Below are 144179 nucleotides of genomic sequence, written 5' to 3' on the forward strand. Positions count from 1 at the left end.
CCAGGCCTTGAACTGCCAACCTGCCAATCTTGCAATCCACAGAGTCAGTGTCTTAACCACTTGAGCCACTGCATCCCTGTACAGAGTGGCACTATTACTTCCTTCAATATAGACACTAGACTTCTGTTGATGCATCCTAGAATCGCATTGGCCTTTTTAGCTGCCATGTCACACTGAGGAAAAAAAATCCATGCATAATCAAAGACGGAAAAATCACAGCCGCAGATGTGGAGGAACGAGCCTTTTCCTTGGCCCCTCCCAAATTATGGAATAGCCTGCCAGAGAAGATCTAATATATCACCAGTCTTGAAATCTTGAAAAAGGCAATCAAGACGTATCTCTTTCCACCTTAAAATTCCAACAACCCCGTCAATTGAACTAATTATTTAGTAGCTGCCCACTGCCTCTGCCCTGCTTTTATTAATAGTTTTAACAATTCTTAATAGTTTAATTGCCTTTTATTGTGGGTGGGAAAGTTGGGAGAGTTTGGGGATACAATGAATAATGAGACATTTATCGTATGCTCATTGTATTTTATTGATGTTTTATTGTTAGTTGCTTCGATCTTTTTGGAGAAGCAGGATACAAATAAATCATTATTATTATTATTAGAAGAGAATTATAACAATGCCACAGCCTATTTCTAGTAAAAAACACATGTTTGGGGAGCAGTGATGTGCTGTCAAGCTCCTTGAGGGTGTCACCCCTGCAGCACCCCTCACTTTGGGCCCAAGCTCGTGCCCTTCCGCCTGTGGCCACTAGGGGCAGGGCAGAGCCAGTCTGGACCATTTAGCAGCAGCAGTAGCAGCAGGCTGTCTCTCTGGGCGCCTCCCTCCTTCCTCCATAGGGATGCCTTGAGCTGGTGGCTGCAGGAGCATCCTTGGCTCTATCCAAGAAGGGGAAGCAAGGAGGGGGAAGAAGCCCCCCTGAAGAGAGATCGGAGGGTCCCCCCCCCCACCTCAAGATGTGACCCAGAGGAGCCCCTGGTGTGGGGAGATGCTGCAGCCTTGAATGGGGAGCCTCTCTCCTCCTCCCCAGCCCCAGCAAGGTATGCCAGGCTGAAAGCTCCCCCCATCCCCTCCATTGCCCACCTCCAACCTTTCTTCCCCTGCAAGGCCAGGCAATGGCTGTGTGGGTGGGGAAGGAAGGAAGGGGTTTTCCTTTTGTCTATAGGGCCCTTTGAGGAGGGGGAAGGGAGATGGAGCTGCTGCAGCTGATGATGCAAAAATGACAGGTTGAAAAGAAAGGGGGGAGGGAAACCCAGAGGGGGAAAGATGGGGACCAGTGCAGTCCCTCTTTTTGCAAATGCGGAGAGGGAAGGAGGAGGATTGGGGGAGGCACGGAGGAAGCGGGGGGGCTCTGTTAGAATTTGGACTAAGATGGAGGAGGAGAAAGGCCTTGGTCCAAACCCAGCCTTTCCAAATGGAAGCATCCTCCCCCCCCCCCCATGCTGTTTTTTTCTAGCAATTGGCCTTGTGTGCCTTCAAGTCGTTTCTCACTTGGGGCAACCCTATGATAAGGTTTACTTGGCAAGATTTGTTTAGAAGGGTGGGGGAAGGAAGGGGGTGCCTTGGCCTCTTCTGAGGCTGAGAGAGTGCGACTTGTCCAAGGTCAGCCAGTGGGGTTCAAAAGAGCTCCCCTCCTCCTCTCCTTTTCCCAGCCTTCACAGGAGAGCAAAGAGTAATGCCTCCTCCTCCTCAACTCTATGACAGGGTTTCCTTGGCAAGATTTGTTCAGAGGGGGTTGCCTTGGCCCTCCTCTGAGGCTGAGAGAGTGTGACTTGCTCAAGGTCACTCAGTGGGGTTCAATACTTCCAGGAATAAAAAAAATGAGTTAGCCTCCTCTCTACTCTGAGGCCTTCTTGACAGGGGAGCAAAGGGTTCATGCCTTCTCTTCCTCCTCCTCTTCCTCTTTTTCCTGCCTTCCCATCCCTTGTCAGGGCTCAGTGGTTCAAGGGGCTCTCCCAGGAGCCAAGCTTTTCTTTAAGAGAAATAGCTGCATCTTCCTCCTCCTCCTCCTACCCCCCCCCCCCAACAATAGCAGTAATTGTTATTTTTCCATCATGTCTGAGACTGAACCCAGATTTCCAAGTGAATGAAATCAGCAGCCCAGGGTTACCAGTAGGTGCTGGAGGGCCCAAGGTGCAGCAGCCATGTCCTCATCTAAACCATTCCTGCCAGCCCTCAGTCTAATCACCTCTGTATAAATAATGCAGTTTGACACCACTTTAACTGTCATGTCTCCATCCTATGGGATTTGCCACTTGTCATGGCACTAAAGGCTAAATGTCTGACAAACTTGCCAGCCCCATCATTCCATTGGATGGAGCCATGGCAGTCAAAGCAGTGTCAAACTGCATGATTTCTGTAGTACAGCTTAGACCCTGGTCTGGAGTCAGTTTCCAGATCAGGAACATAACAGCAGTGGGAGGTGGAAAACCTGCTGCGGGAAATGTGGGCAGCCATTGCCTTCCATGTTCATCCCTGCAGTGGAGGCTGCTTTTAACACTCCTTTAACAGCCATGGCTCCATGCTATGGTATTCTGGGATTTGTGGTTTTGTGAAAAATTTACTTCTCTTTTCAGAGAGCTCTGGTACCACAACAATTGACAAATCCCAGGATTCTGTAGGATGGAGCCATGGCAGTTGAAGTGGTGTCAAACTGGATTATGCTCTTTTCAGTTTAGGGGCATGACAAATGGAGAGTGTGTAAAGGCTTGGCCTGAATGGTACAGAGATGGAATCTCGAGTGATGTTCCATCAGCGCTAGGACATTTTGGAAGGATTTTACAGCTGCTTATATATATGTTTAAGATGGTTTACATAAAATTACATTACTGCCTGAAATAAGAAATGGCTGAGATTTCAGTGCTAGGTTTGCTTCTGTTGCATTTTATTGTACTTGTGGGTATATGTGGGGTTGTGGGGTTTGTGTTTTGTTTTCTTAAAAATCTGATGCCTCCTCATGAGATAAGCGAGTCTGACTTGAAACTACTGCACAGTGGGTTCATGCTACACAATGGTAGTCCTTTGATGAATCCATTGTTCAGAGAATAGGATCCGGAGCAATGGATTCAAAGTACAGGAAACGTGATTCTATGGTCCAGAATACACTGCAGAAATAATCCAGTTTGAGACCGCTTCAACTGCCTTGGCTCAATAGTAGGGAATCCTGGAAACAGTAGTTTTGTGAGCCATTTAGCCTTCTCTTTCAGAGAGCTCTGGTACCATAATAAGTTACAATTCCCAGAATTCCCTAGCACTGAGCCAGGACAGTTAAAGGGGTCTGAAACTGGATCATTTCTGCAGTGTGGTTTGGACCCCTGGTTCTATGCCACTTTAATGGCCCTGGTTCCATCCTATGGAAGCTTAGTGTTTGTAGTTTAGAGAGAATTTACTATTAGAGAGCTCCAGTGCTTCATGAAACTATAAATTCCAGGATTATGTTGGATACAATCATGCAAGGGTGTCATTGTGGGGTGGGACTGCACCAGGTGACACCTTAAGGGGGGATGAAAATACTGTTCCCCAAACATCTACCTTGCTTTAAAATGGGGTGTCTGAAGAGATGGTGAAAGTGGGGCAAGGCTCAGTGGAAGGAGAAAGGAGACACTCCAGGTTTGCTTTTAAAATAAATTTTAAATTTTAAAACAATGAAAAAAAATTAAATTTACTTTTTTAAAAAAATATTTTTAATTTTTCTCAATAAACATCACATCTTACCCAATTTTCACTTTAACCGCCTGAAACTATTTGTTTCTTTCATTTTTATGCCACTTTTCTCCCATTATATTGTAATTTAAAGGTTTCATTTTAAAATTGCTAGTTGTTTATGTCATGACTGTTACTGTTACATTCAGTGATATATGAGAATCATGATTTACGAGTAATATTAGCCTAAAAAACTTTACTAAGGATCCTTAGTGTCATATGGGAGGAGGTCAGAAGGGAGGATGGCACCATGAGTTACTGCCCCAGGTGATGCCAACCCTAGTGATGCCGCTGATGGCAGTTAAAGTGGTATCAAAATGCTATAGCTGTGTAGTGTGAAAGAGCCTCTAGTCTTGGCCTGATGTGTGTGAAATCGCTGTCTGGCCTAACATGATTCAGTGCATGCTTGATAAGAAGGAGGTCCCATTGAGGTGAGTCCTATAAACCTTCCTTCAAAATAGAAAGGATTCTATTTTATTTATTGAAGTCCAAAACACACTGCAGAAATTATCTAGTTTGAGACTGCTTTAACTGCACTGGCTCAATGCTAGGGAATCGTGAGAACTGCATTTATTGTGGCACCAGAGCTTTCTGACAGAGAAGGAGAATGCCTCACAAAACTGCAGTTTCCAGAATTCCCTAGCATTGAGCTAGAGCAGTTAAAGCGGTCTCATACTGGATTATTTCTGCAGTGTGTTTTGGACCTCAGTCTATTTTTCTATCCCAGTCAGCGTAGGAGAACAGGGCGGGATTTGATGGCAAGGATCTTTTCCACCTTGTCAGTTCTTGTTTATGGGTGAAGCAGGTTTAATTCCAGTGTCAGGTACATTATCCCTTGTCTTTGTCGTTTGGAGAGGCTTCATGGCTTGCCAGGTCTATTTTGTTTCTGTATTTCTTTGCAACTTTAAAAAGACAGAGAGAGAAAGAGACCTAGGGAGATTACCGCACTACACTCTTGTAGTGCTGCTATGCCACTTTGACTGCTTTGGTTGCCTCCTGTTGCATTTTGGGATTTGCAGTTTAGGGAAAGGTATTTAGAATTCTCAGCCAGAGAGCTCTTATGCCTCACTGAACTACAAATCCCAGAATGCAATAGGAGGCAGCCAGAGCAGTCAAAGAGGAATAGCAGCACTATAAGAGTGTAGTGCGGTAATGGTCTCGGATGGCATTCACCCACCCAGAGCTTGGCATGAAAGATACACACTCAGAATGAGAGAACTCTTACTGCAGGGATGTGTTTTCAGTCCCTGAACTGAACAGAGGTCACAGTCCTTTCAACAGAAGAGGTTTTTATGTTGGCAGGATAACAAAGTGTGTGTAAGGGGTGGGTGGATTTATTGCCCCACTTTATACTCTGATAATCTATTTTACTGATTATACTGTATCTATTGCCCTGTTTCCCTTCCTGTTTCCTTAGAAGCTGGGTGTTCAGGGCCACAAAGTGCATGTGTTTGTATTGTCAGGTGTGTAGTATTTTGGAAAACACAAAGCTTATGTTGCCTATGAGTCCTCAAAAATGTGTGCTGTGTGTGTGCAGTTGCTTCAAACATGTACTGTTCCCTGGGAGACAGGGCATACCATGCAGCTGCCATCTCTGCAGACGTCAGCGGGAGAGCCAGATGTTCCCACTGATGTTCCTCTGCCTATCCACCCACTCACATTATTGCAACCTTTGGCTTCTTCATGCAATGAGTCCTCAGTTTTTTAGCCAAAACGTTTAATCAATGCTTGGATGGTTAAAGTACTGTAGCGGGTGACCCCAAACCCACGAACCCGAAGGCCCGTGGCCTGCCAGAGGACAAGCAGAGTCAAGGAGACCGAACTGGCTAGAATAAAAACGCTTTATTCTCTGCGCAGGGCAGCAGCACACCAAAGTAGGTGTCACCAAGGCTGCAGCACCGATGGCTTCTTGTCACCCCCCTTTTATGCCCTTCGCAGAGGGCTGTTTTCTAAACAACAAGCGATTGGTTGCGTTCACTGTTCACTCAATGGTCCTGTATTTTCTTCTTGGCATTACATCTGCTTAGAGCCTGGAATGTACAGATATAGCTAGCTACTGCAAAAGAGATACTTAGCCGAGCTAGCTAAACTCCTCAAGGCCACTTGCTAAACACAGGCCATTGTATTCAGAGCCCTCCAGAGAAAGGAGGGGGTGATTATGTGAGTGTGTTTTACGGCCACACACAGAAAGAAAGAGTGGGGGCCAGCACAGCCCATTTGCACTTTACTCTGTAGGCTCAATCTATGGGCCTTCTGTAACTATTGATTCTTTTGCAAAGCAAAGTACAGAAGCAAGAAAGCATTATTATTATTATTGTGTCTCTATCAGTACAATCTGTACCTCAGAGTGTAATTTACTTAACAAAGGGCTCTGTAGGCACAGTCTGCTTGGACTGCAAAATGCAAAAGGACCAACGCTGGGCACACAGCTTTGAATTATAGGAACAGGCCTGTCTCTGTGCCACTGGGAATACTTGTTTGGGAGCTTGCTTGTGTGCACTTTATGCCTATACGTGAACTGTGTGTGAGATTTTATATACAGTATATATATATATACACACACACACATTTGTTGTTATTGCTGTTGTGCGCCTTCAGGCCATTTCTGTTTATGGTGACCCTAAGACAAACCTGTCATGGGGGTTTTCATCGCAAGTTGTGTTCAGAGGAGGTTTGCATTGCCTTCCCCTGAGGCTGAGAGGATGTGACTTGCCAAGGTCACCCAGTGGGTTTCTATGGGTGAGCGGGGAATCAAACCCTGGTCTCCAGAGTTGTAGTCCAACACTCAAACCACAACGCCATGCTCTCTTTCTCTCTCACACACACATATTTGTTGTGTGCCTTCAAGTCATTTCCAACTTATGTCGACCCAAAGGCAGCCCTATCACAGAGTTTACTTGGCAATATTTATTCAGATTGCCATTGCCATCTTCTGCGGCTGAGAGAGTATGACTTGCTCAAGGTCACCCAGTTGGTTTCAGTGGGCCAGCTGGGATTCGAACCCTAGTCTCCAGAGTCACATTCCAATGCTCAAGCCTCTACACTATGCTGGCTCTCTCATATATAGAGGGGGCAGGGGGGGTGCTAAAAGAGTTGAACTTTTATTAGGAGCAAATGTATCTCCATCCTGAGGTGGTGGCACAGTGGTTAATGGCGATACTGCAGCCGTACACAGCCACAGGGTTGTGAGTTCAATCCCAGGCAGGGCACCAAGGTCCACTTAGCCTTCCATCCTTTTGTAGGTGGGTAAAATGTGTACCCAGCTTGTTGAGGGCAATTGACTTACACATTGTAAACTGCTTAGGGAGTATTAGTTCACTAATAAGTGGTATAGAAATGTACTTGCTATTGCTATTGAGGTGTATATTCATTTAGTTAATTTAACCTCTGAAATGTTACAAATTTATTTGTTAGTTCTATTTAAATCTCACATTTCCATCAGCAAGAGCAAGGAGGCATAAATGGGTCTTTTCCTCTACACTTTACCTCCCCAGCATCCCTGTCAAGTCAGTGAGATTGTGAATGACTGGCTTAAGATCAACCAGTGGTTTTCGTGGCTGAGGGAGGACTTGAACTCGTTACGACCCAAATCCCAATCCAGTACTCTAATCGCTAAACCACGCTGATTCAATTTACACTTAAATAGAACTTTAAAACTACAGAGGAAGTGTACGACTGATATAATAAAAGCAGCTTTATGGTGGGTTTTTTTTTACTAATTTTAGAAAAAGGCACACTGCATATTTGCAAATATTTAACTTTGCTCATTACACATCTTGAGAATACACAGTGGTAGTTGTTGGTCAAGCAGTGTGAGCAGTGTGTCTGGAACATTGTTGTGTACTGTAAGTCGTTTTGGGAACTGTGCAAACGAAAAGTTATTTAGAAACATTTGTAATATAACAACAAAATATAGCTATTCACTATTCGTATTCCATAGTGAAAACTGGAGCCAGTTGCAGCACTTGCGCCTGATGTAGTTAAAATTCCTAACCTAATCTAAGTATGTACGACAGGTTGTTCCCACTACCAAGCCAGTATAACAATGATGTATATGGCTCATTGTGCTAAACGTATAACGTTTAATTGCAAGATGTGATTTCCAACCCATGACTTTTAATCTAGATTAAAAAATCAATGTTTCATTAAAATTAATCAGTTTTAAGAGATCAATACAATGCAGTATCTTGCATGTTTACTCAGAAATAAGTGTCATTGGGTCCAATGCAATTTACTCCTAAGTTGCAGTACTCTATATACTTAAACATCCAGGGGGAGCTGTGTTGGCCATTTAGCAAATTCAAACAAAAATCCACCAAGCAGTGATACCTTTATGGGGCCCACCAAAATGCACAATATACATGTTGCAAGCTTTCGAAGCTCCAATGGCTTCTTCATCAAAGTGTTAAAAAACATACAGGAGGAAAAAATTGAAGATGTTAGTCATAGGCCTGCATTCTGCTGTTTCTGTTCTTAGTTCAGATGGTATGGGGGGGGGATCTCTTGAAGGCTGGTACTGGCCAGATTTTCAAAGTCCAGGAAATTTAACACTCATTTGCATCTCAACAAAGACTCTTCCTTTGAAATCCAATGTGTCTCCATCCTTGCAAGGCCACAGGCCTCTTTGCAGTGGATTTCTCAAGAAGTCTCCATGTTTTCCCATCAGGAATATTTTAGGTCTTTTCTTTATACTTACATTCAGGTAAACATGCCTCTCCATGCAGGTGAAATTTTATGTGAGCCGTCAAAAAGATAAACTTTCTAAGTTTGGGTGGTTCTTGCTTTTTTAAAATCCCACTTTAAATTTTGAGACTACTTCACTTTTAATTCCCATGCCTAATAGCCAGAAAAATCTGAGCCAGATGTTTCATGTTCCTACCAAGCGAATCCATGCAAATGATCACAATATCTAATAATGCACCCAGTTTTGTTTTGTCAAGACTTTGGAGCAGAGCATAAAGTCAGATGCTGGATAGCTCATATCCAGTGCTCATAGTCCAGTGATGGATGGTCAAGGGATCACGGACATGCACCTAAATCTAATTATAAGTCCCAGCCAGAGCAGACTCAATGAATCCATTGCTGAATGGTACATCAACATTTATGTACATCCTGTTGCTTCATTAGATCTACTCTGAACTAAAAAGTGGAAATTGACCAGAGTTAGGGGTTGTGCAGCTCTCCAGATGTTGATGGATGCAACTCCCACTAGCTTAAGCCAGCACAGACAGTGGTGGAAGTTCTAAGGTCAACAATATCTGGAAGAGACCACACAGTTCCCACTTTTGATTCTGTACTGCTTGGCCTAAATATCTTAAAGATACCAGATCCCATCTGATCTTGGAAACAAAGCAGGGCCAGACTTGGTGAGTATTTGGATGGGAGGCTGCCAATAAATATCAGGTGCTGTAGGCTATATTTCAAAGTAAGGAACTAGCAAAACCACCTCTGAGGATTCCTAGATGAACCATAGTGCCCTTTGAACCAGTGATCCTCAACCTTTGGTCCTCCAGAGGTTTAGGATTTCAGAGGTTTAGGACTGAATCCCTGACCATTGGCTGTGTAGGCTGGGGGATTCTAAGGCTGCGTCTAGACTGCAGAATTAATGCAGTTTGATACTGCTTTTAACTGCCATGGCTCAATGTTATAGAAATCTGAGATTTTTAATTTTGTTAGAAGTTTATTCTTCTCTGCCAGAGAGCTCTGGTGTCACAACAAACTACAAATCCCAAAATTCCATGCCGTGGAGCCATGGCAGTTAAAGCAGTGTCAAACTGCATTAATTCTGCAGTGTGGCAGCAGCCTAGAAAGTCCCATACCAAAGGCTGAGAACCACAGTCTGGAAAAGGGCTGATGGCTGCCAAATAGCCTCAGGACTGTACTTTGCCCATCTCAGCCTACATTAACAGGGAGCACTTCCCAGGTTTCTGGACGAGAATCTTTTCTATTCCCATCTGGAAATGCTGGCAGCTGAGTGCAGGAGCTGAGATGCTTGCTAGGTAAGCTCTCAGATTCCTTCTGGGAGGGCTGATTCATCATCTGTCAAAATGAACATGTCAGCTTCAACTTTCCAGTAATACAGATGCAAGAGTTACTAAGAGCAGCAGTTACAAATATAGCCAAAGAACAATTAATAACCAATCCTTTTTTAAATCCACTTTTCATCCTTGTGTTTACACGCCGATATAAAAATCTGTCCATGGAGGATGGGGAGGGGTGAATATAAATTTAGGAGTGAAGTGAAATTATAATTTATATAGCACAGTCAATATATATCAGACTTCCAGAGTGGCAACAGCACTGTCCCAAAATAAACCCAGCACTTGGGCCAAAGGAATTTGAGGAATTAACAAGGATGAAATGTGAGCAAAGTGCATTGAGAGTTATTCAAACACCTGTGCACAATGCTATTGATTTTACCATCAGCATGTCACAGGTAATGATGAATAAAGGAGGGGCAGAAATTTCTAGGATTGGCATTTTAAGATATGCCTGGGGGAGGGGGACTCACTTTAATTTTCTCTTTCTTGTTGATAGAAGTAAGGTGAATGAAACATCAGCTGGATATTTTTGGAGCATTGTTACTGAGGCTGCTGCCACAATGCAAAATTAATGCAGTTCGACACTGTTTTAACTGCCAGGGATCCATGCTATGGTATCCTAGGATTTGTAGTTTGTGATACCAGAGCTCTCTGACAGAGAAGGTTAAATCACAAAACTACAAACCGCAGAATTTCCTAGCATGGAGCCATGACAGTTAAGGCAGTGTCAAACTGCATTAATTATGTAGTGTACATGCAGCCTAAGAGATCCACAAATAGGCTGCATCCACACTGCATAAATAATCCAGTCTGATACCGCTTTAACTGCCATGACTCAATGCTGGAAATTGTAGTTAACTGTGGAACCAAAGCTCTCTGACAGAGAAGGCTAAATGTCTCACAGAACTACAATTCACAGAATTCCATAGCATAGAGCCATTAAAATGGTGTCAAGCTGAATTATTTCTGCAGTGCAGATGTAGCCATAGGCACTGCCAGTTGAAACTCCTTAATTCTAGAAAGCAACTGGAGGATAACACTAGTGCACTTTGCCACTGTTTTTCAAATACAAGCTTTGGATTATTTATTTTTAAAAAAGCTACCACCAGTATATGGAGACAAAGTGCCTGTGTCAAAATGGCATGAAGCTGAAACATCTGCTGGAATGCAGCATCAGTGTCATGAGATGGAAAAGAGGCATTGCTGTAAACAGAGGTCACTTGCAAACTAGCCCTTTTCTTAGAAAATCCTTCAGACTGAATTCATTTTCTCTCTCACTCTCTTAAAAAAAGATATGCTTGTTAGCTAAGTGTTTTATGTGCTATCTTCCATATTTTTTCAGACTTTGGTTATGACCATTTTTCTTGTACCAGTGTGCACAGGGATAATACTATTCAGGCTGGTAAGGTTTCCTGGGCATTTCATTTCTTCCTGTTTGCAGGTCCACATCTACAGACTTAATACTCCTAGCTGGGAGTGGCGTAGTAATATGTGGCTCATAAAAACCTATTAATTGACCTTCCGAACCATACTTTCTAAACTGGCTCTATAACAGTTTTGATCCTACGAGGGCAAAGGGTTTTTTAAATGGCTGTTTTCTGCTCATTATCATTCTTTCTTCCCCACCCTTTTAGCAGCAAAGCAGAGCTTTCTTGTTGTGTGCCTCCAAGTCATGTTTAACTTATGGCAACCCTAAGGCAAACCTATCATGGGGTTTTCTTGGCAGGTTTCTTCAGAGGAGGTTTGTCATTGCCATCCTCTGAGGCTGAGAGCATGTGCCGGAGGTCACCCAGTGGGTTGCATGGCTGAGCTGGGAATTGAACCCTGGCCTCCAGAGGCATAGTCCAACAAACCACTATGCCAGCACTATTTTGTATTCAATTAGAGAGAGTGAATTCTTGATTATCTTCAGCCACGGGATTAGGTTCCATCCATTTTCACCACTTTCCCTTATTCCATACCCTTCAGCGTGTGGCCAAGATGGCAAAAGGTAGTATAGTAATGAGAAACCCACACAAGATCTAAGAGGGGGTGTAGAAGTTTGCTTTTGCCTGAGCCCCTGGGAAGGGCAAGACTCTCCCTTCTCTTCTCCTCCCTTCCCTGCCAGGTTCATTGAGTGCAAATAACTTTTTGCACTTTAAGCTTAGTTTGTAGCAACTGCAGTAAACTGAATAAAAGGGGGGAAGTGGGAGGAGGAGAGAAACTGGGACATTTTTACAAGCTGCTGAAAAGGTGGGATGATAGGATCAACCAGGGCTGTCTCTGCTAAATTAGAAAAGCTGGAGGGTGTGTTATTATAGCCCTGCTTGGATGTCCAGATGAGCTGCACCGGCTCTTAACTCCCCTTTGGCTCTGTGTATGTGTAGTAACTACAGAACATACGCCAAAGCTTACACTGGGATTGAGAACCATTGCCAGCTAGGGGCTGCACTCCCTTGTTGCTAACTATGTGGGGACCTATTGACTGCAGTGGATGAGGGCAGAGCAAAACATCAGCATCCCTTCCTCTCTCACATTTCTTGCTCCCAGTAGTTCCTGTTGTCTGCTAGAGCAGAGCCGGGGAATGGATCTGGACTTTTTCTTGATAGTATTGGACTGCAACTTCCATTAGACCTAACCAGCATGGCTCATGGGGAAAGGTGATGGGAGTTGTAATTTGACAATGTCTGGAGGGTCACCCATTCCCCATCCTTGTGTGAGAGCTTTATTTGCATGGCTGCAGACCCTTTCTCTCTTCCCGCACTTCATCCCAGGTCAGATTATGGTCTTGTAGATGGCACAACTTCATCAGCAAGCCAGATTTTTATCCTTCCTTTGCCTCAATGTGGCTTTTTGCAACATCTTGACTGATGAAGAGATCTGCGGTGACTGAGAGCATGCACATTTGGGGTGTGTGAGTGAAATCTTTTACTTGCAATCAAAGTATTCTTTTGCCATCAGCTTTAGATTATTTTTTACAGCTGTTACCAACACACTTAATTTGGTCTTTTGACCAAAATAGTGAATCTGCTCTCTGAGTCATCCTGGTTCTAAAAATCCCTTGCTTTGTTTACCAGCCAAGTTTCCCCTAATGATTTGAGTAAACTCCAAAACACACTGCAGAAAGAATTCATTTAAACGCTTTAACTATCCTGGCTCAATGCTATTAAATTCTTGGAACTGTAGTTTTGTGAAGCATTGAGCCTTCTTTGTCAGATAGCTCTGGTGCCACAACAAACTACAATTCCCAGGATTCCCTAGTACTGAGCCAGGGCAGTTAAAGCAGTCTCAAACTGGGTTATTTCTGCAGTGTATTTTGGACTTAAATTAGAGGTCCACGAGCATAAATTACAATTTTTCTGCTTTTGCTGATTTTTGGCCTTTGACAGAGCTTTGGAATTGTATCTCAAAAAGTGATTATTTGTGGTTAGTTACAGAGATACAGGAATAGTTACTGGTGTAGTTGTAGAATTTTTATTTTAAAAAATCCACCTCTACTTCCTTTTTCTCAAACGTAATTAAATATACTTACTCAGAGGTATAGATGGGATGGGATGGGAAGGATGAAAACATTGCTTTCCCATATAAGAATTCTGCCTCTCAAATTAAATTTTCCATCATGTCCCAAATTTGTTGTGTTGCAGAGAAAGAAACATTGAAATTTTTTCACACCCAGAACTCTTCTGCTTGCGGTGTTTTGCATTCCCTTGATCATTTCCCCAGTTCCTTGTCTTTGGATGCCTTTGGATGCCTAAACTGTATTTCTAAATGCCTAGCATTGGAGCAAAGCAAAAGAGCAAAAAATAGGTACAGCAAGCCCTTGGTATCTGCTGGGGTTTGGTTCCAATACCTCGTGGATACCAAAATCCATGGATGCTCAAATCTCATTAAATGCAGTGGCATAGTAAAAGGGTGTTCCTTATATAAAATGGCAAAGTCAAGGTTTGTATTTTTTTTTAACATTTTAAAACTGTGGATTGTTGAATCTGTGGATAAAGAATCAATGGATATGGAGGGTTGACTGTAATACATATGGGCCAGAATCATGGTCCACTACACTAGGATGAAGGCTGTCCAGTGCAACAATCCTACCATAGGCAATGGCAACAGGTTCAAAAAGGCTGCGGATGCCAAGTCATGAAGGCAGTAAAACACAGGAGAAACAGTTTGCACAGAGTTGTCAGATTTTGTCTGCCTTCTCTTACCATGTCTGCAGAACTGTGGGAAGTGTGCAGCAACTGCTAGCAGAGGACACTTGCAGGATTCTGACCTTCATCTGGAGGGGTCTGGAAAGGGGACAACTGTACAACATTTTTTTCTGTTGCACTTCATATCTGTCTCTACTAATCATTTTGCTATCTCTGGAGAGGTCCACCAGTTCAGCTTTCTCAAGACATGGGGATTTATTCAAAGGTGGTGCTCCTGGCTGCATCAAATCATTGATTTTCTGGGATAAGGTTAATTGTAATTGATTTTTTGCATGCTTCTCCTGTTTTTATGTGTATTCTGTTATGTTCTGATCATACCAGTGGGGTGGGATATTGCTGTGTGAAATGTGGACCATTTTTCTTCCGTCCTCCTCTTTTTTCCTCTAATGCAATGGTTCTGAAACTTTGGTTCTCCAGGTGTTTTGGACTTCAATTCCTAGAAGCCCTAGCCACTTTAGCCAACATACAGGAATTCTGGGAACTGAAGTCGAGAACATCTGGAAGACCAAAGTTTGGGAACCACTGTGTTTTGCAGTTTCCCAAGAAAGGCTTTTACTGGCTTTTGAAATAAAATAAAATAAAATATTGACCTTATAACAAAGATGGGGACTGGCGTCTCTCTCTTCTTTGGTTGGTGCTCTCAGCTGCCCAGATATGGTAACAGCCACTTTACCTCCCCTTCTTTTAATACATACATGAGGCTTGCTGCTCCTACCTCACGCTTTTGTTGCCACGTGCCTCCTAGTCATTTTTGACTTAAGGTGACCCTAAGGTGAACCTATCATAGGGTTTTCTTGGCAGGTTTCTTCAGAGGAGGTTTGTCATTGCCTTCCTCTGAGGCTGAGAGAGTGTGACTTGCCCAAGGTGACCAGTGCTTATTTACCCTTCTAATATGGCTCAAAAATAATAAATTGCACAGCAGCTCTGCTTCCACAGTGCTTCCCCGGGGAACATTGATTTCTCTCTCTCATCCCAGCTTTAAAAACAAAAACCAGATTTTCTTTGTTAAAGGAAACTATGGGACAAAACCAACTTATTTTTCCGCCTGTGAATAATTAAATTACAACATCATGTGAAGGCTTTCAGAAAACCAGCCAACTCTGCAAAACAATAGCAGTTCATGTTGAATTAGCCTTAATTCTTGGCTGGCTTTGCTCCTGGGGTCCTTTCCAGCGATTTCTCTGGTCACAATATCTACTTCCTTGACACATCCTGCAAGGAAGATGAACTACATAAGCTGGTTAGAGCAGTGCTTCCCAAATTTTGGTCCTCCAGTTGTTTTGGACACCAGATCTCAGAATTCCTGACTGTTGGCCAAGCTGGCTGTCGCTTCTGGGAGGTGAAATCCAAAACACCTGGAGGACCAAAGTTTGGGAATCACTGGCCTAGAGAGATGGTGCTTCTGGTGGGACAGAAAGAGTAGCTGTTGCTTTTCAATTTTCTGGAGGCATATTCTTCAGCTCTACAAAGGGCAAATTGAACATAAGTAAAGCATAGAGATTAATCACAAAAACGTTGAGCCTTGGGCAAGGAGCCACACTCTCTCATCCCACTGAAAGGGTTGAGCAATAAAAAGTATAACTACTGGAACTCAAATGGTGGCGGGGCTAATAATGACAGAGAGGGACTGATCATTACAAGCAGATATATAATCAATATATTGGTTGTTTTTATATAAGCACCAGTCCACATAAAAGGGAAGGAGAAGCAAGGCTGGCTCTACTGTTAGGCAAATTAAGGAGTTAAGACTATAATGACAGTGTATGCCTGAGATTGTTGAGGTGTGTGTTGAGGTAATAAATAACTGCCAGAGTCTTGGAGGTACATTAACAAAAATAGCTTTACTCAGCAGAATCATAAAATACCTGAAGCAAAAACATAGTAGAATGGCTCAGGACAAAAGAGCAAACATAAACATAGCATAGCTTCCAGTATATTAGCATACTAACTCAGTATGGACAGCATTACCAATCTCAGCAGCATGTATCATCATGGAGAGCAAAGTCAGCCAGCATGGAGAGCACTACAGATCCCTGTATGCTTTAGCAGCATGGAGAGCACACAATACCAATATGCTGCCGAACTCCCAGCAGACTTCCAAAGCAGTTATAGTCTGCAGACTGGCTATCATAGCCAGTTGGCCAAATTGGTTAATTGCTCTTAACTACTAATTGCAGGCTTACCTTATCCTGCCATTAGCTACACCTTCATCCAGTCACAATTTACTATGCTGACCTGCATATCCTGACAAAGATGTAACAAGCCCACTAGCTTTTTTTAACAGTAACTTCCTGAGCTCTGATTGTGGGAGTCAATGGGCAAAGGGAGCTCTACAAATCTCCTTTAACACTACCTTTAGGAGTACAGGCTTTATTTCTTAATTACATTTAGAGAGCACCTAACATGCAAATACCCCTCTGGTGGAGAGGGATGATGATGATGATGATGATGATGATGATGATGATGATGATGATGAGTGCCTTCATTGCTGACATATGGTATTTCACAGTGTTTGTTTTCCAATCCTTCCGTAGTGAGAACTAAGCTGCTTTGTGTGTCTTATGAGGATTGAATGTGTGTGTGTGGAGTTTATCAGACAAGGGAAATTGGAAGTATAATCCAATGGCAATCTGAACACAATCATGGGGTTTAATGTTATTGCGTGATAACCCACTATATACAAATTCGGGCAGTGGGAAGTCATGTGGTTTCATGTTATTGCATGATAGACCGCCACATGCAAATTCGGGCAATGGCACACTATTTTTGGGTACTATTTTTGGGAAATGGGAAGCCAGTTCGAATGCAATGCGCATTCATGTAATTGCGCTAAACTAGCGACTTTAAGTGAATGCATTCTGGCCCCACTTTCTTTTCATTCGAATTTAAGAGAAATTCTTCTCGTTTGATAAACTCCTATGTGTGCACCTTCAAGTTATTCTGAAGAAACCTGTCCAGAAAGCCCCAGGATAGGTTTGCCTTGAACCTTGGGCAGGGAGCCACACTCTCTCAGCCTCAGAGGATGGCAATGGCCAGCCCCCTCTGAAGAAACCTGAACAGAAAGTAGCAAAATTAAAGTTATGAAGTAGCAACAAAGATAATTTTATGGTTGGGGGTCACCACAACATGAGGAACTGTATTAAAGGGTTGCGGCATTAGGAAGGTTGGGAACCACTGATCTAGACACTATAGTTTTATTGATGCAACCTAAAATTGCATTGACCTTTCTAGCTGCCGCATCACACTGTTGACTCATGTTCAACTTGTGGTCTTCTTGGACTCCTAGATCCCTTTCACACGTAGTTTCATTCAGCCAGGTGTCCCCCATCCAATATCTGTGCTTATCCCTCACCTGCTCCAGATGCTTTGGTACATTATCCAGGCAAAGGACTCTTGTAAAATAGCCAAGGATTATATTACAGTACTTCTCATATTATTTGTATTCTGCCTTGTCCTGCCCCCACAAAAGCTGACAGCAATTAAAACAAATACAGTCGGCCCTCGGTTCCACAGATCCTGCACTCATGTGTTCGACCAGCCACAGCTTGAAAATATATTTTTAAAAACAATCTAAAAGGCAAATCTTGATTTTACCATTTTATGCAAGAGACATCATTTACTGACCCGTTGTATATTGACTTGATTTGAATATCCATGGATTTTGATAGTCACTGGGGTGGTGGTGGTTCTGGAACCACACCCCAGTGGATACCAATGCCCCACTGTATTAATAAAAAGTAAGAATAGCAAAACATTATAATTGTAGTACAATTAAATTATCTGTGGAATTTAAATTATTTAAAATATACACATTCAATGGCAAGAATAAAAAATGTGGTGGTGGTGGTGGTTTCAGGATTGCAACTTAGCTGGAAAAGCGTCAAAAGCAAGATTAAAAAGACCTAGCCATGTTACTCTGGAAAATCAGTATGCAAAGGGATCTTGTAGCACCTTTGAGACTAAATGAAAGATAGATATGAAAACATGAGCTTTTATGGTTTTGAGTCTACTTCCTCAGATGTACAGTATGCAGACACATGAGAATCATACTGAAAAATGAGACTGAACCTCTCCCATCACCAGTTGCTGACCCCTAGGACTAGGGTTGCCATAATTCTCTACTAAAAACCAGCACAAAATGTAGGACAAAATTTAGATCAAAATATAGGACAATTGTAGGATAAAATTTAGACCAAAATGTAGGACATTTAAGGTCCTTCATTTTTCTTAAATGTCCTACATTCTGGGCTACATTTTAGCCAGCTAGCATGATTTGGGGGGAGCTTGGCTCCATCTAATTATTTTGAAATGGCTCTTTCTGATGCAGTAGGGCTGAAGCTGAAGATTCATGAAACAGAATGAGAGAAGTTGGTGTCCGTGTGTGGTTTATTTAGCCGAAATACCAAAGTCACACCACTTCCCCCACTTTCTCTGTAACACCACTTCTGGGAGAGGGCTTTTCTGGAAATAATCTTTCCCCCTCTCAGTTTGAGTAATGCTCTTAAGTGGCTTGAATCTTGGAGTCAGATTTGTAAAATTTCTCATGTGTGGTTTTGCAAAACAGTGAGCGAGCGTATCTGGCCAAAGAGCTCTGAAACTAAGGCTGAATCTACATAGGCAAAATAATATGTCCTAATAATATGCCTCAGCTTTGTTGGAGTGCATGACGTTCCTCTCTTGTTCCTAATGTGAAAAGATTTCTTTTGATTCACGAGTGCTTTAAGGCCGTTAAAAAAACACACACACAAATCCAGTTTACTCTCCTTGGGGAAGTGAACTGAGAAAGTATATGGTGGTTCTGGGGCGGGGGAAGAGCCATTTTTTAAAAAAAAAACATGTGGTTTGAGCCTTGAATTGGGATCAGGTGGAACTGAGAGGGAGGGGGGTTTGAGGTTGGTGGATGAGTGTCATGGAGTCACCTGGACTTTTGTTCACCTATGAAGAGCTGGGAATTTCAGCACCATAACATTTTTTATCCTCTTTGCTCTCCAGACATGTATGAACCGTTGAATTGTTGCTTGCTTTTAGATGTCCTTTTGAGTACGTTGACGGGGCTGGGAGGGTCTCATAAGGCAAGCACTATAAGGTCGACCTCCACAACTTTCACTTTTGCAAATTTGATTATTCATGGATTTGATTAATAGGTTCACTCTAAAAAATCGCTAGGGCCTCGATCGTGACTCTGCCAGAAGTTGACCACACTGGAGGACCTAGAGATTCCTAGAGAAAATACTTCTGTAGGCATTTGTAAAAATCTCTCCTGGGATTAAGCACTATTGAATTCAATAGGGCCTACATCTGAGTAGACCTGTATAGGTTTCCACCTATGCTGTCAATCTGACACCCATTTTCCTGGAATGAAATTTATTAAACCAGGCAGCAAATTTGATGCGGTGGAGGCAACACATGTAAGGGCTGATTTAACTGCCCAGGCATACGTCCAATCCAGTGAGTGATCAGAATGATGGAAAACAGAGAAAGGCTGTTTGATTGTGCAAGTCTGGACATGCATATCAGGAACAACAGCAACAATACCCCTGCAGTTGTGTGACTGGACATAAACCAATACAAGGAATACATGCAACAGTAGAAACACCTCTGTTGTATTGACTACATGATGGTGGTGTCCTGTGTGGCTTTCCTCAATGTGGCTGATTTCAATTTGGGTTAAAATGGGTACATGTGACAGTAAAAGGGTCAAACTGAGGCAGGATGCGACATAGTGGAGCTGGGATACAACCCTTATGGAGATTCAGCTTAAGTCTAGGTCTGGAGTCCAACAATAGCTGGAGGATCACATGCTTCCATGCAATTTCAGAATTCTCCTTCTTGGGGGTGGTTGTGGTGGGATCAAAACTACCAAAAGTTGGATGTAAAACTTCTCAGGAAAGAAATGGTTTGGATTTTAAAACTTAGTTTTACTCAAGAGGGGCATAATGCAGATCTTGAATATACAGTCAGCCCTCAATATACACAGATTTGTTTATCCATTGGTTCAATTATCCACAGCTTGAAAATCAATATATGTATTATAATATAATATATAATATGAATTTTCAAAAGCAAACAATGATTTTGCCATTTGATATAAGGAACACCATTTTACTTTGCTGTTGCAGTTAATCAATGGGACTTGAACATCCATGGATTCTGGTCTCCACAGAGGCTGGGGTGTCCTGGAACCAAACCCCAGTGGATAGCAAATTGAAGCGCAAATTTATAGCACAAGGAAAAAGCAGCGCCTTGTTCATTATTGGTTTGTTACAGTGTTTTCACCACCAGAAGTGTGGGAAGAGGGAATGGTTTGGGTTTTCTTCCTCGAGTGCCAAAATAATATCATTGTGTAACTATTATAGCTTATTTTGGATAATAAAAAATTAAATCATTCTTTTTTTTGGGGATCAAACTATAATGATAGGTAACTACTTTGGGAGTGTACGCCTGAGATGTAGCTGGAGCGCACTAGTTTTTTTAACAGTAACTTCCTGAGCTGTGCTTGTGGGGATCAGTGGGCAAAGGGAACTCTGCAAATCTCCTTTACAGCGTTGCCAATTTCTGGAGAATTCCCCCGAATCCGAGGAATTTAATTTCTTTTCGGGGATTTTGACTGAATATTCCGGTAAATATTGGGGAATTCCAGGGATTTTGAATTTTGGTGAAACATTCCGGGGAATATCTTTGAGGCTTGTTAGCAACACTGCTCCTTTACCACTACCTGTAGGGGTCCAGGCTTTATTTCTTAATTACATTTAGAGAGCACCTAACATGCAAATACCCCTCTGGTGGAGAGGAATAATAATAATAATAATAATGATAATAATAATAATGTGTGCTGATATATGGCATTTCACAGTGCTTGTTTCTGTGGTGAGGACTAAACTGTTTTGTGTGTGCTAATGGGGATTGAATGTGTGCATGTTTGTGTGTGTGCACACCTTCAAGTCACCTGTTGGCTTATGGCCACCCTATGAATTTCACAGGGTTTTCTTAAGCAAGGAATCCTCTGAAGTGGTTTTGCCAGTTCCTTCTTCTGAAACATAACCTGAAGCATCTGGTATTCCTTAGTGGTCTCCCATCCAAGTACTAAGCAGAGCTGACCCTGCTTAGCTTCCAAGATCAGACAAGTTCTAGTACCTTTAGGGTACTTATATGTAATTATTTATTTTGAGTATTTATACCCCACTCCTCAGCCATAAAGGCTCTCAGGCAGATTTTTAATCTGATAGTTAATTATTAATTTGAGGGTTCCCTGCCCTCTGGCTTGCAATCTAATTAAGTGAGTGGACAAAAAGTTTAGGGGGGATAAAAATGGTAAGTATGCAGCAATTTTATTAAAACAATATGTTGCAATAGAATGCTAAAAAGATGATGAAAAAATTACAAAGCTATCCTAAGCACAAAAAGGCTTGTTCTGGCATGTGAGCCACGCCCTAACAGACACAAGGCAAATATTGCCAATCAGTACTAGGCTTGGGAACTGCAAATCCCATTAAAAGGTCAAGCACACAAAGTATGGGCATACTGTGCTATCTCTTTTTATGTCATTTATCTGCCATTTAGGGCGTGGCTCACAGGCCAGAACAAGCCTTTTTGTGCTTAGGATAGCTTTGTAATTTTTTCATCATCTTTTTAGCATTCTATTGCAACATATTGTTTTAATAAAATTGCTGTGTACTTACCATTGTTATCCCCCCTAAACTTTTTGTCCACTCACCTGCGTGTTTCAGTTTAGGGTATCACCTCCCAGTTTTTCCTTGCAATCTAAATAAGACACGACACACAAGGAAAAGGGAATGACAATGGAAGAAGGAATGAAGTCCAGGAGAAACTGCCTCTTTTGCTCTCTCTCTCTCGGAGGGTAGGGCAGTGCCAGCTGAGTTATTTTTGCATGCCATTTATATTTTCATGCGCACCAGCAGACATTTAAGACCAATGAAGGTAGGCCAGGTCACCCGTATTCCCAAGGCAGGAGTGGAGCAATAAGGATTCAACTTGACAAGCTGCTGAAGTATGTAGTAGGTAAGTAATAGTTCTTTACTGTTTTTTGTTGTGGAATTGAGTCTGTGATTTCAGGGAATGTACTGTTTACTATGAATTCGGTTTATATGAGAATGGGCTTTTATTTAATGGGGAGTTTTATTTATTTTTTGGGGGGAAAATCTAATGGGTTAATTTTCTAAGTGAACAAGTATGGTCTACCGGAGACAACATTTTAGTTGGTCCTCTAAGAAACAGGTTTGTTAATTTAAAAAAAATGAGAGGAGGATTTGGAAATCTCTCAAAGTCAATTTGATCGCTGTTAACAAGAAGTGTTGTTTCTAAAATAGGATAGATATGTGTTTATTTTCTTAGATGCTAGCAAAGAAGGAAACTTGTCTGGAAACAAGCTGGGTGCAAAGAAATAACGTAGACACCCTTGGGAAGCCATTTTTCTAGAATTGTGGTTTCCATCGGCCACACTTATTTTATTTAAATAAAATAATAAATACTGCCTGAGGTTGCCATAAGTCAGAAACAATTTGAAGGCATGCAGTAACAACAACAGCAAATAGTTTTTAACCAATACGAGTTGTATAAATTAACATTCACACATGTAATATGATGGGGAGGCATAGAGACTGATCCACACATGTAGAATAATAATTCTACGGTGAGCTTACTCACTTGACCTTATGTAAGAAATACTCTCTGACCATTGTATAGTTTTGTTGCATTGCCACTTGATGAAAAGTTAGTTTTTAAGATTAATTGCTATTACTTTTATTGATGTGTTTTTATATGTATTTTAATTATTGATGTATTTATTTTAGCGGACTGTAATCCCACCTCGATCCATCTGGGAGAGATGGGAAAATATAAATAAACTATAATAATAATAATTTCTTACTCACCTCTCCCTATGGATCAGGAAGGGGAACAACAACCTGTATGATGGGGGAGGTTCCTTTTCAGGCAATAGGAAATAGAATTGAGCCTCTTGAATTCTGGGGGGAGCAGGGTAGTACAGTCAGCCCTCTTTATCCATGGATTGAAGCATCCACAGATTGAAAATATTCCAAAAAAGTATAAATTCCAAATAGCAAACCTGGATTTTGCCATTTTATATAAGGGACACCATTTTGCTATGCCATTGTATTTAATGGGACTTGAGCATCCACGGATTTTGTTATCCACGGGAGATCTTGGAACCAAACCCCAGCGTATAACAAGTCCCCACAGTACTCTGTTGTTCACAGCCATCAAGTTGACTTTGACTTATGGTGACCCAGGGACGTAGCCAGAATTTTGGGAAGGGGGGGTCAAGACTAAGTGCCACCATTTTGAGAGGCTAAGAGCCCCCCCCCAAGACATAAAAAGAGGGTCGAGCGTTTACCCTCGACACCTCAATGGCACCACTTTAACTTCCGTTATGGCTTCGTGCTATGGAATCTTGGGATCTGTAGTTTTGAGGACCTGTTGAGTCATCTGTCAGGTGCCACAACAAACTACAAATCCCAGCATTTCACAACACGGAGCCAAGGGCAGTTAAAGTGGCATCACACTGGATTATTTTTTCAGTGCAGATGCAAACTGAGTCCTTCCTCTGAAGGTGTTTACATCAGATAAATTCAGCTCGATAAAGCAAAGTGCAGCTTCTCAAGCAATAAGTGGCAGCCACTCTGTTCATGCTCAGAGACACTCTGCTCATGCTTTGAGACACTGTATTCCAACTTCTGAGCTGAGCTAAGAACCCAGGCTGCATCCACACAACATTTCATTCCCACTTCCAAGAGGGATTTTTAATTTTAAGACACACACACACACACACACACACACACTTTTTAATTCCAAGACTTATCTATCTATCTATCTATCTATCTATCTATCTATCTATCTATCATAATTTTTAATTCCAAGCCATTATACGTTCCTTTCTTTTTATGATAAACAAACCCCTTTAAGAGAATCCTATTTTGGGAGAAATCAATAAAAAAATTATAGTGCAATAGTCCATCAGTGCATGGCTTGCATTATAAGACTTTATACCTTTATACATTTAAAAACAATTAAAATCACAGTAGGCTCAGAGTGCTATAGAATCATGAAATCATAGAGTTGGAAGACACTCCAAGGGCCATCCAGTCCAACCCCATTCTGCCATGCAGGAACTCCCAGTCAAAGCATCCTCAACAAATTATGTAATGGAGGTGTCCATCTACATTGTAGAAAGATATACTATAGATTAATGCTATGGAAAATCACCACCTTGAGTCCGTATATTGGGAGAAAGGCGGGATATAAGAAAATAACAACAACAACAATATCTGGGTATTGTAGTTTTGTGAGACATTTAGCATTCTCTGTCAGAGAGCTCTGGTGGCACAACATACTACAAATCCCAGGATTTTCCATAGCATTAAAGTAGTGTCGAACTGGATTATTTCTGCAGTGTGCAGCCTTATTAGACTGCAGTTCCCAGCAGTCTGTGGTGCTGCTGGATGATGGGGCCTGCAGTCTAGCATTGCCTGGAGCAGGGCCATAGGACTCCACAGCCCCGATTCATCATCTTAGATTGATTCCATATATTAATTAATTAATCATAAAATCATAGAGTCAGAAGAGACCCCAAGAAGGGCCATCCAATGCAACCCCATTCTGCCATGCAGGAACTCTCCATCAAAGCATTCCCATTGACATGCTGAAAAAGGGCCAGCTAACTGTAGTTTATTCTATTTGTCTTTTAAAAAAGAGAAGAAACAAGGCTGGAAGGAAGCCTCTTGATTTTTTGCATCACAGACCCTCCTCTTTTTTGTTGTTGCAAAAATCCAGAAATGACTGTTTTTGAAAACATGACTCCATTCTCAGGAGAAATGTCCAGAGTAGAGTCTGAGTCTCCTTTCTCTGGACTTCCAAAACCCCAAACTGACCCTGAGAGCATCTGGTCTGACCCCAAGAAAAGGAAATCTGGGAATCCTGAAGGTTTAGATCAATGACTGAATTATTGAATTATACAAGGAATAGTGGTCTCAGGGTTTTGCTGAAGCTCAGTGTGCAGATGCACAACATTATTTTGAAAATATTGTTTATTAAATTACTTTCAGTCTATGTCTATGAGATGCATATGAGACATACATGGATCCCATCTCCCATTATATCCCATTAGACATACTGTATATAAATATACCAAACTCTGAAAAACTCCAAAATCCAAAATATATCTAGTCCTCAGCATTTTGGGTAAGGGATATTATTATTATTATTATTATTATTATTATTATTTTACTATATTGTATATGGATATAACTGCTGAAAGGAAAGTTAAAAGTCACCTTTTCTTTCTTTTATATTTCCTTTTAGAAGCTTCCTTCCTTCCCTTTTCTTTCTTCCTTTCTCCCCTTCCTCTTCCTCCCTTTCTTTTCCTTCTTTTCTTCAGTTCTCACTCCCTCCCTATTTTTCCCTTCCTTCCCTTCTTCTTCTATACCACAAGGCCAGCATGGACAAGTAGCATCTTGGTCACTGCTCAGCAGTTGCTGCTCCCAGGGTGACTGGGTGCAAAGATAGCAGCAACTGAGCAGCCAGTTGAAAAGTAGTCGAGCAGCTTGTCAAGCAGCAACTGGGACATCTTTTGCCCATTCCAGCCAAGGCAGACGCAGGTGAGAGGTTTCCCAGGCGCTGTTCCACCAGTTGCTCAATCCCTGCTCCTTTTGCACCCAGTCACCCTGGGAGCTGCAACCAAGCAGCCAGCCAGCTAGCTGGCCTTCCTTTTGCTGTAAGGCCTGCATGGGCAAGATGGAGGACCAGGCCTGGGCTACGGCTGCAGCTGTATTCAATCATGAGAGGCAGAGACAGAAGAGGATATGGTGGCAATCTGGGCACGGCTGAGGAAGATATCGCTGACTGAGTGGCTGCTTCACAAACAGTAGACCTAATATCAAGAAATAGGCATTGGGGGTGCACCAGGGTTGGCGTACAAGAGGAAAGGGGGCAGTAATCCAAAAAAGTTTGGGGACCACTGATCTACACTGTAGAAACATTGCAGTTTGATACCGCTTTAAGAGCTGTAGCTCAATCCGAAGGAATCCTGGGATTTGTAATTTGACAAGGTCTTTATCCTCTTCTGCCAAAGAGTGCTGATGATTCACAAAACTATAAGTCCCAGGATTCAGGATGGAGCCATGGCAGTTAGAGTGGTGTCAGACTGCATTTTTTCTACAGTGTAGATAAACCCTAAGTTTTATCTCAGGCTATTCTCAGACCATCCTTCCTGGAGAGCATGAGGACTAGTCTGGGTGTGTTACATGTCCTCTTTATATCCCACCAGGGCCTTGTTCACTAGCTCCATTAAATACATTCATCTCCTGTCTTGCTTCCTCTTCCAGCTGTGTTTTTCTCTTAAATGTGATATAGCGCTAATGGAAATCTAGGCTTCGAACCAGCTGGCCTTTTTATGCCATTGGTGCTGGTACTGTGCTCTTCACGGAGGCTTGTATTGTATCCAATTCACGCCCTGTCGGTTTCTGGTTGGCGTGCCTGATGCTTGGTGACCGGTTCCAAGGAGAAAAGATTGTTGTATTGATAACGGCCTATCTGCAGGGCCTCTTGGTGGCTGCAGCCTTTGGCTAGATGTTTTCAAGAGCTACAGGGTGGAGAGTGAGAGGAGCTGATGAAATCTGAAAGGAAGAGCAAGCTGGGGCTGAACTGAAGTACAACATAACTGCTGATGTTCTCTCTGAAGCCCAGACTGCCCAGTATACACAATGAGCAAAGCTCCTCCTTGATGTCCCCCCCCCCCCCTTTGCACAGAAGTTATGTTGTAAAGCATAAGGATGTTGAGAGAATTGAGCCGAGGCTGGTTGGAGTAGCAGCATTGATAGTGCTTTTCTTTTCATCAGTCTTTACATGCTTAGGAGATCTGTCATATTAAAAAAAAATCTGTCAGCTTCTGTTGGGAGTTTCTTTGGCCTGAAGCCCAGTGGTATGCAGTCCTTTGCATGTTCAATGAGCTACATTTTTGGCATCCAAGATGACTACATCTTGTGCTAGGTGAAGCTGCAATCTGTATGAATTACACAAATTAAGCAAGCACGCATGATTTCATGTACAGTACATTGGGTGATTTTATAATGTGTGAGTTCTGCTGTTGTTTTCATTGCCTGTTCTGCTGTTCATGATTCACGAAACCTTTGCTGACTGCAGATTTTAAATTTTAAATTTAAATCTTAATTAAATTTTAAATTAAATCTTAAAACTGGATCATGGTTGGGTTGAGTCTCCTGCTTTAAATTTATCTTTGTAAACTGTTGCAGTGGAGAGGGAGGAGTTCACATTGGGGAAGCTGTGCGGGATGACTAACACTTTCCCTGAGCCACAGATAGGGTTGCCAGGGTAAAATAATCCCTGGCCCTGAGATATCAAAACCAAAACGTTAGATTTATCACAGGATATTGGCTCTTGTGATATTACAAGCATGAAGAACGTACACACACTTACACACACCTACTGTACCTTTCAAGGCAGCATTCTCACCCTGAGATTTTTCCTCACTCTGAGAAGTTGGTCCAGGCCATGAAATCAGACATCCCTAGCCAGTGTCCCATTCATCCCTCTTCCCCCACCTGCTGTTAGCCATTGGAGGGGATAACCTGAGCCCTTACACCTGCTAAGAAGTAGATTTGCAAATGAAGGAGACAAGATTTCAATTCAAATTTAGAAGGAACTCCTTGACAGATAGAGCAATTTGGCAGTGGAAGCAACTGTCTAGACTAGATGGTGGAGCCTCCTTCCTGGGACATCTTTTTAAAAGGGCTGGACCTGCTGCAGATGCTCTAGTTCAGTAGTTCCCACCCCTAGGAAACATTTGATTAATGTTTGTACCCTTTACAAAAGTAGTATCACATCTGAAGATGAAGAAGTCTAATTTCAGATTTTTTTTAACCAGAAATTGAACCATATACTGTGGGTGAACAAACTGAACTTTAAAAAAACAAACAAGTTTTTAACTCAGTTAAAAGTTTTAACTCAGTTAAAACTCATAAAATCCAAATCTATATTAACCAATTGGATTTTAATTTATTCAGAAAAAAAGTAAACAGCAAAATCATTCCCCATTGTGAACATAAAATTCAATTATTTATTTGCTCCTGCATCTGATCCATGATTTGGTCAAAAAGTGGAACTTTTTTGTGGATTGCAATCTACAGGTCTGCCTGTGAATTCAGGCAATTCCAAGATTTTGTCTGACAAAAGAGAACTGAATTTAGATCCACATACGTATCTTTGTCGCACCCCCTGAAATTCCATCTTGCCCCCCTTGGGAGTGCAGGCACCCCAGGTTGAGATCATATGCTCTAGCTGGGAGTTGGACCTCGTAGCCCTATGAAATGAATACTGTATATACCTTTGTGTTGCAACATACTGTCAAAATAGAAGAGAAGATATGACAAAATGAATGGCAGTTGCTATTTTTGGCCTGCACTTGCATTCCAAGTTACTAGTCTCACACGACACAACTATAGTACTTTGTGATACCATTTCCAACTACCACAACTCCATCCTATGGAATCCTGGGATTGGTAGTCTTTTTCTGATTTCTTGACTGCACTTTCCATTTTGATTGATGACTGAGCCAAGGTATAGGAAACCTTTGACTATCCCAATATATTCATACTCTGCTTTGAAGTTATGTAAATAATCTGTGGTGATTATTAGTGACCACCTCAGTAAGTCTCATAATAAGTCTAGTCCTGGGCATATTAAAGACAAACATATTTTTATAGCATAACCTTTTCAGAGCTACCTGTTGTGGAGACATCCCACATTATCAATATGACTGACCTGATAATGTAAATGTGTTGTCATCCTCAACTATTAAAGATTTTGGGAGAAAGTAAAAAAAAATTGATGGCTGGCTGTGCTGTGGCATCATCACAAGTAATACTTCTCATGGTTTGTAATCCATCATTATGAGAGATGTTGATCCTCAACACCCATGGATGGTGTTCTATGACAAACAGGGAAAGTAAGTGAGAAGAAGAAAAAATCCCTCACTTCCAAAGTAATTCTGTCTTGTTAAAGCAGGTGCCTAGTCTGAATCCTCAGGCAGCATAAGTAGCATTTTTACTCTCTCATCCTGTTCGTAGCATATGCTGCCTTTTGCTGAAATTGCTTTGTAATGCAAATTTAAAAGCTGCAGACTGCAGAGAATGCTTGTTTGCATTACAAATCCCCACCTCCAGGTTTTTTCCCCCTCTCTTAGTAACAGGGTTGTTAACACAGGGCTAGCCCAAGACATTTTGCTACCTGAGGCAGAACATCAAACATTTCTGCCCCCAAGTCAGAGTATGTAATATTTAAAGCCAGGCAAGTTATGCTTCCCTATCCCATCATAAATGTTCACAAACACCTCTTCTCCTCTGTCTGTGTAAAAACAAAATCTGCCACTTGAGGTAGCCGCTCACTTCATCCACCATCCCTGGGTTAATATTATTTAAAATCAAGACAAAGAGATAGAATGAAAATAACTCATGCATGAACTAGGCTTTATATCTGTTTTCAAGTTGTACCTTGAAACACAAGGAAAATTAGTGGAATTAAATTGTCTCTGTCCTCACATACTTCAATTGCTGCAAAAGTAGTGCAAAAGTAGTCTGTTTGCAGTGTGTAGTGCTAACAGTTTGAAGTGCCAACTTGTCCCAGGGGAGTCCCCATAGCCACTCTCTGAAGAGAATCCAAAAATGCAGGCAGCTATATTGAGTGAGCAACCCAGTTCTAAGAGTTTTTCCTGCCATCTGGAACAGGTCTTTTATAAAATGGATGGGTCTTAATTACCCATTCAAGCCCAGGCACATCTCGAAAGACTGTGCTACCACAGGGAAAGCTCACTGTAGCATATTCTTGCTCAGAAAATCTCAAAAACTCTAAGGGAACAAGGGATCTTGATGGGTGTTTGGTGGTGGTGGTGATAGCAGGAGATTAAATCCTCCTCATTGCTGATCAGTATGTCCCAGTACCTGAACTGTTGGTGACTTCTGTGTCGGGGGATAGTGAATCAGATCCAGGTTTTAGTCCAGATTTTAAAGCATCTGTCTTTTAAAGAAATATTTTCAGCAATTTTTACATAGCACATAATATATGATCCGTAATTTATAATCTACATTTTTGTTGCTATTCCCCGCATCTCACAAATGGCCACACAGAGGGTTAACATCCCATTTAAATTAAAATCATGAAAATAAAATAAAATTAAGATCCTGGAAACAGGTTTGATGCCTTGGATAGCTCCTTTATTATTATTATTATTAACCTTTATTTATATAGCGCTGTAAATTTACACAGCGCTGTACATAAAATTTTTAGTCAGACGGTTCCCTGCCCTCAGGCTTACAATCTAAAAGACACGACACAAAAGGAGAAGGGAGTGGTGATGGGGAATAGGATCAGGTCCAGCAGATCTTCTCCACCTCCAAGGCCTGGACCAAGGCAGATGGACTGGAGGAAGGGCTTGGCTTCTTGATGGATGGTTAAAAGGAGGCTTCCTGGGTCAGAGAGGGGCTCGCCTCTGGGAATGCTTCTCTAAATAATATAGTCTTTAATTCAGTTTTGAAACTGGGTAGAGAAGTAATGAGGTGTGCATGTGGGGGAACAAGGTTCCAGGAGTAAGGGGCAGCAAGCGAGAAGGGACGAATTCGGGAGGGGGCAGTGGCAGGGGGCAGGAGACCCTGACTACCAGAGCAGAGGGTGCGAGTAGGAATGTAAGGAGAAAGAAGGTCAGATAAGTAAGGAGGGGCCAACCCATGGAGGGCTTTGAAAGTCAGTAACGAAAGCTTGTACCGGATGCAGAAGGAGAAGGGGAGCCAATGAAGGGAGGATAAAAGAGGAGAAACATGGTCAAAGCGGCGAGCGGATGTGACAATACGGGCAGCTGAATACTGGACAGAGATTAAAGGATGGAGGTGTGAAAGAGGAAGCCCTGTTAGAAGGAGTTTACAATAATCTAGTCGAAACCACAAGGGCATGGACCAGAGTCTTGGCAGTAGAGATTGAGAGGAATGGACGGATCTTGGCAATGTTGTGGAGAAAGAATCTACAGGCCTTGGTGGTGGCCTGGATCTGGGGAATAAATGACAGAGAAGAGTCAAAAATGAAGCCAAGACTGCAGGCTTGATGAACCGGTTGAATAGAAGTGTCATTGACAGAAACAGAAAAGGAATAATGAAGGATGGGTTTAAGTGGAAAGACGAGAAGCTCAGTCTTAGACATGTTGAGCTTCAAGCGCCGAAGCCGCATCCACTGAGAGATGGCAGTCAGACAAGAAGAAACTTGCTGTTCAAGCCCCGTCGAAAGGTCAGGGGTGGAGAGATACAGCTGAGTGTCGTTGGCATACAGATGATAGGAGAAACCAAAAGAACTGATGAGTTTACCTAGAGACAGTGTGTATAGCAGGGGTAGGCAACCTGCGGCCCAGCAAGGCCTTGGGACCGGCCCCAGCCCGGTCCTGCTGCCAATTGCCGCCGGAGCCTTTGGCCTCTCGCGTGAGGGCGTGGGGCCTTTGGCCTATCAGGAGGAGGGGACAAGCGGCGGACAAGGGGGGCAATTGTCTATAGAAGCCTCAGAAACATGCATCTATATTAACATTTTTTAAAAAATCAGCAAATTTTTTCATGTGTCCTCCATTTGAATATTTTGTCCAACATTTGTCCCGGTTTATTTATGTATTTAATTTTTTATAATTATTTAATTTTTTTTTCTTCGCCCCCCCCCCCCCCCAGTTGTCTGAGGGACAGCAACCTGGCCCCTGGCTCAAAAAGGTTGCCTACCCCTGGTGTATAGAGAGAACAGAAGGGGACCCAAGACAGAGCCCTGGGGAACTCCAACAGATAGCAGAACAGAGGATGAAGTCTGACCACCCATGACCACTGCAAAAGATCTATCTGACAAGTAAGATTTAAACCAGTCGAGAGCAGAGTCGGTGAACCCAAGGTCAGAAAGTAAATCAACCAGGAGACAGTGATCAACAGTGTCAAAGGCTGCAGACAAATCAAGAAGAATGAGAATAAAGTAGAGGCTGTTTGCCTTGGCCCGCAAGAGATCATTTGAGATCTTGGTGAAGGCTGTCTCTGTAGAGTGCCGTGGGCGGAAGCCAGATTGGAAAGGGTCCAGGATGGAGTTGGCTTCAAGAAACTTAATACAGCGAGAATAAACGACCCGTTCTAGGACCTTAGAAAGAAAAGGAAGAAGAGAAATTGGACGATAGTTAGACAAAGAAGAGGGGTCGAGAGAGGGTTTCTTCAGAATTGGGGAAACGAGAGCATGTTTGAAGTCAGAAGGGAAGGAACCCATAGAGAGAGAGAGATTAAAGATATAGAGGAGCGAGGGCAGAAGAGAAGGGGCTATAGAGATTAGGAGACAGGAGGGAATAGAATCAAGAGAACAGGTAGTAGGTTTGGAAGAATTTAGCAGCTTAGAGAGTTCATCCAGAGGGAAACCCAGAGAGTTTATTAGTAGAAGGTACCAGGAGGTTAGTGGTAGGGGGCAAGTGGGGAGGAACTATTTCAGATCGAATAGTAGTGACTTTTGTGATGAAGTAGTTGGCGAAGTCAGTGGGGGAAAATGATGAGAAGACGGGGAGAGGAAGGTTTCAGTAGTGTATTGAAGCAGGAGAACAAACGCTACGGACGCCTCTCATTAGCGCAGATCAGCGATTTAAAATAGTTCTGTTTTGCCATAGACAGAGCGCGTGAAAAAGATAAAAGGATGAATTTATAATGAATGAAATCGGCCGGTTCCCTAGACTTTTTCCAAAGACGTTCGGCCGCTCGAGAGCAGGACCGGAGGTACCTGATAGCGGGAGTGAGCCAGGGCTGAGGCCTAGTCATGGGGGAAGACACACGTACAGTACAGATACAGGAGCAAAGCTGTCAAGAGTTGAGGAAAGAGTGGAATTAAATAAAGACATTGCTGAATCAGCAGAGTCCCCAAGAGAAGAGAGAGATGAATTCAAAGTCTGACTGAGATGGTCAGAGTTAACAGACTGAAGGTCACGGAAATGGCGCTGGACAGTACGACGAGGAGGTGGGATATAAGTAAGAGTAAAAGAAATTAAATGATGGTCAGACAATGGAAAATCAGATGCCAGGTAGTCGGAAATGATGCACTTAGCAGCAAGAATTAGGTCGAGACAGTGACCAGAGGAATGGGTTGAGGAGTTAGAATGAGGCTGAAGGCCAAAAGAAGCTTTAAACTCCTTTAAAGTTTAATCTGAAACCTGGCATGGCGTTTCTGTGCCACTGACATGGAAGCTACCAGCTCTCACTGGCTTGATCCTTGTAAAGGGTTGGGGTCTTTGGCTCTACTCCATCACAGAGCAGATGAAAGGAGTGACTAAGGCTAGCAGCTAGCCCAGCCTGTCTCCCACTTACACCATGGGAGGAAAGTGCCCAAATAGAGCTCAAGCCTCTCTCTTATACCTTATTATGTATTATATTGTGTATTTCTTATTATGTATTCTTTCTAGCACCGTCTGTAAAATTTGCCTTTGTCATGCCACAAGCAGGGGGTGCTTGGACTTCCTTGATTGCAACATGAGCCGCATTCGGTCATAACTGACTAGTATTGCCAACAACAATATCTTGTACAGGGAGAGCACCAAATGCAGGTAGGAAAGCAGGAATAAAGAGGTAAGGGTGGGGAAGCTCAGTCACAGAACTTTTAGAGGAAAATGCCTAAGAACACACTGTGAAATGAATGGGGTCACCATAAATTGACTGCAATAAGGTTGTCAGTTCTGATGTGGAGCAGGGGTTCTGGAAGATTGATGAGGATAGTTAAGTACAGTGGTACCTCGGGATACGAAATACCCAGGTTACGAAATTTTCAGGATACGAAAAAAACCCATAGGAAATTATTGTTCCGGGTTGCGAAAGTTTTTTCGGGTTACGAAAAAACTTTTGGTGCTTTTCTGCGCGATTTCACACGGAATCGCGGCTTTTCCCCATTAGCGCCTATGGCGATTCGGCTTGCGAAGGCTTTTCGGGTTACGAACGGCGCCCCGGAACGAATTAATTTCGTAACCCGGGGCACCACTGTATGTTAATCCATTAACTGATTAGGAAATTAAGTTTTTGAGAGGCTGAGGAACAAGCAGTTGGCGATTTATGATATGAGTTGTGGGAGATGAAGAAATAGTTGCTTTGGTCTCAGGAAGCTAGTGAGAAAGATCAGGGAGAGAAAAGGGAAATTGAGAAATGGTAACAGAAGGTCTCAGTGATCAGAGAGCTGGATAGGAATTTTATTATACTGGTGGTAACAACTTCAGATTTATGAGATCTACTAGTTTTTTTTTTAACTTAATGAAATTCACCAGCGGGAACCTGGGTACAAAACACATAGGCTTATAATTAAAGAATTCTGAGCTGAGACATACTCTGGCGATTTAAGAAAGGTGCCCAAGAATTAAAGGAGATGGTTCTTACTTTTCTAGCAGGGATGAAAAATAAAATCAAGCCTACGCTGAAAGCAACATAGAGGAAAAGCTTTAAAAGAATAAATTATGTCTCCAGTAGGAACAGTCTTGGATAACAAAACAAGGGTATAACATTGTAGGTCGAGGAAATGCTAGCTTCTCTACCCCAGTACTGATAGGTGCTACCTTTGAAGGTAGACCAGCCTTTCCCAGTCTTACACCCTCCAAATGTCTTGAATTGCAGCTTCCATCACCCCTACCTGCACGGTTTGTTGGGGAAGATGAGAGTTGTACTGCAGTACATGTAAGGGGTAGTAAGCTGGAATAGACTATATTTGGCTACATGGGCAGAGCCTACCTAATATAAAGCAGGCTTTGATGAGACTTGAATTGCTCTTAAGAAACTAAACTATCTTTTCCATAATATTTTAATATAGACTTCTTCTGTTTTCTTTGCTCCTTTTTTTCTAAAAAAATATCTTTGGTGAAAATAGTGACTCAGATGCTCTAGTGGCAATGACTCCCTGAAAAGTGTGTGTTTTGTTAAGGCCATTGATAAAGGACTAGCCTTTTGGACAATGAACTGGTATCAGTACCATGGGGAATACGAGTCTGTCTGTCTCCTACATTGTGTTCTTCAGATATTGTTGGACTAGAACTTCCATCAGCTCTAACCACCTTGGTTACTGGGAAGGGATGATGAGAGTTCTAGTTCAGCCACACCTGGAAAGTAACCCCTGAGCTAGCTGAGCATGGAGGGAGGGGTCAGTCCATGAACAATCTCTGGCTGTTTTGTTCTGTGATGGAACTGGTTCAGGTTTAGAACAACTTGGTTCCGTTTAGCATATTTATATCCTGCTTTCTGAAAAGAAAAGATCCTTAAAGAAAATACAATGGAGGCACCAGAGTTGGAGAAGTTGTGATCTTCCAGATGCTGTTGGATTCTATTTCCCATCAGGGGACCAAACTAAAAGCCGCTGCAAAACATTTCTTTTTACACCCCAAAAACACCCTAATTTCCACTTGTGATGTTAACATTTGCAGGATAAATTCACTGTGTCCCTGTTCAGTGATGCCTAGTAGCTCCCATGTCAATAACATTTAAAGGAGCTGAACTGTATTACCAAAACAGGGTAGCCCTTTTAAAGTTTGGACTAAAGGCTGAAGAGGTTTGACATGGGAGACACCAGCCACCATCATCGTTATTTCTTCTAGCAAAGCAATGTAGGTAGCTATGTGCCTTTGTTACTCACTTCTTCCAAGCAAGTCACTAAGGCTTTTTTACACTGCACAATGATAGTGCTATGAATCCCATTTTAACTGCCAAGGCTTCACCATAAGGAATCCTGGGGTTTGTAGTTTGATGACACACTAGAAGTCCCTGTCTGGGAATCCTAAATGTCCCTCACTACCCAATGTGGTGTAGTCGTTTGAATGTTGGACTATGACTCTAGAGACCAGGGTTCAAATCCTAGCTTGACCATGTAAACCCACTGGGTGATCTTGGGCAAGTCACACTCTCACAGTCTCAAAGGATGGCAGTGGCAAACCACCTCTGAAAAAACTTGCCAAGAAAATCTGTGATAGGTTGATGGAGTCTCCTTCCTTGGAGGTCTTTAAACAGAAGCTGGATGGCCATCTGTTGGGGATGCTTTGATTGTGAGTTCCTGCATGGTAGGGGGTAGGACTGGATGGCCCTTGTGGTCTCTTCCAATTCTATGATTCTAGGTTCGCCTTAGGGTTGCCATAAGTTAGGAACGACTTGAAGGCACACAACAAGAAAGAGAGCCCTCCCTCCATGATAACTGTCAACCTTCGGCCTGCGAGGGAGTGAACGGGCAGGCCCAGCTCCACCAGGACTGGCCTGAAGAAGAAAAGCCCTCCCTCCAGTCCATCTGCCTTGGTCCAGGCCTTAGAGGGAGAGAAGAACAACTGGACCTCATCCCCTTTCCCACCACCATTCCCTTCTTCTTTTGTGTTGTGTCTTTTAGATTGTAAGCCTGAGGGCAGGGAACCGTCTTATTAAAATAATAATTGTCAGGCGCTCTGATAGCCTTTAGAGCTGAAGGGCGGGGTATAAATACAATAAATAATAAGAAGAAGAAGAAGAAGAAGAAGAATAAGAAGAACAATACTGCAAATTGCAAATCCCAGAATTCCATAGGATGGAACTGTGGCAGTTACAGTGGAATCATAGTGCTATAACTGTGTGGTGTGAAAGGGCTTCTGATCTCCTGTCCAGAGTCAAAGGAATCACCCTGTTTTCTTTTCTTTGCCTTTGAGTGGTTAATGCTGGAGATTCACCTATTGAGATTGAAAGTTTTTTCTTGTTGCCAAGTCAGAGGGCATTATCCTCATTCTAATATTACTCTCTGTTTCTTTCTGTCTCCCACCAACCCCTCTTCCTACCCCTCCAGGATGCGTCCAGTGCAAAAGTCCTTGTGTGTATTGATGGTGCTGACGGCATCCCTGGCATTTCTCTACCTTCACGTGTGGTCGCCAAAGCCCTATAGCACAGTGGATCTCAGGCATCGGCCTGACCGGATGCCTGAGCAGCTGTTGAACGACTTTCTGCTGGTACCTGACAAGAAATATGCACACATTACTTTCCGGATCAAGGAAGAGATTATGGAGTAAGATGCTCCTCCCCTATCCTGTCTACTGCTCCTCCTGGGTACAAGGGGACCAGCCCCTGGGTTAATAGTTGTCATTGTTGATCAAAGTGTTCCTGTTTGTCTTTGGGCAAGGTTGTATGTGTGCTTTTTTTTTTTTTAAATGTTAATTTAGACTAAACCAAGATGGGGTATACCATTGAGATTTTTTAAAAAATTAGAAACCTGATAATCGCCATTTGGAGCCTCATGTGAAAAACATAGAATTAAAGGTCCAAAATACTGTGCAGAAATAATCCAGTTTGAGACTGTTAACTGCCCTGGCTCAGTACTAGGGAATCCTGGGAATTGTAGTTAATTGTGGCACCAGAACTCTCGGAAAGAGAAGGCTAAATGTCTCACGAAACTACAGTTCCCAGAATTCCATAGCACTCAGCTAGGGGGTCATTCACACTATGAAATAATCCGGTGTGGAACTCGGGTAGGCGCTCACTTTGCCCTCAACTGCACTTGATCCAGTTTGGGGGGGGGATGCCAAAAAGCCCATTTGTCCCTGTGCAATTGGCACTAGGTCACCTACCACGTCTTTTTCGCTGCGCCACAATGATCCCGATCTTTGGTAGTGGGAACTACTGATCCGGATCTGTGCTGCTGTGTCCTCCCTCCCTCTCTCCCTCCTCATCCAGTTCATTACTGACAACAATCATTCAATCATGTTGTGAGGTAGAATGCTTCCCTAAACAAAAAACGTCTTAAGTTCCGCCTTAAAATTGGTTAAAGAGGTGGTAGTCCAGAGAAGTAAGAGAAGGAGGTTCCAAGAAGAGGGAGCACAATGGGAAAAAGGCAAATCTGGGCAGGGGAAGAGGAAATCGTCCTTCACTTTCCACTATTCTTGGCAAATGTCTTCAGAGGAGGCTTGCCATGGCCATTCTCTGAGGCTGAGAAAGTGTGGCTACTGCCATGCCACAATCTCTTCCTTCCTCCTCTTCCCCCTGCCTCTGTTGCACCGCCACCTCTTCCTCCTCCTTTCTCCCTCCTCCTTATCCTCCTCCTTCCTTGCCCCCTCAATGCCGCCACTTGCCTCCTCTTACTCCTCCTTCATCTTTCTCCTCTTCCTCATCTCCCCTTACCACTGCCTTCGAGTCCCTTGCAGGATGAACTGCAAGGAGCAATTCAGTCAGGGTAAACATAGTGGGAACTATGACCCTGATTGATTCGGTGGGCATTGCCAAGGAGACCCTGGATCTCCTCCATGCAAAAAGGTGAGTGTGAGTGAGGGGAAGTTAAAGTGATCTCAAACTGGATTATTTCTGCAGTGTGTTTTGGACCAAAGAATTCTAAGTCCAAAGTCTAACTAGAACTAACACTCCTTTTACCCAAAAATCTACTCCTGTCCACACCGAGGGCCAAAACATACTGCAGAAATAATCCAGTTTGAGCCCGCTTTAACTTCCCTGGCTCAGTGTTAGGGAATTCTGGGAGCTGTAGTTTTGTGAGGCATTTAGGCTTCTCTGTCAGAAAGCTCTGGTGTCACATTAAGCTACAATTCCTAGGATTCTCTAGCCAGGTCAGTTAAAGCTGTCTCAAACTGGATTATTCTGCAGTGTGTTTTGGACCATAGTTAGGCTGCCTTTGATGCTGTTGTTAGATGTCATAAATGCTTGTTATGTTGCAGATAACCCATAGATATTATTTTTTTAAATGTACTTCCAAGTGGCAAGATTTGTTGAGAGGACGTTTGCCGTTACCTTTTTCTGAGTCTGAAAGGTTTAACTTGCCCAAACTCCCCTCCCCCCCTGGGGGGGGTTGCATGAGAATTCAGACCCTAGTCTTCCAGAGTCCTGGTCCAACACTGAAATCACTACACCACACTGGATCTTTTTTCCATTTTGTCCACCCACCTCCACACTTGGGCCCCATTCCCACTGGCGGGTTTGCTCCTGAAGGAACTGGGCAGATTCAGAGGCCCCCTCCCGAATCTCTCGGTTAGCAAGTGCCCACTACAATTCAGGGGCATTTTAACCTGAATGCCTTCTACAAGAAATCGGGTTTAACATGAAGGTGCCTGCTATCAATCAAGCGATTGCCATAGGTGACGTTTGCAGCACTCATTGGGGCATTGGAAGTGTGCTTCCCCCCCCCTCTTTTTTTTAAAGACCCAGGCACAAAATGCACACATTTTGTCAAATCAAATTTAAAAACCTCTTTTGTGTGTCAGTGTGTGTGTTGTGGGTATTTGAGTCAGTGCAGGTTATGATCTGCCCTTGGCCCCATTTTCAACCCCAAAATGCAAGCTAATGCATCCTGTATCCCCCACTCCTTGCCACCCCAGAATGCCTCTTACACATGTAATAATAATAATAATAATAATAATAATAATAATAAATTCCTCACCTTGGAAATGGCAGAAAAGGATGATTGCCAAGCATTCTTTTTTGCTTTTAAAAGCAATTAAGGGCTACCCCTGAAGAGACAGTAGCAAAAGCATGTATTGTTTTGCCAATTGGCCAAATTGACAAGAGCAACAAATGTAACATTAGAATTGTTGCATTCATTCGCAAGTCTTGCCCATTGTAACATTTCTCCTTTGCTGGGAGCGAGCAAATGAAAGGGAAAGTGAACCACCAGCAGCAGCTAGCCACGTTCTATCCATCTATATATCTGCCTCAAGCAAAAAACAAGCGCATACTTTGTCAAAAATAATTTTTAAAAATTTAAAAAAAAAAGGGGGGGGAAAGGTGCCTGATGGGAGCTCCGTTCATGTCCTGCCTGTGATCTGAACTGAACTGATCCCTTTCCTTCTGCTATATTCTCTTCAGAGGAGGTTTGCCATTGCCTTCCTCTGAGGCTGAGAGAGAGTGACCTGTCAGTTCCAACGGACCCATGAAATCAATTGGAAAAAAAGGGAAATGCAGCACAGGCATTCTGACTGTAACATTCACATATAACACTAATAATAATCCAGGAGCAAGAGGAAATGAAAGTAGCACAAGCAAGCACACAGACGTGTCACCCAAAAAATGATGCGCATAGATTGTCAAAAATAAAAGAGGCTCCTTTTGCTGCAGCCTGATTTCCCTACATCCCTCCTCCGGCTTAGCCCCGCAGCCCAATTTCCCTTGGCAATCCTCCTCCTCCTCCTTTCTTCCAACCCTCCCCTCCTCTGAGCTGCCCTGGCTCCTTCATCCTCCTCCTCCTGCTCCATTATAGAATGCCCTCCATGGCTCCCTTCTTCGCACGGCTCCTTCATCCTCCTCCTCCATCACTTTCTCCACCCCCTCTCCCTCAGACAGCCCTTTGCAGCCCCCATCAGTCACCCTGATTTCCCCTTTTAGCCTTTGCCTCCAGATTCCCCTTTTTCCTTCGGCTCTTTCCTCCTCCCCCTCCCTCGGATGAGGGAAGGGAATGCTCTGACCTCTGTCCGCCCTCTGACCTTAATCCCTCCCTGAATTTGCCCCAATCATGATCGAGGGCAAGTTCATATTTCGCGGAACCCGGGTCTTTTCAGAAAAGACGGATTTTAGCCTGAATCTCGATACTAAGGGGCATTTCCTTGTGCAAGCCTCGACATGGATTGTGACAGAATCGGGCCCAATATGAACTTCACGTGGAAGAATCGATTTCAAAACCAGGTTAAAAGGTAGTATGAATGGCTCCTTGAAGTCTTCCAGTTTGGCTACTCCTGAACTGAGAAGCTAAAGTTCTCAGTGGACAGTAGAGTAATGCATCTTGAAACTAATGCACATGTATGTATATGAGACTGGATTTGGGGACAAGAGGCAGCCTATAGTGTCAGTAACAACCAGACCCTTCATGAAACACATCCCATTAAACCTTTTTAGAAGAAAACTGTTATGGTTCATTTATTAATGCCTCTTGCAGAGCAGGATGGGTTTGTTACATCTTAAATAAATTCAGTATACAGCTGAAGCTGAAGATCCTTTGGATATGTTTACTAACCTGATCCTGTCTCTTCAGACTCCTTCCCAAGAACTCCTGCAAGTGTGAGGTGGAACAGAGTATGAACCTTCCATTCCAAAAACAGCTCTTTGGTCGTGTCTATTCTCTGGAATTTGCAAATGCCTTTAAGCCTTCTGAACTTCCAGATATCAACAACAAGCGAGAACAGGAATACCACAGTTACCGACAGAGGTAAGTTCCATGACCGTGTGTGTGCATGCTGTACAATCACAGAAGTCAGACTTGCAGAGAAGATGTGGGACCTGGTCAAGATTTCAAGTGAACAGTCATTAGGTCTGGGGGTTAGACATAGGTCTTTCCATTTAGCAGGACAAATTAAGCAAATATGTGTCAGTTTCCTTGGCTTGTGTATAGTGGTATCACCTGGGCAGGTGTGCTGGGGATGCGGACCACACCAGGTGACACCCCAGAGGAGGGGTCACACCCAGTTGGGCCCTCTTCACCCTTCAGTGCAGGAGAGGCAAGCGCATGCCCCCTCTGTCCCCTCCCGCTGCCTCACTTTGCCTAGCGCCTAATAGGTAACAGAGGATGGAATTCACACTTCTGTTCTTGAAAGTTTGAAAAGAGTCCACCTGGAGGTAAAGGGTGGGGTGGATGGGTGGACACCTAAGATTGTCACATCAAATAAAAATACTAGGGAAGTGGAGGGAGAAATGTTGGTCATGTTCCATTAAATAGGAAGGTGCTTGTCTTCTGCTTGCTTCCACACTTGGTTGCTGCACAAAAATTGGACAATGCTAAACATGTTACAGAAGTCCAATGGGAAATCTGTAATATGAATTGGTTCAAAAGTTCTGTATGCCTGTATGTCACTGCCATCCTGCAGAAGCTTATTGTTATAATGAGCTTAGAATAATAGAATCCTAGAGTTGTAAGAGACCACAAGGGCCATCCAGTCCAACCTCCTGCCATGCAGGAACTCTCAATCAAAGCATACCTGACAGATGGCCATCCAGCCTCTGTTTAAAGACCTCCAAGGAGGGAGACTCCACCACTCTCCCAAGGGAGTACATTCCACTGTCGAACACCCTTACTGTCAGGAAGTTCCTCCTAATGTTGATGTGGAATGTCTTTTCTTGTAGCTTGCCTCCATTGTTCCGGGTGCTGTTCTCTGGAGCAGCAGAAAACAAGCTTGCTCCCTCTTCAATATGACATCCCTTCAAATATTTAAACAGGGCTATCATATCACCTCTTAACCCTCTCTTCTCCAGGCTAAACATCCCCAGCTCCCTAAGCCGTTCCTCATAGGGCATGGTTTCCAGACTCTTATAGGTATAATGGGTTAATAATTCTAGAATGCTCCAGAGAAATGCACTGCTGGGCACCTGTGTGGTTGCAGTTTGCATTAGTGGAATTAGATGAACCAACCACTTCTAGACCTCCTGAGTGCCTAACTGGAATTGAATGTTTTCCTGCTTTTACCATTAACAGTATTATATGCCAGTGTTCCTCCTATATTTATTTTTCTTTTCTTGTAATCTAGCCTCTTACTCACTATCAAGCAAATACCAAAGATAAGCTTCACTGGCATATGGAGATAACTAAAGATACCTTTGTGCTTTTAAGCTGCCACACCTTCTAAGTGCTATGCTTACTTGCCAGTAGAACACAATGGGGCTTAATTAGGAACAACATGGGAGGCTGCCTTCTACAGAGCTAGAGTCATGATATATCTAGCTCATTACTGTCTACAGCACTGGTAGGAAATGTGTGGCCTTCCAGATGACATTAAATGGCAATCCCCAGATGCCTTAGCCACTATAGCTAGTGGAGAGAACTGCTAGGATTTGCAGTTCATACATTTGGAAGACTGCCGAATTCCTACTCTTACTCTGGTTCTGAAGCAAAGGCCAGCATCTATCCAGGTTTTCAGATGGGTCGTCTTTCCCAGCTTTATCTTGAGATGTCAAGATTGCACCTGGGACCTTATGCTTACCAAACCTGCATTGTACCACTATATGGTCTATCAATTATGTTTTAATAATGCATTGAATTGCTGTGGCACAGGGCTGCCATTCTTCATTTTTTCAAAGATACAGTATCCTTGATCAAGGATAACTAGCATCCACTGTTCCACATCAGTTACCTTATGGCATTTCCTGCAGTTTCCAGCTCTACAAACAGGAATCCTTTTGATGTATCAAGTCTACTAGAGATAAACAGAGCAATCTCCTTTCATTCATACTTTTTCAAGCTTTGTCTCCTATCTCCAGCAGGTGATAAAGGTTGTCTTTCTGCCTGTAAGCAATTCCTGTGCTTAATTGAGCCTATTTGGTCTGATATCTTGGCAAAATACAATAGAAAGGGGGAAAGATCCTACTATTCATTCTCTTCCAAAACTTCTAATGCAATTTATGTTCTCAGTGATTTCTGTGATTTGCATTTTCCTTTTCCTCTGTGCTCTCTCCTCCAAAAATGTGGGATGCAAGGACGCCTACACAAGACTGAAAAACACAATAAAACATTAGTCACAATATTAAAATATTAAATTATTAAAAAATTATAAAATTAAAGCACAACAGAATTCAAAGCAAATCAAGGAAAGGTATAGCACTTGCCTATCAACTCCCATAAAAAAGGAGTTAAAATTTCTTGAAGTTTGTTTTATTTTTAAGGACCTTGCTTTTTTCCATTCTGTTTTATTCCTAATAAGATCCATTCCTTGATCTGGAATTGTGTTTTGGAACAAGACTGTGGCATGACCCAAGGGATTTTTCATTCCTACGAGTCTTTGCTTCAGTCTGTTGGCCACTGTTGGACAGAATCAATTTTCCACATTTATTGGCAGATTTTAGTTAAAACTAAATTTGATTCTGTCTCTGAATTGTAGCAGTTCTATTGGTCTGTCATCTGTTCCTGGTGATTTACTCTTTCCAATTGCTTTGAGAGCAGCTTTCACTTCACTTTTCAAAATTTGGGGTTCATCTTCATAAGTTTCCCATGTGTCATTCATCCTTTCACATTTTTGTATAGCTCTTCTGTGTTTTATTCCCATCTTTTTTTATATCATTGTGGCTGTGTATTAAGGCATGTGGTGGCTCAGCAGTTAAGACGCTGACTCTGAAGAATGCAAGATCAGGTTGGCAGTTTGAGACCTGAGCACTGCATGATGGAGTGAGCTTCTGTCACTAGTCCCAGCTTCTGCCAACCTAGCAATTTGAAAGCTTGTAAAAGTGCAAGTAGATAATAAGTACCACTTCAATGGGAAAGTAGCACTGTTCTGTGCAGGCATGCTGGCCGCATGATCACAGAGTTGTCTTTGGTTTAGTAATGGAGATGAGTACCACCCCCTAGACAATCTTGCCAAGGGAAAACTGTTATCTCTACCTTTTTATTGTGTTTATCTTATGATCATAGAGCACCCTTGGTTTAAATTTCTCTTTGAATTCTTGGATTTTGTGGAAGCAGTCTTTTGTTCTTTCTTTGTTGTTGTTGGCTTCTATTTCTCTGCATTATTATTGTAGTAGTTATTGTAGTAATTCTCTTTCTCTTTTCTCTTTATCTATGCACTAATTGTTGGACATTAGCATTCAAGATTTTTGACTGTGTTTGTGTCTCCCTTTCCTTTTGCTTCTCATCTTTCTTTAACTGCTGGAAGTGTGTTGTCTAATATCCATTGTTTCTTTTCCTTATTTTTGACCACTGGTGTCATCTCTTTACATTCCTCTTTGACTATGTCCCTGACTTCTGTCCATTGTTTCTCTGGTTACCAGCTGGTAGTGCTACTCTATTCTTCACACTATCTTTAAACTCTGTTGGTATATACTTCAGATCATATTTTGATATGGTGATTGTTTTATTCTTCTTCAGCCTTATTCTAATTTTGGATATTAGTAGTTTGTGGTCTGAACCACTGGCTGTGCCTGGTCTCATTTTTCCTGCAAGAAAGAATCTCTTCCACCTTCGGTTAACTATTATGTAATCTCTTTGGTTTTTGTGTTGACAGTCTGGTGATGTCCATGGGTACAATCTCCTCTCCAGTTGTATGAAGAAAGTATTTGCTATGAATAGACTGTTGGCGCCACATAACTCTTGTCAGCCACTCTCCTACTTAGTTTCTTGAACTGAGTCCATATCTCCCTACTGTCTTTGATTCTGCTTTGAGGACAGGGGCTTGTAGACATCTCATTGACAGGGTTGCCATGAGTCAGAGTCCATTTGAGGGCAGTTAACAACAACAACCTTCGGTCCAACCAAACAGCTAGGAATTATTCTGCCTCCTTTTGTCCCCAGGAGATAAGAGGAGAACAGTCTGTTTAAGGTCCCAATGACTGGAAAATTCTAGTCCAATAACTTAAAAAATCCACCAAAGAGTGATACCTTTTTTGGGACAACCAAAATGCACAATATACCAAGTGCCAGCATCTATCCAGGTTTTCAGATGGGTTGTCTTTCCCAGCTTTATCTTGAGATGTCAAGATTGCACCTGGGACCTTATGCACCCCATACCACAACCTACAGAATCCTTAGTAATGATTTTCATACTATTAATACTCATAAATCCTAATTCCCATATATCACTGAATGTAATGGTAATAGTTTTGACATAAAACAACTTAGCAAAATTAAAATTATACCTTTAAATTACAATATTATATGCACATCCTAAATGTATTTGCATGTCCATAGTTTCATGTAGTTAAAGTGAAAATTTGGTAAGATTTGATATTTTTAAAGAAGGGTTTAAAAAAATATATATATTTAAAAAAATTATTTTAAAAACTGGCATCTCCTTTTTCCCCACTGAGCCTTGCCCCATGAATGCCAAAGCCCATTTCTGCCAAAAAGCAGATATTTGGGGAGCAGTGGTGTCACACACACCCCTTGGGGCGTCACCCATATCACTCTCACCCCATAGTGACTCCTCTGCCTTCAAGTCATTTTCGACTTACGGTAACCTAAGGCAAACCTATCACGGGGTTTTCTAGGGCTGAAAATGTGTAACTCATCTAAGGGTCACCCAGTGGGTTTACATGGCCGAGCCATGATCAAACCCTGGTCTTCAAAGTCCTCACACCATATTTGACCAACTTTAAAGAAGAAATTAGACAAAGGTTATCTCATACTACCAGTCACACTGACTGTGTATTATCTCCAGTATTAGAGTTGACGAGTCTTTCAAAATCTTTTGCTGGGGTACCAAACCAGAAGGGTATTCCACAATCTGTTGTTTTTGTCATGTGCCTTCAAGTAATTTCTGACTTATGGCGACCCTAAAGTGAATCTATCATGGGGTTTTCTTAGCAAGATTTGTTTAGATTAGGGATTTTATCACATGAATTTTAAAAGCATTTCAAGCCTCTCAGGCTGCAACCAGGACATGGGATGGAGGCGGGGATTATCGCATGCTAAATAGTCTTCTAATTGCTGCCCGCCATCAGCCAGGTCCCCAACTGTGCTCAGCCCGCACTTTTTAGAAGTCAGAAAGCTTCCGACTTCTAAAAAGGGTTGACTGAATATGGCTGAGACCCAGCTTGGACCCAGGCTGATGGCGGGCAGCGATTCAGTGGCGATTTAGCATATGATAATCCCCACCTCCATCCCGTATCCTGGCTCCATCCTAGGAAGCTTGAAACACTTTCAAAGTTCATGCGATAAGGTCCTTAGTTTACCATTGCCTTCCCCTAACCTTGCTCAAGGTCACCAATTGGTTTTATGGCCAAGCTGAGAATCAAACCCTAGTCTCTAGAGTCCTAGTCCAAAACTCAAAAGCATTGCACCACACAGGCATTTCCATTTCCATCTTCATTCTAAGATTAGTCAATGAAGAAACCCCTTCTTTTAGGAGATTCTTCTTCATTTACTTCCTGCAGGCTCTGGAATTTGTATCCTAGGGAGGCCAGGCTGGATACCTCTCTATTTTCCTTCCATTCACAGGTAAAGACGTTCCTTAGGCAGCTGAGGACAGAGCTTGTTGGCTGCTGCCTTTGTGGGTGTTTTTTCCACTTTAAATTTTGTTTTAACTTGTTCTGTTGTAACAGTTGATCTTGCTCTGGATTTTCATTGAATTCTTTTGAAAAAGTATTTAATGTTGCTGTAAACTGCTTTATTGTTGTTGTTGAAAAGGGCAGAATATGATTCATGTTCTCCTTGTGGGCCTCCCCACAAAGGAACTGGTTGGCTTCACTGGATTAGATTGGCCTTTGGTCTGATCTAGCACAGTTTTTCTGATGTTCTAAATCTAAACCTGTGATCATTAAAACTGTGGTCTTGTATCTGTGTGTGCGTATGTATGTATGTACAGTATGTGTTTTGCATCCCTCCTTTTCCCACTGCAGGATCCAAGGAACCTTACAATGTGAATTGAAACAAAATGCCAATTATATTATTGGAGAACATTGGGGGGGAAAACCAGGGCCAAGATTGAGCACGTAGCTCTGACGTCATAGCTATGTTCTGTCTCCTGATCTGACCTGATAAAACACACCTAAAAAGCAAGGCAGCGATACTGAGTATAGGAATCCTGTGGCAATGGTGACCAGGGGTGGACTGATGGCTGAATCATCCAGCCTCATACAACCAGTCATATATGCTGTTGTGAGCAGAAGCTAGGACCAGGAGGGGACCCTGTTCCACCTCCTTGTCATACTGTAACTTGCTGGTGGGAGGGAGGCATCATTCTTCAGTGCCTCATTCACAAGTGCCACAGAATCCCTTTGCTCAATAAGGTTGTCTGGTTTTTAAGGTGGGTTTTAGGGGCATTTGTCATGGCAGTGGTGCCTTAATTGTAAATGTGAATAAAATGAAACAGTTATAAGGTCGTAAGTCCAGCTTACGACTTCATAGCTGCCTTACAGGGTCCACCTTATGACATTGTGGCTGACTTACAGGATGCTAGCCCAATTAAATAAACTACCATATTAAAACCACACACTAAACTGAAACATTTTCATTTGCTCTTACCTATGAGTAACTCTTACGTACCTCTGACATTTTCTTCGAAGTAAATTTAGGCATTCACTGTAAGACTGAAATCCTCAGCACATTTAATATGGAGTAACTCTCACCTTGTGCAAATCACACTCTCTCGGCCTCAGAGGAAGGCAATGGCAAACCACTTTTTGAAAAGTACCTTTTCTAAACCAGGCACTGATCTCTCTGAGCTTTCTGCCTTTACCTTGTTCCCAGGTCTCAGTCCCCAGCTGACCAGCTTCTTATCGTTCGAGCCAACTCACCCCTGGAGTATCCAGTACAGGGGGTGGAGGTTCGTCCGCTCCAGACCATTCTCATCCCAGGTGAGTCTCCCCTCCCAATACACTTTTCTGTTCCTAAGGCAGTGACTAACGGGGGCAGGCAGGGTGAGGGGGATTCAAGGAATGTGCCATTATGGGAGGCATGATGCTGTGCAGTCCTTGCAGTGGTGCTGTGGACAGGGAAGACTTCCTAACCTCCTTATGCCTTTGTGTTCAACAGGCTTGAGCTTGCAAGCGGCTGAAAGGACGGTGTACCGGGTGAGTTTGCTCTGGGGCACAAGGATCTGAGGGCAGAGAATAAGTGTTGGATGTTCTTCTGCCTTGTTAGTGATATTTATGTATTTTTAAACAAAGGCCTTTATAAGCAGTTCTGCCTACCCTTCTCCCTTCTGTTCCATTTTGCTACATGCCAGTGGTAAACTAGTGATGGAGGGGATAGCAGAGCATTCAAATATGGAAGCTGACACCTATGATCTGAAATGGTGCAAGGGTTTGTTTACAGCTTAATTATGTAAGAAAAGTGTTCACAGATGCATTCTGAGTGAATGAACTGTCCTTGTGTCTCTGCCAAGTGGCCAGTGTGTTTTCTCTCTTTGGGAGATCTTTGAAAAACAGCCAAAGTCAAGAAGACTCAAACTGTTTGGGGGCTGTGTGTATGTGTCTGAGCTCTTTTGCTACAAAAGGCCACATTTTGTAGAAAATCATTTATCAGGATTAACAGGCTACCAGTGGTGGCAGTGAAAGGGGGGAAATAGTTTTAAAAAGCTTGTGCAAAATGTCCAAGTTAGTTTTATGCACATATAATAGACCTTCTTTTGATATTAGAGTCCAGTTTTGGATGGTTTGTTTCTCCCTTGGCATAGAAATTCAGGTTTGGCCTTGAGTTATCTACAGAGGGATTTAGAAAAAGTTCTTTTCTCTTCCTATCACATCAATTGACAAGCTGGGTTCTTGCATGCTGGCTACTTTTGTCCCTGACATTGCCATACTTTTTTAAAACAAAACAAATCTTCTCCGTCAGGTGAACCTTACAGCAACAATGGGCACCTTTGATGTGGCTGCAGAAGTGGATGACATCAAGGTGGAAGGAGAAGGTCAGATGCACCTCACCATGTTGGGATCCCAGCTGGATAACCTCAACCGGCAAATGCAGTTTGTCACCTACACCAACACACTTTTCCATCCCAACACAGCAGATACAGGTGGGTGTGGTATGAAGACAACTTCTCCATAACCCATAGCATTGGGACTTCAGGGCAGAGAACTGAAAAAGCAGAATAGGGCATATCAAGGATAGCTGAGAGAACATGAATGGGGGACTGAGGGAATTTACAACATTGGCAGCAGGAATGAGAGAGAAACAAAACAGAAATAATTGTTGAGATACAATTGGTCCTCTGTATTTGTGGGTTCTGCATCCATGGACTCAACAACCAGCTCAAAAATATTTGGGGTGGGAAAGCTCCAAAATGCAAACCTTTCTGTTCAGCATTTTAAATGAGGGATGCTATTACACCATTGTATTAATGAGACTTCAGCATCCACAGATTTTGGTATCCACGTGGGTTTCAGGAACCAGACTTTTGCCTTTGTGGCAACATTGTGGTGTTGCTTGGCCACAAGTATACTGCTTCTCATCTGGGAAATGTTGGAGGATATGTAATCCTACCATCTGTTCTATGGGGAGACTAACTCAGGATGTTACAAGAAAAGGATCCCTCTAAATCTGCAGGGGCTATACTCATAGTCTGTTGGAAACAGGATCTGCCATTTGAGCACTCAATACCCATCTATTCTCCCTTGAGGATCTACAGATTTCATGGGAGTGTTGGATGAAGTGAATGTGGGAATGCCCCCACTCCACAAAACACCAATTTCCACTGGGAAGGGAATTGGAACTACAAGTCCAGGCATCTCCAGTGGTAAAAGTATACAATTTGTGTAAGCCTCCACCAAGGAGAAGAGTCCATACCATTTCCTCCCTTTTTTCCTGTCACAATTAAATCTTGTGAGCCCTTATTGATGAAGAGGAATTAGGGACAGAAGACTTGGAAAATGAAAGGTTGTGAATGCTTGCACAGAGTACATACAAAAGGATCAAGCCTATTGTGAAGCAACCACAGGATTATTCGTACATTAATACTAATAAAGTGCGCCCGCCCCATCTGTCAGTTTGCCATTCTCAGCTTTAAGCTTATGCAGATGGCAATCCCTGGACGTTACAATGGGACATGAGGTCCCGCATTTTTTGCCATGTACAGGGGGGTCCGAATGGATCCTCTGCATATACAACGGGCCCACTGTAATTTGTAATAATAATTATTAATAGTAGTAATGCTCAGTGGAATCCTTCATTTATTTATTTGTTGTGTATTGCCTCCAAGCCCATCAGGGCTCACAAGGTGATGGACAAATAAAAACCAATTAAAAGAATCCAAACATAAAAACATTTTAAAAAACATGTTAAAATACTGAAGTCGAAAGCTTTCATGGCTGGCATCCATAGTTTTTTGTGGGTTTTTCGGGCTATGTTCGAGAAGATATTCTTCCTGATGTTTCGCCAGCATCTGTGGCTGGCATCTTCAGAAACTCTTCTTGAACATGGCCATATAGCCCGAAAAACCCACAAAAATATGTTAAAATACTGTTTAAAATCTCCTAGAAGCTGTCAGTCAGTTTATTGTTAAAGTAAACAGCCATTTTACACAGATACAATTAAAAAAAAAGATAAAAAGAGAGCAGCTTAAAATAGTTAAGCTTCATGGGTAGAGTAATTTCCCACATCCTTCTTAAGATTTGTATTGCGTATTTGCATAGCCTTAGCTAATAATTTACATCTTTTAAAAGATACAAATTTGGTTACATCAAACAGCAAGCAAGCCTTAGCATGAAATGAGAAGCCCTGTTATTTTTACACCCACATACTCTGTCCATAACAGGTACACTTTTAGAAGCAGTCTAAAAACAATCCTGACATCCAGTTTTGAAACAGTTACAATAGCAATTTCAAACATTGAATGCCATGAGGCACACCACAGTTTTAACTAAATAATTTTAATTGTTTTAAAAATTTTATTGTGATGTTTTAATAATGTTTTATCATGTGAGCCCCTTTGGGTCCCTTTTTGGCAGAAAGGCAGAATAAAATTGAAATCAAAATCAAAATAAATAAACAAATAACGATTTGCCAGTTAAGAATGTATAACCAAGAGTAAGGCACTTGGGGCTGTGATTTGTTCACAATCCTTGGGTAGCCCTCAGTTTAGGAGCTACATGTGTGTTTGTTGTGTGCCTTCAAGTTGTTTTCGACTTATGATGACCCTATCATGGGAACATGGAAGTTCTCCATTCCCCACTCAGCAATCAGCAGCCACTGTGATTGATAAGGTCTGTTCCACTGTTGCTTGAGAAGCAGCTGACTGATACTCCCATCCCACCTCATGCAAGCAAACTCCAGCACAAGGGGGAATTGCGACAGGAGTCGCATTGGAAATCGGTCATGAGGAGGGAGTGGGAATGGCAGTCAACTACTTTTGTAGTGAAAGGGGAACAGACTCTGATCAGTCACAGCAGTTGCTTCCCAGTTGATGAAGACTTGGGGGGGGGGACTGGGACTGGATTAATTGCATAGCACTGTAACTATAATAGTAATGCATGTGTAACTACCAGACAGGATTCTGGCCAATACCAATAGGCCTTGCTCACATGAATATTGTGAATTATAATATTAGCGTACCTAACCAGGGTTGTTACTGCTGGTGTACATGAAGTGTTCTTAATATGAAAACTTTGCTGTATGTACCTTCTCTTTGTTGGCATGCCTCTCCTTCGTTGACCACAGGGTGACCAGATGTCACAACTGCAAAGAAGGACAAGGCACCACAAAATGTAGGAATTCAAGAAAAATGTATGACATCGACAAATAGAAGCTAAAAACACTAATATAAATATGCATTCTTTTCCTATCGTTTATTTACAGCTATATTACATATTTTCCAGCGATGAGATGGAAACATCCTATATCATGGGTTGATTCCATCTCGTTGCTCCAAATAGGCAGGAAAAACAGACTTGAAGGAGTCTTGACTGAATCTACATTTAAATGATTCATTTCATTTGTAGTTTTCCCATTTGCTTTCCCATCCCTCCTGCTTCTTCCTCAATCCAAATTGTACACTTTTGCCCTCCCTTCTCCATGGTACCACTGATCTCCTTCAACAGTCCCAATCCTCCTTTCTTTTCCACACCTTTGTCAGAAAACACAAACATGCATAAGCAAAACGACCACATGGTCAGTGACAATCTTTTTACCCATTCCCCTCTCCCCATACTCTGGGATCGTGCCACTTACCAGTTTTCTGTAGTCATTAGAGTGTACTGTTATAGGCTAACTATTTTGGTAATATTTACTGCTTGGCAAAAACTAACAACCCCTTTGCAGCAGTAGTGGCAGTAATAAATCTGCTGAGCTACCTCTTCCTTGCCTGCTGAGGCAGTGGATGACACAAGGACAAGTTTTATGGCTGAAAATAGAGGACATTTTGGAATTTATCCCAGATCCCTCAACATAAGGTTGAAATATAGGACACCTCCATAAAATGAAGGACCTCTGGTCACTCTGAATCAGGAACAAGCAGAGAAAGTACAAGAACTTTCTGTCTGATCATGCATATGGTGACTGGAGTTACATAGATTATTTATTTAAAACCATATGACTGTAAAAAGAGCCACGCTGGATCTGATCAAAGGCATATCTAGGCGGGCTACAGACCGCCGCTTTGCAGCGGCCTGCCGCCGCCGCCTGCTCCGTGCGGGAGCTGTAGCAGTCACACCGCGCGGCTCCCGCGCGGAGCAAAAAAGAAGCTCCAAAATTGAGCTTCTTTCCGCGGCGCACTGATGACGTCGCGAAGCGCCAAGGGCGCATTCATGACGTCATTAGCGCCGTGTGACGTTTGGACGCTCAGCGTCCGATACGTCAATATGGCGCCGGCCATGTAGAAGGGCCGGCGCCATATTGTATGGACACAGTCCGTATTAGACCCAGGGGCGTTTAGAAGAGACGCCCCTTTTTTAAAATGGGACGTCCTGCGGACGTCCCAACTGCCAGTGTGTAACCAGTATCAGAAAAGCATTTTGTTAGCCTGGTGGCCAACCCAATACCTCTTGGAAAGCCCACAAGCAGGACATGAGTGCCACAGCACCCTCTTGCTCTTGTTCTCCCTCTTGGCATAGGAGCCCTGGTGGCACAGTGGCTAAATGCCAGTACTGTAGCTGCAAGGTTGTGAGTTGGATTCCAGGGTTCCAAGGTTGACTCAGCCATCCATCCTTTTGCAGGTTGGTAAAATGAATACCCAGCTTGTTGGGGGCAATTGGCTTACAGATTGTAAACCACTTAGAGAGTGCTGAGTGCACTGCTAAGAGGTACAGAAATGTAAATGCTAATGCTATCACTATTCTCTGGCAACTGATATATAGGCCTATCTCGCTATTAAAGTAGGTCCTTCAGTGCGACGTTTGGTTAAAGTTGACCATAGAGTTGCACTGGAGGACCCAGATATTCCTAGAGAGAACATATTAATAAAATCTGTGAATAGGGTTGCCATAAGGCAGGACCGCCAAACCGGGACAAATGTAGGACAAATGTAGGGCCACATTTTCAAATGTAGGACACATTTTTAAAAAATGGAGGACACTTGAAAAAATTGCTAATTATTTAAAAATATTAATATAAATGCATGTTTCTTAGGCATGCTCAAAATGGAGGACATTTTGGCATTATTCCTAGACAGAAGGCTGAAATGTACTTCTCTTTCTGGCCAAACCCCCCCCACCGCCCAATTCTACATTTCCCACTCCCAAGCAGGCATAGCATTTGCAAGATCACAGGCAGCCCCTTGTGCCATTCCAAACTACCTTTCCATTTGCAAGATCACAGGCAGCCCCTTGTGCCATTGCAAACTACATTTCCATTTGCAAGATCACAGGCAGCCCCTTGTGCCACTGCAAACTACATAGAATCATAGAGTTGGAAGAGACCACAAGGGCCATCCAGTCCAACCCCCTGCCATGCAGGAATCCAGATCAAAGCATCCCACTCCCAAGCCTTCTTAGCAATTCCCCCCTTCCTCCTTTTCCTTGCCCCCTCCAACCCCCCCAAACCCCTCGCCCCCTCTTTTTCCCAGGTATGTCTCAACTTAGGAGGGATTTATGGGACAGATCCAAAGCCTTTTTTCTTTTCTAATGGGGGCAAAGCCTTGAGAAGCCCTGGACCCCTAAGAAGAAGAGGAGGGGGGCTTAGAGAGAGGAAGAAAGAGAAAAAGAAGATGAGGAGGGGGAAGAAAGGAAGAAAAAGGAGAGGAGGAAGAGGAGGGGAAGAGGAGGAGGAGAAAAAAAACGGAATAACAAGAAGAGAAGGAGGGGAAAGAGAAAGAGGGGAAGAACTAAAAGCAACTTGCCTGCAAAGCCCTCTCCGCTTGGAATTTGGAGCATGCCCAAATAAGGAAGCAGAGGGCTGGCCAATAGAGGCAGGGCAGTGCAGCAGACCCCGCCCTTGCTGGTTTCAGTCGTCGTCCTGCTGCTCCAGACAAGCTGCACAGGCAGCACTCTATAGAAGGCAGGCAGCAGCCCTGGGAGCTCAGAGTTGGGCAGCCACCGGGGAATGGGGGCAGGGGCGGGATGGGACCGGACACGCCCCCAGGGGGCGGGAAAGTCCCGCCCACCACCGTGAAATGGCAACCCTATCTGTGAATAATCAAAGCTGCAAATGTGGAGGGATGAGCATACTCTGTTTTAGTTTGTTTGCTGCTATTTTTAATGGGACAGTTCTCACCCTGAGGGCCTGAGCTACAATAGGGCAAGCAGTTGAAAAAAATAAATAGCTACTGTATGTGAAGGAAAAGGACAGAGTCACCAAGCAGCCCTCCTAAATTTGATCACTGTCAATATCAGTGACTACAAGTTCCATCATCCTCACCTATTTGTTGGGGATGATTGGAATTATAGCCTCTCACAGAGCACTGCAGAAAACTTCCAAGCTTCTCTGGAATGACAACTGTGGGAGGGAATGACCCCCCTCATCTGTGCTGGCTGTTTGTCCCCCCCCCCCTTCTAGGTTGGTTGAATTGCTGACTTATCACCAGGACTGAGGCTTAACAATGTGGTGTTGACAAAAGCAAAGGGGCCCTTTGAGGGTGACCTAAAAAATCAGAAATAACAGGCCCAGAGCCAGCAAAGTGTCCCTGAAGAAATTGTGATTTCCAAGCATGCTTTCTAGGATGTCAGTCCCAGATCAAATCACTGGGACTTGCTTCTGTACAAACCTGCAGGAAAGGTCCTGTTTACATTCACTCTCATGGCCAGGATTCACAGCAACCTGTACTGGACACAGAAGTTCTCAGGATGTGTCAACGGCTCTTCCCAGTCCTGCAGGGCTAGCAGAGTTCATCTTAATTGAATCTGGGCCATGGAAATATGCAGACAGTAGGTTACCAACCAAGCATCTGTTATGAAGTTCGCACTTCATGGTAACAGAAGACATGCAGAGAAGGGTGGCTGGCAGAGAAAGAAATTCTAGGTACAGTGCTGGCAAGTGTGGGTGGATTATTCAGGCAGACATCCCCAACTTTGCGCCCTCCTGAATGCATTAGACTTGCAAGGCTGGCTGGAGAGGATGGGGGTTGTAATGCACTGCATCTGGAGGGCGCTGGGTTGGTTAAGGCTGGATGAGAAGAATGGGGCATCACTAAGTGATATCTTAGGCAAGAGAGCAAAGCAAATTGTCTTTCCAAACTGATTTAAATTTAATTTTTACAAGGTTTGTTTTTCCGAGTCAAAGTGCCAGTTTGAGAGGTGTCTTTGTGTGTGTTTCTTTCTCTAAAAGCATTGCTGTCCCAGAAAAACAAAAGCTCTTTGTAGCCAAAGCATGTCTGTCCCTCTTACTTGACAAAAATGCTTGCCAAGAGAGGAGGGGGGCTCCCTCTTTTGAGTGACTTTTGCCAAATGAAAGGAGGCACTCTGCAGTGCTGTGATGTCATGCAATCCTCCTCAACTTTTCCTGGTGAGTGCTTTGCCAAGAGAAGGGAGGGCAAGAGATCATGCTATGCCTCACACTGTGGATTAAATTTCCACCTCTGTTACAGCAGTCTCTCTTGTGTGGCTCTGCCTCTCATGTTGGGCTTGCCTTGGGAACATGCTGTGGATGGCCTTTTGGAAAGATCCAGTTGCTCACCTGGCTATCCTTATTGCACCTTTTTATGTGCCCACCTCTACAAAAATAAAGGGATGAAGTCTTTTGCTAAACAGGGCCTATCTTTCATAGAATGAGCACCCAAAGGAGGACAGAATTTGCAATGTGTGTATGCTGATTTAAAGTAATTTATGCTACTATAAACATAATTCTAATAATTTAAACAGAAATTCAGGGCAGTTCACCTGAATGCCCTGTATACCTGACTCAGCATTAGGACAGATTGCTATAAAGATTGGAGTCTATCAGACAAGGGAAATTGGAAGTATAATCCAATGGCAATCCAAACGTAATCATGGGCTTTAACATTATTGCGTGATAGACTAACACAGGCAATTTCGGGCAATGGGAAGTCAGTCTGAACACAATCATGGGGTTTCACATTATTGTGTGATCGACTAACACAGGCAATTTTGGGCAATGCCAAGCTATTTTTGGGCAATGGGAAGTCAGTTTGAATGCAATTCGAATTCACATAAATTTGCTAAACTAGCGAATTCATGTGAATGCGTTCTGGCCCCACTTTCTTTTCATTCGAAATTAAGAAAAATTCCTCCCATGTGATAAACCCCATTATAAAACTAACGTATGCTTTGCATATTCTGAAATTACTGGTAAACTTCATTAGTAGCAGCTATACTATATAATGAAGTTACCTAAATATCCTGCATTTACCAGATCCCATCTAATCTTGGAAACTAAGCAGGATGAGGCCTGGTTAGTACTTAGATGAGAGACTGCAAAGGACTACTAGATGCTGTAAGATACATTTCAGAGGAAGGAAATTGCAGACCACCCCTGAGTACTCCTTGGCTAAGAAAGCTCTATGAAATTCATGGGTTCATCATAACATGATGGACAACTTGAAGGTGCTTACACCCCTCTCATCTCATATTGTATATTGCAGTGACATGATAGAAATAAGCAATACACCTCTCCGAAGTTCCTTTCCACTGGGAAAGGAACAGGTCAAAAATAGATATGACTACCAGTGTTTCTGAAGATGTGTAGAAATAAAACATCCCACTTTTCAATTGACTTCCTTTTTTTAAAAAAAAGTCAACAGTACAGACTTATACATATCTACTCAGATGTATATCTCAGTGTGTTTATTGGAGCTTACTCCTAGGGAAATGAGTATGAAATGGTTTGCAGCCTGAGAAGCAAAGTAACTTTTTTGAAAGAGAGACTTTACAGAGACTCCATCTTCCCCTTAGACACCTATAGTCACTCTTTAAACTGCTCTCTCTCTCAAAGGCAGGCAGAATTTTTGTGATATTGCTTACACTGCAGTTCAGAACTTTGTGTTTATTCCCTAACAGAAGATGAGTAGACTGCAAATACAAGTTGCACAGATTTCAAAGAACAAAAAAAGCAAAAACATTTCAAAAAATAAAATAAAAGAGGGATACCCTTCAAACAATAAAAAAATTAATATTGCATGACCCTTTGTTTTTATCCTGGACTCTGCTATTCCCAGGGATTGCCACATCTATAATATCTTTATTTGGAAAAAAGAAAGCAACTATGGTTCCAGGGGTACTCTGGGAGCGATTTCAAACATTGTGATAAAACATCTGAATGAAATTGCTATTGTGTTCTAAGTGTAGCTCTATCATGTAAGCACTACAATATTGGTAGTTTTTTAAAATTTAATTCTTAATGCACTCTTTCCACAACTGCCATATCACCCCAAGTTGTGATCCTTTTTGGTTTGTTTGTTATGTAATAGTACCAAAGTATTTTATGTACATTATCTCCACAATCCTTGGTAACAGCCTTGTGTGGTTGCCTTGTTCTGTTGTTCCTACATTGCAGATGCAAGTGGGTGTTGAGAATAAAGACAGTATTTGTTTGGATAAAGCCAACTACTCAGTTCATGCCTGACCTGAAAACTCTTGGCCATTGTTATCTGCCAGCTCTTACAAATATGCTCCCTTGACCATGTGGGAAATGTGCTCTTGTGCTTCAAGTAGGTATGAATGGTGGAGAAATCTCAGGGTGCATCTACAGCAGTGGTTCCCAACCTTCCTAATGCTGTGACCCTTTAATACACTTCCTCATGTTGTGGTGGCCCAAACCCATGAAATTATTTTTGTTGCTACTTCATAACTATAATTAAATAGGTGTTTTCCAATGGTCTTAGGTGACCCCCATGAAAGGGTCATTTGACCCCCAAAGGGGTCCCGACCCACAGGTTGGGAACCACTGATCTACAGTGTAGAAAGAATGCAGTTAGAAATCACTTTACCTGCCATTGTTCCATCCTAGAGAATCCTGGGATCTTTAGTTTTGTGAGGTATCAGAACACTTCAGCAGAAGAGGCTAAAGTAAAACTACATATCTCAGGATTCCATAAGATGAAGCTACAGCATTTAAAGTGGCGTCAAACTGCATTTTACAGTGTAGATGCACTCTCACTCCCTAGGTGAGAAACATTCATAGTAGTGATGTCTTCCTCTTTACATAAGTGAAGGCAGTCCTAAACTGGTGGTCTGCCTCTTCCTCTGTTTTCCAGTGCAGTTTTCTACCGATGAGCATCATGCAACTTTCACCATTCGCATCCGTCATGCGCCTACCCCTAGACTCTACAATCCAGGATCCTCCAATGGAGGGAACAATGGAGGTGAGCACATTTGATGACTCTAGATGGACAGAGTTCATTGGGGAATGAAACAGGGAAGGCCAAGGAGACATAAAACAAAGGTTCATCTGATCATGTGCAGGGTGCTTCTCTCCTCCCAGCATCCTGCACATGATCAGATGAACCTTCCTTCCTTCCTTCCTTCTGCCCTCTCTCTCTCTCTCTCTCTTTCTCTCTCTCTCTCTCATTCATTATTCCACTTGTTTCATGGCTGGAGAAGAACTTTGACCAAGACTTTGATAGAAATTTCTACAGACATGCCTTAAATCACTGCCCACCGACAGCATCTGTTCTGTTGTGATATGAGCAACTATGTATAATAAGCATTGTGCTTTGTGGTGCACCTTTTCAGGACCTCTCTTGCTCTCTAGTGGCTAATATGAGCATCACATTATAGAAAGATGCTGTGGTAGCACCCTGCACTCAGGGTTGCAGGAGTGAATATTAGAAATAATCCCTGTTCCTTTAATGGTTCTGTAGAAGAGGGAATTCCAGCAGGTCTTGCTTGTCCTGCAGCCAGGTTGCAAATAACAACTGTTGTGATTCACTCTTCTGTTGCTGTGTGCCTTCAAGTTGTTTCTTACATGGCTGTCCTAATGCGTACCTGTCATGGGGATTTCTTTGCAAGTTTCATCAGAAGAGGTTTGCCATAGCAATGTTCTGAGGCTGAGAGAGTGTGATTTGCCCAAGGTCACCAAGTGGGTTTACTTGACTGAAACAGGATATGAACACTTGTCTCCAGAGTCATAGTCGAACGCTCACACCACTACACTGGCTACAATTCCCTCTTCTACGTAACCATTAAAGAGACAGGAGTTGTCTCCAGTTTTCTGTCTGGCACCTCTAATGGAATTGCTTTGCTTGTGTTACTAGGACGGTTTCCTTAGTGGTTTTGCTGTTTTCCTCTTGGCACCAAGAAGATGCCTTTTTACTTGGAAATTAGCCTTGGACAGAGTGTAGAGGGGCAGTGTATAATTCTTCTAAATTAAATAAAATTAAATTTTAAAAGGAGAAAGGAAAGGGGAAGAAAGTATTCTGTACTGTATCCAAAGAAGTGGGTTTATACCCACAAAGGATCATGCAAAAATAAAAACCAGTTAGTCTTAAAGGTGCTGTCATATTTATTTTTCTTTTCTTTTTCCCCCTCCTTTCTTATGTGTGTTGTGTGCTTTCAAGTCATGTCTGACTTACAGCGACTCTAAGGCGTTTTCTTGGCAATAATTGTTCAGAGGAGGTTTGGCATTAATTCCCCAGAGGCTGAGAGAATGAAACTTACCCAAGGTCACCCAGTGGGTTTCATGGATGAGCAGGGATTCAAATCCTGGTCTTCAGAGTTGTAGTCCAACGCTTAAACTACTATGTCACATTGGCTTTCTTTCTCGCAGCTTTTTATTCTACAAGAGATTAACATATTTACTTCTCTGAAAACAAAGTAAATGCCAGACAGGTTGTCCTTGTAACCTAAAAATTCTATGCTGTGAAGAATGCCAGTTTCTGCACCCACTTTTATCTGACTTTCCCCTTCTTGAGGCCCTGTGGAAGTTTTCCTTCTGCATGCAGAATTCTGCCAATCCCTTCTGTATTTTTCTCCCTAGTAGAATACAATATCAGTGCCCTGGTCACCATAGCAACTAAGACCTTCTTGCGCTACGACAAGTTGCGGACCCTGATCGACAGCATCCGAAAATTTTACCCCACAGTGACCATCATCATCGCCGATGACAGCAAAGATACCGAACATGTGCAGGGCCCACACATTGAACAGTACTTCATGCCATTTGGCAAGGTAGGCTTTCAGAACTTGGTCTTCCTACATGTTCTGCAGAAACCCATGGGATGTGCTCTAATAGGGCAGGGCTGAGGAACCTGTGATCCTCCAGATGATGTTGGGACAACAATTCCCATTGTGTTGGTTGGGGCTGTGGGAGTTAGAATCCAAAGGCAGCCAGAGGATGACATGTTCCCTGGCCCTACATTAGGTAAGAAACATACTCTTGGAAAGCTCCTGAAAAGGGAAGGAGAGGGTGTAATGCAGGGGTAGGCAACCTTTTTGAGCCGGGGGCCGGGTTGCTGTCCCTCAGACAACTGGGGGACCGAAGCCAAAAAATAAATAGTTAAATATTTTTTAAAAAAATTTAAATAAATAAATAAACCGGGACAAATGTAGGACAAAAATGGAGGACACTTTTTTAAAACAAAATGGAGGACATGCTAAAAATTTGCTGATTTTTTAAAAAAATGTTAATATAAATGCATGTTTTGGAGGCTTCTATAGACAATTGCCCCCCTTGCCTGCCGCTTGCCCCCCTTGCCTGCCACTTGCCCCCCCTTGCCCGCCTCCTCCTGATAGGCCAAAGGCCCCACGCCCTCACGCGAGAGGCCAAAGGCTTCTGCGGCAATCGGCGGCAGGACCGGGCTAGGGCCGGTCCCAAGGCCTTGCCGGGCCGCATCTGGCCCGTGGGCCGCAGGTTGCCTACCCCTGGTGTAATGAATGCCTCTCTTACTAAGGTATGTAGAGAGATTGTGTAGCACCTTTGAGACTACCGTAACTGAAAGAAAGAAGTTGGCAGCATGAGCTTTTGTAGACTTTCTCAGATGCATTTGGAAGTAGACTTAAGACTAAAAAAGCTCATGCTGCCAACTTGCTTTCTCAAAGGCGCTACAAGATCTCTTTATATACTGATTTTACAGACTAACACTGGTATATCTCTGAATTCTCTTAAGATGGGTCAGCTTTCCTGTGCATTTGTGTTGGGCATTGTCTTATTTTTGTGATCCAAAATAAATGATGGGGGAATGAGGGGAAATTATATTACATGTTGAGCATCCCTTATCCAGAATTCCAACATCTGAGATACTTCAAAATCTAAAATTATCCACATGGTGCCTAGGATACTAACACCTTTGCTTTCTGATGGTTCAGTGTACACAAACTTTGTTTTGTGCACCAAATATTGTGTATAAAATTAACTTCAGGCTATGTTTACAATGTGTATATGAAACATAAATGAATTTCATGTTTAGATTTGGGTGCCATCTCCAAGAATATTATGCAAATATTCCAAAATCTGAAAAAAACCAAAATCTAAACCACCTGGTCGCAAGTATTTAAAATAAGGGAGACTCGACCTGTATCACAATTTAGTTACCCACCACCATCAAACGCACTATGCTTTCCGGTTGCCAATATATAGAGAGAATGGGGTTGCTGATAACAGGGAACTACAATTCCTGAATCCCTTGGCCAGCATGCTAACTGGGAGATTCTGGGAAATGGAATCCAAATCCCCCCCCCCCCCCCAGATTCTAGTAGGGGGCCAGGTGAGCAGCCCAATGTTCATGAAATCCAATAAAGAGATACAATGCTCAGTGGTGGAACTGACAGTATTAAATGATAAATAGTGGTAATTAGAACATCATAGCAAAATTTGCTAGCAGCAGTGGTTGTATTTGGGGGGTTTGGGATGGGAAGTACTGGGCAGTCCCCTGAGTGGTTTTTAAAGAAATCTTCTCTTGGGCTCTGTCTTTCTAGGGCTGGTTTGCTGGCAGGAACCTTGCTATATCCCAGGTGACCACCAAATATGTTCTGTGGGTGGATGATGATTTCATTTTCACACCCCGCACCAAAGTGGAGAAGCTAGTAGATGTTCTTGAGAAAACAACCCTGGATCTGGTGAGTGCCTTTCCTTCTTGATTCTAGAACTTTCCTCCACCTTAAGAAACAAGCATACATCATCATTATATTTATCATCATCATCATCATCATCATCATCATCATCATTATTATTATTATTATTATTATATTTATTTGTATCCTGCTTTCCTCTCAAAATTGAGACTCATGCTGACTTTCCATTACAGTTAAAACATACAAAAATGAACATTAAAATAGAATTAAACTAGTCACAATTTTAAAACAGTTGAAATATCTAGTTAAACAAATAAAATGCAATTAAAAAGTTTTTAAAACTATTAAAATCAGTACAGTTTAAAATAATTCAGCTCCTCTTAGTCCATGTTGTTCAGCAACAGAACAATATGTGTAAATCACTGCCTCTCAACCAGGGGTCACACAGTGTGTGTGTGTGTGTGTGTGTGTGTGTGTGTGTGTATCCATCCCACTCATTTCCGTGCTAGCATTCTCTGAAGATGCCAACCACAGATGCTAGCGAAATGTCAGGAATAAACTTCCAGAACATGGCCACATAGCCGAAAAACCCACAAAAAACTATCTTAGCCCATTTTTTAAAATCTTTCTGTATTAAAAAGCCTGTCAGAATAATTTTTTTTCCTGCTGATGGAAGGACAGGAGGGAGGGTGTCATTCTGTCCACCCTGGGAAAGGAGTTCCAGTGTCTAGGTGCTGCCTCTCCCGCATCCCCACTAACTATGCTTGTGAAGGAGGTGGAACTGAGAAAAGGGCCTCTCCTGATAATGTCATGGCTGAGTAGGTATACTTGGGGAGACATGGCCTGCCAGATTATTATTATTATTACCCCGCTCTTCAGCCAAGGCTATCAGAGCGGCTTACAATTTGTAAATTAGACATTTCCCTGCCCTCAGGCTTACCTGAATCTGAGCTATAAGAGCTTTATAGGTCATAACCAGCACTTTCAGTTTTGCCTGGAAACAAACTGTGAGCTAGTGGGGAGTAGCATGGTCCCTGCCCCAGTTTGTGCTGTGGCTACAACTGTTTAAATGTTAAGTTTCCAAAAGCTCTTCAAAGGCAGCACCGTGTAGAGTGGATTGTTGTTGTTTGCCTTCAAGTAATTTATGACTTATGGCGACTCGTAATAGTGGTTCAAATGAGATGTAATTAAGGCATGTACCACTGTGGCCAGATCTGGTATGTCAAGAAATACATACAGTTGCCACACAAGTTTTAAATGAGCAAAAGCACTCCTGGCCATCACAAAAATCTATACATCAAGGTTCAAAGCTGAGTCCAGGCATACACCCAAACTGTGGACTTGTATCTTTAGTGGGAGTGTGACCCCATCTAACACAAGCTGAATCCCTGTTCCCTGATCTGCCTTTTGACTGATCAGGAGCACCTCTGTCTTGCCTGCATTAAGTTTCAGTTTGTTTACCCTCATCCAGTCCATTACTGATGACAAACACTGGTTTAAGACCAGGATAGCCTCCTTGGATTGGGATGGAAAAGCTTAGTAAAGATGGGTGTCTTCTGCATATTGATGGCACTACACACTAAAACTCTGAACAACCTCTCCCAGTGATTTCATGTATTTATTAAAATAAGCATGTGAAACAAAACAGAACCTTGAGGAAACCTGTGGCAATGTCCATGGGTTTGAGTAGAATTCTTCCAGAACCATCTCCTGGGTTCACCCCTCCAGGAAGGAAAGGAGCCACTATGAAACAGTGCCTCCAAATCTCATCCCAGCAAGACAGCCTAGAAGGATACCATGGTTTTGGTATCAAAGCCAGTGAGAGGTCCAGTAGAGCCAACAGGGACTCACTTGGTCTGTCCAGTTCCCTGTGTAGATCATCCGTCAAGGCAACCAAAGTTGTCTCTGTCCCATAGCCAGGCCTGAAACCAGACTGATATAGAGCTATATAATCTGCTTCATTCAAGAAACCATGGAGCTGGGAAGCCATCCAATACATCTCTCCATCTGACCTTCTTGGAAGCTAGTGGCACTGTTCAGAATGGTATGAAAGCAAGAGATGGATTGAGAGCCTCAGCCCATTAGATGAAAACTTGTCAGTCATGGTTGGGACAGATCCATTGGGCTGGGCTATATGCTGCATGTTGAGAAATCTATGTCCCTAATCAGAAGTGTGCAAGGAAAGCCAGAGAAAATGGAACCTAGATTAAGTTGGAGTTGGTGCCTAATACCTTAACTGCAGTTTCTAGTTTCATTCTTAGTTCAGAAATATAAACCCAGTCTCACCTACAGAACTGTGATTAAAACAGTTCCAAGTACCGTTTGATCCAAGTACCACATGTTAGAGACAAATAATGGAAATGGTAATCATTTTAACCCCCTAGGAAGCAGTAAGGTATTTGCATGCCTACTGTGGGAGAATGCTCCATTAGGCAGACTTAGTCTGATGCCTAAGGAGACCTAAAGACACCAGATCCTATCTGATCTTGGAAGCTAAGCAGGATTAGTACTTGGATAGGAGACAAGCAACAAATATCAGGTGCTGCAGGCTATATTTCAGAGGCGGGAACTGGCAAAATCACCTCTGAGTATTCCTTGCCTAAGAAAACACTGTGAAATTCATTTGATTGCCACAAGTCAACAGGGTGACTTGAAGGCATGCACACACATACACATCCTGGTGTCTATAGGGCAATTCTCATGTAAATATAATATCTGTGCCACTGAGGACTGTCATGTATGGTGTCTTAGATCAATAGCTATCTCCAATACTGTTTGGGGATCCAGAATTGCTTCAATTCCCAATTCCAGCACCATCAGCTTCATAGTGCTGCTGCTCAATAAGAAAGAAAACCATTTCAGTTATCTAGACACGCTAGTATAAATAGTCCAAGCCTGTTCTGTGTTCTCTCTGTCTCTCCTGAATGTTTTGTCTTGTTCTGACAGGTGGGTGGAGCAGTGCGGGAGATCACTGGCTACACCACCACGTATCGACAGCAGATCAGCGTGCAGCCTGGTGGTGATGATGGTGATTGCCTGAGAACCCGTCAAGGCTACCACCATATCATTGAAGGCTTCCCTGATTGTGTGGTTACTGATGGTGTTGTCAACTTCTTCCTGGCACACACACAGAAGGTGCTGCAGGTTGGCTTCGATCCCCGCCTTAGTCGGGTTGCCCACCTTGGTGAGTAATGCCAACAGGATAGATGGGAACTAACTGATATGTGAAATGAGCCTGGCTAGTTTGGATGGATCTTGTGGAGGCACTTATCATTTCTTCATAATAAAGGAAATCAAATGGAATGTGCAGTCCAAATGGTGATGACTTCTGATTCTGTAGGTGCAGGAGATGCTTTAAAGCAGTTCTATTCAAAATGGTGGTCCCTAGACCAGTGTTAGTCTTTGAACCATTGGCTACCAGTCCCTGACAAGCTTCCAGGAAAATAAGAAAAATGGTACCCAATGGGCACATATATAGTGTTCCTCCTTGGTACACTGGAAAAAAATAATTTATGGTCACTGAGATCAGATAGCATGAGAAGCACTGCTGTAAGGTACAATTGTGAATACTGGGAAAATTACTTTTTTGGACTATAACTCCCAGAATCCCCCATCAACACAACCAAGATTGCCAGATGCTTTTGTGATCCTGTTCTAATTGAAGCACGGAATGCCTGGATGAAGCGGCTTCGTGGCTTTAAAATAACAGGAGTGGTCTTTAGGCACTGCAGAGAGGACAGGAATACCAACCCCATACAGTGCCTGAAAAATCAGATTTTGTATGATGAGCAACTGTACGTGCAGATGTCCCAACCTGAATTCCAGTCCTTGTGATGTGGGGTGTTTGTTTCTGGTGCTTGTTCACTTTGTCATTTATCCTATAACAAATTATTCTCAGGAGGAACAGTATCCAAAAATGCATGTAGACCAGGATGTGTGTGTGTGGTTTGTATCTTCAAGTCACTTCCAACTTATGGAGACCCTAAGGTGAACTTATGGGAGTTTCTTGACAAGATTTGTTCAGAGAAGGTTTGCCATTGCCTGAGGCTGACAGCATGTGACTTGCCCAGGGTAATCTAGTGGGTTTCATGGCCAAATTGGGAATCAAACCCTGGTCTCCAGAATCATAGTCCAATACTGAAACTACTATACCATGCAAGTAGAACAGGGACCATTTCCCCTTCGAGCCTTTGGTTGCTGGGCCACAGCAGTACTTTTCACCATGCTGAAGTGATGTGAAGTTACTTCTGGCTACTATTTTGGCCAATTTTTCCTCTTTTTCTTTTGCCTGTTTTGGGGTGTTGGGAGGGTTTTGGGGAGCAAATGGTTGCCTTTTTATGTGATTTTGGGAGATTTGGGGCACTTTGGAGGCAAAAAACTACCCAAAATTAGTTTGAAAAAATGTTTAAAATAATGGGGGGGGGTCTCATGGGCCACATTTAGGAGTCATCAGTTTGCCCACCCCTGATGTGGACAAATGAGGGCTTCCTGATTAAGACCATACTGATACTCCCCGTCCTCTTCTTTGTTTCTTTTTTTAAATAGAGTTCTTCATTGATGGCCTTGGCATTCTGCATGTGGGTTCCTGCTCTGATGTGGTGGTGGACCATGCCTCCAAAATTAAGCTACCATGGCTAAAGACAGAAAGCGAGAAGCAATACGCCAAATTCCGCTACCCCAACTCAAGTGATGACAGCATGAACATCAAGCAAAGCCTCTTCTACTTCAAGAACCGTTTCAAATGTATGACGGGCAACTAGTATTTGGTTTGGGACAGCTAGCCCAGCCCCTGACTGCTGGCTCAGTCCTCAGGCGATCAGGCCTACTGATCTCAGGCAGCCTGCTCTGGCACCTGGCCACAGCCCTAGGCAAATGGTCTTCCCTGTCAATTAGCCAAACCCCCAGAGCTCAGGGAGGGCTTGGCATCCTCAGGCGAAGAGTGAAGAGTGGTTTGAGAAATGGGTAGCCACTCCTGCTGTGAAAAAAAAAAGCCAAAACACTTTCTAATTGGATGGAGAGGCTGCTCTATTGTTTGTTTTTGTGCTCCTATTTTTAGTAGAATGGGTGCTGCTGCCTACACTTGCGTATGTTTCACATGTTTTGAACTAAAGAATCCTATATGGGGAGTGATACTGACAAGTGATCCCCTGATGCCCTGAGAATTACATTTTTCTACCGTGATTGAAAGAAATTTCTGGCCTCCCCTCGTCCTGCTTCTGCCACGCATGCGTGCACACATTGTGTCAAGACATCTGCCAACACAGTCTCCCCCAACACAATTCTAGTATCTCTGCTTCTATTTAATCTAATTGAGGGGAGGCATGATTGAAAGGAGACAGTGGCTGAACTTTGGGGGTTTGTCCAGTGCCACAAGTTTTTGTGCCAAGTCTTTGTACCTGTGTCCCATTCTCCCCAACTCCTTCCTCTGCAAGTTGGTGCCATCCTTGGAGATTTTGAAGTGCCAAAAACTACAGTGATGGAAAATTGCCACCAGGGGGGAGCCTTGAGGTATGCATTGCAGCAAGGTTGGGGCATGAAAAGGTCAGAGCTACCAAGCACACACCACCATTAAGGCACTCCCTGTGACTCTTGTGTTCATGGACGGTGGGGGGAGGGAGTCAGACCAATTGCTTTTCTAATGAAGCCAATTTTTATATGCTGAAGTGCAAAGACCATCTATAACAAACTGTATTTTTTATTATTATTCTTTCCAACAAAATCCATTTGCCAAGCTTTTCCCCATATCCTGACACCCTCCCTCCTCTGCCTTCTCGGTTTCAAACCTGCAACCTTCTTCACTGCTTTTTCTACATTTGTTGTTGTTGTTGGGGAACATTTGTAAATCAGGGCTAAGGTTTGCTTGTCTCCCCCCCCCCCCCATGTGTTGCTCCAATGCATAGGGTTGGTCCCTTAGGAAAGTAAAAGCAGAAAGTGCAGCCTATCACATCATCTGGCTATACATTATTCCCCTTCCCCCCTGAGCACTCCAACCACTTCCTCCTGGCAGGCCAGCTGCACACTGTTCTCCTGCAATCAGGCTCATCTCCCTTATCCTGGCTGGATGCTAAAGCAATCCTAGTGAAAGGAGTGAAGGAAATGGGAACATATGTGGTAGGTTATAAAAGTTTCTGTGGGTCACCCAGTATTAACTGCATTTCCGTTTGGCTGTGGCACAAAGATATAACAAGGGTTTTAAGGCTGCATCTGCACTGCTGAAATAATCCAAGGTAGCACTAATTTAACTGCCATGGCTCAATGCTATGGAAATCTGGGAATTGTAGTTTGTTGTGGCACCAGAGTTCTCTGACAGAGAAGGCTAAATGTCTCACAGAACTACAATTCCCAGTGGTGTCAACCTGGATTATTTCTGCATTGTGGATGCAGACTTGTATGTTTGTGTTATCCCATCCTCCTATTACTCTTAAAGTCTTCACATGGCATACTGGCAGAAAGGGGACTGGGGTGGTTTCCTGAGAGCACCCTTGTGCTTTACTGCCAGGAAAGGTGGAAGCCCCAAGAAGTGATTAACTTTGTTTTGCTAGAGCCAAATCCTTAATTTTTCCTTCTCCTGCCCCTCCAAACTGACCTTTCCCTCTTTCATAGGGCTGCTGCTTATTTCAGAAATATGGTGCCTTCTCTACTATGCTCACTGGCACATTTCAAAAAATAAAGGATGGTGTAGAACTGAGTCATTCAAAGTAAACCCAAGGGATTAAGGCCAATGTGATCTGCACACCACACCTATCTGGAAATAAGACCTACTGATCATAGTGGAATTTACGGTGTAACTGTTCTCTATTGTTTTACATAGGTGCAGGTCCTACCAGAATCATTCAAATGAATTAATTCACTTATACCTTCTGCAAAATCATGTGCTAAAACATGTGAGGAGTAGGGTGTCCCCTTAAAGGGAAAAAGGCATACAGTCACAAAGCTGTCTCTGAACTGGTTCCCTCTGGATGTTTGGGACCATGGTTCCTCCTGACCCTAGTTTACAAGTAATGGGGGATCACGGGAGTCTACATCTACAAAGGCTGGAGACCAGCAGCCTAGGAAAGACTGAGCTAATGCTGTCATGATGGGTTGAGCCACCCTGGCCTGTTAATTTTGCTTAGTATAGGTAGTATGCTCACTTATTTATTTTTGCAGAGGGAAGCATTTAAAAATGCATTTCGCTACCTGCATCCTGCTGGGGTACAATCCTGGAAAAAAATGCTGCTACTTGAATTGGTTGACTAGAGCTTGGAAAGGTTTTCTACCTGTTTTATTTCAGACCAAAACTCACAGAACACTCCAAGGTTCTGTGAGTTGTAGTAAAAAAACAAACCATAAAACTTTTCTAAACTCCTGTTGACCATATAGACTACTGCTTGTCTCATTCCTTGGATGTCAGTGAAATATATGTGTGACGGCTAAAGGCCCTTAACAACAATAACTCTTTTCACCCATCTTAAAAAAAAAAAAGGGGGGGGGTTACCATACACTTCCAGATGTCCCTTGATGACAAATTGATTTAAATAAGTCCTTGGACTAGAGTACACTGATAGCTTTATCACATGAGGGGACATCCCATGAGAAAACGGGAGTTAAACATGATTTAAAGTACATTTGAATTTAAACCAAACTTGCAAATTCAGTGAGTTTATCACACTAGGGACTGCCCAAGTGAAATAATGTGAAGTTTTAACTTTTGATTGTTCTGAAAGTAAAAAGCTGCCGTTTCATCAGCTTTGCGTTCGGATTAACTTCGCATTATTTCACGTTAACTGCGACATCATGTGATAAACTTTGGGCATTCCTCGGTTAGCTCCTGTTTTCCCGCAGAATCTCGTTAGTGTGATAAACTCCTGAGTGTAATAAAGAGTTCCAACTGTATTGTTAACACTCTTCTGGTGAAGGACAAAGGTCTAAAATGCAAAGTAGAGATGCTCCTGGTCAAGGGATGGTGCTTGGAAGGTGAGTCCTAGTTCCCTGACACTCACAAAGGCTACCTGCAGTGTTGCCTCCTTTTTGCCTGATACTGCAGTGTGCAGTAGTCAGCAACCAAATTCTCAGAGCAGAATAAAGAAATGAACAAAATAAAGGTTATATTCCTCTCCACATCTTGGGATCCAAGGCCATGCTGTTTAACAGCACTCCATTCTGGTCCCAATAGGTACTAGGCAATCAGAGTGACGTCTCTCCTCCTACATAAAGCAAAAAAGGAATGAGAGCTGCTGCAGCCATTCTGACGTCTACACCAGGATCCCTTTCATATTACACTTATTACAGCACTATAATTCTACTTTAATTGCTGTGGCTCCATCCCATGGAATCCTGTGCTTTGTAGTTTGATCAGAGGCACCAGAGAACTAGTCTTTGAGGATTATAAAGGCTCTTCCATCAAATATAAAGCCTAGGGTTCCATGGGATGTTCCCATAATAGTTAAAGCGGAATCATAGCACTATAGCTGTGTAGTGTGAGTGAGCCCCCCGTCTTGTGCTCTCCCTCGCACCATTCCTTCAGTTGTATGGGCTGAAACCCTCTCTATTCCGTTAGTCTTAAATTATTTTTCTGGTGATTACTGTCAGACCCTTTTTTCCTGTAAAGACAATTTGAAGGTAATAAAGCATTTTTTTTTTAAAAAAAAGAAAAGATCTTGCTTTGTTTTGTTGTGGGAAGGGCACAGAAAGATGGAGCACAGGACAGGAGGGAGTACAAAACAAGACATCCCTTTGCTAATGTAGTAGTCACCTAAATCTGGCTACAACTAACTATGTAGCTCTTGGCACAAGGAGGTACTCCTGAGGGCTCTGTTCATCTCACCCTTCTGCCTTCTTTCTCTGTGGGTCTGTTCCTAACAAACCAGACCTCCAGTAGCAAGCAGAGTCTTTCTGATGTTCATGGCAGCCAGCTGCCTTTAGCATGTCTTTGTAATCTTAGACAGTACTTGTCCTAGTATGCACAGATTGATTGATGCACTCCTTGATCCGTGGCAGGCAGGAGATGGTTACACCCAAATGGTTGGATCCTTCTGTTCCACATTTTCCTGAGTAGAAACCAAATGCAGTTTTCCATTAGGCTCTGTGCTACACATCAAGGCATTTGTACCTGCTCCCCTCCTTTAGTTCTTGCTACCCACAAATCTTTTTACCTTATGCCTGCACCTGCAGTATGAGTATCATAATAACAGTGATCCACTTTACAGGATGGTTGCACTTTTTCTTGAGCTAACATATGTCATGAACAAAGAGCACCAGACTCAATGGATGATGTTCTTCCAGCCCATTTCTCTAATAGCATAGACATGTGCTCAGGTCTTCCTCTTCAGGAAAGGGAAGTGATTCTAGTTCGTACCCTAACAACATCTGTCCCTATAGGGGCTGGATTTGGCTTCTCAGAAAAGGTTGCACTCATTTTAAAAAAAGTTTCTGAAAGGAAATCCTTGACTACTAGCTGGCAAAACTCTGCAATAAGCCATTGCAGAATTGGAGAGAACTGTTCTGAGAGAGGCCTGCTTCTCACAAACAAGAGATGGAAAATCATTGGGAAAGGAGGTTAAAATAAAACTTCCATTAGAATGCCTTTATCTAAATGTATGAAACAGCCACTTTTGGGACACTGTGGACAGTCCTGCTTACCAAAGCTGAAAAAGGATCGCATACCACTGACAAAAGGGAAACTAAAATGATTAAGGGACCAATTTGCTTCTGAGGAAAAACTGCAATGTTTGGGGCTGTTTAACCTTGCAGGGGAAAGGTGTGTAAAGAGAGCGATGATGGTAGTCTATAAAATGATGGAAGGTTTAGAATAAGTAGCAACATTTCTTCCTCTCTTACAAAGTCAGGAGCCCTGTGCTGCAGTGGTTAAATGACAGTACTGCAGCCTCAACATTGTGAGTTCGATCCTAGGGCTCAAGGCTGACCCAGCCTTCCATCCTTTTGTAGATCTGTAAAATGAGTACCCAGCTTCTTGGGGGCAATTGGCTTACAGATTTTAAACTGCTTTGAGAGTGTTGAGTTCACAGATAAGCGGTAAAGAAATGTAAATGCTATTGCTAAGTCAGAGACCTCCACAAAAGTCAAATGCGGGGGCTGAGATTCAGGTCCAACAGGAGGTGATATTTCTTTACATAGTACATAGTTAAAACTGAAAAATTTACTACCATGAGATGGAGTGATGGCCACAAATTGGGATAGATTTAAAACATGATCAGAAAAGTTGAAGAGATCAGTAGCTATTAGTATAACCTCCAGTACTGGGGATACCGTGCCTGTGTAAGCAATGAGTGGAGCTAGCTCCTGTGAGCATATCATATTTCTGGGTTTCTTAATGGGGCACCTCTTTTCCCAATGTGAAAATGCAGTACTGAATTAAGACAGGTCTTTGGTTGATCCAGCAGGGATCGCCTTAAATTCTTAAGTCATCAGCTAATTCTGGAATCCTGCATTATCAATGTAGGTATGACAACAGATGCCACCCCCCCCCCCCCAAAAAAAAACCCCTACTTTTGCAATCTGGCAGCACTCCACTTAAAGCATTTCCAAGGTGCTTGAGATTGGGTTGCTGGGAAATGAGGTCTCTAGCTGCATGTTCTCAATATTCCCCAAGAGCACTGTAGGCATTATCTCCTGGCGCCCCAAACTGCAGCATCTCTGAAACATTTTAATCAGGTTACTGGCAGGTTTTGGGGGTCACATTTGGTTGCCCACAACTGTAAACATAAATCCTCACCATTCACAAGATTATAAATCCCATTTACAATCTCATAACTGCTGGACAGGATACCAGCCCTGTGTTTGGACTGGACCAAATAGAACTGCAAGAGTAAATTCACTTGATCACACACACCCTCCACACAGAAAACAAGTATTATAGGAAGAAAAGGGCTTGCTACCTGTACATCTACCTGTACAAACACTTCCTCACAGAAAAAAATTGCAGTGATGTGAGCCTACATTTTCAGGTTGAAGGAGAACAACCTTGACATTATATTTGAGGAGGTTTTTTTGTTTTTTGTTTTTTTGAAGCAAGGTATTTTGAACTTCAACTCACAGAAGCCCCAGCCAGCTTAACCAACAGGAATTCTGGGAGCTGATGTCCAAAAGGAGGATCAAAGTTTGGGAACACCTGAACTACAGTTTCTCAATCATGCTGTCTCCCCAGTCTTAAATGAGCCTGGTTTTGAAGCAAAAGAGAGGAAGTTCTGTTGTTCTCTCCCTGCACCCTCAACTACTTACCATGGTCTGCTGGAGATAAGAAGCAGCATCATGGACAGTGACAAAAATCTGCTGTGGGGGAAGGTGATGCATCAGGCCACAGAAACTTAAGGTCTGCAGAACATTGGCTAGATGGAAAACAAGAAGGGGGGGGGGGGAGGAGGCAGCTCAGCTTCAGATGTTGCATGTCCACATTCACCAACAGGGAACCAGCATATGTGAAAGAGATGCCACTGCTCAAACACATCACAGGGGAAATTTCCCTGTTGTTTCACTTAACAATGGAAACAGTTTACACATTCAGATGTGCATCACTGCATGATTTAAAAGAAATCATAGGATGAGTGTATGTGTGAAAAGTGAGCCTTAAGATCAAGCTAGGTGATCTTTCATGAAATCACTTGTCTTGTTACACGGGTGATGAGGAATATCTACCTCTCTAGATGTTTTGCAACACAACTCCCATGATCCTGTACCATTGGCCATGTCACCTGGGGCTTCTGGAAGGCCCAAGATTTCTCACTCCTCCTTTCAATTGGGGTGGGTAACTTTGATACAAGTGAGCACTAGTTTTCCAACCTGGGACCTTCTATAGGTCACATAAATTAGCAACAATGCAAAAAGAAAATCTATAAACTCAAAGTGAGGTCCTACTTCTGGATATTTATAGGAGAGGAAATACATGCCCATTGGAGGGAGCAGAAAAAGGGTAGCTAATGGGATATTGGAGGGCTGCCAAAAGCAAACAAAAATGGCCTTGTGGAGCCATACATTGCCCACCCCTGCTCCGTGTTTTTGTAAAAAGCAGCTATGAGGTGGAAGGAAGAAAATTTTAGATCAAGATCAAGTGATGATGAAGGGAGATATCATAAAGCTGTGCCCAAGTGAAACTATGATACATCTCAAAGGAATCACCCTCCTGCACAGTCCCCCTTCATAGCCATTTAGTAGAAGATGGTGGCAGGGGATACTGGAAAATCACCTGGTTGTATCCCTGTAGCTGGAGACACAACATCATACTCTTAAGACTTCCAGACTTCCTCTGCTCTCCATTGCCACTAAATGGCTGTGCAGATCCTCCCTGCTTTCTTAAAAGGAAGATGAGTTCTATGATGGGCTCAATTATTGCACAAGGGAGTAGTACATTCTTGCCTCAGCAGTGACCAAAAAGGTTCAATATGCAGACAGAACACCTGTGTAAGCTTCAGGGGAAGGCAATAGCTAACCTCCTCTGCACAAATCTTGTCAAGAAAACCCATGATAGATTTGTCTTAGGGTTGTCCTAAATTGGAAATGACTTGAGAGCATGCAAAAACAAATGTCACTAACAACATGCTGATCAAAACAAACTTTCCAACGTTGCTATTTGCTCCCCCAGGAAAAGAATTAACTGACCACCACCTTACTGTGGCCATGATCTGATTCTACCCCTGAACTACAACTGCATTTTACAAAAATGTGAAAATACAGGGGCTCTAATCATGGAAATCTGTTATCTCAACTGATTTGGACTCAAGGGGTTGAGAAGAAAGAGAGACTATATGACCCTCCCCTCCGCCCCCATGCAATGAGCTTCCATTTCCAGGACAAAGGGCCGTTTCAAATATTAACCTTGATAGATATACTTCTTAAAATATGAAGGTAGCAGATGTGTACAGGAAATACAAGTCAGGTGCTGCAAATGGTTGTAGCTTCCTACTCGTGGTACACATGGTGTCCATCTCAGGGTTACTTCAAACAAACATGCAGTTGTAGATTTAAAAGAAGGATGTCTGACAGCATCTCTTATATCACTTACCATTACAGGCAGCCAAATGCATCTGCACTCCTGCTTTCTGGCATTCCACACACACCTGCAAGGCAAAGGAATGTGATAGGATACCCAAAACAGTCTCTATGGCTGGTTACAGACCGGCATTTTAGTGCATGACGAGCACGCACTAGGGTTACAAAAGGGCAGTGCTTCCGCACCGCCCTAACCCTAGTGCGTGCTCGTCACGCACTAAATGGCGGCGGCCCTTCCATACGGCTGCCGCCATGAGGACGTCACGGCCGCGCCGCCTCTAGACGGGGCGGCGCGGACGTGACGTCCTTGCTCCGCGCCAGGGTGCTTAGTGCGCCCTGAACACGGAGCAGGAAGGAGCTCCGTTTCAGAGCTCCTTCCTGGTTTAGTCTGCTGGGCCCAGCCTTCAGACGGCTGCGCCCAGTGGACTAAAAGAGAAAGGGGCCAAGTGGCCCCTTTCTCCTTCTCCCTGCCGCCGCGGGGTGTCCTTGGGGCTTGAAGCCCCAGGGACACCCCTTTTCAGGCTGCGGGGAAGCGGCGTTTTGCTGCTTCCCCGCAGCCTGAAAAGCGGCGGATTGGGGCCTCAGCGGCTGCCGTTCTGACCACTGAGGCCCTGATACTCCGGGGAAAGGGGCGGGTCCAGACCGCCCCAAATGGGCTGTCTATAACCCGCCAATGAGTCCACTGCAACAGCACCCCTGATTTTCCCACATCCCCAGTATACTGTGATCTTCCAGTGTGCTGTTAGATGTTCTGCACATGGGGCCACAATCCCTGTATCTCACCCTAAGATCTAGCATGCTTGCATTTCTCCTGTTTTCAATCCTAGGCTATCAGGGAAGCACACATTTTTAACCCAAGAGGGACATCTTGACTCAGCCATGAGGATATGATGTCTAATTAGGCACATCTTCTGATAATACTATTATTCTGTTATTCAAGTCGAAGGAGGTTTGGTCTGCATATCCTGGCTAAAAGGGGAAACCATGAGAACCATATAGAAACCACCCAGAAAGCTCTCCCAATGCAGATAACATTATCACAGAAGGTGTTTTCCTCAACATGGAAAGGTATGTGTGTAAAATCTTCACTAGGGATGCTCCAGTCCCATGAAAGATCAATTACCCGCTGTGTTATCTGCCAATGTCCTTCCACTAATGTAAAGGTGGCCAACCTGTGGTCCAGAATCTCATGTGCTGCTGATCTGATTTTAAAAGCACTCATCACAGACTTCTGGTAAAAGCCACCTATTTCTCCCTGAGCACAGCTCACAGGGAGGAAGAGGGCATGGTAGTTATTAGAGAAAAATAGCAATAGGAATAGCAAGTACATTTCTATACCGCGTATCAGTGCCCTTAAACTCTCCCTAAGTGGTTTACAAAGTGTAAGCTAATTGCCCCCAACAATCCGGGTACTCATTTTAGTGACCTCCTCAGAAGGATGCAAGCCTGAGTCAAGCTTGAGCCCTTTTGCTGGTATTGAACTCGCAAACTTATGGTTTGTGAGCGAGTGGCTGCAGTACAGGCATTTTACCACTGTGCCACCAGGGCATTGTCAATTTTAAAAAAATGCAGAAGAGCCTTGGTGTGACAAAGAAGAGGGGGTTGAGGATCCGTGTGACCTGTGGACCACACTTCATCCAGGACTTTATCACATGGGGGGAAAACTGGGTTTTAAGACGGGATTAAAAAAGCATTTTCCCAGCAAGGTCTCGAGATTGCGGCAAAGATTTTCCGATACATCGCGATTAGAGAGGACTTATCTTGGGAAGAAACAGGAATGCTCAAACTTTCCCGTTTCTTCCTGGGATAAATCCTCTCTATTCACAACATCATTTGAAAATCTTTACCATGATCTCACAACTTTGCTAGGAAAATGCCGTTTTAATATCGGCTTTCTCCCAGTGTGATAAAGTCCTTAGGCCAGGGGTAGGCAACCTTTTTGAGCCGAGGGCCGGGTTGGTGTCCCTCAGGCGACTGGGGGGCCGAAGCCGGGGGTGGAGCTTCAACCCTCCGGGGCGGGGCCACATGCGGGGGGTGGAGCTTCCACCCTACGGGGCGGGGCCGCATGCCGGGGGTGGAGCTTCCACCCTACGGGGCGGGGCCGCATGCCGGGGGTGGAGCTTCCACCCTCCGGGGGCCAGGCCTCCCCATCTTTGCTGGCCCCTGACGGGGCCCCAGGCCCCGTCAGAGACCGGCAAAAAAGCTGGTGGGGGCCGCCAGCGCTGGAGGGCCCCAGCGATGGCACCGGGCCTCCCAGAGGCCCCCTGCCACCGTCGGAGCCCTCCTGGAGGGCCCCAGGGACTCCAAAGGGTCCCCCAGAGGCCCCCTGCCGCTCTCGGAGCCCTCCTGGAGGGCCCCAGGGAGGGCAAAGGGCCCCCCAGAGGCCCCCTGCCGCCCTCGGAGCCCTCCTGGAGGGCCCCAGGGACGGCAGCAGGCCGGCCAGAGGCCCCTGCCGCTCTCGGAGCCCTCCTGGAGGGCCCCAGGGACGGCAGCGGGCCCCCAGAGGCCCCCTGCTGCCCTCGGAGCCCTGCTGGAGGGCCCCAGGGACGGCAGCGGGCCTCCTAAAGGCCCGCCGCCGCTGCCGCCGTGGCTGCCCATTGCAGCTTTTCGCCACTCTGGGCGCCGCCATTTTGGGCGGCAAAATGGCGGCGAGGTCGCGCGAGATTTCGCCACCATTTTGGGCGAAAAAATGGCGGCGCCCATAGCGGCCTCTGGGGCTATGGGCGCCGCCATTTTGCTGCCCAAAATGGCGGTGCCCAGAGCGGCGAAAAGTCGTGACGGGCGGCCGCGGCGGCAGCAGCGGCAACAGCAGCCAGGGGCCAGGCGGCAGGCCTCCGCGGGCCACATCCGGCCTGCGGGCCGGAGGTTGCCGACCACTGCCTTAGGCACTTTAGAATGTGGGCAACTGCACTGGGACTGGGGGTTGTCTGGATTTCAAATCTGCTTTAATCTTCTTGGAATACATTCTTTTTGACCTGTGTTCTCCATCATCACTGCCACCCTCTTAAACACACACACACACACACACACACACACACACTTGTTTGTTGGCATACCTGAATAAGGAGACGGGCTCCAGCTGAGTCAACAAAAGACACTCCACTGAAGTCAAGAATCACAGCCTGTACTGCTATGCCTGAAAGAGCAAATGAGACATCAGGGATCAGTCCCAAACCATACAATGGCACCATCTGTACATGATCAGAAACACTTCATTCTTTAACCAGTTTTTACTTGGGGCAGAGGAAAGCTAAATGTAAAATTCTTGACCCAGACACATGTGCAAACTTTTTTTTGCTATTACTCAGTGACTGTTGTTTGTTGTTGTGTGCCTTCCAGTTGTTTCTGACTTATAAAAACCCTAAGAAGACCCTATCATGGGGTTTTCTTGGCAATATTTGTTCATAGCAGGTTTGTCATTGCCTTCTCCTGAGGCTGAGAGCATGTGACTTGCCCCGGGTCACCCAGTGGGTTCAACTGCCAAATTGGGAATCAAACCCTGGTTTCCAGAACCCCAATCCAATACTCAAACCACTATGCCAGGCTGGATCTCCAATCAGTGACTGGTGGTGCTGAACATAACACAGAAAGAATATTCAATAAATTGCAATACCACTAGCACACTGAAGAACATTCTCTGTTTCTGCCTGGAATTTACTAATCTTTGGAGAATTCAGAAAAGGCAAAGGAAACTTTTCCTATTTCAGAGTTAAGACTGAATGTTTACCAAGCAAAAATTCCCAGGAGCTAGAATGATATTATCATTTGCTTACTTGAGTTTTGCTTCTTGTCCAGGACAGAAACACTGCTTTCCTAGGGGGAAAATTAAAATAAATCAGTGTCCACATAGGAGAAGAGGGAGCAAAAAATCTGAACACTCCAGACAAAGTAAAATCTTCAACATCTGGTTTGTTTTCCATTTACTTATTTGACATGCATTTATCACACACTTCACTGAAGGAAATTTCTGGAAGATCACTTCTTATAGCATAGTGGCTGACAATATGTGGCCCTCCAGATGTGTTGGGTTGCAATTCCCTTCATCCTTCACTACTGATCCTGCTGGCGAAGGCTGATGAGAGTTGTACTCCAACAATGTTTGGAAGGCCAGAGGTTGTCCATTTCTGTCACAGAATTATTTTTTTTAAAAAAAAGTTCAGTTCACTTTTTTTAACCCATTCAGAACCAACCAGAGGGTTAAACAGCCAAGAATATATCCCATACCTCAACTACAGTTGTGGCAACTACTTTCCAAAGCTATTCTACCATGTGGTTGGCTCTTCCAAAGAGCTGTGAATAAGAATGGGATGAACTGGATAAATCTGAATCCACTCCAGTGCACCACTCTATATTCTCCACCATCACACCATCTCAGCCCTTCAAACCAAGAAAATTACCACAGTGCTGATGTCCATCTTAATCTTGTTGTTGGGACCTTGGTCCTCATATTGCTTCAAGCTGTGGTCCAGCCCCACAAGTTGGCTTAGAGTATCACGAAAGAAACTGCGATTCCCATAATAGATGGGGGCTTGGTAGCTTAAAATCTTGACACCTGGGATCTCAAAGCACTGAGAAACAGGGATGGGATGGACAAAGACAGTACAGTTGCATTAGTGAACATGGCAGGGCTCCATGTTAGTTTTAACCAATTGTCACATTAGATAATAACTCCCATAATCCCCCATTATCTTGCTTGCTTGAGCTACCTGGAGTCCCTGTACTGGGAAGAAGGCGGGATATAAATAAATAAATAAATAAATAAATAAATAAATGCTGGCTTCTTTTCCTCTCATCTGAACATCTGCCTGTCTTACCACTAAAGCATCCTTAATAAAGGTGTATACAATAAAATAATGATTGAGATTTGAGATCAGCTACAGAGTTAAGTACAATGGACCCTTACCTTACACAGGGGATCCGTTCTGGACACCAGAGACCACCTCCCTCTCGCATAAGGGGAAAAATGAGTATTCTTGAACCCCATTGAATATAATAAAATAATAAAATAAATGTATTATATAATGGGGCTTGGGCGTGGCGGTGCATGCACACCAAAGGCACACACACCATTCATTGTATTGCTGTGCAACTTCAGCATAAGCTGAAAGCTGCATATAGTGCACCTGCGTATGGCACGGGCACAATGTATACTCTTGTCCCAACCACATACACCCAATCCTGCTTTACCAGGCAGCATCTAAGGTGAACAATAGAGGTCTGTTATCCTTTTGATCAGGATGCACCAGACTGATGTTTTCACCCCTCTCCCACCAGCAATCTCAGAAGTGTCACAGTTCCTCCTTATACTGGAGATAGCTTGCCTTGTGGGAGGGAGATGGAAACATCAGTCTGATGCATCATGATCAACAGGAGAACAGACTTCCATCACTCACAATAACTGATGCCTGGTACAGCAGGATTGAGCGTTGGACTATGACTTTGGAGATCAAGGTTTGATTCTCGACTTGGCCATGGAAACCCACTGGGTGACCTTATGTAAGTTCCAAAATCTCAGCCCTCAAAAACTTTAGGGTCACCATAACTCAGAAATTACTTGAAGGCACACAACATCAGGATTGCGGGACTTTTACAATCCCTGTATTTTCCCTGCATAATTGCCACAATTGTGAATATGTAAAACTGTGAATATGTATCAGTGGCAGATGTGTAATTTTAAATTATGCATTCATAACTGTGATTATGAATTCTAGCTTGTATTTCCAGGGAAATCTCTATGGTTTTGGAGGGGAAAGAAAGATGATAGCTATTTTTTCTAATTCTAAAAATCTTTTTGCCAATAATTAATAAAAGAACTCCAACTTATTTCAGAACTATGGGCCATTTAGCTGGATCTGATAACCACAAGTTTTCCACCTATACTACATGCATTGCTTTATCTATTTTAGATCCTAATAAGGGTCAAATATTTAAGGCACAGTCTTATACAAACCTACTGAGACATATGACCAACTGAGTTCAATAAGAGGTGAGTGGTTCTAGGATTGAAAAGTAAGACAATAGCAGGGAAAATGGACACTTGGAGCTAGAAGTAGCTTTGTTATTTGTGTGTGTGCAGCAAATGAAATTAATGAGCACTCTAGTGCTATGGAAACCTGTCAGCAGCTCCAGAAGATTTTTGCTTTCTGTAAGGGCTGCTTTTGGGCTACAATTTCAGACCTATGCATAATGTGCGTGTGTGTTTCTACCCAGCTCCCCACCACCCTTACCTTACTGTTGTATTTGACAGGCTTATAGATCTCTGTATCAGCTGCCCTGCCCAGCACGGAGCATTCGGCCCTGTAGAATTGAGGAAGTGACATAAGAGAGAAATTGGCATTAACCTGGGCAAAACTTTCCAACACCCAGCAAATGCTTGGCTTTTGCTCAGCCATGAGTGTGGCAGCTTTGCCAGTGGATACATTGACCAGAACGTTCTGGAAGCACCACTCCCCCAAAGTATCTTTTCCAGGTTCTTCATGGGAGTTGCACCAATGCAAACACCATGCCATTAGGCAGAGTGATGCAAGTCTTCTGGGAAGTCAAACTGTTTCAGAAAAAGGAGCTGGAGTAGGCAGATCCTACCCTTACTTTGGAGTGTTTTCTTTCAATTGAAGAACAGAACTGTGGGTTCCATGTAGGTTATTCTGGACCCTATGAATTAGCCTTCTGTTCTCAAAATGTGATGGAGGCTGCTGTCTTGTCACTATGTTGAAAGCAAGATTCCACTGCCAGTCTTATGTTCTTATGTAGGACGAATGGGTAAAAGCATCCTGTCCCTATCCTACAGTTCCTTATTACGCCATTAAGGTAATGAGAGAAGCTAACATTGCAGTGCCCTCTCCATGGGAGTACTGTCCCAGTTTCCAGGAAGGGAACAATGGTCTGTGATGGTGAGTGGAGAGTTGAAGTTTGTGCTTATCCCATGTAGATGGGGAATCTCTGATATTCCCTTGGTAGCACAAGGAGGGGCTGCACTGCAGTGAGTTCTAGGTTGCAAGAAGCAATGTGGGAAGATATCCCAGAGTGTAGGGTACTCTTTAACATCAACTTTTTGTAAACCATAGTCCCTCATAGGCATGATTCATATAAATACTTAAAACAAATCATTATCTTTTTGCTGAAGGACACTATATCAAAAGAGACAAAGGCTGCACCTACACTGCAGAATTAATGCAGTTTGACACTGATTTAATGGCCATGGCCCAATGCTATGGAATTCTGGGATTTGTAGTTTTGTGAGATATTTAGCCTTCTCTGTCAAAGAGTTCTGATGCCATGTTGTTGTTTTTGTGTGCCTTCCAAGCCATGGGGTTTTCTTGGCAAGATTTGTTCAAAGGAGGTTTGCCATTGCCTTCCCAAGTCTGAGAGCATGTGTCTTGCCCAAGGTCACCTAGTGGGATTCACGGTCGAGCTGGGAATCAGACCCTAGTCTTCAGAGTCATAGTCCAACATTCAGACTACTACACTATACTGGTGCTATAGCAAACTACAAACCCAGCATTCCATAGGATGCAGCCGTGACAGTTAAACTGGTATCAAACTGCATTAATTCTGCTGGCAGCAGCCTAAGAATGAATCACTATGGGCCCTTTCATAATACACTCATATAGCACTATGGTTGTACTTTAGCTGCCATGGCAACATCCCATGGAATCCTGGGATTTGAGGTTGAAGGAGGGACCATTAGAATCCTCAGCCAGGAAATCCTTTGGTGTCTCTGACCAAAACTACAAACCTCAGGATTCCATAGGAGGCAGCCATGGCAGTTGTGTAATATGAAGGGGTCCCATGTTACATAATAGGGCAAGTTGAAGACTTTTTGCTGTCTGAAGCAAAGGAAGATATGCTCTCCCCTCTGTTCCATACCGATAAATAACATATTTTACTTCAATATGGGCAATGGGTACTGGGACTAGGGGGCTGCAATGTTGCCCCCTCCATCATTACCACCTGAGGCAGTTGTTTCATTTTGCCTACTGGTTAGGCCAGGCTTGTAACACAAAATGCACCTTAGCTTTTAAGACTTGAATGTTATTTCCTGCCTCATCCCTCCCAGTCACTCAAGAAAACTGGCCATGGGACCATTCTGTGAATGCTCTGATTGGATCTAAGATAGAGTAGATGCCATTTTTGACTGTTTTCTGGATCACTCAAGATTCAGATTAGTCCCCAGGACATGACTAGTTGCAATGCTGTCATGAGTGACTTACATTTCCTAAGCCTTAGCTGGATAAGCCCACTGTGAATGGCTGCAACAGTGAAACCATTGTGGCCAGACAATGGTGGGATACAAACCGCCGCTTTGCGGCGCTTCCCCGCCGGCGCCATTTGCTCCGTGCAGGAGCCGCAGCAGCCAAACTGCGTGGCTCCCGCGCAGAGCAAAAAAGAAGCTCCATTTCGGAGCTTCTTTTTGCGGCGCCGCTATGATGTCGCGAGGCGCCTGGCGCAGACTCGCGACGTCATAGGCACCACGACACGTCTGGACGCTATGCGTCCAGTACGTAAAGATGGCGGCGCCCATGTAGAAGGGGCGCCGCCATCTTGTACGTATAGGATACGTACTAGGGTTAGGGGGGTGCAGAAGCACCGCCCCTTCCTAACCCTAGTACGTATCCTATACGTACTATATGGCGGTTTGTATCCCGCCTCAGTTTGCATCTACACTGCAGAATGAATGCAGTTTGACACCACTTTAACTGCCATGGCTCAATGCTATGGAATTCTGGGATTTGTACTTTTGTGAGATATTTAGCTTTCTCTGTCAGAGATCTCTGGCACCCTAACAAACTTCAAATTCCAGAATTCCATAGGATGAGGTCAAACTGCATTAATTCTGCAGTAGACCAGATCCTTAGTCCCTAGCATTGACACTACAAGCACATCCAGAAGCACTCAAACGATTAGAAAGTGTTTGAGGAGACTGTATTTGAAAGCCAGAAAGTCTAAATCATGCCCAGTTAAAAGCCACAGAGGAATCATCACAGGCTCATAGCTGTGACTACCAGTAAAGTCAATGGGTAGAGTAAGGACAGTGTGATACTAGTTACCAACCTCCTTCCCTCCAGTCAGAGGTTGGCATCTATGGCTTTGGCAGCATCCCACAAGCTTGAAAGAGGGCATTTGATCCTACCAATTGGCCTTGATCTAGCCTTTGGTGAGAAGGCTGTGAGGAGGAAACAGAAAAGGAAGAGGTGTGTTTAATTACCTCTGTGTGCGGCACACAACAGTCATCATGGAGAACACAATTCCCACTCCCAGGCCAAGGTCAACACTAAGCACAACCACAGAGAGCCATGTGACCACCCAGACAGCCTGTGTAGGGTGAAAAAAGACAGTGTTGGAATCACAAGAAATCCTGAAAAAGCCATAGAGCCACTGGGGATGTCAGTCTGATGTCAAACTCCCTCCACTTCTATGTTTTATTATCAGCTTTGCTGTAGACCTTGGAAACATTGGACTAGAAGTCCCAGAATCCTCAAGATAAGTGGCCATGCTGTCTAAAGAGGTTCTGGAAGTTGTAATTTAAAAAAATAACTTTTCAAAATTCAGGATAGCAGCATGGGAGTACACTGGCTTTGACTTTCTACTTGCGTTTTACCTATTCAGGTTTAAAGTCTGCCATGGTGAAATCCATATGGAATTTATCCTATTGCAAGGCGTACACATGCCAGAAGGAACTCATACAAAGCTGAAGACCCTTTGCATAATGGCTAAGGGGGATAGTCTTTTACAAGCAGAGTTTCATGGTGGAAAATAACAAAATGTCTTTAGAGGGGACTCCTGATTAAGTTCCCCAATGCCACAGCTCTGCAAGACAGCCAGGATAACCTGTGATCCTCAGATGTTGCTGGATTGCCATTACCATTGGCCCATCAAGTTAATCAGAATTGTGCTTCATCCAGAGGACCACAGGTTCTCTGCCTTGCTGTATGGCCATGTCTACACAGGAACAAAGGACAATTATGTGGCACCTGAAAGGCTAATAAGATGGTGTTGTATGGTTTTTTGTAGGCAAGAACATTCTTTCATCAAGCATATACTTACATTTTGTTGCTTTTGTTATATAGTCTGACACAACAACACTTTCAGAATGTATCTATAATTAATGAAATCAGAAATTCTACACAAAAACTGTGTGTGTTTCTCTTGGCTGGGTACAAAGGACAGGTGAGAAAGCAAAAGTATTAGATAGACTAGGACAGAAGTGGCTCTTTCTTTCCAAAATTCCCTAACACAGTCAACCATGGAATTTATTATTTATCCTCCGTCCTCATCCCTTTCGTGGTATTGTGCCTATCAAATTGTAAGCTATTGTTTTAAATTGTGATCCATCTTGATACCTTTGGCAGGAAGGCAATATATCAAGGACGTTGGCTCTCTGGATCCATCCCTGTAATATATCAATGCGCTTAAGAGACAGAGAAAGAAAGAAAGAAAGAAAGAAAGAAAGAAAGAAGTAATCTAGTTGAAACAATTTGGCAGCTATTTAAAAATCTTTGGTAGGAGGGAAATACATACAGTGCTTTATTTTTAACAACAAGATCAGAAATTGGCCTACTCTCAAAGGTGACCATTGCTTACAAAGTCAATGCGGCTGATCCTCCATAGCTCAGGTAGATCCTGGAACTGTAGAAACATCTGCCGAAGACTGGTGACATTAATACAAGCCAGGACACACTAGAAATGTGAAAGACAATCCAGGTATGATTACATAGGGACATTGCCATACATTCGCCACAGCAAAAGGCAAGATGGAGCATTAAAAGCCTACCAGAAGATGCAATTTTGAACTTGCTTTTGCAGCCACATGCTGAGCTTTCATTCATTAAAGAGGCTGAAAGACACATTTAGCAGGAGTTGAGAAACTGTCTTCTGCACCATACCTCTGGCTACTTAGGGCTACCTCATATGAAAATATGTCTTTAACTGCATCCTCTGTCATCATCTGGGAAGATATACAGAGTTAGGTCCACCTCAACCCATCGACAGGCATGACTAACTTTGCACAGGACTGGTCTGGAAAAAGTACTATACGATCACTCCCTAAGAAACAACCCTATAACATTAATTTTCTGCAATCGCTGGGAACCAGAATTAAAATGCTGGCTCCATGCAGCAACCAATATTGCATGATATCATAAAGCATTGCCCATTACCAGGCCACTTTCCTCCTATAACATTTATGGAGAAAGAAGCCTCATTCAGCAGTTTCAATTAAAAGCTTTCTCCTTGTGGCTTTTGAGCCTATAATTGCTTCCCTGTCAACAGAGATGTGGAATTATTCAATAGCCCCTGAAAAATCAGCTCCAGTCCTCTATGCAGAGATTAAATACTGTTTTCATCTCAGTGCTTCCTCCCACTCATTGTGGAATAGTGCAAGTTCACAATTTACAAAGAACACAGTAAATGAGAGCACCCTGCCCAGAAATAAAAACAAAAACTAATTTAGGAACATTTATCAGTAATTTCACAATAACACTGAAAAGAAAGAAATCAGAGGCAACACCCACAAGAAGGAAGCATCCCATGAAAGACTCAGCGGCCCACTTTGCAACCACTGGAGAGGGTGGTGCTGTAATAGTGTTTTACCTTTTTGAAAATAGTAATGGAATGCAGTGCATTGGAAACAATGACATATGTAATCTCTACAAGTCATTTCCAATTTATGACGACCCTATAGCGAACCTATTGCAGAGGTTTTTTTTCGGTAAGTTTCTTCAGAGGGAGTTTGCTATTGCTATTCTTTGAGGCTGAGAGAGTATGACTTGCCCAAGCTCACTCAGTGGGTTTCCATGGCTGAGCCACGATTTGAACGTTGATCTCCCAGTATCCTAGTCAAACCATTACACCATGCTGGTCCTCAAAATTAACTGTACAAATAATCTGTACATCATTTATACAGATTATTCTTTGTTGAGGACTGGCTAGGAGTAACAAATTGTCCTGTGGATTATGTTTGTCTCCATCCTTCTGTCTAGGTTACCTTGGGCAAATAGTAGAAGAGTGGTCCAATCCAGATGAGAACAATCAGGACAACAGCACTGGTAAAGAGACCAGAAAGCTGTGGGCAAAAGGAATTGATTAGTCACAGCTGACAGAAAGAATTGTAGGCTTGCAAACCAAACAGCTTTGTGCCTTCTTACAAGAACTCCACAGCACCAGGTAGGTAGTTAACATATTGGGTACCAACCATGTGTTCAGTAGAAGTCCAATAAACTGGAGTTCTTAACCAGCTGTGCCTTAGCAGGTAACAAATATTACCACATTATAAAAAATTATGTGTGCATGCACACACCATGACACTTCATGTAACCTTGTCTTGCCAGGCTCACAGCCTCCCTTTCACAGATAGGATTTCTCTTCACATATAGAGTTGCCACACATAGGGCTACCACTTTTATGCCCCTTGATTTCTGCCTGTTAAAGAAGGAGTGGTTCGGTCCATAAAAAGCTAGCAACTGCAATTTTAATGGGTAGAATTGTTTAATCCTTTTTTTTTGGGGGGGGGGTGGGGTGGAAATTGTATATATTGTATTTTTTCAAGGTTGTATGCTGCTTTGATTGTAGTAACAAAAAGTGGGATATAAATTAAAGTTTTATTTATTTATTATTTAACTTTCCCACATTTTTCAGAGACCCTGAACTTTCAGGTCAAGTTTGCCAAGCATCCATCTTTCTTAGATTGTATGCCACGGGCAGGTTTACTCTTATCTATTTTATTGTTTGTGTGTACAGCGCTGTGCAAATCTACAGCACTAAACAAACAAACAAACAATCCGTCTTCCGGCAGAGCACCTGTGCCTTTAACAGCTGCAAGGCAAACAACTTCTAGATTCTGCCAATTTCAAGCTCTTAAAGGTGAAGGACCAATTGTTATTGCTGTGTGCCTTCAAGTTGTTTTCAACGTATACAACTTATAATAACCCTAAGGTGAACTTACCACAGGCTTTTCTTGGCAAATTTTGTTTGGATGGGGTTTAGACTTGCCTTTCTCTAAGGCTGAGAGGGTGGGATGTGCCCAGGGTCACCAAATGAGTTTTCGTGCTCAAGCATGAAGAGATTCAAACCCTGGCCTTCAGAGTCATAATCCAACAAAAACAAAAATAAACTTGTCTGCCTTAATCCTAACAGGCTGCTCTTACTGCTTAACTCTGATATCCAGTGCTCGCCCATTCTTTCTTTGTGTCATCTGTAGCCTTGGTCCACTGCCTTAGACTTCCTTTTCTTTCCACACTTGCTTGTCCTTTTGCCCCCTGGTTTTCCTGAGCAACAAAAATAAACATGCCAACATGGTGGAAAGCAAGGCATGTGGTAGCCAAAGTGCTCCAGAAGCATCTGCCTTAGACATGGCCAGGTAAAAACCTTTTGCTGTCTGAGACAAAAGATCAAATGGTGTCCCACCATCACCACAACCACCATTCCACACATATGAAACCCAACTGTGTTACTGATTGCATTTTCTTTCCATAGTTATGATGGTATAGTATTTTCTACCTCAAGACAGCAGGCAAGCTTAGGGGCAGTAGGGCAGGCTACCTATCACAGACAGCTCTTTCCTCTACCCCCTCACTGCCAATTCCCACAACCCCCAGCATCTGCTGTTTGGGTAACTGATCTATTCTGCCTTATGGTAGGGCTGGTTTGGGCCTTGTACCTGTGTGCATCCACCAGCACTCTCCAAGATGTTGGTTGTAGCCAGTGTGGCTGAACTGGGGAAACAGGTGAACAGGGAGGACACCAGGTTTGAAAGGCCATGAGCCAGAAGTTCCTGTGGAAAAACAGAAGAAAGTAAGAAGAAAACCAGTTCCTAACTGGCAAAACTTGAAACTATTTTGACAGAAGAGAGGTGGTGATGACAGCAGAGCTAGAGCAAGAAAGAAAGCGAGGGTAGAATGCCCAACCTAAGCCTACACAAATAGTTCCCTCTCATGGAGTCTTCTTTGTGACAACCCTGAGAACTCACAAGCATCCTCATAAACTGTTGTTGTTGCTGCTGCTGTGTGACTTCTGGTTGTTTCTGACTTATGGCTACCCTAAGATGAAGCTATCATGGGATTTTCTTGGTAAGGTTTCTTCAGGTGGAGGTTTGCCTTTGCCTTCCTCTGAAGCCAAAAGTTACTTGCCCAAGATCAGCCAGCGGGTCTCCATGGCCGAGAGGGAATTTGAACCCTGGCCACCAGAGGCATAATCCAATGTTCCAATCACTACACCACACAGGCTCTCTTATCCCCATAAATACCTCACAGAATTAGTGGTCAGAGGATTCCTCCCACTGGAAAGACTTGTGGGAGTGGAAGTGGATGGGAAATGGTAAGCCAGCTCAGCTCTGCTGTACAAGTAGCTTCTCTGTTGTTTGGAGAGCTCTGGCAAAGACTCTTCAAAGAAAGATGAGATTCCTGATGTCTGTAAGCCAATTTGACCAACCTGGTGCCTGCCAGATGTGTTGAACTACAACCCTCATTGGAGGGTTGAACTACAATGCTATGGCTAACTTGGTAGTAGGCAAAATGGATCATAGGGGCTTCAGGTGTAGGAAGGGTGCCTTAGGGAATGCAGAAAACTTGCTGAGGAAAAGACAGCAGGAAGGCAGGAATTTCGCTTCTCACAGTATTTCAAGCACAGCTGAAAGAACAATAGTACATGCAGTGAGAAACAATAACAACTCTGGAAATTTCTAGAGTGACTCGCAGTCTTGAAATTTCCCAGTTGAGGTGCCCTTTGTGGAGCAAGAGGACAATGAGGATAGAGCAAGAATGGAGGAGCCACTCCACCCCTGTATCTCTGTGGTGCTCCGCCCTCTTTGTCCAGCACTGGCTGGCTTCCTGACACGTACCACCTGAAGCCTAGGGTAAAAGTCCCATAGATGTATGGCTTTGGCTTTCAACTTACTCCTTTGGTAACACGACCCAGAACTATGAGGTGAAAGCAAAAAACAATCGTGTCTGGGTGGTCAGGTTATATTCTCAAGTGCGCTGACTTGATTTCTACCCCGCAAGATCAGATACAGAGGAGGGGAGGTCAAGGGGAAGCTGGATCCTTCTGGGCACAAGGAAAGGGAAGCAGGCTTGACAGGCAATGGGGAGGTGGTGGAGGGCAGGATCCCTGGCTGGAAGTGTCCAGGTTGCTCCTCTCCACTCTGAGAAGACCCTAGCTCTCCAGGCTGGGCACACACCTGGTTGGGGTCAATGATATAGTGGTGCTTCTCAGCGTAGATCATGGCCAGGGACACTGAGATGGCGTAGGCCACGAAAGTGAGGGCCACCGTGTCACCCAGCACTTGGGGCAGCAGATGCAGGGCTGGGAGCTGGGGCTGTGGGAACCTGCATGAAAGAATGGTGGAATGGGAATCACTGTGTGTCAGGATGGACAGTGCTGTTCCCTTCCCTCCACCCCATCAACCATCCTCAAGACCAGGTCAGCTGCCATATTGCTCCAACAAGGCCAAGGAAATGCCCTTCCATTTCCCAGCCCAACAGGGTGGACAGTGACTGTGCCCTCATTCGGCACAGAGAATGGGGAAGACAGAGAAAAAAGAAGGATCTTACCCTGCTGGGAGATGTCCAACAATCTGCACCTTATAATGAGTATTTAGGGAGGAAGCAAAGCAGATCGCAGTGGCCAGCAGTACCTGTCCAGAATGACAAAAACAAAACAAGGGTGTGTAGGCCATATCACCTGATAAAGAACTCAGCCATCCTACCACCATCTTTGGAAGCATTTGTTGATGTTCCACTAGAAGCTCCAGAGGGTTTCTGGATCTCTCAGATATGCTTCTATAGGGGCACCACACTCAAACTACAAACCCTAGAATAGTGTCATGGCAGTTAAAGAGGTGTTAAACTCCAAGGAGTTTGACACCTCTTTAACTGCCATGACTCTATCCTATAGAATCCTAGGGTTTGTAGTTTGATGAAGCACCAGCAAGCAATAGCAATAGCAAGTACATTTCTATACCACTTATTAGTGCACTTAAGCACTCCTTAAGCTGTTTACAATGCATAAGCTAATTACCTCCAACAAGCTGGGTACTTATTTTACTGACCTCGGAAGGATGCCAAGCTGAGTCAAGCCTGAGCCCCTGGCTGGGATTGAACTCACAACCTTGTGGTTTGTGAGTAAGTGGCTGATTTTAACCGCTGCACCACCAGGGCTCTTTGGCAAGTTTGGCTGAATGCCTCACCAAACTGCAAATCCCAAGATTCCACAGGATGGACTCATAATATTCCAAACATTTTAAAATATGTTTAAAGCATTATAATCTTCAGCACACCCCATTAAAAACATTTCTGCAGAACCAATTAAAAACAAAAAGGTCTTTGCCTGCTGGTGAATATGAGAACCAACTGGTAGGCAACCAGGCCTGCCACACAATGAAATTCCATGGTCATTCTCCGATGTCCTCACCAAAAAACCTTCCTTGAAGATCCTAGCACTCAAGTAGGCTCATATAGAAATCAACAAAAGAAGTATTTAAAAGTTGACTGAGTTTACATAATTTATGAACATTAAGTGTGGCTGCTGCTTGTTTGGCTCACCAGGTATTGTGGACTGCAACTCCCATCAGCCAGCACAACAACTTTGGAGCTTATCACATGGGGCTGCAGGAATGCAGCTAGTATGGAAAGGGGAATGGATGCATTTTACTGCACGCTGGAACACCGCCAACGCTGCTGAAAGTCCCCGTTCCGTTCTGTTCCATTCCCCACCATCCCTAAGGAAACGATTTTCAAGAACTGTTCTGAACAGTTCTTGAAAATCGTCTCCTCTGGACAGATGGGGAATGGAATGGGGACTTCCGGTGGTGTTCCGTAGTGCAGTAAAATGCGTCCTTTCCCTGTTCCGTTCCCATCATACCTCCTTCGTTCCATGCTAGTTGCGTTCCTGCAACCCCGTGCGATAAGCTCCAATGATTCTGGAGCTCCTACCCAAGGATATTTGATCATCCTGATGCCTAACCTGTACTCAGAACAAGAGGCTTCTGTTAGGACAGAATATAGAGAAACATTTTAGTTTCCAATTGGCAAGGGGGTCAAGGCAAGGCTGCATCTTATCATGTTATATGTTTAACTTGTATGTTGAACATAACATACAGTATATACTCGACTATAAGTCGAGAAATTTATGCCCCAAAATTGACCCTAACATTTTGGGTAGACTTATATAAGGGTCAATACATCAGTAGTGCTTAGAAAGGTCCTAAAGCAAGCAAGCCTGATGCCCCAATCTCCATGGAACACCAATTCCTTCGCCCTCCAGTCCGTTTTGCAAGATCTGGCTTCTTATGGAAAAACCTCTCCATTTAAACCCAATTACTTCTTTCTCGAGTCTGTTCTGCAAGACCTGGCTTCCTATGGAAAAAACTCTCCATTTAAACCATCTCTCCAGTCACTTTTGCAAGACCTTGCTTCCTATTGGAAAAAAAGGGGCTTGTACAAACAGCCCAACATGGTCAGCTCTATGCTGCCCCTGTATGCGCTGGGTTGGGGGATGTGGCAACCGGACGCCACACCCCCAACCTGGTGGGAAAAGGAGCCATGAAACACAGCTCCCATTTCCGCCACTACAGGGGCACCATAAGCACCCAGGCACAGAGCTATGATGGCCCTCGTCATCATGGCGTGCACCATGTAAACGGGTACACACCAAGATGCCACCTTGGTGGAAGAAGAAGGGCTAGGAGTGTATAAACACTCTGCTCTCCCTCAGCCCTACCGCGTAAACTGCTGGTCTATGTTCCCCAAACTCTCCATTTAAAACCACTTGTTTCTGTCTCCAGTCTATTTTGCAAGACCTTGCTTTGTATGGAAACAACTCTCCATTTAAATTCACTTGCTTCCTTTCTCAATCTAATGACCATAGAAAATTTAAATAATTTCAAAATAGATGAAGAAGGCATTGAAATAGTTCAAGATTTTCCATACTGTGGCTTAGTAATCAGAAAGGAGGCTGCAGTCAAGAAATCAGAAGAAAAGACAGCCATCAAGGAACTATGAAGAAAGTGCAAAGATATATAATTGAATACTAAAGTTACGATTGTTCACACCCACCATGATGATCTCTCCTGGGATGGGGACCCACATTCGGCTACGATAGCGGTTGTTGATCTCTTTTATTGGCACCAGTACAACCAAGCAAAGACCTGAGATAAGCAGCTCAGCGATGTTGGTTAAAGGCAAGGCTTCCACAACAGATGCCAGTGTCTAAGAGAAAACACAAAGGCATGAACTTCTGGCACTGCATGAATTATTTATTTATTATTTATTAAAATATTTTTATCCCACTCATTATTATTTTTTTAGAGTAAGTGTAGTGTAGTGGTTTGAGCATTGGACTATGACTCTGGAGACTAGGCTTTGAATCCCCACTGAGCCTTAAGAAAAACATACCTTAGAAAAAATAGTTTTTGGACAACAATTCCCAGACTCTCCCAAGCAGCAATAAAACTAGCTGGGGAGATTCTGGGCCTTGCAGTTTAAAAAGTATTTTTTTTAAGCTGTGGGAGGAAATTATTTGCATGTTAGCCCAGAGAAGTGAAATATCACACATACTGCATATTAGTACAGGATCAGGTAGACAAGAGTAAGTAAGGCATGGTACAGTTTGTCCTTGGTATACCTCCCCTCCCCGCCACTCCCTGGTAGATACCAAAATCTGTGGATGCTCAAGCCCCATTAAATACAATAGCACAGTAAAATGGTGTCTCTTATATAAAATGGCAAAATCAAGGTTTGTTTTTTTGAATTTATATATATTTTAAATATTTTCAAGTTGTGGATAGCTGAATCTGTGGATAAAGAATGTATGGATACAGAAGGTCAACCCTCTATGTGTATATTTCGCATTTCTTCACAAGCAAAGACATAAGGAAAAAACACTGAGCAAATACCTGGAAGATGGCAAAACAGCCATCAGGACGTGGCAGAGGAAGACCCAGCAGGCTCTGGAGCTGAGATACCACTACATGCAAGGCGGCACCGCTGGTGAAGGCCTTGACGACAGGCTCCGAGAGGTAGGTGGAGAGGAAGCCCAGGTGTAGTGTGAACATCACTATCTGGGGATGAGGCAGAAGACATCAGGACTAGCAGCTGCTAAGAGTCCTCAGGCAAAAACAAAATAAAAAGCCATAGTATGTGGAAGTGCATGTATAATTCAGATTCCTTTAAGATTTTCTTGTGTAGTTAAAAAGAATGTTTCTTGACCTAGTAGTAGTGGAAGTATGCTTGGAAGTTTAATCACCAAGATCTGAGGAATTGCTGAAAAAGGTTTCCAAAAGGCAATAGAGCAGAATTTAAGAAACACTGACTCTGATAGAGTTAGGTGTGGGATTTTACAGAACGGAAAAACAAAAAAATAGCTCATCAGGCACTGTGTAATTTACACAAGGGATTCACTGCCAAAGAATGTAGTTATAATAAACTAATAATAAAATATTTGTATCCCACCTCTCCCTTTTGAGGATCGAGGTGGGTAACAGCAAGAATTAAAACAGATACAGAAAATAATGACAAGAAAAACAACCCCCCAACCCCCCCCCAGGTAATGGTCAGGTACCCAGACAAAGGATTCACCACTCTTCTTATTGGCTGAATGCACCTTATGGAAACTCACAATGCAACAACCATTCCCCGATGCTAAGTATCTCACTTGGGGGCTTCACTTGGTTCTTAGTCCTCTTCAAACTGCTCATCCCCATCAAGTTCCAGCAGCATCCACAGACTCACCATGAGGAGCCCCACAAGGAAGGCCATGGCTGCAGCCACACCAATGCGTTGCCCCTCCAACAAATCTGCTTCACCAGGGACTGTGCTATTAGACTGCAGAGGTTCAGGAACCAAACGCTCCACCACAGAGCCTGTCATCAGACTGACCACAGCAAAGGTGCCTGTGAAAGGGACAGACGACAAGGGAAAGCAGAGCTAAGTCAGGCTCTGTGTATCAGATACATGCAGAAGATGGACTTTTTAGACTACAACTCCGAGAATCCCCCAACCTGCACAGCCCTTGCTGTCTGGGAGATCTGGAAACTTTTAGCCGAACAGTACTATTTCCAAGCTCTGGGCATGTCACGGTAATATGTATTCAGGATCCCCTTGTGGCTTCTCCATCATCCACAGTGCCCCACATTTCTGCTTTCCACCGGGTACCATCCACAGTGGCATCACTAGAATTGGCGCCACCCGGTGCGGTAACTTATGGTATCACCCCACTCCATTGACCTCCTCCCATACCACACCATACAGAATCCTTAGTAAGGTTTCTTGTATTAATTTTACTCTTAAATTGTAATGCCGATATATCGCTAAATGTAATGGTAATAGCTGTGAGATGAACAACTAGCAAAATTAAAGTTATACCTTTAAATTACAAAATCATATGCACAGCCTAAATGTACTTAGATGTACATAGTTTCCTGTGGTCAAAGTGAAAATTTGTTAAGATGTGATTTTTTAATTTAAAAAAAAAAAAGAATAATTTTTTTTAAAAAAATAAACCTGGGGCCACTCCTTTCTTTTTTCATTGAATCGTGCCCTACTCATAGCATGCTTTCAGCATTTGAAAGCAACACACGCAAACACCACAACCCATTTCTGCCAAAAGGCAGGTGTTTGGGGAAGAGTGGTATTCACCCTGCCTTAGAGTATCACCTAGTGTGGCCCACATCCCTGGACCTCCCTATTGATGCCCCTGATTGTCCTTTGCCTCTCGCCACATTCCAAGAGCTGAAAAGTCTTCCATTCTGTCTCAGCAGCTTTGGATGGATGACATGGGATAGGCGGAGAAATAAGGACCATAGGTGTTTCCAGATGAATCATTGAGGGTGTACAGTTGTCCCTCCATATCCATGGATTCAATCATCCACTGCTTGAAAATATTCCTAAAAGATATAAATTCCAGAAAGCAAATCTTGATTTTGCTATTTCATATAAGGGATGCCATTTTATTACACTATTCTAAATTGGCCCATGTAGCTATGCCCTTAAATGGCAACAGTTCTGACTTTTCTTCCTTAATGTTTTTTATTCCCCCAGAAGAATAAAAAGGATGAGAGAAGTGAAACATGGGAAAGATTACCAGTGGAAGATGGTATTGTTCCACTCCCCCTAAAATTCTGTGGATAAGGCTGGGTAATTGTGCAGTGAAAATCCTAACTAGGAACACCACATAACCTCCTATGGCAACAATGGCATTTGATCCTGGGCATGCTATGTCCCTCAACATTCTGCCAATGTGCCAGAATATTAGCTGAGCAAATGTGTACTGTGTTGGGTGTAATTCTCACATTTTAATTCTACTCATTTGTTGTTCTCACATTTCAAATCTCAAAAACCAGAGTGTGTGTGTGGAGGAATGAGGGCATTGATCCTGCAGTAAGGATTCTGCCTCCCTTATGAAATTTTCCTTCCGTCCCCAAATTTCTAGCATTGAGAGATTGTTCACTGAAACTCAAAGAGATGACTCACTTTGCAGTTCACTAAAGGGTTTCAGTCTGTGAGGGCTGCTCCAAGAATCCACAGCTTTCTCCTTTTTGTCATTTGACTGGGAAGTAATAGTGCCACTCTATTCTGCTCTGGTCAGGCCCCACCTGGAATATTGTGTCCAGTTCTGGGCATCACAAGTGTAGTGGAGTATCCTTCCTTAGAGGTCTTTAAACAAAGGCTGGATGGCCATCTATCGGGGATGCTTTGATTTAGATTTCCTGCATGGCAGGGGGTTGGACTGGATGGCCCTTGTGGTCTCCTCCGACTCTATGATTCTATGGCTGTTTTCCATGTTACTGTACGTTATGGCTTTAAATCTGTGAAAGAGCATGGCATCTAGGAACCCAAGAAGGGTAACCCCAGAGTTCAGGAATGGCTGTTGTAATCCTGACTCCATCTTATGGTCTTACCTGTGGAGATATGACGTCCAGTACCAAAGAGCATGTACAGCAAAGCAGGGAAGAACGAAGTGTAGAGCCCATAAACTGGTGCTACTGAGGTGAGAAGAGCAAAGGCCATTCCTGGAGGAAGAAGAACAAACAGAAAGAGTTCTATAATCCCCTCTGGCTGGAGATTATTGTGTACACAAGCAGTTGGGATAGGAGCGTGGATTCCAGACACAAACAACCTGATCCTACTGCCCTGCCAAAGGACTACCTGTGCCACTGGGGCCAGTGGCGTAGCTGAAGTTGGTGTCATCCAGTGTGTATGTAGGGGGGGAAATTACCTTGCCCTCCCCCTCCCCTGGCCACCCACCCACCTACCCAGACCATTGCTGAAGGGATTGGCACAGTGGCCACCAAAGCACCCATGCCTGCTTTAAAGGCATCACCCCCCCCCCCCCCGAAAGGCCTTTGGATTCCAGCTGTGGCTGCTCCAAGATCAACCACCATTTAGGGTCTGGTGTAGCTGTTGGGTGAATGGGAAAGGCAGGCAATGCCCTTTCTTGACTGCCCAGTAGCCATGCCAGTTCCTCCGGGTGTACCCAGCCCATTGGGTGACACCTCTCCCTCTGGGTTGACACCTGGTATGTTCCTCACCCCCCTACTAATGCCCCTGCTGGGGCTTGGGAGCCAAGAGAATGAACACACAGAACTGGGAAAGTAGCTGAGGAGCTTATCCTATTAACAAATAAGCTGGCTTACTTCCTCTGTCTTGAATTCAGGATCCATGATGCTCCTGGATGTTATCATACCTAAATAGCTGCCAAGGAAGGGTCAATCTCTACAAATAAGAGCACTAGGCTGAGTCAACCACAAGGTAGGCTGGCAAACCCACCTGAGGCAGGGAATTTGGTGTATGTTTTAAAAGTGGCTAAAAGTTAGGTTTGACAGTTTAGGATTGTCCCAGGCTCTGAGGGTTCCAGGCCAAAGCTTAGACCTAGGGATGGCTCATGGCGATGCTGTTAAGTATTATGCATTAAGTACCAAACACAGATGCTCACAGCTTGGCATTCCAGTACAGAATGAGAGAAATTTAGAAATTAAGACAGAAATTTTAGGTAAGGGGACTGTTCTCATTTCAAGATGGAATGAGGGGATTATTTCTTCTCACTTACTTGGGGAGAGGGCATAAGGTACATTTAATTTAGCCTATAAACTTCCAGGCAAAAGGAGAATGCAGAGCAGAGTGGAGGGTGAACCCTGGCACCACAACAAATGGGAAAGAAGAAGAAAGCTAATTTAGTAGATACATAGACACTCCATGGAGAGTCTTTGCAAGCTGTATCAATCGATCAGTTAAGACTTGTAAACTGTAGGAAGCTGTTGCTCTCCTTGCTGAGATTTGCACACAGTCCTTTGTTCCTGATCAGAAATGAGCCCACCATGGGCAGGTAGTTTGCCTGATGTAAAGGAAATTGGCGACTAATTGTGAAACACTGGTTTCTTGAAGCAATTGCTCCTTGGTAGCACCATAGAGGCACTGCTTTTTAAAAAACTTACTCTAGAAAGCCTGTGAACAATATGGTCTTTCTTCCCAGTGTTATATTGAAAATCATTTCCATCCCAAAACATTCTGCTGCCCGAGGTGAAGGACAAAATGGCAGTCCCTCCCCTAGCCCCATTAGAATTGGTGAAGCCAATTCTAGTCCATGAATGCCGTGTGACCACAAACTTGATAAACATCAATACTAATAATAGGACATCACCTTCCACCACTCCTACAGACAGTTTAGATTACAAAATTTAGGAACTAGCCAATTTATGGCACTTGCAGCTTCATCCTCTAATGACTGAGAATGGCTGGGGAACTCAAAACAGGCCAGGAAGTAATGCTGCTGCTCTACCTCCAGGATCCGCTGCCCAAGTCCCTTGCCTACTTTGTCAAATGGTAGGGCTGACTCTGTCAAAGTCTCCTTTTTTAGATTTCACAGCAATGCTTCCAGAGGAAAAGGCTGTGTTGAAGTGAGACTGGGATGAGTGACAAAGGGCAACTGAATCAGAGAAAGGAGAAGACGACTCAGGAGGGACTTAGAGCTACCTTTTTTTGCCCCAGGTCGCAAAAAGAGATTAAACAGATATCTGATCACGTCCGCTCATCCAGATTATCAGTACTCAGTTTCTGTGTAATTTGCAAGTCTGCATACAATGCTCCAACAGATACAAAACGTATCTTGGAAGCACTTCCAGGATCTGTGTCCTGTGTGGTATAGAGTTTGAGTGTTGGACTATGACTCTGGAGGGCAGGGCCCAAATCTCTGCTCGGCCATGGAAACCCACTTGGTGAGTTTGGGTGAGTGAGTCACATTCTCTCAGCCTCAGAGGATGTCAATGGCAAACCCTCTCTGAACAACTTTTGCCAAGAAAACCCCATTATATGTTTGCCTTAGGGTCACTATATGTGGAGATGACTTGAAAGCACAACAACAATAACAACAATCCTTCTAAAACCTGGAATTATGAAAAAAAATAGGCTCTTCGGGGAGTGAAAATATAACAAGAAAAGCACTGTGGTGATGCACTTAAAATTTTTTAGAGATGTTCATAGCATAAGCTTTCACTGACTGGAATCTGTCTTGGCACACATCTAGTGAAGCCAAATCTAGTCCCTGAATGCTGATGTGACAACAGACTTGATAAATACTTTTGTTAAAGTATCTCAAGACTTGTGGTATTTTTTGCTGCATCATCTGTCTCAAAGGGCAGAAAAACGTCAAATGTATAAATAAAAACTATGTATCCAATGTTACTTGGTGGGATTGTAGCATGGAAATGTACGCTTTGGGACTACAGCTCCCAGAATACCCATGCCAGTATGGACAGGGGGCATGTTGATTGGGTGACTGCAATAATCTCCAAAATTAAAATTTCCAAGTTCTGATCTACCACCACCGCCACCCAGACATTTTCTTCTGTCAAAATGTTGAAAAGGATAGGATGCAATCTGTTGTTGCGTGTCATGCCACCCTACACTCACATGCCCTGCTGCCCTGCCTAAGGCCACTTGGCATTGGAAGAAAAGGAGTGCCACCTTAACAAGGGCGGGCAGGGCATGATTCCAACCTGGGGCCTCTGGGGCGGAAAGACATCCAGGAGGTGTTCAGGTTTGTTTTGTTTAATTCTGCCACACAGTTGCAGCCATGTCCCTGCTTCATTGAGTGTGCGACAGAATCACAGAAAGGAGAGAGAGAACAGTTCCTGAAGCAAGATGGGCTGTTGCCCAACCCTGGTGCGTTTACTTATAATGCACATACCACTAGGCGCAGTATTAGTGCAACTCTCAGGTAAGTGCGAGGACGACTGCAGCCTTAGAAAGTGAGGCAGATGCCTGCAGAACTCAAAGGGTGATCAAGGATCTTAGAAAGTATGTGAACCAGGAAAGGGGTGAGAGGTTGGTGGTATGGAGAACAGAATTACAGATGGATAGTGATAAAGGCGAGAGACCAAGTGTGGCATAGTGATTTGAGTGTTGGGTTATGACTCTGGAGACTAGGGTTCGATTCTCAGCTCAGCCATGAAACCCACTGGGTGACCTTGGGCAAGTCACAAGCCCTCAGGGGAAGGCAATGGCAAATCTCCTCTGAATAAATCTTGCCAAGAAAACCCCATGATAGAGTCACCTTAGAGTTGCCATATATTGGAAACAACATGAAGGCACACAACATCAAACAAGAGGTAAAGTGTGTGTGTGTGTGTGTGTGTGCAAGAGAAAGAGATCAAGTAGCGATTCCCAAACTTTGGTCCTCCAGATGTTTTGGACTTCAACTTCCCAAAGCCCAAGCCAGCTTGGCCAATAATCAGAAATTCTGAGAGCTAAAGCCCAAAACATCTGGAGGACCAAAGTTTGGGGAGTCACTGAAATAAAGCCTAAAAGGAAAGAATGTGGGAAGGTGAATGTTGGAAACCCAGAATGTTGGAAATCCAAATCCCATGTGGGTGGGTTTGCAGACAGAGAGGTTCTGAGCCTTACAGAGAGCAGAGGTGATTGAGATAGTGACTGAGTGTGGGATGGGCAAAAAAGATAAGAGATCAGGACCTAGAAAGGTGAGGGAAGGAGACACACACAGAGAGACACAATCTCCGTAGATTCAATTCAAAGACATAGCCGTGTTAGCCTGTAGAATCAGTATGTAGAGAGATCTTGTAGCATCTTTGAGACTCACTGAAAGAAAGAACTTGGCAGCATGAGCTCTCGTAAACTAAAGTCTACTCAGATGCATTTGTTTTAGGTGAGAAGCAGCATTTAGATTCTTCCAGCCAGGATAGGAGAAAGTGGGATACGTAAAGATGAGATTTAGGGGAAAAGGGAAAGGGGAGCAGGGATGAGACCTATGTAGGGTTTGTGTGTGTGTGTATTTCTTCCAGTTTGGCAATATTTCTCCTTTGCTGCTCATCTCAGTCACTGATCCTTTCAGGAGGGAGGGAATTAGCCTGACTGTCAATTCTGCAACCACTGCATGTCTAGAACCAGAACAGGTTTCTCCAGCTTCCTATGGTGCAGTCCATGGCAAGGTGACCAGGCATCCTCCTTTTCCAGCATGTGTCCTCCATTTCCACCTCTGTCCAGGAGGAATTCCAAAAATGTCCTTCCTTTTCAGCCTGACTAAGGTGCATGAATTTATATTCAGACAGAGTCCTAGAGTCAGGAAAGACCTCAAGGGTCATCCAGTCCAGCCCCATTCTGCCATGCAGGAATACAGAACCAAAGCACCCTCCCTGACAGATGGCCACCCAGTCTCTGTTTAAAAACCTCCAAAGATGAGGGAAAGGAAGAATTTAAAGGCCGATTCTGCCAAGGGTTTTTTACTAGTTTTAACCTATGTGTTTCTAACTTACATTTTAATGTGAATAGTGTTGAATTCTTTTTTATATATTTTTCTTCTTCTGATTTTTTAAATCATTGTAACCCACCTTGAATCCCAATAAATAAACAGATAAATAAAGCCAAAGGGTTTGCAGCTAGTAAGGTACCATTTTGAGCCTTTGTCTTGAATAGAATTCTGTAAGTTTGTTGCCAGCCAATGGGGCATTTTTAAAGTTCATCAGAAAAAATACGGCTAATACTTAATACAATAATATAATTAGGTAAATAATATAATTAGGATCATTGCCTAATACAATATTATTATTATTAGGTCAAAACACCTAATACAGTTAGCTTACACATATTGTAAACCTCTTAGGGAGTGCTAAAGTGCACTGATCAATGGTCTAGAAATGTTCTTGCTATGGCTATTGCTAAAGAAACCACAGAGAAGGCATGTCTATGGGTGCTTTCAACTTTTTAGGTGCCCTGTCCTCCATTTGCTCTTGGAGGCCCTCCATTTTGCGGTGCCTGGCCTTCTTCTTTGTTTAAGGCATCTTTCCACCCTGTCCAGCCTTTTCAGATCCAGGCATCCCTTCCCTCCCAGATAGAGAAAAAGTAATAATATTATTAATAATAATTATCTGGATGATCTGACTTGGGGTTAGGCACTTTAAAGAAAGGAAGAGCACACCTCTGCCATTGGCTTTGCTTGTCAAAACAGCGCTGCTAGGAGATCAATGTTGTTTTAGATTTATTTATTTTTTTCACAAAACAAAACCTTTTCCTCCTTGTCCCTCCCTTGCCTCCTTCTGGCCCACCTGGCACTCACCTTGGGGGATGTGAACGATGCCCACCGTCAGCCCTGCCACCAGGTCCCCTGGCAGCCACTGCTTGGGCTGGTACCTGGGCAGCCAGCTGGCAATGGGCAGCCTCCTCTGGAAGAAGCCCCAGGCTGCTGCCCGGGAGCATTGGCAGCCCTGGCTCAGCTTGCCCTTCAGCATTCCTGCCAGGCTGCTGCCCTCCTGGGGGGGTCTAGATGCCCCATAGAGCTGCTGGAAACGCTCCTCGGTGTAGATGCCCCGGTACAAGGCCAGGTTGCTCATGGCCAGGGCTCCAGCAGCAAGGCTGTATGATGATGCTCTAGTCTCCTCCTGCCTGGAATCCTTTTATGCCTGGCTGGGATGGGATGGGGCTGGGCTGGCCAATCCCAAGTCTTGCAGGGCTGGGATTTCTCCTCCCTCTGGGCAGGAAAAGGGGGGCAGCTCAGGAGGATGCTCAGGGCAAGGGCTGGGCAGCAAAGAGCCCTGGAGCAGCATGCCACCAGTCTCCAGGCCCAACATGAGTCCAGGCTTTGCCATCTCCCTGGTTGTATCATCATCATCACCACCACCATCATCATCCAAAGATGTAGCCCTCTTAGTTTGTGGAATCAGAAGGTAGAGAGATCTTGTCACATCTTTGGGACTCACTGGAAGAAAGAAGTTGGCAGCATGAGCTCTCCTAGACTTCAATCTACTTCCTCAAATGCATTAATAATAATAAATCATGCTGCCAATTCTTTTCTTTCAGTTAGTCTCAAAGATATTATTATTATGCAAAGATATAGCCATGTTAGTCTGTGGAGTCAATGCGTAGAGAGATCTTGTAGCACCTTCATATATATATATATATATATAGTTACATATATTCAAATATGATAAGAAAAACATCTAAATCTATACACAGAAGCACCTTTGGGAATGATGATGATAATAATAATAATAACAATAATAATAATGCCTTTGAGACTACGTGAAAGAAAGAAATTGGCAGCAGGAGCTCTCCTAGACTTCAGTCGACTTCTTCAAACGCATTAATTAATAAAAATGAATCATGCACCCGAGGAAGTAGACTGAACTCTGCGAAAGCTCCTGCTGCCAATTCCTTTCTTTCAGTGAGTCTCAAATAATAATAGTAGTAATAATACCTCTGAGACTCACTGAAAGAAAGAAATTGGCAGCATGAGCTTTCCTAGACTTCAGTCTACTTCCTCAGATGCATTAATAATAATTTCTCTGAAGATGCCAGCCAAAGATGCTGGAAAAACGTCAGGAAGAAACTCTTCTAGAACATGGTCACATAGCCCAAAAAACCCACAAAAACCTTTAAAACAGATCCTTTGTTTAAAAATAGAACACAATTTTAAAAAGATAAAAGCCCTTCAAAAACCATGCACTTTAAAACATTATAACACCCCCAGGATGCGCATTAAAAACTTTCTGTTACCAGATAACACTCCATTTTGATCTCTCTCTCTCTGTGTATGCCTTCAAGTCTCGGCTATCAACTTTCTTTTTTCTTTATGTATTTATTGGATTTATATGTCACTGTTCTCCCAAAATGGGAAAAGGCTTTTCTTAGGCAATGAATCGTCAAAGATGATTTGACAAATTCCTTCCTCTAAAATGTAGCCTACTGTGCCTGGTATTCACTGGCAGTCTCCTATCCAAGTATTAACCAGGGCTGACCCTGCTTACCTTCCAAGATCCGTCATGATCTGGTGCCTTTAGGGTATTGAGGTCCTTAGTTTGTACCCGGTGTTGTTGTTGTGTGCCTTCAAGTCCTTTCTGACATATGACAACCCTAAGGCAAACCTATCATGGGGGTTTCTTGGCAAGAATTGTTCAGAAGAGGTTTGCCCTTGCCTACACATGAGGCTGAGAGAGTGTGACATACCCAAGGTCACCCATTGGGTTTCCATGGCTGAGTCTTGATTCGAACCCCAAGTCTTCAGAGTTTTAGTCCAACGCTCAAACCACTATACGATGCTGGCTCGAATGTTACAAATGGTACAATTACTTGTACCACACATTTTGCTTTTCCCACAGGTTGGCAAAGTGACCTTTTCTGAAATTCAGCCCCCATAGTCATTAAGGTTATGCTGACTGGGGATTCTGCAAGTTGTGGTCTAAAAGAGTAAATCTACGAGGATCCGCGCTTTTGCTTGTTAGCTTAATATTTGCCCTGGGCTTCTGTTCTCATGCAACAGATTAATTTCTCTCTTTTCAGTGCAGAAAAACAAAGCAAAACAAGGGCTGATTCAAACATAAAGCTTCTCACACTAATATATGCTCAATGAGTATCCAGAAAAGTTTAATGCAAGATCATCAAATGCTGACACCACAATTTTGAAATTTACTTGCTCTTTGTCAGGAGATTTAAATATAATTTGTATTTTAGTTCTTTAGAATTTGTAACCCACAAATGGAGTTTATTAGAGGCTGGATTAATCTCCTGGTTTACCACCTTCCTGACTGAAACTGCAAAGACAGAGCTCAGATATCATGTAAATGGTGTAATGGATCATGAATTGCCTAATGCCTTTTCTATAACAAGGCGAAACAGAACCACCTTAGGGGTTATTCAGATGGTGAAAATAATCTGCATTGAATCTTTGTTGTCTACATGAATTTCAAATACTTTTCTTCCGACAGGCCTTCTCAGGTTAGCATCTCAGTTGTCCCCATTAACTACCTTGTCTTGTCTATTTTAATAATCTTAACAGTATAGTTTTATTGTTATTGTTCACTGTTATGATTTATTAGTTATGGTGGGTGGGGTTCTGGGACTTTGTATTTTTTTTAAAATTGCATCATTGGCAGCATGGATAACTGATGCAAATAGACCCCAGGATAAACTGGGATAAAATTCTGCCTGCCTTGAATGTGTTTCAGATACATTTGCATTGTCGACTCCATCTTTATTCAAGAGCTGGCATGTGTGAGTGACTGAACCGCTCACAGAGATGCAGTTCCATAGTGTGAACAACAGAACTGGAACGTGTGAATGAGGTTATTTGCATCATCGCACCAAAAAGAAACCCCCTGATGATGTCTGAATGACCCCTTAGTTACATCTAGACTGGATTACTGCAACAGCCATAAAACTAGTCTGAAAGATGGGAGAAGGCCTTATCAGCTGTGGCACCCAAACTGTGGAATGCCCTCCCCTCAAATGTCTGCCTGATGCAAATGTTGGTTTATTTCCTGTGTCAAGCAAACACACCATTTTTTTTCATTAAAGCTTTAAGGGATTAATTTATTTCAAGCATATATTTACATGGTTTTAAATTGTCATAAGGTTTTTTAACAATATAGTTTTCCTTGTTGCATTTAAAGTGGTTTTAAATGTTACAATGTCTAATAGGTCTGCTCAGGTCCTGCAGGTTCATGCCCATGACCTCCCTGGTTGAGTATAGCCATCTGGCACATGATCTTCCTCTCTTTCTACTGCCTTCCACTTTTCCAAGCATTACTGTCTTTTCTAATGAGTCATGTCTTCTCAAGTTGTGGCCAAAGTATAACAGCATCAGTTTCATCATCTTGCCTTCTAGGGGAGTTCAGGCTTGTTCTGATCAAGGACCCATTTGTTTATCATTTGGGGCATCCATGGTACTCCCAGCACTCATCTTCAGCACCACATCTCAAATAAGTTGATTTTCTTTCACTGTCCAGATCTCGCATCTATTCATGGTGATGGGAAATAATATGGCTTGGGCAATCCTAACTTTAATGTTCAGTCTTATATCTTTGCACTATACAATACAAGAGGTGCGTGCGTGCGAGCGTGCGTGCGTGTGTGTGTGTGTATAAAAGCTTTCTCCCTTACCAGTCTACCCACACTTCAACCTTTGACAGTGGAGCTTTTGTCTTTGTCCTAGCTGTAACAAAAGCAGTACACTTGATGGGGACAAGAAAAAAAAGTCCCTTCTCACAGACTGCATCAAAATTTTGCTAGGCTGGCACTCTCATTTATGACATTTGTCCATTTGGTAAAGACATCCAGGTCTAAACAAGTATTTGTTTCCTGAGTTTTATTTTATTCAACATTTTATCAGTTGTATCTGCCTGATTTTTTTTAAAGTATAATATTGTTTTGCATTGTTTTTTGTTGTTGTTTTCATTTTATCAGCTGCAAATGCTCTGAGTAGTAAGCAAGCCTAGAAGGGTGGGATATATGGCTAGAATCCTACTGGGGTTTTATGAACACCATAGTTATGGTGCCACACAATGAATCCTGTCCAAATCTCCACAGTTCTCATTTACTGGAGAGCAGCTGCTGTGATTAATGTGAGTCTGTTTCCCTGTCAATCAGTAAATAACTGGCTGTTGTCTCTTTTCCTGTAGTTTGAATCCATTGATCTAGATACTATACTCTTGTTGATGCAACCAAGAATAGCATTGCCTTTCTTGGTTACCGCATCACACTGCTGACTCATGTTTAGCTCGTGGTCTACTAGCTAGCTCCTAGATCCCTTTCACAGGAAGGAGATTATCGCACTGCGTTCTGAGAACGTTCCATATCATCACGTGATGAGACCGTTCCTGGAACGGATATTACCGCATTAGCAATCAAAACGTGATGAGAACGTGATCAGAACGGCAGTTTACCGCACTGCGATTCCTTTTTCTTGAAACCGTTCTCAGAACGGTTTGCTATAGCGCATGCGTATTAGATCTTGGGGGCGGTGTACCAATGACGTCGCCACTCGGTGGTTGTTTTTAACCGGAAGTCGTCCGGTGACTTCCTTGTGGGGTGTAAAGATGGCGTCGGAGAAAGCATGGTTTGATCTTGTGAGCATGGTAGAGAAAGAAGAAGAGCGAAGAAGGAGAAGAATGAGTCGCATTGCTCAATCACTGGTCCTCGTTTCGCGCCGGAGGGCTGCTCTGAGTAAGATTGCAGTCATGGCTGCCAGCGGCAATCTTGATATATCCAGTTGTCTGGCATGGATGGCGACCTGGCCTCGCATCCCACGTTGGTGGCAGCAACCCCGGGAGCGGACCAACTGGTGGAGTGACGAAGTCCTCCAGAGATGGGATAACGACATGTGGGTTTCTAACTTCCGCATGTCTAAAGAAACCCTTTTTGATCTGGCCAGCATCTTGAGACCAGAGCTGGAGCGTGGGGAGTCTAGATTCCGGAGTCCTATCCCGGTGGAGAAGAGAGTGGCCCTGACTATTTGGTGGCTCTCAAGCCCTCTGATGTATAGGAAGGTGGCTTCCCGTTTCGAGGTTGGAGCATCCACAGCTGCAGAAATCGCCATCGAGGTGTGCCTTGCCATGGAGAAGCTGCTGCTGAGGAAAACTATCCAGCTTGGAAACTACCACACGGTGTGTATCAATATTACTTTTAAACCTAAGACTTCTGGGTGCAAATGCATTAATGCATATCTAAAGATAGATAGGTTTTGCTTATGTAATACCATTAAGATATGTTTACATCCTGCCTTTTCCTTGTTTGGGAAAAAAAGAAAGGCTTTCAATTACCTTTGCAATTATGGGGGTGGGTTAATGATCCTGGGCTTGGGGCATGGATTTAAAAGGTGCATCTCTGCTGCTGGCTTCTCTCTTATCCAGCTGTGCTGGGGGGTGGTCCTGGGCTTGAAGCATGCACTTCGGAGGTGCATCTCTGCTGCTGGCCTCTCTCTTATCCAGCTGTGCTGGGGGGTGGTCCTGGGCTTGGAGCATGCACTTCGGAGGTGCATCTCTGCTGCTGCCCTCTCTCTTATCCAGCTGTGCTGGGGGGTGGTCCTGGGCTTGGAGCATGCACTTCGGAGGTGCATCTCTGCTGCTGGCTTCTCTCTTATCCAGCTGTGCTGTTGTGGTTTGCTATTCTGAAAAAATGTATCTTGATATATTTGTAAGAGTTGATATGTGAACAAGTAACATCTGGATTCCCCTTCAGTGTGTTCTAGGTATATATATAAACCCTAATAATTTCTATTGTCCTTTTTATGCTTTTGTCTCTTTGATCCCAGTTTCATATACCAAATAATAATAATGCATCATCAGATATGAAATATGTTAACCCACTTTTTTGATATCCCAAATTTATTATACCTTTGCCTTTTTTCAGATTATGGATGGATTTCAGAGACTCGGATTCCCACACTGCATAGGAGCTATTGATGGCACTCATATTTCTGTTTGCCCACCGCTGGGACGCAGAGAGGAATACATCAACCGCAAGCAGGGATTTTCAATTGTTCTGCAAGCAACTACAGATCACAGTGGGAGGTTTATTGACATTGAAGTAGGGAATTGTGGGAGATCACATGACAGCCACATATTTACCAATTCCGCTATCTGTCAAGTGATGGATGAAGGCTGTTTTGTGCCCGGAAATCCCACCCTTCATGTCCACGATGTAGCCATTCCTCCACTGATTATAGGGGATGGTGCCTACCCAATCAGGAAATGGCTCATGACACCATATCGTGGAGAATTAACACCTGACAAACTTGCTTATAACACCGCCCATTGCAAGGCAAGATGCGTGGTGGAGAGGTCTTTTTCGCGATTGAAATCTAGGTGGGGGTGTCTGTCTGGTAGACTAACTGTGAAAGAGGAAAATTTCATCTCTGTTGTCACAGCATGTGCCATACTGCACAATATTTGCGAGACGAGGGGAGAAGTGCTTGATCCCGATGTAGAGCCACCTGCGAAAATTGTCCTCCCCGCTTTAGCGAATAACATCAGAGGACACTCTACAAATCACAAAAAAGAGGGTCAAACTGTTAGATCTGCAGTAACTAACATTATTTTGGGTCGTTAACACCAGAAACTGACATTATTTGATGTTTCATAACATCACCTCAGTTATGGCAACAGCATTGATCTGATCAAAACGTTTCTTCTTGGTTTACCTTTGTATCAATCTACAAATGTTGATATACATGTGTTTGACAACATGTCATGTACAACATGTGAATAACTTTACCAGACGGCAATGTTGAATCACGGTTGTTTAGATTCTTTTTTCTTTTAACTTTTTTTTCCCCAATCAGGTTCTGCTAGTGGTGTTTATATTATTGTGGGGTATAAATACCCGATTGTTATAGATTAGCTTCATGGTTTACCCAAATTTTGGAAATCTATTTTGAAGTGTTATACAATTGCTATATTGATGTTTCAAATATCCTTTTTTGGCAATATAGGAAAACAATGGTGTAAAAATGGCTTGTTTATATTACATTTATAGTAATACATCATGTTTCCTACCTTGAAAACCAAAAGGAAGGCTGTTCTAGAAACCATTGCTGAATAATGTTGCTATTGTTGTGGAAATGTTTAGGTATATTAAGGACGGTAGACCAATTTCTGAGAACACAGCTGTATTTTATCAACAATATAACTTAACATTTTAAAACACGATTAAATATCCTTTTTCTTTTGGAAAAAAACCGTCTGGTGGCTTGTTTTCCATTATGTCAACAAAGCACGCATTTATATACACTGTATATACATTAGGTGAGAACATATCCATATATACATGGTGACATACAAAACCTTTCCTTAACATGAACATGAAATTTTACTGTGGTTCAAGGAGAAATGGTTTAAGTCCCTCTTTATCGGTCACAAAGGGCACGTAACAGGGTAAACATAGAATGCTGAAACATATCTGAGGTTTCAAAACAGAACCTTTTCCCTATATGTTTCCCTTATGGGGAAAATATTTTTTTTTTCTTGATTATCCTCCCAGTACGAGAACTGCATGGTTTATCTTGGTTTTGAACAGGTGCAACTGCGCCTTGCAAGGAAGATGTTCCTGCATTGCTCACACATTGCACGGTTCCAATGCAGCCTTCATTTTCTGGGGGATCAGTGACTGCAACAACATTCTGAACATCCCTGTTGATGTTCTCTGCTGTGTTGTCACCATCTCTAATTTCACTACTAGGAGTGACAGGACAACCATCAGGAGCATAAGCAGGAGGAAGTTCATCAAAGAGTTCAGGGGAATTGTTCCCTTGACATTTCCCACCAAAATCTGATGTGGATGGTTGCTCCTGGAAATCTGTAAAGACAGCTGGGCCTGGTGTTGAAGGAGGAATATCACACGGAGATGCCCTGAATGATGTGTGCATAGTTCCTTGGGCAACAGTATCATGTTGCCCCGTTGGAAGTGCACATTCATGATCTACTTTCCTCCGGTACAGTTCAGTCATGGTCTCCATGTACTGCAACATTCTCTGTCTGTCCTGTGCACTTCTCCTTACATCTTCCTCCATAATATGTACAAGTTCCATTTCTGTCCTCCTACAGTCTTTCATGCTGTCGTGTACAATTTCCATGAACCGTTCCTGTGTTCTCCGGGTAAGTTGGGCCTCTCGACTTGCACTCTGCATTATAGTGCGCGCAATATGTTCTCCTCTTCTGGCGCGACGATTCCTGTTCCTGTTTGAACGCAGTCTTGTTCCAGGAGACAGCAATACATTGGGTGGTTCGTCCTCTGGATCGTTAGGTACTGAAATTTAAAAATTAGTGAAAATAGATTAAGCCCACAGGAAGGAAATTTATTTCTAATGGTAGCATCATGTAAAGGGTTGTAGACAAAGAATTTTCTTAGAAAAGCAGATGCTACCTACCATTGCTTGTACCGCTTGTATCATCTGCACGTCTTTCCAAGTCACCCAATTGTTCTCCAGTCGCACCTTCAAAGTGGAGCATTAAACACCAACGTTATTTCTTTTGAACACATATACAGGTTCACAATATTTATGAAGAAAACAGAGATCCAGAAATTGACAGAAATTTATATATGACTACCTGCTATTTGCGTAGGTCCACTTTCCAAAATTGTGACAGGTATTGTAATGACTGTGTCATCGAGACAAGTGTCATCAGAATCTGAAAAATGCAAGGGGAAAAAAAGAGTAAAGCCTTTGTCTTTTTAACAAAATAATGTTGTCATGCACATAGCAGAAATCTTCAGGCATTACAGATGGGCAACTTGCCTTCATCACTGTCTTGTCTGGTAGTTGTTTCTTGGGTGCTTCCTTCGCCTGTGTTAGCCATGGAGGTGGATGCGGTTTCTTGATTCACATTTGTGGTTTCACCCTCCCTTTCAAAATCAAGACTTCGGGATAACCTGTTAGGGGTGATGCTAACATCCCCATGAAAGATTTCCTCTAGTTCCCTATAAAAGGGACATGTAATAGGGTTGCTTCCACTTCTCTGATTGTGTTTCACAACCTTTCTGTACTCAAATCTCAATTTTTTTGATTTAGATCTGCATTCCTCGGCAGATCTGACATGGTTCCTCTTTGCCATTTCATCAGATACAACTTTAAATTTATCCAAATTTCTGTAATTCTTTTTTAATTTGGACTGCAATTTTTGTTCTTTCCATATCTCCAATAAGGCCAAAACTTCATTGGCACTCCACACCCTCCCCCTTGCTTGTGCGGAGGCACTGCTTTCGGTCACTGCATGGCTATCCATGGCTTTCCTAATTACAGAAAGTATAAAATAATACTGTCTGCAATTTAATTATAGAGGCTGTGAAATAAACTTCTGCGTTAGCACTTAGCTGCTGATGCTGGCTCTCTGCACTCCCAAACTCCCGGCACTGCAGTAAAAGCACTAGAGGGCGCAAGTCTAGTTTTGGCGCCAAGAATCCCTGCACAGTGATGACGTTGCAAATCCCTCTTCCCGCTGGACTTTTCGGAGTGGCCGAAGTTATTGGGAAGCAGTGATGGCGCGTAGGAAGGGATCCAAATGGGTCAATAAGGAGATTGATCTGCTCCTGAGAAGTGTTAGGGGGAGCGGAAAATTAAAGACGCTCATGAGGTCCCGTTCTGTACCCATTCTTCCTGTGCATAGAGAGGTAGCAGAGCAATTAAAAATGCATGGCTACAACCGCACCGCCGAAGAGGTGTACAGGAAGTTCAAAATGACGCGTGAAAAATTTTTGGCCAGTCTAAATAGTTTTGGGCCATCACCCCCCAAAGAAAAACAACCACCCTTTTTCCCCCTAATGAAAGAGCTGTGGCTTATGGCGGGGAACCATGGCTCCCAGGAAAAAAATCCCTCGGGTAAGTTTGTAGCTTTACAAGTAAGGGCTCATTGTTGCATAGTATGCCATGGAATTCCTCCAGTGTTGTAGCCATAAGGAACAGTTGCTAAAGACAGTCACTATATCAATATCATATTAGGCTACTTCCCTTATCAGTTTCCAAAAGAAAAAAACACTACAATGGACTACCAGCCCTGAGGTCGCCATACTTTTCCAACATAGGAAGGGATAGATGGGTGTACATATGGAGGATAAATTTATTAGACAACAGCATTGCCACTCTGTTTTCTTACTTTTTTCTAACTGCAAAAAGATGGAGAAATTATGATGTCCTACATTTTTAGTTGTATTATCAACCTGCAGTTTTCCTAGAGTATTCTTACTATGATCAATGCACAATTTCTGATCTAGTTATCTCTTTGATTTTTTTATATGGATCAACATGCAGATACTATAGATGAACCTTGCTGTAGTGGAATCCAGTCGGGACCATCGGCAAGAGACATCTTGCCAGAACCCCAAACTCTTGTACCCAGCTACATAACTGAACTTCAACAGTCAGGTGAATTTAAATAAATATGCATTGTCTTTTTCAAAAGAGAGTGGTGGTCATATAAGGATTAAGGTTTATATTAATAACATACATCTATATACCGGAGAACTGAATATCACGAAAACTTTACTTTCAAGACAGTAAATAAAAAGAAATATATGAACATATTGTGTTAAACAGAGAATACATTGCAATAAACTGTCTTATTAAAAGCTTTTTGTATATATCTTTTGTCTGTACAGTGCAATCTTCCTTGAAAACGCAGGAAAACATCAATCGGAAAATTGTGGGAGTACTACAGAAAATGAATGGCAGATTAAAGAAAATCGAAAATATAATTGAATTGCATCTGCAGAAAACATCCAACACTTAATTGTATTCACACATGTTTTTATTACTGCATTGTTATTGAATACAAGTTTAGAGTTTGGACACAGTACTGTACTCTTAACGTAAGATGGCTGTTATTTTGTTTTCAAATGACATGCATCGATCGATGTTAACGAAGTTATGATTGTCCTTTTTTTAAAAGGGTATTTCTGTTTTTTTTATAAAACCTTTTTTTGACTGGCATCCAAAGTTGCATATGGTACATATATGAGGTTCCAAGGGAACCAGACTTTATTTTTAACAAGTGTGAATCCCCAATTTCTGGGTAATCATTTGTTTGATATTACAGATTTAGAAGATTGTTTTGTTGTATTGCGTCGCAGTGTAATAAACGCAGTTTGTAATTAATAACTCACATCTGTTGCCATGCTTAACAGTAGTGTCCTTTACTTCTATATAAAAATAGCTGTTCAGACTGGCAGATTGATAATTTCTTGAATACCATGCCACCAAGTACAGGAAATACACTGCCAAGAGCATCAAAGGTACATAGTTTCATAAAGATAGAGGTAACATAACAACCTTAATCCAGATATCAAATTCGCTTAGCTGTGAAAAGCTAGCATTCCAAACAGTCAAGGTAGATGCTGGTATGACGTATTACCAGTAGGCCCCTGTAAAGTTAGCCCACATCATACTGCTTCTGTTTGACAGCCTTTACATGTACTTTGTGACCAAGAAGTGTCTTCATTCAAACAATCCAAAATGCATGGTAGAGTGGCCATACATGTTGTTTTATACATGCAAGTAGAAATGTTCTACAAAATAAAAATCATCCCAATTAAAAGCAATGGAAATACATTGCTGTGTAAACTTTCAGCACTTTGCAAATAAAGCTTAACAGTAATAATAGTAATAATATTCAGGCAGAGAGTATTGATATACATGTTTGCTTCATGATCCATCAGCAATGGTAAGTTTTGAGTGGCAAATTGTGCAGTACTATAAACAAATTCTAATATTAGTTAAATTCTGAATATGAAATAATTTCTCAAATGCATAACAGATTACAGATGAAAAAGAACATAATTCCTGAAATCCAGAAATGATCCCTTTTGTAAAATGCTGGAGGGAGAATAGTTCTTTGAAAATAAGTTTACCAGCCAGCAATGAAAACCATGGTCAACATTACACATAAACCCACTTCCTCAGATGTAATTTTGGCTTAGTTAACACTCTTCTTTGGGCTGCTCATGCTGTTCAAAGAACCAGATCCATTTGCATATTAGCCAGCATGCTGCCAATCCCCGGTACACCCTCCATGGATGTCTATAGTGTGTGAAACTCTGCCTTGCATGCATTTCTACATGGCCCCCACCCTTTCTCCCAAAATGGAAGAGACCTTCAGGGGACACTGGGGAGGGAAGGGTTTTTTTTCTATTTCTTTTCTTTTACCAGAATGTGAGGCGGGGAAGTTCCCCGCCTCTTTTTGTGCAGGCCGAAATATACTGTCATCCTTGTAGGTCACACAGTATGAGAACAGGGTCATATTGGCCAGCGGTCTTCTGGCAGCCCATTAAAGCATCTCATGAGATGCTTTAATGCTGCTCCAGAATTCTGCCCGCTGCAGGCGACTCCTTTCTTTTCTGTGTCACCCACAAGGATAACGGCATACAGCGGCATGTCGAGCTCCCATGACAGGAGCCACGACTGAGCAATTTGGCATCAAGAGCAACCTAGACCCCACACATTTCCACTGTCTTTCGTGTCATGGCGAGTATCGCCGTTCCTTGCTCTATGACATCTCTTTCTATATGGTCGATCCTATACCGTTTGTCCTGCTGCCCACAACCCGCTCCTTTTGCTGTTATGAGCTCGTTTTGTCCAAAATTTAAAGCTAATTTGCATATATTTCCCAGCATTCCAGCACCCCTCATCCATTATGGCCTCCATGGCTTCAATACCCAAAACCCGGCCATCCAATAGTCTCCTTGCCTCCGTACATGTGACCCCAAACAACCAATCCCCAGTCTAAATTTGCCCCTAAATGCCTCCCTTTCCTCTGTCAATCATCTGCAAGGGGAGGAGAAGCCCCAAAGCCGAGCTGGAAAAAGCCCAATCTGTCATAAGCACGCAGGGAGGCCAGCCCCAAATCCTCAGAGCCCGACAGACAGAGGTTTTAAAAAGACAAAAAACTGAGAAACCTCCAGGTTCCCCCCCCCCTCAGAATATTTCCCCCCTTTTCCTAGTGCTGCCCTCGGTGTCGCTGCATCCGCGGACCCCAGATGTCCTTTAAACCCCAGCCCCCGGATATCATGGTGTATTGTGCATACACACAACAGAGATGGGTCACTTACACAACTCCAGAGATAAATATGTCTAGACACATTGCAATATGCTGGCGACAGAAGTCACTCTGTGACAATTCCGGAGACACTTGTATCCTCTGCTTTTGCGACTCGGTAACAGTTTGCAAACATGCAACCTGTGATAGTTAGTGCTATGCATTATGTCTATGTAATATCTCCATTTCTGCTTTTTTGTACCCGTGCACAGAAAAAAAACCTCACACACGTGTGTGTATGCAGAGAATAGGATAAAATCCTTTTGTCAAAGACGGGGGCACGTCATACATGGGAGAGCAAAGAAAAAATTAGTACGCTCTAGGACTTTGGAGGACTAAAAGGGAAGGGCATTCTTTCAGCCAATCAGGAGACGGAGGAATGCGAGAACGGATTTGAGAACACATAAGAATACCGCACACACCTCTGTTGGAACGTTCTCATCCCGTTCCAGCTCTCTGGGAACACATTCATATCTGTACCCTCCTGGAACACATTTGGAACGCATTTAAGCGTTCTGAGAACCCGATTGGAACACATACTGTGCGGTATACTCAAATGCGTTCCGTTCTCATCACGTGATGAGAACGGTCTCAGAACGCAGTGCGATAAACTTCGAACTGTTGTCTAGCCAGGTGTCTCCCATCCTGTATCTGTGCATTGCATTTTTTTTCTGCCCAAGTGTAATACCTTACATTTCTCCCTGATGAAATTAATTTTGTTCTAAAGCTAATCTTGGTCATTTTGATCATTTTGAATCTTAATCCTGTCCTGTGGGGAATTAGCAAGCCCTCCCAGTTTGGTTTCTTCTGCAAATTTAATCAGCATGTTCTCTAGTCCTTCATCCAAGTCATTGATAAAGATGTTGAATAGCACAGGGCCCAGTACTGATCCCTGTGTGACCCCACTGGTCACTTCTCTCCAGGATGAAGAGAAGCCATTGGTGAGCACCCTTTGAGTTCAGTCAGCAAATTATAAATCCATCTAACAGTAACACTATCTAGGCCACATTTTACTAGCTTCTTTGCAAGAATAATGTGGGAAACTTTGTCAAAATCCTTACTGAAATCAAGATATGTTACATCCATAGCATTCCCTTCATCTATCAAATATGTAACTCTATCAAAAAGAGAGATTAGATTAGTCTGGCATGACTTGCTTTTGAGAAACCCATGTTGAATCTTAATGATGATAACATTGTTTTCTAATTAATTGTAAGTCAGCAATGGTGTCACAAACATGGCTAAGTAGTGATTGTGAATATGGAAGAGTTATGGATGAGTAAATCTAAATCTCTGCTTAGTCATGATTGTGACACTATTGCCACAATCCTAACTCTCCTCCAAACCTACTTCACAGGGCAATGGCTATGTGGGCAGAAGGAGATCCATTCTGCCAGTGATCGGAGCATGAGTGAATAATGTTTCCATCAGATAGAGGAGGGACTGGGTTAGAAGAAGTTACTTAGGGCCCGTTCAGACACCATTCATACACGCTCCTTAGGACCGGCCTCTTAGGATGCATGCATCATTTAAACAGCATACCTCCAAATTGATCCGGAACAGCTTTATTTCGGCCTGTCTGTACAGGCTCTTCGTTAAGTATACTTAGCTGAATAACTGATACAGGATTTTGACCAGAACAACTAAAGAAATATTAATACAATTAAAGCACATTTGTGTTTTAAAAACACAAGTTAAAAATAGATAAACACATCTTCAAAACACAATAAAATTGGAACACAACACACCATTAAAAGTTCCATCTGCTGCAACAGGTGGCCCTTGCTTAATTAAAAGGGTCTTTGCCTGCCATCAGAAAGACAGTAAAGAGGGGACCAAGTGGACCTCCTATGGAAGGGAGTTTCACAACTTGAGAGCAGCCATGGAGAAGGCTCTCTCTCATGTCCTCATCAAACACGCTAGTGATGGTTGTGGGACTAAAAGAAAGGCCTCCTTTTCAGATCTTAAAGCTGGGGCAGCCCCCTAATTGGTCCTAAGAGAGAAACTAGATGTGATCCGTAACCTGATCTCCCTGGTGTTCTTTTAAAAAGCTGCTGGGATGTGGCTCCAAGGCATTGGTGAGGGACCAACTACCATATTTAAGGCCACATAGTGACTTCTGCCTCTTTGCTTGCTAATGGCAGTTCTGAATGAGGGAGAAGATGTTTAAATCTCTTGATGACACAGAAGAGTTAACATCTCCCGCCCTAGTACTAATGCACCAATTCCAAATCATATAAGCCTCATAGCTGCATTTAAGCAAAACTTTGGCGGGTTACAGACCGCCCTCAAGCGGCCATTTTCCCACCACCGCCATTCGCTGCGGAGGGAAGCCCCAGCGGCCAGACTGCAAGGCTTCCCGGTGCAGCGAAAAAGGAGCGCCAAAATGGCATTCCTTTTCAAAACGCGGAAGTGGCGCCACGAGGGGCGAAGCGCGCCCTCGCGGCATCACTTCCGCCGCAACACGTCTGGACACTATGCATCCAAGATGTCAAAATGGCGGCACCCATGTGGATGGGTGCCACCATTTACAACGCGCTCCGCGCGTGTTGGGGCCAGGGCCGGTTAGGAAGGGACGACTCTTCCTAACCCTACCACGCCCCTTCCTAACCCTAGCACGCACGGAGCGCATCGTAAGTGGCGGTTTGTAACCCGCCTTTATTTTTTAAAAAGCAACACCTGGATCTCTCACATCACTTTCAGTTAAGCTGAAGAACATAAACACACAAATGCTGTCAAGAGTGTGCATGGAGAGAATATATTCTTCCTAAAAATAACTGAAACACAGGGTCATCCAGTTAAAACAATTAGCAGTATTTTATTTCTATAGGTTATGTTTCTTTCCTGCTTTTCCTTTCCAGAAATGTCAGGCTCTCCCATTTTATCTTCACAATAAACCTGTGAATTAGTTTATAGATAGTTTCCCAAGGCCATCTAGACAGCTTTGTGGCTAAGTAATGACTTCAGATCAATTTCCCTGTAGTCCAAGTCCACCCTCTTCTTTAAACCACATAAGAAGAGCTCACGGCAGGGGTCAGGAGGGACCAAAAGGAAGTATGCCTTGAGACAATATGCCATTAACAATATGGAATTCACTGTTGGAGGATGTTGTGATAACACCTAGCATTTGGCCTTTTAGAAGGATAAGATAATTCCATGAAAAATGGATTTGGCAGTGGCTGCAGTTAAATAGAATAGGCTTGATCAGAAGTGGTCTATTTAAGATCACTATTTTGCACTATGGGCAAACTCCCAGGTAGGAACCTTTTCTGTCTATAAGCATATTTGGCCCAAGAGGTATTTAGCATACTCTCCAGCATTTCACAGATGAAAACCAGGACCCATGTGTCCACGCAACATCAGAGTATGGGCAAGAAAGCGAAAGGTATCAATGAGGAAGAACAGATAAACAAGAAGTTTGCTTTTGCCTGAGCCTCCTGGGAAGGGCAAGACTGTCCTCTTCTTTCCTCTTCTGCCTCCTGAGTTAATTATGTGCAAACTATTTTTGCACTTTGAACTTAGGGCCCTAACAGACACGCAAAAATAAAACTGTTTCACATAGGGGATGCATGGCAATGTGTTGTCTTTCCCTCACAATGTTTCTCATTTCTATGTTGTATTGATCTTTTCACAGAAAGCAAGAGCACCTTCGACTTAGTACTCAGTCTGATCACTGAGAACAGAGTTTGGTGGCCAGCTGGAAAGACTGATAGAGGCAGACTGGTAGAGATCACACTGTTTGTTTGTTTGTTTGTTTAGAAGATTTACATCCTGTCCTTCAGCCAAAATGTCTCACATGGCAGCTTACAAATAATTAATTTGGCAGTTCCCTACTCTCAATTGTAACCCAGGATCCAGCCCTCAGTCACCCCTCTGTGACCCTTGACAAAGGGAGTTTCCTTCTGAGAATGAAATTCTTTTTGTATGAGCACATTCACGCTGATTCTCTGGATATTCCTGCATATTGCACCCCATTCTTCTCCCCTTTCAGCTCCTGAAATACTGCCCTTAGGATACAATTCTTGCTATGTATACATGTGCCCAGATAATAGCAAATTACTCTAGTTTGAAGCTGGACACTTTTGTCAAAGGGGAAGAGAGGTGTCGCTGACCACCTCACGTGTCACAGGCAGCTACCAAACCATCCTTATCAACTGGGCATTTAGCAGAAAATTTTCTACCAGAGGAAGAAACAATGTGGAAAGGGATAAATTCCTCCAGAACAAAAAAGAAGAGCAAGTCAGCATGTTTGAGCAAACTTTTTCTCAAAACGAACAGTATGCACACGGAAAATGAAACAATTACATCATGTAAGCCTTTCATAAGTAAACAAAAACATTTTGAACCTTCCAGAAGCCACTTGAAAGTGTTTTCCAAAATGCATTTAAGGATATTTTATTTCACTAGTCTCCACTTTTCTTATGATTTCCATTTTAATGGCCAAATTTGCAGAACTATGCTTTTTCTTTTAAACCTGGGGGGGGGGGGGGGGAGTAGGTGGTAAGGCAGGCTTATCTGCTTTCTCTTCTTCTCTCTGTTTTGCTGTTCCTGCATGCTCAGCAAGTGATGGTGGATGAAACTATGGTTAACCCTGCCTGTTATAGGGTGCATCTACACTGTAGAAATAATACAGTCTGACACCATTTTAACTAAAGAATCCTGGGATTTATAGTTTTGTGAGCCACCAGCACTCTTTAGCAGAGAAGACTAAAGACCTTGTAAATCTACAAATCCCAGGATTCTATAAGATGGTGCTACAGCACTTAAAGTGATGTTAAACTGCATTATTTCTACAGCGTAGATGAACCTGTAGGTAGGGATACACAGATGCAGTGAGATCAGATTGAGCAGGATCCTGTTTTCTCATAGCTCAAGATAAATTGCATTATTTACTGTAGACATGCCGTTGCACGCCAGCATCAAACATTTGTGTTTCTCCAATTTAACTTCACCATCTTCCCAATACCAACGCTGCTAGAAAAGACCTCCAGCAAAACAAAAGGTGAGGAATTGGAAAAGAGGTGCGTTGACAGGGGTAAAAAGCCTTTGTAAAAAGGAGCTGCTTTGTCAGGGGGTTTGTTAACAGAGGTATGTCTATATATATAGTGTTTTGTCCTAGTTCATTCTTAGTTGGTTTCTTTTGCAGTGCCAAATGAGGAAGCATAAGGGATAAACTCACATTCACAAGCACTTTTGAGATCAGTTTTGCCTCTGCCAGTTTGGCATGAGCTAACCATGTTGGCTGACTGGTTACTACTCATTCCTAGGTCCTTATTTATATGGAAGATCAGAGCTGAATTCTGTTAGTAACTTGACTAAGGACCTAACGTTTTTAAGACCTTGCATCTCAAATTAAACTGGATTTGCCCCATATCATCAGTCTAATCTGCACTGCAGAAATAAGGCAGTTTGACACCACTTTAATTGTCATGTGTCAATGCTATGGAATTCTGGGATTTGTAGCTTTTAGCCTTCTCTGTCAGAGAACTCTGGTGCCAAACTACAAATCTCAGGATTCGATAGCATTGACCCATGGCTATTAAAGCTGTGTCAACCTGTGTCAACCTGGATTATTTTTGCAGTGCAGGTTAGACCTTCTCTCTCTCTCTGATAAGAAACTATCCCCTTGAAGGAGACTGTCCCTTTGAAGATAACCAATGATTATCTTTCAATCAAAGTCATAATTTTTTCTGCTGGGCGATATGTATAAATATGTTATAGTTTGTATGAGTTTTGATAATTATAAGCAACCTTATTTTAATTATAAAAATATTAATAAAGATCAACTATAAAAAAAAAGTCATAATTTTTCAGTACTATACATTAATGCTTGAATGATCCCCAGATGACAATTGCAATGAAAAAAAGGGAAGTATGAGCAACATAATAACTTTTCCCCACTTCTCCTCACCTCCACAAGGATGTACCCAAGAGTCTGCACAACTATTCTCTATGCAGCGTCACTGAACCATGTCCACCCCAGCACTCTCTGGAAGCAATAGGGCCCTGTTAAGTGGGTGTATCACATCAACTGTAGCCCAGATATGAGAATAAAACTGGAAAATGTGAACTCCATACCAATCAGGACCTCTCCAAGGGTGCATCTACACTGTAGAAATAATGCAGTTTGACATAACTTTAACTGCCATGGCTCCATCCTACAGAATCCTGCGATTTGTACTATTGTGAGGCACCAGCCCTCTTTGGCACTTAAAGTAATTAATTTTACATTCTAGATGCATCCCAAATTATAAAACCACACATTCATAGCACTGAATCATGCCTTGTCTAAAGCTTTCTTTAAGTGCAGGGGATTGAGAAATGCACATATTAGAAAAATACAAAACAAATATAAAATAAAATAAAATATAGAAAAAATAATAATAAAGAACTGGGGCTTTGCCTCCCACAGCAAGCTTTGGGTTACTTCAGAATTCATACATCTACAGGCTCTTGCAAGAAATGTTCAACTCCTACCTCTCCTTTTCTTCAAATTTACACTTGATTGTCAAGTCAAGCAACTCTTCCTGGCAATGATTATCCTCCAACAGCCTTAATTTGACAGAGAGACAGTCCTAATTAATCCTCTGCATCTCACTTTTCAAATGCTCTTTCTCTCTTTGTCCTCAGTTTACTTGAATTGCTGCAAATGGAGTTCAAAGTACTTTGTTTTCAATTAGCCTGGGGCAGAAAGGGGCAGAAAGGAGACCCCTGTAGGGTCAAGCAAAAGCAAACTACTGCAGCCTCTCCTAGCAGGGGCACCAATAAGGGGTGTGGGGTGTGTGGATCGTGCCAGGTGGCGCCCTAAGCGGGGTGACACTATGCCCCCAAAACATTTTTTTAGGCAGAAACAGGCTCTGGCATTCGCCTGCATCCTTTTATAACACTGATGAAATTATGTGAGGGAGGCGAGGCTCAGAAAGGAGAGGCCCTAGTTTAAATTTTTAAAAAATTTTTTAAAATTTTCTGTAAAAACATCGTATTTTACCAAATTTTCACTTTAACCGCATAGTTTCATGTGATTCAAGTGAAAATGCATATAAGGTGTACATATGATATTGTAATTTAAAGATAACATTTTAATTTTGCTAGTTATTTATGTTATAACTATTACCATTTCATTCAATGATATAAGTGAACTATGATTGATGAGTAACATTAGTATAACAAAAATTTCTAAAGATTCTGTATGGTGTGGTATGGTAGGAGGGTTGACACCATGAGATACTGTATCAGGTGACACCAACCTTAGCGATGCCACTGTCTTGTAACATGTGTGCTCTTTGTCACTTTTTGCCATCTTGGCCACATTCTGATGCTGGTTGGTCAGACACATCTGGGTTTTCATCTGTGAAACGTTGGAGGGTATGGAAATGTACTGCCAATGTTTGGATGCTTCAGATCAGGAGTAATGTGAGACATTGGAATGGATGGATATCTGCCAAGGTCTAGTCTTCTCTAGGAGTGACAACAAACAAGAGGCCCTGGCCTCTGCCACTTGTGGTTGCTGCCAACCTGCTCACCTTTGCTTTGGCTTAGAGAAAGCAGGTCAATGGATGATGGTGGTGCAAAGGAGAAGCTGCTACCAGGTCCTTGGCTTTCTCATTTTAGCTCTGGCCTATACATGGAGGAAGGCCGTAACTGGAAGAGAAGAAGCTGGGCACAATGGCAATGAGAAGAAGGGTCATTCTCGGTAATTTTGGCAAAGGGACCTTTAAAACCTGGTTATCAGCAGTGTGCACATCACTCAAATGCCACATAAACAAGTTCATACTCTTTTACGCCCAGATGATCATACACCACCTCGAATTCTAATAGATCAGCCCATCTCAACATTACTGCTCCAACAATGTTGCAAGGATGGAAACAATGACTCCATTTACCATGCTTGGATCCCTAATTTTGAGTTCAATGGGATAGTAAAATAGAAGCGCACAGGATACGCAATCTATGCGAGGTGATTTCAAACATGTTCTAGAAAATGAAGAAAGCCCTTTCTTGCTTGCTTTCTTAGTAGAGATCGTGCCGTTTGTTTGTGCTGTAAGATTCAAAACTTACCAGAAGCCTTGAACCCAATTCACTTGGCAGGGGGTTTAACCTGAGTCCTCACATTCACCCCTGCAAAGTTGTTTTGTTTCCTAAAGGCTAGCCTGGCCTTTGAGTAACCTGCAATGGAGCAAATCCCTTTTCTATAAACAGAACCTTCTCATTGAAACAGCATCTTGGGCCAAGAGCTGCTATCAAAATAAATGCTTCTTTGGCCAGCCCAAAGAGTCCCAGCTCAGCAAAAGGCTGTCCCCAGGTCTCTTTCTTTCTTTTCTCCCAGCTCTGCTACACCAAACACAGAAACTATTATTTGCTTGAGTGTAAGCTGAGGGCACACAGCGGTTTGGTAAGCCACTGGGGTCCAGCAGAGCCAGGCAAGGATCCAGACAAGACAGCTAAATGGCGCCAGCCAGTGGCGCCATCACACTTGCAAGCTCCAGCCTTCCTCATAAAGCCTTCTAGGGTGGTGGAGGTGGTGGTGATGACGGTGTAGCAGGGAGGAATAGGTAGAAGGACCACTGTCCTTCATATTTATTCCATCACAGTGATTTAATGCTCTTTCCCTTCCCATCATTATTATCAGCAATGGTGGAAACTGTTTGGAGTGGGCACGAGTCTAAATCATATTTGCCCCTTCAATGCTTCCCCATTGCAGTTAGTGACTGAAATTACACATATTGTTTTCACTGTTCATGTAGTCTTACTGCAATCAGTTAATGCAACATCCCAAATTCACCAGTGGGCAACAATTTTATTAGGACCAAGAACAATTCCACAATACTGTACTAGGTTCCAAGTTCTCCACAATGCTTCATCAGAATAGGTAGCAATAAATAAATAAATAAAATTGGTTTTAAAAATGGGGAGAATGGGCAAAAGACCACTGGCACTAATGAAAATGATACGACTTCTTAATCTGTCAGTTTTGATATAGAGGATGGGGACTGAAGATATTAGTTTCTCCACCATATTTTGGCACAGGGAGGAGAAATTCAAATGAAGGATGAAGAGGGAGTTATAACATGGCAGACTCTCCAACTTTCCTAGTTTGGTGTAACAGTCTCAGTCATCCCTCTATTATCCCACTTTTTAAGCTTCCTTTAGTTTCTCTCTCCTCTGTCCACATTCCCTATTTGTCATGAGCATTAACGTTAAATAACATATAGTTTAAATAACATATAAAAAGCCATAATGAGAGCCTTTCACTTGAGAAGTAAGATATAAATGTTATAAATGAATAAATAAATTATTTAAAACTTAATAGTGTTTTTAAAAAGAAAATAGATAGCAGCATGTGGCTATAATCACTAGTTCTTTAGCCTGGACCAGTGGCCTCGTTCTTATGTACTTAGGTCAGTTCACACAACACAGAAGCCCATATCCTTCAACATTTCACAGATGAAAATGGGACATGTGCAGCCAAGCAACATCGCAGTGTAGTGAAGATAGCAAACATTATTAAGGAAGACGAGCATGCAAGATAGCAGAAGTTGAAGCGATTTGCTTTTGCCTAAATTTCCTGGGAAGAACAAGATTTTGCCCTCTCCTCTCCCTCCTTTGAGTTAATGGAGTGCAAACTTTTGCACTTTGAACCCAGTTCGCAGCATTTGATGTAAGCAGAGAAGAAAGGAGGAAAGTGGGAGGAGGGAGGAGGAACTGGGACATTTTAAAAGCAGCTGAAAAAGTAGGATGGCACAGGATTCAGCGGGACTGTTGTTGCTAAATTGTGACTGTTCAAGGGTATGGAAGCCATGTGTGGATCCTAGGCCTTTTCTGCATGGGCTGAAAGATCCGTTCCCACCTTACACCCCCATTCAGGCATTATCCTGTTCATATGATGCACAACTCAAACCCATTCTAATGCAAGTAATCCAGATGACATCTTGCACATTCCACATCAGAACTTTGATATAACACTCTTCAAATGAGGTATGTTGCTCCAGATTTTTGTGAAAATCCAGAGCCCTCAGTTTGTGCAACATAGCATTGCTTGCACAGCCACCCCTCTGGGCTGCCCAGTGGATCGGCTGCCACTCGTTTGAGGTCAGAACAAGGTGCTCAGCCATGTGACTGTCACTAGGTACCTCACTCTGACCTCAGAAGTAAGTGACCTGCAGCAGCAGCGGATGCACTGGGAGGCCCAATGGGACGCCCATGCAGACCACGATGGTGGCATGGGAGCAGAGGCCAAGGTAATGCGAAGGCTGGGGCAGTTGTGGGTCCAGGATACTTGGACAGGACCTTAGGCCAGGGTGAAGCAGACAGCCTCGTTTTCCAGCACAGGCCCTACATTTCAACCCTCTGTCCAGGAGGAAATGTCCTCCATTTTGAGCATAACTAGGTTTTTAGGAGTTTTAGCTTTTATTTGGAAATGCCCTATATTCTTCTTGAAGGTCCTGTATATCACAGTGCCTTGTCCTCATTTGCGGCGAGGACATCTGGGCACCCTGCCTTCAGCTGACATATGTAACCCCACATGTGTAGAGTTTGTGAACTCAGTCTCTAGGTAAACTGTCCCTAAGACCTTAAAAAGTGAGCTTCAGATATCAGCACAATCACTTTGGGGTCATTCAGACATTGGGGTTTTTAGTGTGACAATGTGAATAATCTCAGTCATGCAATATGGACTTGTAATTTCCATTATGGAATTGCATCAATCTGCATCTCTGTGAGTTCAGTTGCTCACACTTGTAAGCATTCAAATAAAGATGAAGTTGATGATGCAAATGCATTCGGAACCCCTTTTTGGTACAGTACTTTATCCCTGGTTTATTTGGGTATATTCACATCGGTTATTCTCATTACTGACAATGCAGATCTTTTAAAAAAAACCCGGGGAGAAAACCTGGTATTGATTACTCCAGATTAAGTGGGTTTTTTGGCCGACGCCCCCCAACTTAATTGGATGCATTCAGAATGCGTGTGAACAATGGATTTAACCTGGATTCATCCAGGATTATTTCACAGTGTGAATAACCCACTCAATTTCTAAATTCTTCCTTTAGTATGCAGCACCCTACTTCAGTCACAGGTGCCACCACATCACCATTTCTCCTCTGCCTGTGGCAAACTCCCGTCAGCGCTCACAAGAGCCAGTTAAGCATCCAGCCCAAAAGCCCATTCTTCCAAGTTTGGGTGGTGCTCACTCCAGGCTGCAGCCTTCCAATTCCTTCTATTGTTCCCAGTGGCGTCTTATCTTGGCGGCTGGCTGCCTGGCCTGCTGGCTCTGCACGTCCTGTCAGCCTTAATCCCACCGCAGGGAGCTCCCCCTCAGTCCCCCATTGTTTGTGGAGAGGATCACTCCCGGATGGGTTCCTGTGTTTTGGATAGCCCTCCGAGGATTAGCCTTGGCGGTGGGCCAGTTGGCAGCTTGTAACCTGCCAGGGTGATGGGACGGGGTGGGGTAGGGGTGGCAGACCTGGACTTGGGTGTCGTCTTCATTCCCCCCTCCCTTCCAGCACCATTGTCTTGAAGACAGGAAGCTGGCCCAAACACGCGACAGAGGCCAAAATAGATTGTCATGGTCCCTGGGGGAGGATCATGCTGAGCCTGAGTTTAGCAGGTCCAAATACAAACACACACATACACACAGCGCTGCCTCAAGATTTACTGATAAATAGTCAGTGTGGTTTCTTGCTTTCTTCATTACAACAAGGGCTTTTTCAGTACAGATGCACAACAATATGAGAAGGATGGACATCAACATGCAAGTGACAGACTTGCGTATTGTTGAGCATTTGGTGATAGATAGGAAGAAATTACACATCTGTCACTTCAGAGGGATCAGCTATATCACTCACTATCATATTCAAATGCAATGTTTATCAGTGGAATCAGTCAAATGTTGACTGTTTCTACTAAAAAAAGTTGCATTTGGTTATGACAGCGAGTCATACAGTGGTTCCTTCTGTGGTAACAGATGTGTAGTCTCCTCCTGCTGAAACATCATGGATAATCATCTCCATCACATTTTGGAGGGGCATGTCTGGAGTAGGTACCAGCTCTGAGGGTATCTCAGAAGGTCTTATTTTGTTTGCCTGGAAGCACTGGGAGCAGATCTCTCTCATCAAAGGAAAAGGTGGGACATCTCTTGCTTAGTAACATTCACATGAACAAGCAGCTCAGAAACGAGGATACCTAGACATCATTACTGATGAGATGGAGTTTGTCCTTTCGCTCTTCCACAAAGCAGGAATAAAACAGTTTGACACCACTTTAACTGTCCATTCTGTGGAATCCTGAGATTTGTAGTTTAGCCTAGTCTGTCAGTGGGTGGTACCTCACTAAACTACAAATCCCAGGGTTCTGTAGGGTGGAGTCACGGCAGTGTCAAACTGCTTTATTTCTGCAGTGTGGATATACTACTTCTGTGTGTATTCTTGTTCTATCTACATGCTTATGGCTGATTCACACATCTATTTTAAGGTGTTAACTTAAATGAGAGCCATGTCAGGAACATCATGCAACCCAAATCAGATAATGGCAGAATGCAGTCAATTTCTGTATTTAAAGCAAATCACTAACCACATTTAACCATTTTCTTTCAGGATGACATAACCTCTTTCTTACCTTCATGTTTGAGAAGACTCCTGCTTTATCACATCACTATAATGCTCTTCAAACATTCCTGCTCTTCTGCTCTTGACTTTTATCACCTTCACTGTTCCTTCTGTAGCGAATGTGTATAAAAGCAGCTGCCTGGGGCTGCTTATAGTGAGGTTCTAATATAGGGACTAAATCTAGTTATTAATTCTGACTAGAGTACACCAGAAAGCCAGTGTGGTGTTGTGGTTTGAATGTTAGACTAGGACTTTGATAGACTGAGATTTGAATCCCTACTCAGCCATGGAAGCCTACTGGGTGACCTAGGGCAAGTAATAGTCTCTCGGCCTCAGAGGAAACCTCCTCTGAAGAAATCACCCCATGATGGGGTGCCATAAGTTGGAATTGACTTGAACGCTCTTAACAACAGGAGAGAGTGGATCCACTGAATCAACTGAACTTAAGTAAATGTTTACTGATCCAGTTGCCATTGATTCAACTGATCTATTCTAGCTGAAACTAACAATTAGATATTAGTCCCATGAAGTTTTAGGACAGGAATGGGAATCATGCAGATCTCCAGATATTGTGAAACAACAAATCCAAATAGTCAACTAATCAATTGTGAAGTATGTTGGGAGTTCTTGTCCTACAACACTGAGAGGGTTTAGAACTTCTACAAAGTTCTTTTCTGCAAGCTTTCCAATGTCATGGAACATTTCCTTGGGTAGAATAGTAAATTAAGGGGGGGAAATACAGGGGAGAAAAACCTAGGTTGAAAGAGCATGAGACTGTGCCTTGCATGCAGTTTAATTCTGAAAATGGTGATGAAAGAAGCCCCTGGCAGATTAATTACATTAATACTGGAGCTATGTGCAAAAATCTCAGATTACATAGAGCTGTTCTGGGATAGAGATGGAATGGCAGCTCTCCCTTTGAAAATATATTTTAAAAATGGGTCATTATCTGAATCTGTCTCAGACAGACACCAGAATTCAAAGGTCCCTTGTCAGCCAGAGGACAAAAGTAAAGATAAGGTGGTGTCCCTCATTTGTTTATCTTTGATATGCCACCTTTTCAGCCTTGCAGAACATCCATGAGTGCTTAAGAGGCTTATAATAATAAAGGTGGAAATAAATACGATGAAGCAGATGATGCAGGAACCAAACAAGAGTGCTACAGATAGAGGGCTGTCAGAAACCTATGTTTACTATATCATTACTATGAAGTATGGTGGGCACTGAATATGGGAGGAGTGTTTCATGAAAATCTTTGCCTCCTATGGAACATTCTTACACATTTTGGCAATGGATATTCCTGCAAAAAGGGACAGAAATGTTACACATTCACAGAAAGGTTGACAATTTCAGACAAGCAACACCTGCTGAAATTCCTTCCTCAGTACTGACATTAAAGGTACAGAATAGCAATAAAGGACAGTAGAAATTCATAACTTGCAAAGTTGACAGTCAAGGAGTAGCTATTAACAAGTTGGTATACCACCTAAATACCAAATGAAAGTACTGATTTCAGTTAACTTACCCATTTATTTCTCAGTATTTCTTTCCACATTCATAAATGACATGAGGGACACATTTCTCTATGAAGGGCCCACACCCATCTTGTTCAGTCTAGATAAAAGGAAATACTTTCCAGTCTTCAAATCTGGGACATCCCTTATAATAAGGGACACCTGGTAACCATAATTTAGGCCTTCCTTATATTTTGGCCTATCAAAATCAAAACTAGAGGCTGCTCCTGTACCTCAATGTAGGAAAGAGAATTTCAGCAGGTGTTACCTGTTACCGGGTTATCTGACAAGCAACACCTGCTGAAATTCCTTCCTCAATACTGACATTAAAGGTACAGAAGCCACCTCCAGTTTTCAGTCTGGCAACTCTATCCTCACTTGGCTTCATTATCTTATCACACTTTCAGCCAAAACTAAATGGCTTTATGGTGGTATGAAGTCATTGCATGGGTGTATAGGAATCTCTCTGGACAGACAGTGTGATGTAGTGGTTTGAGCATTGGATTATGACTGTGGAGACCAGAGTTCAATTGCTGCTTGACCATGAAACCCACTGGATGACCTTGGACAAGTCACACTCTCTCAGCCTCAGGGGAAAGCAATGGTAAACTTCTTCAGAACAAATTGTATGTACAACATTCTATAAATCTACAGCGCTATATAAAGTATCATCATCATCATCATCATCATCATTATCATCATCATCATCTTGCCAAGAAAACTCCATGATAGGTTTGCCTTAGGGTCACGACAATTTGAAAACAATTTGAAGGCATGCAACACACACACACAGACACAAGGTTCCCTAATGAGAAAGGCCCTGAAGTTCAAAAGCAATTTTTTAAACAAGGTTTTTTGGATAAAGGGGGAGATGAGAGGTTCTTTCAGAGAAATTTTCAAGGACCATGAAACACCATTTTTATACCAATAATGTCCAGACAAGAACAAGCCTAAATGGCTTGGGCCCAGGGTACTTGGAGGACCGCCTCTCTCTGTACAATCCGCCCCGCACACTCAGGTCGGCCGGGAAGCAATTGCTTCGAGTTCCGGAGGCAAGATATTCTACCACCACACAGAGGGCCTTTTCCATCTCGGCCCCCAAGCTCTGGAACTTGCTTCCCGGCGAGCTCCACTTGGCCACCTCCCTGGACCAATTTAAAAAGGGGCTTAAACATACCTCTTCCAGCAGGCATACCCCTAATACCCCCGAAGTAACTCCTTCTTTCCCCTCACTGTTGCACTATTGTGCTAGTTTGGAAAGTTATTGTACTGTAGTATGTTTTAATTGATGTTTTACTGCTTGATGCTTTTATTGTAATTTGGATTGTATGGTCTATATGCTGTAACCTGCCTGATCTCTGGAAAGGCGGGCTAAAAATAAAGTTTTATTATTATTATTATTTTGTGCAACCTTAAGTATTAATAACAGAAGCAGCAAGTACATGTAATGGTGAAGAAAAAGGGGAACAAAACTATCAGGAGACTTCAGCAAAACTCCTATGAAGAAAAGTTACAACATTTGAGGCTGTTTAGCTTGTATGTGGGGAGGTGGTGGTGGAAAGAAATGGGAGAGGAATAAAAAATATGCATGGGAAGAGTTAATAAGAAAAAGCTTTCTCCCTCTTCATAACATTAGAATTTGGGAGGTCATTCCCAGTGATGAGAAATTCTGGACAAATGAAAGAAAACACTTCTTCATGCAGTTTAGTCAACATGTGAAGTAGCTGCTGCAAGTAGTAGTTACAGCTGTCAGTTTTGATGACTTTGAAGGAAACTGGATAACTTAATGGCGGATGGGGTCATCAAGGGCTATTAGGCAGGATTATCATCATGAATCGTATTTATTCATTGCCTGTTTCCTCAGAAATGGGACTCAAGGGTGCTTACAACACTAAGTCAAAGACCAGATTGATTTTTAAAATATTCTCTGCAAAAGATCATAATTAAAATGTGATTCAACTATGTATAACATTATGGTTACAGATCATATCTTTTAACAGGGCAGTATGCTTCTGTCACTGGAAGTGACACATAGCCAAAAGCAGTATGCTTCTTGTCTGTCCATTACTAGGAATTATGGAGGGTATAATTGCACTCATATTCAGCATCTGGACTACCAATAAGCAACTGACTGTAAAAGTTTTTAAAGGTTTTAATTATTTTTTTGTAATTTGATGACTATAACCTGTATTTGGTTGTCAGGAATAAACTGTACAAACTGACTGGTCTCTATGGCTGCTGAGCCACTGCAGAATTAATGCAGTCTGACACTGCTTTAACTGTCATGGCTCATTCCAAAGAATCCTAGGATTTGTTTTGGCACCAGAGCTCTCTGACAGAGAAGGTTAAACATCTCACAAAACTACAAATCCCAGAACTCCATAGTATTGAGCTATGGCAGTTAAAGCAGTGTCAAACTGCATTAATTCTGCAGTGTAGATGCAGCCTGAGTAAACAGAATGTTAGAATGACTTTTGGTCTAATCCGACATAGAAGGTTATCGCATCAGTGCCTGAAACGTTTCTATTCTGTTCCGAAAACGTTTCAAGATGTAACGTTATGGGAACGGATATTATCGCATTCGAAAATGTAAAGCGTTCCGAGAACGTAACGGGAACACAATTTACCGCATTTGTCCTTATAGGAAGCGTGATAAGTATGAGAACATTTCAATATTTGCACATGCGTATTTGTAACAGTGTATTCTTGTTCATGAGTACCACATACACAGAACAAAAGGCTTTTACAGGGAGATATTTGTGCAAACACAACCTAATCTTTTTATATACAAGATACATATAGACACACACACACACACACACACACACGTATATACACATATAGTCCGCAATCTATATATACAAAAATTTATATATATATATATATATATATAATATGCATATATATGTATATATTGTGTGTAATATATTTATATTATATATAATATATATTTTGTATATATTACATATTTAAAATATGTATATTGTATATATATTGTATGTATACTTTTAGACACACAGACACACACACATATATATTTATAAATGTTATACATATACATAAACATAGGGTTGCCATCCCTGGGGACCTCCAAACTAGGAAAAATGTAGGACAGTGTTTTAAAATGTAAGACTTTTTTTTAAAATTTCCTGGCCAGGAAATTTTAAAAAGAAGGTCCTACATTTTTAAACCTTGTCCAGGGCCAGGCTAGAGCTGGGGAGACAGCCTCTCTCAAGCTCCAGCCAGGCTTTGGAGGACTCTGCAGTCGAGGAGCCCCATCCAGGGCCAGGCTAGAGCTGGGGAGACAGCCTCTCTCAAGCTCCAGCCAGGCTTTGGAGGACTCTGCAGTCGAAGAGCCCCATCCAGGGCCAGGCTAGAGCTGGGGAGACAGCCTCTCTCAAGCTCCAGCCAGGCTTTGGAGGACTCTGCAGTCGAAGAGCCCCATCCAGGGCCAGGCTAGAGCTGGGGAGACAGCCTCTCTCAAGCTCCAGCCAGGCTTTGGCGGACTCTGCAGTCGAGGAGCCCCATCCAGGGCCAGGCTAGAGCTGGGGAGACAGCCTCTCTCAAGCTCCAGCCAGGCTTTGGAGGACTCTGCAGTCGAGGAGCCCCATCCAGGGCCAGGCTAGAGCTGGGGAGACAGCCTCTCTCAAGTCCCAGCCAGGCTTTGGTGGACTCTGCAGTCGAGGAGCCCCATCCAGGGCCAGGCTAGAGCTGGGGAGACAGCCTCTCTCAAGCTCCAGCCAGGCTTTGGCGGACTCTGCAGTCGAGGAGCCCCATCCAGGGCCAGGCTAGAGCTGGGGAGACAGCCTCTCTCAAGCTCCAGCCAGGCTTTGGAGGACTCTGCAGTCGAGGAGCCCCATCCAGGGCCAGGCTAGAGCTGGGGAGACAGCCTCTCTCAAGCTCCAGCCAGGCTTTGGAGGACTCTGCAGTCGAGGAGCCCCATCCAGGGCCAGGCTAGAGCTGGGGAGACAGCCTCTCTCAAGTCCCAGCCAGGCTTTGGTGGACTCTGCAGTCGAGGAGCCCCATCCAGGGCCAGGCTAGAGCTGGGGAGACAGCCTCTCTCAAGCTCCAGCCAGGCTTTGGCGGACTCTGCAGTCGAGGAGCCCCATCCAGGGCCAGGCTAGAGCTGGGGAGACAGCCTCTCTCAAGTCCCAGCCAGGCTTTGGCGGACTCTGCAGTCGAGGAGCCCCATCCAGGGCCAGGCTAGAGCTGGGGAGACAGCCTCTCTCAAGCTCCAGCCAGGCTTTGGAGGACTCTGCAGTCGAAGAGCCCCATCCAGGGCCAGGCTAGAGCTGGGGAGACAGCCTCTCTCAAGCTCCAGCCAGGCTTTGGAGGACTCTGCAGTCGAGGAGCCCCATCCAGGGCCAGGCTAGAGCTGGGGAGACAGCCTCTCTCAAGTCCCAGCCAGGCTTTGGCGGACTCTGCAGTCGAGGAGCCCCATCCAGGGCCAGGCTAGAGCTGGGGAGACAGCCTCTCTCAAGCTCCAGCCAGGCTTTGGAGGACTCTGCAGTCGAAGAGCCCCATCCAGGGCCAGGCTAGAGCTGGGGAGACAGCCTCTCTCAAGCCCCAGCCAGGCTTTGGAGGACTCTGCAGTCGAAGAGCCCCATCCAGGGCCAGGCTAGAGCTGGGGAGACAGCCTCTCTCAAGTCCCAGCCAGGCTTTGGCGGACTCTGCAGTCGAGGAGCCCCATCCAGGGCCAGGCTAGAGCTGGGGAGACAGCCTCTCTCAAGTCCCAGCCAGGCTTTGGAGGACTCTGCAGTCAAGGAGCCCCATCCAGGGCCAGGCTAGAGCTGGGGAGACAGCCTCTCTCAAGCTCCAGCCAGGCTTTGGAGGACTCTGCAGTCGAGGAGCCCCATCCAGGGCCAGGCTAGAGCTGGGGAGACAGCCTCTCTCAAGTCCCAGCCAGGCTTTGGCGGACTCTGCAGTCGAGGAGCCCCATCCAGGGCCAGGCTAGAGCTGGGGAGACAGCCTCTCTCAAGCTCCAGCCAAGCTTTGGAGGACTCTGCAGTCGAAGAGCCCCATCCAGGGCCAGGCTAGAGCTGGGGAGACAGCCTCTCTCAAGCTCCAGCCAGGCTTTGGCGGACTCTGCAGTCGAAGAGCCCCATCCAGGGCCAGGCTAGAGCTGGGGAGACAGCCTCTCTCAAGCTCCAGCCAGGCTTTGGCGGACTCTGCAGTCGAGGAGCCCCATCCAGGGCCAGGCTAGAGCTGGGGAGACAGCCTCTCTCAAGTCCCAGCCAGGCTTTGGAGGACTCTGCAGTCAAGGAGCCCCATCCAGGGCCAGGCTAGAGCTGGGGAGACAGCCTCTCTCAAGCTCCAGCCAGGCTTTGGAGGACTCTGCAGTCGAAGAGCCCCATCCAGGGCCAGGCTAGAGCTGGGGAGACAGCCTCTCTCAAGCTCCAGCCAGGCTTTGGAGGACTCTGCAGTCGAGGAGCCCCATCCAGGGCCAGGCTAGAGCTGGGGAGACAGCCTCTCTCAAGCTCCAGCCAGGCTTTGGAGGACTCTGCAGTCGAGGAGCCCCATCCAGGGCCAGGCTAGAGCTGGGGAGACAGCCTCTCTCAAGCTCCAGCCAGGCTTTGGAGGACTCTGCAGTCGAAGAGCCCCATCCAGGGCCAGGCTAGAGCTGGGGAGACAGCCTCTCTCAAGCCCCAGCCAGGCTTTGGAGGACTCTGCAGTCGAAGAGCCCCATCCAGGGCCAGGCTAGAGCTGGGGAGACAGCCTCTCTCAAGTCCCAGCCAGGCTTTGGCGGACTCTGCAGTCGAGGAGCCCCATCCAGGGCCAGGCTAGAGCTGGGGAGACAGCCTCTCTCAAGTCCCAGCCAGGCTTTGGAGGACTCTGCAGTCAAGGAGCCCCATCCAGGGCCAGGCTAGAGCTGGGGAGACAGCCTCTCTCAAGCTCCAGCCAGGCTTTGGAGGACTCTGCAGTCGAGGAGCCCCATCCAGGGCCAGGCTAGAGCTGGGGAGACAGCCTCTCTCAAGTCCCAGCCAGGCTTTGGCGGACTCTGCAGTCGAGGAGCCCCATCCAGGGCCAGGCTAGAGCTGGGGAGACAGCCTCTCTCAAGTCCCAGCCAGGCTTTGGCGGACTCTGCAGTCGAGGAGCCCCATCCAGGGCCAGGCTAGAGCTGGGGAGACAGCCTCTCTCAAGCTCCAGCCAGGCTTTGGAGGACTCTGCAGTCGAGGAGCCCCATCCAGGGCCAGGCTAGAGCTGGGGAGACAGCCTCTCTCAAGCTCCAGCCAAGCTTTGGAGGACTCTGCAGTCGAAGAGCCCCATCCAGGGCCAGGCTAGAGCTGGGGAGACAGCCTCTCTCAAGCTCCAGCCAGGCTTTGGCGGACTCTGCAGTCGAAGAGCCCCATCCAGGGCCAGGCTAGAGCTGGGGAGACAGCCTCTCTCAAGCTCCAGCCAGGCTTTGGAGGACTCTGCAGTCGAAGAGCCCCATCCAGGGCCAGGCTAGAGCTGGGGAGACAGCCTCTCTCAAGCTCCAGCCAGGCTTTGGAGGACTCTGCAGTCGAGGAGCCCCATCCAGGGCCAGGCTAGAGCTGGGGAGACAGCCTCTCTCAAGCTCCAGCCAGGCTTTGGAGGACTCTGCAGTCGAGGAGCCCCATCCAGGGCCAGGCTAGAGCTGGGGAGACAGCCTCTCTCAAGTCCCAGCCAGGCTTTGGCGGACTCTGCAGTCGAGGAGCCCCATCCAGGGCCAGGCTAGAGCTGGGGAGACAGCCTCTCTCAAGTCCCAGCCAGGCTTTGGCGGACTCTGCAGTCGAGGAGCCCCATCCAGGGCCAGGCTAGAGCTGGGGAGACAGCCTCTCTCAAGCCCCAGCCAGGCTTTGGAGGACTCTGCAGTCGAGGAGCCCCATCCAGGGCCAGGCTAGAGCTGGGGAGACAGCCTCTCTCAAGCTCCAGCCAGGCTTTGGAGGACTCTGCAGTCGAGGAGCCCCATCCAGGGCCAGGCTAGAGCTGGGGAGACAGCCTCTCTCAAGTCCCAGCCAGGCTTTGGCGGACTCTGCAGTCGAGGAGCCCCATCCAGGGCCAGGCTAGAGCTGGGGAGACAGCCTCTCTCAAGCTCCAGCCAGGCTTTGGCGGACTCTGCAGTCGAGGAGCCCCATCCAGGGCCAGGCTAGAGCTGGGGAGACAGCCTCTCTCAAGCTCCAGCCAGGCTTTGGAGGACTCTGCAGTCGAGGAGCCCCATCCAGGGCCAGGCTAGAGCTGGGGAGACAGCCTCTCTCAAGCCCCAGCCAGGCTTTGGAGGACTCTGCAGTCGAAGAGCCCCATCCAGGGCCAGGCTAGAGCTGGGGAGACAGCCTCTCTCAAGCCCCAGCCAGGCTTTGGCGGACTCTGCAGTCGAGGAGCCCCATCCAGGGCCAGGCTAGAGCTGGGGAGACAGCCTCTCTCAAGTCCCAGCCAGGCTTTGGAGGACTCTGCAGTCGAGGAGCCCCATCCAGGGCCAGGCTAGAGCTGGGGAGACAGCCTCTCTCAAGCTCCAGCCAGGCTTTGGAGGACTCTGCAGTCGAGGAGCCCCATCCAGGGCCAGGCTAGAGCTGGGGAGACAGCCTCTCTCAAGCTCCAGCCAGGCTTTGGAGGACTCTGCAGTCGAGGAGCCCCATCCAGGGCCAGGCTAGAGCTGGGGAGACAGCCTCTCTCAAGCTCCAGCCAGGCTTTGGCGGACTCTGCAGTCGAGGAGCCCCATCCAGGGCCAGGCTAGAGCTGGGGAGACAGCCTCTCTCAAGCTCCAGCCAGGCTTTGGAGGACTCTGCAGTCGAAGAGCCCCATCCAGGGCCAGGCTAGAGCTTGGGAAACAGAATGCAGGGAGGGAAGTCCTTTCAGCCAATCACAACAAGGCAGAACATGGGAACGGAAGTAAGAACGGATTACTTTACCGCTCTGACATTTCTTGGACCGTTTTAAAAACGTTTCCACAAGCTTGGATCACTTTCTCATCCGTTCCCTCCGAGGAACACATATGGAACACTTTGAGGGGTATGTAGAACGCGATGGGAACCCGATGGGGACAAAAACGTGCGGTAAAGTTGAAAGTGTTCCGTTCCAATTGGGTTCCAAAAATGTTCTCGGAACGCGATGCGATAAACTCCATAGTTTTCCTTATACACTAGAGCAGGGGTTCCCACCTGTGCTCCGAGAAGCCCTTAGGGCTCTGCTTTCACTTCCCAGGTGCTCTGCGGCTGCTCCAGGAAAAACAAAGAAATAAAAATTGAACAAAATTAAAGAATAAGAATATATTCTTATATATACTCCTAAGCACCATTAATAATAATAATTAATAATTTGTTTTATTTATATACCGCTATTCCAAAGATCATAGCGGTGAACAGCAGGTAAGCTAATTAGCAAGTAAGCTAATTTGCCCCCAACAGTCTGGGTACTCATTTTAGCTCCCTCCTCGGAAGGATGCAAGCCTGAGTCGAGCTTGGGCCCTTTTGCTGGTCTTGAACTCGCAACCTTGTGGTTTTGAGTGAATGGCTGCAGTACAGGCATTTAACCACCCAGAAAACTGGTAAAGTGTGTACAACTGTGAACTGTACCTTTTAGATCATTCTGAAGCTATCAGCTTGTGGTGAATCACTCATATGAAGCATATGCCATGCACTGAACTGAACTGTTTTGCATGCATAATCTGATCACTTCACCCTGAAGAAAATATGATCTTAAACAGTAAAAGAAGTTGATTTTAGGAAATAAATTAACTTTGTACCCTTGGTTTTCTGCTAATTTTCTCTCTAAAATGGTTTGTCCACTCTTCTTCCAACATGCAAACTGACTTCCAAATCTTCACCTTGCAACTGGCTTAAAATGTAACACTAAAGTACTCACTGCTAGAAAAGGTGGAGGAAGAATAACAAGCAATTCTGATCACCATGCACAATATGTCATATAGTCCATACCAATTCAGTTTGTAGGTAGACTACTGCTTACTTGAATGTACCCCACATATGTATAATTTAGGCCTATGCAATGGCCTCCTTACAAAATTCAGGGTTCTTCTCTATTTGAGCAGTTCCATATCTAATTTGTCCAGAGTTAGACATGAATTAAAAATTTAAAATATACAATTTCCTGCTTATCAGTGAATTGTACTAGGAAACAAAAACAGCCTCTTTTCTGACATATAATCTGTAGACAAAATAGTACTCAGGGAGCACTGACAAACTGCAGGCAGAGAGGCCCAGTGTGCATGTGCGTGTGCAGCGGACACCTTTAAAATTGACCTTAAAATGTCTATAACTTTTTGGTTTATCTCAAAAGTGAATGACATTTGGAAATATTATTAAAAAATCTCTCCTTTTGATAATGGATTAACCATGACAAAATGCAGATGAACAGATTCAAGGTTCTTATGTTAACATTAACATATAAGACATACGGTAGGCCTCTTAAGATCTCTGCCATAGAAATAAGGACTCCCTGAGTCAAAATGTTTGAGAACCTCTGCACTATAGTGTGCAAGGATCTCCTGACTTCCATGCTATATTCTCAGTGTTGCTTGTTTATCCACATAATGGTGTTTATCACACTATACTCTTATAGTGCTATTATTCCACTTTAACTGCTCTAGCTGCCTCCTGTTGCATTCTGGGATTTTCAGTTTTAAGAAGGGGTATTTAGAATTCTCAGGCAGAGAGAATTCTAAATACCCCTCCTTAAAACTGCAAATCCCTGAATGCAACAGGAGGCAGCTAGAGCAGTTAAAGTGGAATAGTAGCACTATAAGAGTATAGTGTGATAAACACCAATGTGTATGCTGCTGGATGGCAATGTACAGGATCTGGGAGATGAAATTATCTGGCCAAATATTCTGCAAAACCATAACCAAATATAACTCCCATTTAGCACACCTGACTAGCTTCCCAAGGTATTTGCCTTTCCTCACCTTTAAAAAAAAATCCTCAGGGGGCTAGGTGAAATCCTAGTCCATATAAAAGACTTGGGTCTCTTTCACACTATGGAATTATAAAATCTGATACCACTTTGATTGCCATGACTCCATCCTATCAAATCCAGGGATTTGTAGTTTTATCAAGTAGCAAGACTTCTCTGCCAGAGGGCCCCAATGTTTCACCAGACTTCTAATCCCAGGATTCCACAAAATAGATTAGCCAGAACAAGTGAAGCGATTTCATAATGCTATAATTGTGTAGTATAAAAGATATCTTACCAAGAGAACTTCAGAAGCAAGCCATCCTGGTCAAATGTAGCCAATGACCTAATGCAGTGGTTCTTAACCTGTGGTCCACAGACCTCTGGGAGCCCAGAGTTTCTTGTTCTCCCTTCCTGCCTCCTTCTCCCACAACCAGGGCACACAGGGAGCCAAAGGCAACTCCAGCTATTCTTTGTCAAGTTGTATAGCAAGCACAGTATTGGATGCTCTTTAGGATTTTAAAACTGTCTTGGCTTGGGTGTCCATAGAAATAAAATATTTCTAGAGCATCCTGGCTAAAAGGGGAATAAACGGTTCAGGACCTCTGATACAATATATATGTGTCCAGTTAAAACATGAGGCATAAAGCCATATTATGGGAATCACTGCCAATTGTGGGCTGGCCACAACAAAGCCATTGACCAGTTTGTACCAACCAGGTATCTTCAAGATGTTTTTGCCAAAATTCCCATCTGGCATTAATGGAGCACACAATAGAATCTGAACTAGATAGATAGATAGATAGATAGATAGATAGATAGATAGATAGATAGATAGATAGATAGACAGACAAATATAGACACAAATACATATATATATATATATATATATATATGACATACACGCATATCAGAAAGACAGAAAAACAGATAGACAGAAAGACAGATACATATAGACACATATACACTTGGCCCTCCTTATCCATGGATTTTTTATCCATGGATTCAAGCATCCACAGCTTGAAAAAAAAATTTAAGTATAAATTCCAAACAGCAAACCTTGATTTTGCCTTTTATATAAGGGACACCAATTTGCTATGCCATTATATTTGATGGGACTTGAGCATCCACAGATTTTGTTATCCACAAGGGATCCTGGAACCAAACCCCAGCGGATAACAAGGGCCTAGTGTATACATAAACACACACATATATACAGGCATCTATCTATCTATCTATCTATCTATCTATCTATAGACAGACAGACAGACAGACAGACAGACAATATATATCTGCAGCTGCTTGGTTGGTTGCATCATAAACCAAAAGAACACAAACACTTTTCATCATATTTTTATGGCATAAAAGAAAATAATTTGTCAAGCACATATGAAGTGTTTGGTGACCTGTGGAATACAGCTACACTTGATAAACTGATGGAGGTAAACAGTCATGCTAAATAGAACAGAGTATTTGCTGTGAATTCATCCTGATCTCTGTGTGTTTGTGTGTTGCATGTGTGTGTGTTGAAGAGAGAGAGGAAGACCTTTCCACACCTTTCTTTTCCCTCTCTTTTTTGCCCTTCCCATAATTCTGAGAACTGACTTGGCCCATAACTATCACTGTTTCACTCTGCACTCCCCTCTCCCACCCCCCACCGGACCCATCTTTTTAATTTTTGGTTAAGGCTCAAATTCCATTTGGAGAAATGTGACCCTAACAGAGACACACAATGGGCTCTTTATCAGTTCAAAGGAGTTCCTCAGTTGCAGTTGCCGGCCGCTGGAGCCTTTTTGGCCAAGGAAAATCTACTGTCTGCTATGGGGAGGAACAAAGTAGGAAGTAAGTGGCAGCAGATTCATCCTGTTCTCTCTAAATGGGCAGTTCATTTGGGCCTTTAGCACTGTGCCCCTGAGTCCAGTTTCAGCACGTAGCTTTTCTGGACTCTCTGGAGTCCCTCCCTGGCCTCCTGACCCTCATTGTCACACTCCACACTCCCAATCACCCACCGCCCACAAGTAGGTTGTGAAACCCTTCCACAAGCAGCAGCCTGAATCTCTCGCCTTACAATAGGCTGAATGTTATAAGGCAAGGTAATTCATCAAGGTTGTCCAGTGAGACACCCGCAACAGATATAAATAGTAGTGTGAATTGAGATGGAGCCAAAGTTTCTGATGTAACCCTGAGCAAGGGGGCAAAAAACAGGAATCAGTACAAGGGGAGGAGGGAAGAGGAAAACCTCCCAAATTTTAAAGGCTAGACTTCAGTTTCACAGACTCCGGCAGGGTCAGAAGAAAACCCTTACCAAGAATTTATCATCAAAACAGGAAATCTGTCATAGACCAGGACAAGTTCTTTATAAGGGAATTTTTAAAAATGCTCCTGCAAAAGGCTTTGATCCCATTGCTCAATTATGTCTGCATCTACAGTGGTTCACATTTGTCCAGGAAAAGTGTGAAGGACCCCCGTGAATGTAAAAAAAGCCACAAAAAAATCCCAACACTATTCTTTTTACCTAAGAGAACACCCCTGTAGGAATATCCAGGTCCTCCAGTGCAACTCTATGGTCAACATCTGCCAGACATTGATCATAGAATCATGCTGGAGGACCTACAAATACCCAGAGAAGTGTTTTCTCTAAGAACTTGTAGGTTCTCTCTGGCAAGAGTTGCGCTGGAGGACATAGAGATTCCAAGAGATAATATATCGATCAAAACTGCAAATACGGTGCACTCATGTCATACGCGGGTGCATCATACATGGCTTCCAGCATACACTGGGTTGCAGTTTCCCTTCTCTTTTGTAATGACCTCCTCCTTAGGAAGTAGCCACAGTGGTGGCAAAGTCTGGAGAGGCATGCTCATCCGTTCTCACTCTCCTGTGGCAGGAGGGCCCAACTGGGTGACACTCGGTGCATGCCATATTCCCTGCATCCCCCTAGTTACGCCACTGCTTCTGTGAATGTTAGCTGGCTGCTTACTATCATTGCAGCTAGTTCAGGGCATCAGCACTAAACCAAAATGTGGTGGTGGGCTGGGATATCAAAGGGTCAGACCTGGAGACAGAATGAGTGGCATTGCCTCCTCTGCCCAGAGATATTCCCTTTTCCAGAATGTACAGCTTTCATTGTAGAAAAGAGTTGAATCTCTGGTCTTTTGTACAATCATATTCTACCCAGTTGGTCACAAAGAAGCTGACCTGTTCCATATTCCAGTGTTCTGGGCAATCATATCAAAATTTAGGCACATTCAATACCCTAATGGCACCAGATCTCATCTGATCTTGGAAGCCAAGCAGTGTCAGCTCTGATTAATATTTCAGCGGGGACCACCAATGAATACCAGAGGAAGGAACTGGCAAAACCACCTCTGAGTTTGTTGTTGTTGTGTGCCTTCAAGTCATTTCTGACTTATGGGGACCCTAATATGAACCTACCATGCTGAAATAAACCAGTTAGTATAAAAGGTGTTGTTAGATTCTTCCCTTCTTTCTTTTTCATTCCTATAGCGAAGAATCCATTCATTCAGTGCACACTCTGGCATATTCCAGGCATTGTCTCAAGCAAGGAAATGGTCTGCCCTGGTTCAAAAAACATGGCAACCTGCCCTCCCCACTTCCTTTTGTATCAAAGCTGGAGGTGAAGGGTGGCAGTGTCCAAAGTGAGAAAGGGTGGTCCTTTTATCACCCATTGTGGGGGAACAAAGCTTGCCTACAATTACTTACATTAAATTATTTCCGT

General features: G+C 43.6%; 2 protein-coding genes across 5 annotated transcripts; one reads left to right on the forward strand and one right to left on the reverse strand.

Moving 5' to 3' along the window:
* Positions 1–847: 847 nt before the first annotated feature.
* On the forward strand, positions 848–68312 carry B4GALNT1 (beta-1,4-N-acetyl-galactosaminyltransferase 1). 3 transcript variants are annotated; one of them, XM_089482032.1, is made up of 11 exons: positions 848–1048; positions 36796–37011; positions 40969–41142; positions 48100–48206; positions 48385–48422; positions 49186–49366; positions 58928–59035; positions 60649–60839; positions 62586–62726; positions 65628–65865; positions 67227–68312. In XM_089482032.1, exons 2-11 carry the CDS (start codon positions 36797–36799, stop codon positions 67439–67441), a joined length of 1608 nt encoding a protein of 535 aa, XP_089338158.1. In that variant the 5' UTR covers positions 848–1048; position 36796; the 3' UTR covers positions 67442–68312. The 3 variants fall into 3 exon arrangements, with proteins under 3 accessions (XP_089338158.1, XP_089338176.1, XP_089338168.1); XM_089482050.1 differs by having other exon boundaries at positions 60652–60839; XM_089482042.1 differs by lacking the exon at positions 848–1048 and adding an exon at positions 21885–21957.
* Positions 68313–71300: 2988 nt separating this feature from the next.
* On the reverse strand, positions 71301–103494 carry LOC149322720 (solute carrier family 26 member 10-like). 2 transcript variants are annotated; one of them, XM_089482021.1, is made up of 18 exons: positions 103221–103494; positions 97555–97665; positions 95387–95547; positions 94552–94716; positions 93713–93865; positions 91211–91293; positions 90838–90985; positions 89320–89433; positions 87649–87726; positions 86247–86342; positions 84871–84977; positions 81893–81962; positions 80063–80233; positions 79439–79478; positions 78722–78801; positions 75679–75733; positions 73902–74008; positions 71301–71710 (listed from the first exon to the last, which is right to left on the reverse strand). In XM_089482021.1, exons 1-18 carry the CDS (start codon positions 103492–103494, stop codon positions 71672–71674), a joined length of 2052 nt encoding a protein of 683 aa, XP_089338147.1. In that variant the 3' UTR covers positions 71301–71671. The 2 variants fall into 2 exon arrangements, with proteins under 2 accessions (XP_089338147.1, XP_089338140.1); XM_089482014.1 differs by lacking the exon at positions 103221–103494 and adding an exon at positions 96311–96540 and having other exon boundaries at positions 97555–97636.
* Positions 103495–144179: the final 40685 nt, after the last annotated feature.

Source organism: Sceloporus occidentalis, unplaced genomic scaffold (genome assembly GCF_023333645.1).
Source record: "Sceloporus occidentalis isolate IW3139 unplaced genomic scaffold, rSceOcc1.0.p SCAF_1, whole genome shotgun sequence".
Taxonomy (NCBI): Eukaryota; Metazoa; Chordata; class Lepidosauria; order Squamata; family Phrynosomatidae; genus Sceloporus; species Sceloporus occidentalis.

What these genes read in the sequence shown, in the direction of transcription:
- LOC149322720 (XM_089482021.1), bottom strand. Translation starts at nt 103,494, where the DNA reads ATGAGCAACCTGGCCTTGTACCGGGGCATCTACACCGAGGAGCGTTTC. An exon ending in CATCGTTCACATCCCCCAAG is followed by an intron (nt 97,666 to 103,220) that starts GTGAGTGCCAGG and finishes TTCTTCCTCCAG; the next exon opens with GAATGGCCTTTGCTCTTCTC. An exon ending in AGATGGACATCAGCACTGTG is followed by an intron (nt 79,479 to 80,062) that starts GTAATTTTCTTG and finishes TTTTCCCCCTAG; the next exon opens with GAAAGCAGTGTTTCTGTCCT.
- B4GALNT1 (XM_089482032.1), top strand. Translation starts at nt 36,797, where the DNA reads ATGCGTCCAGTGCAAAAGTCCTTGTGTGTATTGATGGTGCTGACGGCA. An exon ending in CTGAAAGGACGGTGTACCGG is followed by an intron (nt 48,423 to 49,185) that starts GTGAGTTTGCTC and finishes CTTCTCCGTCAG; the next exon opens with GTGAACCTTACAGCAACAAT. An exon ending in TAGTCGGGTTGCCCACCTTG is followed by an intron (nt 65,866 to 67,226) that starts GTGAGTAATGCC and finishes TTTTTTAAATAG; the next exon opens with AGTTCTTCATTGATGGCCTT.